We start from the raw sequence: 144,179 nt of genomic DNA, 5'->3' as shown, positions 1-144,179 counted from the left end.
CATTGGTTTCCTACAGCACAATGACACGAGTTTACAGGGGGGATGTTGTTCCCGGCATCAGCTGCCATCTGGACCCTCTGTTAATGCCGCACAACTCACTATGAATTATGTTTCTTCTAAGACACACACGCATTAAGGATTCGTATGCTTACAACAGAAAAATTCAGACCAGTATGTGCTGTAATTAAAAAGATGTGGCGTAACAATTTTATCACTTCATAGACATGGTGAAAAGAGAAAGAAAGGGTATGTCACAAGCTGGATTCAAATCCATATCCCACAAATGAGCACCAAAGTCATCCTTATTCAGTTCATAATATTTTTCTTCACATCAAAAAAGTGATGTGTCAGTGGTGGCGGGCGGAGAGATGCAAGCTTCAGGAAAGGCATAATTATCACAACAAAAATTTCAGTCTGTTTCTCGCATAAATCATATCACAAAAAATACCTCATACTACTATTTCCATAATAAATAAGTTGCACAAATTCAAAACTGCTTGTTTTATATTAAACTTACTGTAGGGGGCAGGGATTAGACTAGTCCTAGACTAAAATAAATTTAAGAGCTGTCCAAACTGAAAACAACTTGGACTGACAAATCTTAAAATACATCAGTACCCTTTGTTTTGCTTCAAAATGTGAATTCTGTCTTGACCTCCCCACACCCAAGCACTCATCCGTATCTTTCTGGCATTCTAGATTATATAATTAACACAAAACACGCTCACAAACACACAATGTAGAAGAGTGATGTGGCAGTGCTAGCATGTTACTATCAGCTCCAGCACAGATGTGTGAATCCACTGCCAGCTTTGGCATTCAAAGCCCAAGCCACTTGTGAACACCAGACCCTCTTCTCTTGTCCAAATATGGAAATGCAGAATCGTGTGTTTTGTCAAGGACAAAGGGCAGCTGACAGAAACACAACAATAAACACAACTCAACAGCATGCACATAGCCACAAACAGAAAATTTATTTTATGAACCAACATGATCTCATGGCAATTCGCAAAAAATTACGAGGTGGCTAATTTGTATGAATTCTTACAGTGCGTACAGTACAGAAAAGTAAACCTGGGCATCAATTCAATTCATTTCAAGTAAATGCTTAAAGGGCGTGTTGCAGGGTAAATTTTTCAAAGAATTTGTGTAATTTGCTTGTTGATAATAAACATTTAAATGGTTATTCATTGTATTTAATGTTGTTGGATATCACAAAACGGAATATAATACGAAAAAGTACAGCTGTTTGCAATGATTCTCCTTTCCCCCACAACGCACTGTATTACGTCACGTTGGGGAGAGAATTTACCAAACCCACCTTGAGACCATTGAGACTAGAGAAACGAGTAAAGTACAGTATTCAGATAGCGCAGATTACTAGATAAATACATAGATATAAATAGACTTGATAGATAGATAGACAGATAGATAGATCCCTCCCCAAATGGCATAGCCTGTCGTCCTTTGATGAAAAAAACACCTGTTTATTACAGTATGTATACGGTCGGATCCTTCTGCGTATAAAATGATCGTGTGATTCGTTATGATTGCCTAAACAATATATCAAAGCATCCTTTTATTTCACAAAACAATATTTTTTAGATATTATTTGATAGACTAGTAAGTGTGGATTAAGGATGTTTAAAAATCTCTAGCCTGGTGGTCAGGACATGAAAGGATCAAATCAGCAGATTTGCTTTTATTTATCTCCAGATATATCATACATAATAATTAGCAATGGTAACTTTGCAGTATAACACATTATATATTTCCTACTATGTATATATTATTTCCAGCGGAGGGTCTTGTATCACACTGAAGGGGCTTATTTTGCGATAACTACTACAGGCTGCCTCTACATTATCCCGCTTATTACACGGCTACTTGCTACAAGTACTGGACATGAATATGCAACGTGATCTCATGAGAATACGTGTATATTTTTATGTTTCAGTGTCGTTGTACAATACGTACATTTACTTACGTTTAAAACACACTGAAACGTACAATATCGACGTTTTGACAGGACTAATACGTAAATTATTTACGTATTTACAGCTTCACAAACGTACAAATTTGTACGTAAGTTATTCCTATTCATAAATATTAAAATCACGGGCATTGCCGTTTCTTACTGATAACAATGACATGTTTTCAGTCATATTTTCTGACTTATTTATTTAAGACAGTTTACCCATTTACCTAATGAAATGATTATGATATTCAGAGAATTTCACAATATTTAACATTTTAAAACTTTAAAATGAATAGCATTTATATTTATATTTAGTTTGTTTGCCATGACACACAAAAACGCGATTTCTCCTGCAGTCTTACTACTTAGCAATAATTACAACAAAATACAACATAAATTCACAAAAGATTTTACTTTTATTCATTTGCTGTAATCGACATCTTTAAATTTCATACGATTGCGAGGAACAGATCCAAATTCAGCCCTTTATCCAGCGATCTTTATCCGTGTTCTCATCAGCAACCGTAACGTCAGATCGCGCGTTTGTTAATGTGAATTCAAATATCCCGCCTCAAGAAGCTTTACGATACATTGCTTTATGGCAGTGATATCAAAAGCTCATTGGCTCTTTGAGTGCCACGTGACATATTTGCGTCATTTCCATTTCCGTTGGTGTACGTTTGAAATTAAAAAGCGCGCCGTGACAGAGGGAAGCCGGATCAACGCTCGCTGATCAAACTCTTGGATTAATAACTTTAATACTTCTCTTTACTTTACTTCATATACTCCAGAGAGGACCTTGGCTGTAGCACATCGTCATTTTAACTACTTTTGGTACTGATTTTAATATTCGCAATAAATAAGTTGTTGTGATTACACTTAATTGTCTGTCTCTTTTGATTTTTTAAACAGTAACGTTAAATGATTTTAATAAACTGTTTTGCGTATGACTGTAACACGTTAAAATATCTTCTGAATGCTATATTGTTACTAATATGTTCCTAAACATATCTGTCCGTTACGTTGCATAATATAAAAACAATACATTACGTATTTAAACATTTTGTATAAAAAGAGTTTGGGTTTAGGGTAAGGTTTGGGTTTGGGGTAGGGTTAAGGTGGTAACATATCGTTAAAATTGTTAAAAGGAAATTATAAAGCAATCTTTATGGAATGAAAGATACGTACAAGTTTTACGTTTTTTAGCTGTCAAAACGTAATAATGCTACGTTTAAATGTTGTAAATACGTCTACATTGTACGTTTTAGCATCTGTTTAAACATGCAAAAAATACGTTTTTGTTTTTTAAAGTTACGTGTAAATACTACGTATTAACAGTGAGACCAGGCTGGAATATGAATTTGAAACATTTTATTGGCATATTTGTTTTAAATTAACATTTTTATCCTTCCGCGAAACTTTGCACAGATGCATAAAATGATCGTAATACCTTATTCCTCTGCTTCATACTTCTCTGTCTCCATTTTTTTCTCTTTTAGCCAGTCTTTGAGAAGTTTTAATGTCCATTCTGTATTTTTTTTGTGTGTTGGCTTCGTAGCTGTGCTCTATTTTGTCAAGTTCAGTCTCAGTAAGCTCTCTGTGTCTTGTAGTTTTTCGTTCTTCTATCCACTGTTTAAATGTTTTGTTTTTTCTGTACATGTTAAAATTAATGTCAAAATTTTCCATTCTTAATTGCGGTTGTCCAGTGTTTGTCACATGGCGCCAAACAGTAATCTTTGTTGGCGCGGAGGGATTTTAAACAGTACCGGCTATGCGTTATTACTTTGGAGCGGTTATTATTTGAAAAGAACGAACCTGCAAATGTCTCAACTGACCAATCAGAATCAAGCATTCCAGAGAGCCGTGTAATAAACGTAAGTATAAAACGGCAATAAATGTCTCATCTATCTCTATGGCTCTGGCTGAGGCTTTCATCCACTTCTCCCCAACGTGACGTCAATCGCCGAATTGCGAAAAAAAGCGTAAATAACAAAAAGTTTAAAAAAATTGTCTTTAAGACCATTTTTGAGACATTTTAAAAATTATATACATATCTTGAGTGATTTATGTACCCATTAATCGACAGTGGTGGTTAACCTGCAACACACCCTTTAAAGACCACAAAGGAGAGTTAGGTTTCCATTTCTCAAATGTTGTAACACTCTTTTTCATTGGCTGGTCATCATATAAAGTCAGATTTGAGACACTCAAGTTTTGTAAACTGGATCAGTCAAGTCATTAAAGGGACCTGTAACGGTATATTCACACGTGGTGAAAGCTTAACGGAAGGCTTGTTTAAAGCGTGGCCAACAGCCAATCACAGTGCCCGCAACACATGGCTGACGCACGAGTTGGAGCTTGAAAAAATAAGAGACGGTTCACATTTCGCAACTAAAACCGCACGCGAAAACGCGATTGTTGGTTGGTTCTTGTCACATGAACTGCACTTCACTGCGGCATTCTGAAAAGTTGAGATGTTTTTAACTCGATGCGTTGCTTCCATTATGAGGGTGCAGACCACGTGCCTACATTTGAAATAAAAAGACGCAAAATGTGAATCGCCCCTAAAAAATGTTCAACTTCTGCCGCGAGCAATGGCAGTGACGCGACGTTGATGGATCCACAATTCTGTTCGGATACGCATGACGTCACCCATTAAAAGTAAATGAGAAGCGTTAACGCTTTCGCCCTTTGTGAATGTACCGTTAGACTTTGTTCACAGATCAGATATCATTTTTCTCAAAAAATTATATTATACAGCAAGGACGTTTTCAAGATTTTCAGGAAATAATAAATTAAGTATCAGTCTATTTCTTACACAAATTCCTAAGTACAAAGCCAATGACTCATACAGTATTGACTACTTTTATTTCATTTGCATCTGTTTTTAAACTTGAAATCCTCCGTTTCCATTTATCATACAGTAACAGTGAGTGCTTTATTTCCCTTAAAAAAAGAAAAGGTTTGGGTTGAGAAAAACATTAGTGTAAATAATGACAGAATGTTTACAGTGTATGAAACTTTATATTTAAATATGCTTTTTACTGGAAGCAAGCCAAACATAGATACATTTAACACACAGATAGAGGTTGTATTGCACAGCTACTTTGGCATGCCTGGCACATTGTGGGTGTAAATGGCATGCTTTAGGGATGAGACGATGGAGAGGATTTGGGATTCATTCCAGCTGGGTCTCTCGTGCATTTGAAAGGCCATATTTTCTTTCCCTTCGTTTTGTCTCGAGCGCACACATGCTCACAGTGCCAAAAAGAAATATGTAGTCCAAAATATTTAAGCCTAAGTGATATTATTTCAAATTCACATTTAGTTAAAACATTTTTTTTATCTCAAGTTTTAATGTGTAACGGATTAAAATGGAAAAAAGCTAAATATTTAAAATGATCTAATGGTGCTAAAGGGTTCTTCACAGGGATGCTGTAAAATAACCATTTTTGGTTTCCCAAGATTTAAAAGAACAATTTCTTCAATTTTTTGAAAAGTTGCCCGCCAGCATTTTTTTGTGATTTTAACAAAATGCCTTCCAGGAAATTTTTCTTCAAAAAATATATAAACACATAAATATATCAAATAAAGAACAGACCCTCTGCTTTCAAATAAACAAACCAACAAACAAAACGGGAAAAAAACTTTTCATCCTATATTTTTTCTCTGCTTATAAACTCTTAAATATAGGTATTTTTCTTAAAAATAAAATAAAAAAATAGCAAAAATCTAAAAATAATTGCATTTTTTAAAAGGATTTTTTTTAGAGATCAGATTCTGAATGACTATCAAAACATAGACCGGAGTTTAAAATTAATAAATAATGTTTTGGCTTCCCTTTTTTTATAAATTGGGTAAGTGCCTATCTAGTGGATAATCGCAGTATTACAGATTAACAATTTTCTTGTAATTGACGAGATAACACAACTGTCATTTACAACTTGAGAAAACTCAGCACAGGTTAAATTACAACCCAACGGGTTTGGTTCGTCCTTTTTGACCCAACGCTGGGTTGAAAGTATTCTTTAATTCATTTTTTTTAGAATGTAGCAACTGAAAAAAGCAAGTTACCTGCTTGCCTTAAATTTTTTTGTTAATTCAGCTTTAAATATTAAATATTAAAATATTAGTTGACACAAAAAGTTTTACAAACATTTTTTAAATTAACTAATATTTTAAAGTTGAATTAACTCAACATTTTAAAGCAACAATGTAACTTACTTTTTAAAGTTAAACCAACACATTTTTATTTACAGTGTTACTGGAGTGGTATCTTTTCAAAAGTACACCTTTATACCTATTGAGTTCATATTAGTACCTCAGAGGTACATGTGTGTATACCTAAATTGTACATATTATTCCCTTTTTACTGCCCCAGTGACAGCTAGGAAACATTTTTTACTTTTCTTATATATAAAAAACTCATCTGAAACATATAAAGAGATTTAATTTGTGAAGTGCAATGTGTATTAATCAAAGTGAAAGTGCTCAATTTCCATTTCATGTTGCTTTAATCATTCAGTTATGTTTTTAATTAATATAAGCTCACATTTATTCAAACATCTGTCAATTCAAACATCCATCAGTGCACATTGCAAAACAGACATCAGGTAATCAAATTTCAATTACACGCCCCTTTTATTGTGCCAATAAATTATGCATAGTACTCTGAATGTGATCGGCCACCGATCCTGCATCTGTTTGAGTTTATAGACAGCGCTTATTCACCTTGCCTGTTCAGAGCATCTTGCCCATGCTCTAATGGATTATTTGCCCGTTGCTGGAAAGCTCTGGCATTCAGTCATGTCGGAGAGAAGATCTGGGGGTTGCCAGATCCTTGTGTTTACTCTTCCAGTGTATGACAGCGCTCAGACAGCTGGGACTGTGCAGGCCAAACAGATGGACATCATACATGGCAACCAGTGTGAAGCTTAGTAATTGTGCACCACTGGCCTGGTGTCACTGGTCTATGACTAGAGATAAGAAAATAATGGGAGGAAAAACCAAAATGGTCAACAAACCTTTGGAAACGTTGCTGGGTTTAGCTACAATAAGGTTATTTGTTAATGCATTAGCTAACATGAAGTAAGAATGAAAAACTTGCGTGTAATTATTTTAGTTCATGTTAATTTCAGCGTTTACAATTTTTTTTTAATGAAAGTTATAACTGTTAACATTAGTTAATGCACAATGAACTAACATGAACCATTTACTAATGTTAACAATTGAAAAGCTCAGATGCAAAAAAGTGCATGACATGTTTTCTTGTAAATGAGCATTTTTTATAATAGATTTTGCCAACAAACCGTTTTTTAACGGCCGGAGGTCAGAATTAAGCGGATTTGAAGTAAAAGTATTTGATGAACGTATAATACGTGCCAAGAGGATTCGGTTAATATCATTACCTCATTTTGGACGGGGGTGGACTGCATACACAGATAAAATGTACAGATTCAATACACTGTATGACCTTTATACCATCATCCCACCTTGTTAAATTCTTTAAGAATTAATTTCTGTCCTTCCGTTCTGATTTTTATTTACATGGATGTGTCTTCTAAATTGTAGACCACTGTCTTCCTTCCACATATGCACACATATCAGACCTGGATGACAGTGGCAGGTCTGCCTGTGGCATGAAGGTGAGATATTTGGCATTTGGAATCCTGAGCTGTCATGAATCAGTTTGTCTCGCATGCCACAAAAAACAAAACAAAAAAAGCACCCATCACCTTGCCTGCCACCACACAGACCTTTATAACTAATAGAGGGTGCAGAAATTCCCCAGAAAATTATTTTGTATTATATAACCTATCCTCCAACCCATACCATTGTTTTGGTCATTTGTCCATTACCCCAAATTCGACCAACATATGCGTTTACTAAATGAGCGCCTATACCAGCAGCAGGGGAAACGTAATATATTACAGGATGAAATTATATATTGGGTTATATTATTTTGCTATGATGACATTTTTAATGTTAACTGCCAGGATTAATAGTATTTATATTATTTTTCAGGCATTTATGGCAAAAAACGTACCCATTTATTTTTTTTTAAATATGTGACGATATGTCATCTTGTGTAATAGCATTGGCTCTCGTGTGTCTCGTGATCAATTGCGTCATTACGTTAGCTAATGTGAAGCGCTATTGGCTGTCGTGACTGATTGCGTCATACTCTAATGACGTAAATGTTTATGTCTGAATGAGGTGGTGATGGCACAGTGGATAAGACACACGCCTTTGGTGTGAGAGACCTGGGTTCGAATTCACTGTGACACACCACTGTGTCCCTGAGCAAGACACTTAACGCCTAGTTGCTCCAGTGGTGTGTAACCTCTGACATATATAGCAATTGTAAGTTGCTTTGGATAAAAGCGTCAGCTAAATGAAGAAATGTAAATGAATGAGGTTTGACTGTGCATTGCATTCATGGATTTCTTCATATAAAGTGATCGTATGGCTTCAGTTTGCAAGATATCCAACTCGAATTGCTTGTAATACTTTTATAATGTTGTTTTTGGTGATATTATGCAATAAATACCTTTGACTACTTTTACTTGCGTTGCGACGGAAAGTCGTTTTATAGTCACGAAAAACCATATTAATTAATTTTTGTCCATGGCACGAAATTCAGCTTTTTCGTGCCTTGAGCATGAATGCCTTTGTCGTGTCACTCGCACAAATTTCTATAAATAGTTTTTCATGCCCACCTCGTAATATGGTGCTTGCACAAACAAACTATTAGGCCGTTAATTTTGGAGGCCAGTCTATAAACCAGCAGCACTCGCAAATGGTTGTACAAAAACAGAAAATACAGTACGTAGAGATTTTAAGTACAGTAATGAGTGCCCTTACTTGCAAAAGTTGCGTGTAAAAGGTGCCAAACGGTTAGCAAACAATCTTTCTTGCCTTCAGCCCATTGACTGCAATCTTTTCATTGTTTGTTATTCCGATGTGAAACTATTTCATACTTGCAATTGAAAATAGGTCAAATAATTTCTTAGTTTCTGCCCACATTCATCCGAGAGCTTTGTGTATAATAATGAATCCCGGGTCACTGAGAATATGAGACACTTTAACATTTAAACAAGGCAGTCGCAGTCCACACAGACCAGAATGTGCGAGACAAAAATGAATAGTGGGAATACGAAGAATAGAGAGTGTGCATGCATGTCCTAGAAAATAAGGAGCCGGTAGAATTGGAAGGGAACGGGTGTAAATTGGTCATCTGAGAAAGGAGAAAAAGAAGGAGACGACGAGAGAAGGAGAGAGAAATTGATTATCTGGTCTCTGTGTGTGACAACACTCGCAGCAGCCAGACTAAATCAAATGCCATCATTTTAGCGAGAGGACCAAACCGCTTGGCGTTGTACAGTGAGAGGGACACTCGATCTGTCATCCAGCATTCGCTTTCACATTCATCAACCTTCTCCATTCTCTGCTTTTCATTTAGAGCAAACAGATGTAGAGAGATCAATACGGCGCACCTCACAGTATCGCTTCGGGCGGAGGAGAGGCGAGAGAGGGGAGGTGTGGAAGAGCCACTCGAAATTCAGTCATGAATATGGCAGGCTGAGCAACACAGATGACAAGTACAGACATCTAGATTCAAGGGAATGGGGTTTGATATTACAAGACAATGAGGTCCAAATGTGACAGCTTATTTGATAAATTCAGATTTTATCATTCACTCTTCATTTGCACTATGGAACACTTTGAAGAGTTTAAAGTTAAAGGGTTAATCAATGAAAGCACCACAAATAACCAATATTAACATGGATCATAATTATACATGCTATGCATTTTGCAGGCACTTTTATCCAAAGCAATTTAAAATGCACTGTCACTGTGTCCATGTTTCATATTTCCTAAAACATAAAAGGTATTGAAACACTTGTACTCCGACTCTCCTTGAAGCTTTGGGATCGAAAACCAAACATTTCAAGCCACGTCTTTGAAAATGGCACAACAGCTGGATCTGTTCAGTATTCCTCGGTGCTTTACTTGTAATTGAAAGTAGATGAAGCGTCGTTTTAAATGGATAGTTCAGGGGCTCTCTGGGTAATTTCCCTCATTAATGAATCTGAAGATTATTTTCAGGGCAAATGAACCGAGAACGGCACAAATGTATTTATACACGGTTCACTAATTAATCTGTTTAAGTTATAAGTTCGACAGAAGAAAACCAGTATGTGGTTGCACCTCCTGCCTCCGCTATACAAACCAACACTGTTTATAAAAGGACTTAACTGCACAAATACAGGTGGGCATTACACTCACTTGCTTTTCTCACCTGAGTTTTCCTATAGATGCATTTTCTCTGAAACCTTCACAAACCACCCCACAAGTACACTGTAAAACCTAACAGTTAACTTAACTCAAACCATTTAAGTAAACCGGTTGCATTAGACTATTAAAGTTTTAAAACACATAAATTTAAGTACTGTGAACTTGAGTCATGTCCAGTTATGCACTTATATTTAAGTAGTGTGAACTTAAATATAAGTGCATAACTGCATATGACTCAATTTGTTTAAGTTCACAGTACTCAAATGTATGTGTTTTAAAACTAATGCAACTTTTAGGTTTTACAGTGTAAGACGAATACATTTTATCATTTGAATTTTTCAACAGAAAACAAGGAAACTTGTTAACTGGTTAACCGTACACTGTAAAAAATTGCTGTAATTATGCAGCTGTTTTAAAGTAATTTACTGTAGAAGATAAAGACTGAAAATGTTTCATGTTCATTTAACTTTGAACAAGCTGTTGCCAGTAAATAACATAAATATAAAATCTACAGTAGGTTACTGGCAGCTAGTAACTAGTAACTGTAACTAATTACTAATTTTCAGTAACTTGCCCAACACTGAACAGGACACGCCCAAAATAGTACATTTTTGCTCACACCTACAAAGTGGCAATTTTAACAGGCTATAATAAATTATCAATATCGTCGCTGTCCGATGAAAACCACGTATGTCCATTTTTCCGATTTTGAGATTTTTCGACGAAATGAATGTCCAGGTTCATTTCCGTATACAGTATGCTTCACATATCTAAATGGCCAATGAAAAGTTGTGAAATCGTGTTATCTGATTTTCACGTATATCCATTTGGTGTCAAAGCTGTCAATCACGCCGCGTATCTCCCGCCCAGTTGAAGCATCTGGCCGGTCTCGTGAAGTTTCATCGAAGCTCAGCACTGGATAGCCGAATAAACATAGCCTGGTGAGACAATGACTTTCCTTCATCAAGGTAAACGTTTCCCCCCTGACGCCCGACGTACGTCTAGGAGTGATAAAATTATGGTAGGACTGTGCAAACAAAGTATCTGTCTAGCATTACCATGTCAGTGTATTGATTCATTGTCCCTTCATAGTTTGCAAGAGACATTTAATACAGTTATTATTAACATTAAATAAACTAAACGTATTTAATAAACTAAGACGTAGGCTATTTAATAAACTGAGCGTATTCATCTGTCAATATGAAACACGACTTGACCATTCTAATTAATGATCGGAAGAACGCGTATCGACCACCGTTACTGTAAAATATGCATGTATGTCCATTTAAACTCAATTTTGGTCAAATGTGGATTATATCATAACATTGGCAAGAATATGGTTACATGTAAAGATGCCGTACCAAGTATGACAACGCTACATTCAACTGCTTTTGATGTACAGTGTTTTTTCACTTCCTGAAAAGTAACCATTTTAGACATACGTGAGTTTCATCTGGCAGCGACAATATGATATTTTGAGCTAGAACTTCACATACGTACTCTTGGGGCACCAACGTTTTATTTGACATCTTAAAAAAGTCTTGTGAAATGTCCCCTTTAATTTATTCACAGATGAACTTCAAAGGGATAGTTTACCCAAAAATGAAAATTCTGTCATAATTTCCCCTCATGTTGTTACAAAACTGTATAGACCAATCAGGAGCCCCCTTGACTTCCATATTATTCTTGATTACAAACATTCCTCAAAAAAATCTTCCTTTGTTATCAGAAAACATAAATGTATTCAGGTTTGCAACAACATGAGAATGAGCAAACGATGACAGAACCTTCATTTTTGGGTGAACTATCCCTTTAATGGATAAAATGTCCTTAGGATATATCAAACAAGACTGGCAGGAAGTCAGTCAAACATTTTAGAAGAATGACCCGGACATGAAGCCGTTGGGGGAAAATGGGGACTGCTTGAAAAACGAGATACAAACTCAGCTCTCTGATTGATTTGGTTTTAGCGGCCCATCCCTCCTCCCTGGTAAGTGTTGCATGTAACCTTCATTCATCTGGGACAGAGCTGCTTTGTGCTGAAGTTCCTCCAGTATCCCCCCTGATGCTAATATTTTTCATGATGTTTTTTTTATCTCTCTCAGACATATGTCCCTCATCACTCTCTGTTCTTATCAGCCTTCTCTCAGAGTGAAGCCTTGACCACCCTCAGGGAGGAGACGATCTTTTTACTAAATTTACTCTATAGCCTCTTGTGATCGGGAGAGCTGTCACTCATCCTGACCCAGGTGACTTCTTGAAGGTAAAAGGTTGGGATGGGGCGTATTGTGAGTCTGTTTATGTCACTGGCTGAAAAGCTGTCGTCGTACGCTGCGTGTTGGTGTCTTCAGGGGCGTCATGCACCAATTTTTTTTAAGGGGGCACAGTGTCAACAGCTCACAGAAATTTGTGCATACACAGACATCAAACGAAATATTATAGAGCTTTCAGTCTTTTCCATGGCACTTACATTTCTAACAATCTGAAAACCCCTGCTTTCATGCAAAAACCTCCAAAATAAAAGTGATGACTAACTTTAATATCAAATACTATTCAATCGGAATAATGACACATTTGCATCATATTTACATCTGAAACGGCATGTTTTATTTATTTAAGTCTTAATGGCTTGTTTAATTGTGTCATTAATGCATTTTGCACAACAACTGCATTATCATATAAAATTAGTGTAATTTTAAATCCATAGTATATAAACAAAGAAAATGACATAAGCTATGGCCACGTGATTGATTTTTAATGTTCAATAATGATTTTAAAAAATATGTTTAGATAAAATTATTAGAGGAACGGATTTTTGCATTAAATTTTACCTCATATGTGAGCATGTGAGAATCCGCGCCCGCGTGAACTCTGTCGAACTTTGGCGTTGTGCCAAGAAGATGAATCTCTACTAATATAACGTTGAGACGGTCACATTTAAAACCATACATTTTCTACACAGAGGAGGTTAACTGCACATTACCATACTGGGGTTTGGAAATGTTGTGAGAGTTTCTAACACGTTTTAATTCCTCAGATAGCCAAATGCAGCAGCAAGCCAGCAACAGGAGAGAGCTCGTGAGCGCGCACAGACGCTGATGACGTCTGCGACTGCGGTGACTGCAGCACCAGCTGCCGCCAGAATAAAAGTAATGTAACATGATCAAAACACTATCAAAACGGCGAAAATCTCCGAAAAGTGACAAGGATGCAGCACAGAATGTATAATAGTGTGCATATTAAATAGATTAAAAGTCAAATAACAGATTAATGGACGCTTATTTGATTTTGAGGTTGGATGCAAAATCCATTGGCTCAAAAAAACCAAGGGGGCAGGTGCCCCCTTAGTTTGAATGGGCATGACGCCTCTGGGTGTCTTGCTGTGACACCTGTCTGTCAGAGATACTTGCCGTGCATTTTTTTGACCTTGTACATGCCTCCTGTCATAAAAATATCTGTCATAGAAAATCTTTTATATTCATCTTATATCTGTCAACTTAACTAAATCTGAAAATAAGAAAATAAGGCTGTCTTTGAACTAAAGGAGATCATACAGAGCTTTGTGGGTGAAATAAATAATTTTCCTCACGGTAAAAAAATTCTGTAGAAATTACAATGGTATTGCAGCTGGGTCGCCGGTAACTTACCGTAGATTTAAATTTATGTTATTTACTGGCAAGAGTTTGTTCAAAGTTAAATAAATTTTAAATATTAACAAGTCTTTATCTTTCAGAATAAAATTATACAATAACAGCCTCATGCAAAGCATTCTGGGAACCAGAAATCATCATCAACCTTTTCTGTTTTTTGCTTCAGCTTTTGTTTCCACAAATGTTTTGCTTGATGCTGTTTTTTTTAGTTTTACTCTGTAAAGACAAAGACTTGTAAATGTTTAATGTTTATTTAACAAAATGTTGCCAGTAAATAACATACACTGTAAAAAAAATTCTGTAGAAATTACAGTATTACTGGGTATTGGCAACTAGCTGCCAGTAACTTACTGTAGATTTTATATTTATGTTATTTACTGGCAACAGTTTGTTCAAAGTTAAATGAACATGAAACATTTTCAGTATTTATCTTCTACAGTAAGTTACTGGCAACCAGCTGCATAATTACAGCAATTTTTTACAGTGTAAATTTAAATCTACGGTAAATTACCGGCAACCCAGCTGCAATAACACTGAATTTCTACGAATTTTTTTTTACAGTGCATGCATGGTGAGATATAGTTGGTGTATAGTTTAAATATAATTTGATATAGACTGAACTGTTGCTATGGGTGAAAAGTCTAGCTGCAGGGTTTTGTATATACTGTATAAAAAAAAGCCGGAGCAAAAGATCTCTGGAGACCAATGAAGAGAGCATTACTGCGGTTGAGACGGGAACAGATAATGCCATGGACCAGAGTTTAGACATCTTTGCTTGAAGCGAGCATGAGGCTGGGTTGTGCTATAGATCCATCTCTGTCTCTATCTCCCTTATCCGAGGCAGGGTCACGGAGGGACTGCTGAAGTCTAATCCTAGCATATCTTTGGGCATAGACAAGGAAACACTTTGGACATGTGGTGTGCTATAAACTTAGGAATTAAAATAGCTTTATAGACATGGTATGAAAATAATTTGCATTGCCAAAATATAGTAATATTAAATATACATATCTGCACACTTGCATAGAAACACAGACGATTAAAGAAATAAAATACAGTAAAATAAACTGTGAAGGTCTTGACAATACTTGTATAGAGATGGTGCACAGTGTCACAAACACAAATACAAAACACTATAAGGTAACACACGTAACACAAAATAATGTTATAAATAAACAACATATTACCTACACTGTAAATTAGCTGTAATTATGCAGCTGGTTGCCAGTAACTTACTGTAGAAGATAAAGACTGAAAATGTTTCATTTTCATTTAACTTTGAACAAACTGTTGTCAGTAAATAACATAAATGTAAAATCTACAGTAAGTTACTGGTAGATACACTGTAAAAAAAATTCCGTAGAAATTACAATGTTATTGCAGCTGGGTTGCCGGTGATTTGCCGTGGATTTGAATGTATGTTATTTGCGGGCATGAGTTTGTTCAAAGTTAAATAAATTGTTAATATTAACAAGTCTTTATCTTTACAGAATAAAACTATACAATAACAGCCTCATGCAAAGCATTCTGGGAACCAGAAATCATCATTAACCTTTTTTTGTTTTTTGCTTCAGATTTTGTTTCCCAGAACGTTTTGCTTGGTGCTGTTTTTATTTTTATTCTGTAAAGACAAAGACTTGTAAATATTAAATGTTCATTTAACTTTGAACAAAATGTTGCCAGTAAAAAACATAAATTGAAATCTACGGTAAGTTACCGGCAACCCAGCTGCAATTTCTACTGAATTTTTTTACAGTGTAGTTGCCAGTAATACCCAGTAATGCTCTAATTTCTACAGAATTTTTTTACATTGTAATTAGTTACTAGGAAAAGTAACTTTTAAGTTACTTTTATGTCTGCTCCTTAAATGTAAATATAAACCTATAAAAAATATACTCCAACAGTCAAACAATAAAATTATAGGCTGTGGGCCACAGTGGGCGTCACTCTTTGGTTAGTTTGGTTATGTACTGCATTATTATTATTATTATTATAAGTTTCTTATATGGATAGACTATTTTACACGCAAGACTCTAATATATCACATACTGTAGGAGCCTATTTTGCTTTAGATTGAGCCTTTGAATATTTTTGTTAGAAATTATCTTAATACAGTATGTAAGCTTACCTTATGTATGTATATCAGGGGTCTTCAACGTTTTTTGGGTTGGGGACCCCTTAGTTGAGAGAGGCATGGAGCAGGGACCCCCTGATACTAAATGTGTAAAACAGATATTTAAGTAATCAGTAAGGTACGAGAGGCTGCCTTTTCGTATTAGGCCCAACGCAGCCCAAACAGAATCAAGGCTTGGAACTGTTTTATAAGTAGAAACAAACCATATTGTCACACAGCCATACTATATTAAGACAGTATTGACACTATTATTCTCTTGGTGTACATGCATAATTTTTTTGTTAAAGTAGATTTAGTTTTTATATTAATATAATAATATGAATATGAATATAATAATAATAATAATAATATATTATTATTTTAAGGTATTTGCAGTGTAATAGATTTTCATTTTACTGTGAATTTACCTGAACCTGGGCTTTCAGTTTATAAAGATGACTGACCATGGTGAAGACTGTCTATTCTGGTGGGGATAGAGGTTGTGCTACTTTATAATTCAGAGGTTTGTTGCCCTTCTCGTGTATCATCATTATCACGAGTTTGAGTAACGCAGGTTTATTTTCTGCATAGCTTCATATCAGACTCAGGAGAAAAACATGCATTGAGTCCGGGCGCATCTCTTTGGGGGAACTTTTTGAGAGGCGGATTTCAACCTTGCACAAAGCACCATCACGGTGCGCGTTTCATACATTTTTAAATGCGAGTGATAGTTTTGTCAAAGTTTATAATGCAGACGCGGTGTGGTGTCATTTGCCTGTTAAATTAGCGCTTTAAATCTGAACCGTGTGAAACAGCCGTCCAAGTTCAGAAATATAACTTAGATGAGACAATGTCGCACTGATTCTAAAATAACTTTCTGAAAGAAAGACACACATATGATGCCTTTTCTTTCGCTATATGCCGCTTCCTGAGTGTACATTTATAATCTCCAGATATTTTATTTTGGTCCGCTGGCTAAACTGAATGTGCGCCTTCGCAGCCACGCACGTGCACAACTTAAAGGGGACATGTAACGTTTTTTTGTACAGAGCCTATATTTTACGTTTTTAGCAAAAAATAGCTTGTAGTCAAACATCATTTGGCGGACCCCCTGCAGTTCCATCGCCGACCCCCGGTTGAAGACCCATGATATATCATTTGACCATTTAGACAAATATTCTGTTTGTTTACATTGAAAATATATAATGTGATAAAATTGTGTACTGTCTCACACGCCCGTCCAATTACAGTGGAAGAGGGGCGGGACAAGTATCACAACAACCAACCGGCTCACAGCTCAAGTATCACAGCTACCAAAGCGTTTGGCTGAAGAAAGCTGGCGCTCAGCTGAAAAAACAGCTGGCATTCGGCGTCCTCCAGGCGTTTTCAGGCACACAAAAAAGCTTTGGTGTGTCCTGCCCCTAAATGGCGGTGCCGTGGTTGGACAGTGCAGATTAAGGGGCGGTATTAACCCTTCTGACATCACAAGTGGAGCCAAATTTCAATTACCTATTTTTTCAGAATGGTTTACCAAAGTTACTGGGTTGATCTTTTTCACATTTTCTAGGTTGATAAAAGCACTGGGACCCAATTATAGCACTTAAACATGGAAAAAAGGCAGATTTTCATGATATGCCCCCTTCAAAATTCATAAAAGTTATGTTTATCTGTAAATATTATCTTGTTGGACAAAACATGTAAGTGTCATAAGCGTTTGTTAAACACAGAGCTTATTTTATGCAATAATCCAAAAGGGAAAAAATAATGGGCTTTTTGGCGAGGGAACCAGTGTCCTGCTAACAACACTTTATTTCCGTGTGAATACGGTGATACCTTTTACACAAACTGATTTACTAATATTGCATTATCCAGTTAGATGTAATATAGATATTCACAATAAATTTTAAAGAAAGTACACTTTGTACTTTCAATAAAGTCTTTTTGAAGTGGTCTCTTGATTTTTACCCACTAATGGCCTCACAACTGTATCATTTTTCTTCCAAATGTCTTACTTCAAGACAATCCTGTTTGATATATCTTCTTGTTATTTAACCAATATGATCTCACTGTGAATTTATTATTAATGAAAGAATGAACAAATGAATTACAGGTTTACATTTTTTTTAAGTCTGACATTCTGAATTGAATCACTTTTAGAACGAACCGTAAAGGATTTTAATAATTAAAAAAATCCAGAGAACGAAGTGTAGAGTTTGTCATTTAATCATACTGATTTTCTAAAAACAACAAACATGAAATACAGTATATACCCACCAAGGGGTGTTTGTGGGGTTGTGCGGTGGTAATTCATACTTTCCAAAGCAACCATCCAGTAAGCAATCTGTCACAGATTTCCCATCAACACATCATCACAAACATTTGCTGTAAAGTGGATTCATTGTTTCCCTCACCTCTCCTCAATGCAGACACAGATTCGTTTGATCGCCACCGAGTAATCAGAACTTATAAAGCATGACCAACCAATGCAATGGAAAGCCAGTGGAGTGGTCTCTGATGTTATGACTGCAACAATAATGATATATATGAATCAGCAAGCCAGAAACACATTTCTGTCATAGCACCAGCACAACCACTGATAAACTCAAATACCAAAACCATTAACAAGACTGAGCGCTGCTGTCTGCTAGAAAGGAAATATGATGGAGGGGAAAATATAAATCGCTTTGTTTGTTCATGCTGGGCTGATACAAAAAGTGGCTTTGCCTATAAAGGGGAATAGCAGAGAGAGCAAGGTTACTGGTGTGTGTATATGATGATGGGCCACTTTTCTTTCAGTCATAAATGTGAATAAACGAAACAATTTACAGCGAGCGACTCATTGCTGTACTCTTATAAGAAATACGTTTTTAGGGAAGCTTGTAAACCAAATGTATCCGGAGGCCAAACCTATCTTGACACGATTCGACTTTTACTCAATTCTGAACTGTTTAGTAATTGTGTATGTATCTATATTATATATCTAAAGTGATTCTTCATTCTTTCAGAAGGAAGAATGGAAAGAAAATGTGTCATCAGCACAGATTACAGATATTCACAGCAATAAAGCTCGCAAATATGATGGATGATCGTACAACGAAAAAGGCATTATCACTTTACACATATTTTACTATAAATTATAATCCATTTGTAAGAATGATGTTAGAGTGAATGCGAATGCCTATATATTATTTAAACTGTATTCATGTAAAGATTGATCTGCTTTATATAGCCAAAGGCCTAAAACTTACCCGACAATAAGACAAAAGGATCGTTCTTAATGTTGCTGTTTGTATTGTTTCCCTTATTGTCATCTGAACTGGTTTTAATTAAGTCTATTTGTTATCTAATTTATTATGTATTTAGCAGAAAGCTACTAGATATTAGGAGCTGGCTAAACACCTGCCTTAGAAACCATAAAACAATACAAATTGAAAAACATTCATTTTGTTAGGCACAGCTCCCTGCTGAAAAAAACAGCATACCAGCAAGACCAGCATATGTTGTGTTTTTGTGCTGGTTTGCTAGTAAACACAAGCTAAACCAGCATCAAACCAGCATCAGCACCAGCTAAACCAGCACCAAACCAGCACAAGCACCAGCTAAACCAGCATTAGCACCAGCATCCCATGCTGGTCATACCAGCATATGTTGTGTTCTGGTGCTGGTATGCTGTGACCACCAGCTAAACCAGCATAGACCAGCATTATTCCCATGCTGGTCCATGCTGGTTTGATGCTGTTTTTTTCAGCAGGGCTGGCACATATTTTAGAATTAACCAAGCCCTGACATTAAAATTAAGACCATATTGATATTTCAAGTTGAAGAATAATTGACGGTATGGTGCATTTTATCATTTTGCTGGGTAGCAGCAGGTCTGAATAAGTTGTTGTTGTTGTAGGATTATACAGGGAGGGAATATAATTTCATACTGTGATATTGATTGATTTTCATCTTTGCTAGGTCTGTGGTCAGGGTCCTTCAACAACATGACCTCTGAAGAAAAGAGCAGTCTGTTGTGCCTTATTATTTTCTGGACACAATGAAACATCACTCATTATAAATAGTCCTAAAAATCTAATTATAGATATTATACAGATATAAAGCAAAATTTCTAATGTTCTAAATTGTGATTTTTATGAATAGTATTGTCACAGAGTGACTTATATGGCTGAACCTAAAAATGGCGGAAATAGTTCCACCCGGACCATTGTCCGTGAAACACGCAGCCAGTTCCGGTAACTCCGGGCGACCAAAATCTGGGATTATTACAAACAGGTGTGTAAAACGAACGTGGCGATTGAAGAGTGGACATTACTGAGAGGAGAAGGAGTATAAATAGGGCATCAAGAAACCGGAAGATGAGAGTTGTTTTCGGGGGGTCCTGTCCCGTAGCTCGCGCTGGGCGGCCGCTGGTATGCGGTTAAAGGGGGACGAGTGAACGAAAGCCCGAAGCCGCAGCCGTGAGTGAAGCCAATGGCAGAGGAAATGTAACCTCCAAAGGAGTCAGAAAGCCACGGTGATCCGGTGTTCGCAAAGAAGCGAAACGGAGAAGCTGTCGTACTATCGACCTTGTATACACCAGACCTCTGGAAGAGAGAGGGAAGTATTGAGTGTCAGCGAAACTGTGAGTACGTTGAATTGTCGTCTTGCCAGTGACACCCTTGCTAATATTGTATCCCAGTGTGTTCCCTGTGTGTTCGATCAGTAAGCGACCCCACCCGTGAAAAGGATTGGTGGGTGAGCTGGAACCAGCTGAGAAGAGGAAGGAGTGTGTTTAAAGGTCGTGGTCTTGACATTTCTATCTGGTCATCCTCCGCACCAACCCTTTCGACTATTCAGGACTATTTCCCGAACCAACGTGGTGATCTGACCCTAATTCACCATGAGTGTGTGGAGTGCAGTGGGTGAGTCTTTTTGACGTGTGTACACCTGAAGAATTGTAGTGTTGTGCTGTGCCGATGTTGTCAGCGATCACCCCCTAGGCTGAAGAGAAAGCCCTGCATTAGAAGAAGCGAACTGGTGATGTTGGACGGCTGTTTTTCTACATATATACACCCGACTGCGACTCATCAACACTTTCCCCCGCTTGGTGGTGGCGTGGCAACTTTATGAAGTAAGAAATTGCTGTGAATATTGTGTGGAGTATCGAAGGAGGGAAAGTTTGAATTGGCTGATCTCCGTGTATGATTATACGTCTGTTGAGTGCTTTTAGATGCCCGACCCAAGAGCCCAGTGTACCTCCCTGTATACTCACCTGTACGCCCAAGGCTAAGAGCCCAGTGTATCTCCCTGTCTGCTCACCTGTACGCCCAAAGCCAAGAGCCCAGTGTATCTCCCTGTATGCTCTCCTGTGCGCCCAAAGACAAGAGCCCAGTGTACCTCCCTGTATACTCACCTGTACGCCCAAAGCCAAGAGCCCAGTGTACCTCCCTGTATGCTCTCCTGTGCGCCCAAAGACAAGAGCCCAGTGTACCTCCCTGTATACTCACCTGTACGCCCAAAGCCAGGAGCCCAGTGTACCTCCCTGTATACTCACCTGTAGGCCCAAAGCCATGAGCCATGAGACATTGGGGTGTTTTTGAACCTTTTTGGGGTGGAAACGGAAGGAGGAGCGTGACCCGCGACAGGGGCGGTCCGCTTCCCACCTGTGACAGTATTATATAAACAAATGCAAATAAATAAACACTTTATTGTATGTTTTTATTGTATGTAAAACGTTTAAATGCTGTAATATAGTTTAACCCAGGCAATCTATTGTGAATTAGGCTATATTTAAATTACCTAAAATATAAAGCTTTACAGCTCCATGATAGTTTGCTAAATGAAACAAACAAACAAAAAACATGAATATAAGTAAATAAGAAATAAATGTTTTCCACTTGGTTTATATAACTTACTTTATAATAACTTACAAAATAATAAAAATAAGTGTGTAAAATGAATCACGCCACTCAGAATCACGTGATCATCACACATGGCAAAATGACTGCTTGATCTGGCAGTTTTCCTGAAGGCATCAGTTACTCACTTTAGTTTGGGAAAGACACGTCTTCAAGAAACAGTAGACTTACGCTTTGCCTTTAAATGGGGTTTAAAGATCTACTTTGGTCAATCGCTTGGTTTCGTTTGTATCTCGTCGTTGTCCCTCCTGCTAGTCTCACGTGCTGTAGCCCCGCCCCCACCAAAAAACTAGACTGCTCATTAAACACGTACAAAGAGGACATTTCGGAGTACAGTACTTAGGTTTTGAAACCCCTAAATAAATGCTGTCTGGAGAAGGATCACGAAAGTCATGGCAACACAAGGTATGTGTTTTAGTTTAACATTTATCTTCTTGTGTAATGCGTTTTGAGCAGGCAAACTGGTTCCCAGATAGCAACATTTTTTGGGGCCAGAAATGGCTGAGTTTAGGCTGTTCTTTTGGCACATACCGCCATGTCTTACAGCCCTTGATTGGTCCCAAAGCTGCTTGCCTTAAGTACTCCAGATTCTAGCCGAAAGCAGACCATAACTCAGCCGCAACCCATTCACACCTCCAGAAATCAGCCATAGCTCTCCCAGAATCTCCAGATATCAAACAGAAAACAGCCAAAATTACCACATTTATACCAAAACTCACAACTTTTCCAGAAACCCCAAATGTAACCCAGAAAGAACCAAAATTACCATATTTACCACAGAACCCACCCACAACTTATCCAGATGCCCCAGAAAATAGCCGTAAAGTGACCAAAATATATTTATATACTGTAAAATCTATAATTGTAAAACACAGAAATAAAGCAAATATAGAGTTTTATTAATGCCAACAAGAATAATTTCAGATAACAGCGAAATAAATGAAATGTTAAAAACAAACTGCCAAATAAACAAATAACAGTAATAAGATCAAATAAAAGCAAAGAAATAGACAACATTAGCAGAAAGCAATATACAACAACTTGTTATATATAAAAAAACATGAAATATAAAATTTATGTTTACAAATGTACAAATGTGTAATAAATTATGTGACGTAATTCACACCAGGATGCTGATATGCGCAAGTTGATCGGCATATGACGTCATTGTACCACGAGTGCAATATAGCACACATAAAATCTTAAAAAGCACCCATGGTCCAATTCACGATTTCAATTTTTATTTAGTATGTAAGTGTGTGTTTGTAGGCCTGCATGTTAACGATGTGCAAACGGTACAAACCCCAAAATAAATGAAGACGCGAATCAATCTCTTGGATTGTAGGCAACAGTTTACTTACTGGGCCGGTTGACGTGGAAAAGACTGCCATTGTCATAATTCCACCTGCAAATCTTCTGAGATTGTTGCCGGAAAGAGGACCTAGTAAGATACACGGAAAACCCTCTGTGTGAACAAGAAGCCGAAACAATGGCGTAATGGCCGTGTCGTAGTGAAGACGCGCGCATTATCACAACAAAAATTATGGTTCAGCTCCTTAAAATGAGAGATAACATGCACATTCACCACGAGAAATGTCGCAAACTAGATTGAAGCAGTTATCAGGAAATGATAAATGAGATGCATAAACAATGACGCCTGCCGTAGTGAGGACGTGCATGTCATGGCAACATGAAGTTGGTTCAACTCTTTAAAATGAGGGATTTACAACATTCACAATGAGAAATGTCAGCAAACTGGACTGACGCAGATATCAGGTAAGTTAACTTGTCATTACTGCGCTGAAACGGAGATCATTCAGCAGTATAAAAAGAATATCGTGTCACGTGCTCATTTGAGCTTAACATAAACAAAAATGCCTGCGCGTCATCCCAACAAGATATATCGTTCAGCTCCTCAAAACGGGGTTTTAAATGCATATAAACAATCATGATGAGAAATGTCTGAAAACTGAATTAAAGCAGAGATCAGATAAGCTCGTCAAATATCCATTCTAAACCGGAGATCATTCACCAGCATAGAATGGCACGTCAACGCGCTCTTTTATAGGCTTATCATAAACAAAAATGGTGGTTTTAGGAGAGAGAACTAATAAATAATATGCAAACTTCAGATGCTGCGTAGAAGAAATTGCAGGACTTTAAACAGGTAACGTGCCTTTCCGGGACCTTGCAGATGCCGGCAAATCATGGCAGTGTGAATGAACAAAAAATCAAACGATCCCAGAAAATTCCAGGATGCATTTAACGTGTTTTTTTCCGGAATGTCTGTGTGAAAAGGGCTTAAGTTAACTCCTGTTAACATTGCATTGTGAGTGAATCTTACAAACAAAAAATGGTAAGGAGCGTCACATTTCCGGCTGAGTCAGAGGTATTCAGGCCAATCACAACGTACAGATTAACTGGCCAATCAGGGACACAGAGCTTTTCAGATCGATGAGCTTTGTACAAAATCAGTGCGTTTCATGATGACAGGGATATCTGGAGCTACAAATATCTACGGTATGTGTTTTTTGAACCATAAACCATGCAAACACATTGTATTATACCAAATACACAAAATAATGTTGTTTTTTAGCAATGAAATAGGTGCCCTTTAATAATGAAATGTAAGTTGTTTTCTCAGTGTAATCATAATATTGTGGTTTGGTTTAGTTTAGTGCTGAGGAGGCTGTGCTGCTATTTATCATATGTATAAGATGTCATATTTGTTTAATTAGTGGAGCAGTTGTCATTGTTACAGATATGAATGGTACCACTGCACTTTGACAACGTTTGTACCTTTTTTTCTGGGAGTGCTGTTTATTCGAAGAAGAAATCATTTTGTTAAACAAGTGGGATCTACTGTAGGATCACTTAAAAATTGTCTTTATGAAACATAAATATTAACAGTTTTCACGTTTAGGCTACAGTCTGGTTTTTATTTCTGTTGAGTGCTTCATAACCCTAGCACATAACACAACTGTTGAATCGGCAAAATGCAGTTTCTAGGAAGAGGGAGCGAGAGAAAAATCCATACTTACATTTATGGAATTCAGAATATGATCATCTTCAAGCAGAAAACGTACAGAAAGAAAACTAATTAAGTTGCTGCACAGATAGTGCCAAGCCCTTTTCACTTCACGTAACCTCCCAACCAGTTTCCAAAGTGCAAAGATGCTCTCACCGACAGAAGAGTTAATTAAGATGCACAGATAAATGTGTGGCCCTAACTGTGGAATTTCAGCAAAGTGAGTTTAGTTTGTAATTTGTTATCCACAGATCTTTGCACAGATTATTATTACTGCTTTGGAGGCCAGCTGAAAAATGCTTTAGTAATGGAAGTCTATTTTGTATGAACCGCTTTACTGACCTTTGACCTGAAGTCATTGGAAAAACAGTTATTTATGTTATTTATGCTTTAACTTTTCACATATCTGTCAACCCGTGCGATGGATAAATTCAATGTGTTAATTGTATCGGCAAAACATCTCAACTCATTTGTAATTGGTTCGAAGGTGCTTTTCATTCCCAACCGCAAAAAACAAAGACTTTTGTGTTGATTCGGATTTTAGATTACACTTTTCTCCTGTTAGCAGTGAAGAAAATAAAAAGTAATTTGCCTCTCTCTTTGAAATAATGAAGACACACAACGAGCCCTTTGTTTCTCTTTGCTTTTCAATAGAGGAAAATTGGTGCAATGAAAAAAGAGATTGTTCTTTTTATTTCTGTCGCTTTGAGTCACGTTTCTTCAAAGACAAACAGAAATGCAGTTTCCTTTGTCTAACAAGCAATACCAGATGAGGTTTATCCTCTTGAGACGGCCAAAGTATTGTACATGTCATTGAGGACTGATCGAAAAAATAGTGAGAGAAAGTTGGAAAGCAGGTAGAGGGAATAGGTAGAAATGAGAGAGAGACAGAACATTCGGGTCAATATTTATTGAGCGAACTGTGCTTTCACCCTAGGAGCCCTGTGTCAGATCTACTGCTTTAATTAGGCATGGATGGTCACTTACCTGGGTAAGACACGTCTTTTCTATTAGATCACCATTCACTTTAATATAATCAGCCCAAGACTCTGTCAGGATCGTGTTGCCTTTGTGTTGGGAAAAATAACAAGTCTCCCGTCCCAACTGCTGACTTCACTTCAGCTTTAATTCAAAGAAATGGGTATGAATCTACAAGTGTGGTCTGAAAACAGACTAGGGAGAATTTTCTGTTTGTTTGTGAACATTTTTGTTGAGCAGGGGGGCCTCAATTTGATGTTATAAGCCTCCAGCTCATATTGTCTGGTTAAAGGTGCAGTGTGTAATTTTTAGAAGGATCTCTTGACAGAAATGCAAAAAAAATATACAAAAATATATTATCAGGGGTGTGACCTTTCATAACCGTTATGTGTTTATTACCTTAGATTGAGACCTTCTTATCTACATAGACCGAGGGTCCCCTTACATGGAAGTCGCCATTTTGTGCTGCCATTTTTCTACAGAAGCCCTTAAAGGACCATTTATTTTACTAAGCTGTCTCCGACGATGACATGCCTGTCCAGTGGCGGCCACCGCAGCCTCTCCACGCGTCCCAAAAGCGAGGAGTGAGCAGTGGACTAAGCCATTGTGTGCAACTCGCAACCTCACCACCAGATGCCGCCAAAATTCACACACTGCACCTTTAAAGGTAGACCACAAAATAAATTCACTGATTGGTGGTTAATGAGCAAATCATTATAACAACATGTTAAAAACAAAAAAAGTTTGATATTGCATACTAATAAAATGTATACTTTGTAATGCACGGTAAATCCCTTTGGACAGACATTTCTGTCAAATGTGTAAATTAAAATTATACTGTATCCATGCGATGTCATAAGTTTAAGAGCACATTTTTAGAAATACAGGTACAAAGGCTGTCACTAGGACGTTACGCTTTTAACAAGTACACCTTTGTACCTAAAGGGTCCATATTATTAGTACCTCAAAGGTACATATCTGTCCCAGCTTTTGTACCTTTATTTCTGACAGTGCACTAAAACACACCTTTGTTAAAGGAATAGTCTACTCATTTTCAATATTAAAATATGTTATTACCTTAACTAAGAATTGTTGATACATCCCTCTATCATCTGTGTGCGTGCACGTAAGCGCTGGAGCGCGCTGCGACGCTTCGATAGCATTTAGCTTAGCCCCATTCATTCAATGGTACCAATCAGAGATAAAGTTAGAAGTGACCAAACACATCAATGTTTTTCCTATTTAAGACGAGTAGTTATACGAGCAAGTTTGGTGGTACAAAATAAAACGTAGTGCTTTTCTAAGCGGATTTAAAAGAGGAACTATATTGTATGGCGTAATAGCACTTTTGGGAGTACTTCGACTCAGCGCAGTAACACCCTCCCTCTCCCATTATGAGAGTGAGAAGGGGAACGGACTTTTCAGGCGAGTCAAAGTACTCCCAAAAGTGCTATTACGCCATAAAATATAGTTCCTCTTTTAAATCCTCTTAGAAAAGCGCTACGTTTTATTTTGTACCACCTAACTTGCTCGTATAACTACTCGTCTTAAATAGGAAAAACGTTGATGTGTTTGGTCACTTCTAACTTTATCTCTAAATGGTACCATTGAATGAATGGGGCTAAGCTAAATGCTATCGAAGTGTCGCAGCGCGCTCCAGCGCTTACGTGCACGCACACAGATGATAGAGGGATGTATCAACAATTCTTAGTTAAGGTAATAACATATTTTAATATTGAAAATGACTATTCCTTTAAATGCCTGCCTTTGTTAAAGGCTCTTTGTAAGGCATCAAAGACTAAAATAAATATTTCTATAAAGTGGTAGACTAAGGGCGCACTCACACTATCCAAACCAAACCGCGCTCGGGCGCGTTTGACCCCCAAAGCCTGGTTCGTTTGACTAGTGTGAGTGCTCTGTTCCGCGCCCGGGCGCGGATTGGTTAATCGCGCCACGGCCGGGTTGCAGAGGTGGGCAGGAGCGCGGTTCACTTGGGCTCAGGCGCGGAAGGCTGTGGTGTGAGCGCATTCGCGCCTGAGCGCGATTCAAAAGGTGAAGACGTCAGCTGCGCGACCACTCACCTTCATCTGCCGCCGTAAAATCCTTTTGATGCGCGCAGCGGGGTTACGTGAATGTCCGAGCTGCGCACGTGACAGATCAACTAAGCAATATGATGACATGTGAGAAGGCTGTCTGTAATCCCGCACCAAACGACTCCGAATAAAAAACACAGACTTATCATTACGGTGGGTTCCAGTGTTAAGAGAGAGCTTTACTTCCTGCTTTTTTCAAAACAATCGCATTTTAATGACGAAAGCGCGCCCGGACTCGGATCGATAAAAAGTACAGTGTGAGTGCGTGCACCTGGGGGAGTAGGGAGGGGTGACAATTGCGCTGGGGCATGGTTTGGTTTGGTTTGGATAATGTGAGTGCGCCCTAATACAACGTATATATGAAGAGTTTGGTTCCAAAACGCAATAAATCTATTTTGACTAATTTTGGTAAAAATGTGTTTTCTATACCTAAGAAAGTGACAAGATGAAAACCACTATTTTCTGATACCTAACTTTCATATAGCATCTTTGGTTATAATAAAATCAAAATTCAAATCCATATTTGATTTTCAAAGATTTATTATTAAAAAAATGATTATTTTTTTCCGCAAAATGCAATAAATCCATGATACGTTTTTTTTTTCAAAATTAAATCAATATAAATGTGCATTCATCTTTGCCATGTTATATTCATTTAGTTGACTAGTGATATACCCCCCCCCAAAAAAAATGAATGGCATTAATCAAAACACTTTGTCATATTAAGAACACTGTCATTGCTGCTGTCATCCATGGGATGTCGTCGCTAATCTTTTTTGACAGCGATCAGCTGTAAAATGTTTTGGTCCTGCGCGATTTTTGTTGACTTTGAGTAAAATAATGTAAAGTTTTTCATAAGATCATCTGGGGTCAATGTGTTAGCATGACAGAAGCTTGATGCTGTCGTGTGAAAACAAGCAACAGTGGACATTTTTCCTTCGCCCGAGTGCCTCTCACGTAAATTATTCGTTTTTGATACGTTTCTTCTCCACCACAGAAAACCACCACAGGTTTATTAATGCCATCAAAATTACTATTTTGTTTTTGTTTGTTTGTTAGTCATGAAGTACAAAGTAGATGAGGAAAACTAGGATTAAATGTGTATTTAACCCACTGCCATTGTTGTTTACAATGTGTGGAATGGTGCACTGTGATTGATTAAGCGGATTAATTGCATTCAGCAGAGAAGGAGGACTGCTGTTTATCACGTTTTGGAAAGAAGGGAGACAAGATGACAGAATAACATGGCGGATATTGGATTTTGCGTAAAATTAAGAATTTACTTTTTTATACTGACCTGATACAATACTGATTTTGGCTGTAATTAATTTTTGGCGTTTTGGAACCAAACTCTTCATATTTTCATTAGTCATTTTTATTATTCTTTTATAGCATGTGGATACCCTTGATTTTGCCCTTTGATTTTTTTGTGTACTTGAACAAAATCAAATCTATTATATGTACTTTTGTGTTATTTTCAGTGTATATAGATAGATCAAGATGAAAAAATTAACAATTATCAGTCTGCTGGCATAGTGTTCAAGAAGCAATTAAAATGAACAGCATGAAGCAATCATATAATAATTTGTGCAGTCACTATGCTATTAACCCCACAGCAACCAATGAGATCACAACGCATAAGAATAACTAGTTCTACACTCTCAGAAAAAAAGGTACAAAAGTTGTCACTGGGGCAGTACCCTTTCAAAAAGGTACAAATTTGTACCCAAAGAGGGCATATTAGTACTTTGAACTGCCAATATGTACCTTTAAAGGTACATATTTGTACCTAAATGGTACATATTAGGACCTTTTTTAAAGGGTACTGCCCCAGTGACAGCTTTGTACCTTTATTTTTGACAGTGTACTATTGGCTAGACCGTGGGCAGAAAGGTGAACCTAGCGGCTCAAAGCAGAGAGTGGAAAATAAATATGGCAGAAGTAGAGACGAGCAAGGGAAACTACAGCGACGAACTTGTGCCTAAAAAGAAATGTACGTCTGAAATATTTTTTTTAGCCTGAATTAAATTTAATTACATCAGAAGAATATACCTGTTTATTTTAGTATGATAATTACATATCTTAATGATAAAAAACCAATACAAATAGCATTTCTCTAGGGAAATTATATACCGCAAGAAACAAAGGTCAACAGTAGAATTGCATATTTTCTCAATATCGTGCAGCCCTATCAGAAACGTCACTAATGTGTCCTGCTGACAGGCACGGTGGGCGAGAACGTCAAGTGACATAATTATCGATCCTCCTCCTAGGCTAAACCATCACATTTCAATTTGCTTCGTGGACTTCGGTGGATGCGTGTTTGTAGACCTAGTCCTAAATACCTAAAATTCAAAAAACAAAATAAATACATTTGGAGACAGTATGATGTAAACTGATACTTTTATGTGACAGCTATAGTATTACTACATCAAGAAACTGAAATTAAGATAGAATTTAAAGGCATGTGTGTAGAAAAACAGGCTATAGCCTACTTGTAAATAGGGCCGTCACGATTATGAAATTTGGCTGGCGGTTAATTGTCTAATAAATTGTGACAATTATGACGAATAATTGCCTGTTTTAGGATTTGACGAATATAACGATTGTCAGTTTTTTGCTTTGACATTTAATTCTCATAATTTTTTTTTTGTTTGTTTGTTTATTAAATAATTTCACACATTGATGCGATTACTTAAATGAAATCGTTTGCAAGGTATACCTGGCAGTAAATATGAATACACATAACACATATTTAAAAGTCAGGCCCGGATTAACACAATGAAGTGCCCCAGGGTGACCAAATTTCAAGTGCCCCCCCAAAAATTTTTTACATTATATTATATAAATATTTTATTGAACTCTAGTCATTCAGGGCTCCAGACTAACGTTTTTGTTATTATGAGCACTGTAGCCCCTGACTGAAAATTTTAGGAGTGCTCGCAGAAATTTAGGGCACACCTTATATCAGCCTGCAATGCAATTATTCATTTTTTTCCCCCAAAATAACTGCATTGCTGAAAAATACTAAATAGACTTACTTAACTCTAACTCATGTCATATGCACAATTGATGAAACTTTTAGAAAAGGCAGTTATGAAACAAAGAATCATACAACCCCCTTAACTAATTCTGGGCATAAGATATATACATATACAATAAGTTATATCCAGATAGCATACTGTAATGAGGTGAGTGGCAGGGCAATCTGCATACTTGTATCATTTACACGTTTCTCATCTTTTATCCGGTTTTTCTCAGCAAGGGCTGATAATGTTGCTGGTGTTAATGTAGGCTAAAAGTTCTCCCACTCTCTTTGTCTCTCATCTCTGCAATGTTTCATTTTAAATCCGCGCCAGCGCGTCTCCTCGCGGTTCTGAGTGAGATGTGTTGACTTTACCCGGGCTGCGTAGACCCATCGCATCATGCAAATGAGCGTTTAAAACCCGATCGCACATTCCGTAGTTTTGTCAGACGTGCCGCACATACGCGAGTACCTGTAAAAAAACATTTTGCCCGCAGTCTGGAGCCCTTGGTGCCCCCCATTGCCTGTTGCCCCAGGGCACTCGCCCAATCCCGTCTATGGATAATCCGGCCCTGTTAAAAGTAATAATTTAATGAATATATCTTTATAATTCTTCATTAGAAATAAACACAATAAAGTGTCTGAAAAATAGCTGAAAATAAAAATGCAATAAAAATAAACTGACTATACCAAAACAGGTCATATTAGTAATTGACCACATGTCTGTAGTGGCTGCAAAAAAATATATTTTTTTACAGATGCTTAAGAATAGCATCCTTCACTTCCCTAAATTTGGAATTGCTGTTTTGGAAATGTATGTTTTACCTGGCAGTTCATACTACTTATCAAAGTTTTGCAGCATTTCTTTAAATGCTATTTTCCACTGTATTAAATGGTTTGGCAATGTATCGCGTTACACTGTCAGTTAATGAGCGTCATCTGATACTGTCTCATTTATACATGCGCTGCAGCTCCCCTTGTGTTTTTTAAGAGATGTGCAATCATTGCGGTGATCTGAAATCACTGCGATGAGGTCAAACGAGGTCAAACAAAAACCATTATTTAATCATTGTGACAGCCCTACCTGTGAAATGTGGTCATGGACATTCGACATACAAAAGATACAAGACTAAACTGACTAAACAAAAAGGCCCCCATCTTACACATGGCGCGTCATACGTAAGGTCGCTATGGCGCATCACACGACTATTACAAGTACATATTTTTTATGACAAAAATGATGATCGTTTTTCTAGATAAGACCCTTATACCTCGCTTGGGATCGTTTAGAGCCCTTTAAAGCTGCAATTTTAAATTGCATTGAAACTGTTAAACGTTGAGGTCCCCTAAAGTCTACTATATAGAGAAAAATCCTGAATGTTTTCTTCAAAAAACTTACTTTCTTCTCAACTGAACAAAGAAAGACATAAACATCTTGGATGACATGTGGGGGGGGGGGGGGGGTAATGAAAGTGGAGTAATCATTTAATACTAAAGCTTATGTTCTCTGTGCCAGAACTAAATAATGCAGATAACTGCTGCATCTTCACTTATAGCAGACGTTACAATTGTTATACATTTGTTCGGCATCTAGTAGAGCATCTGTGCAAAACAGCTTAGCTACTGCAGTAATTCTGGTATCTATGCATAATACATAAATGCGTTCTGCAACATAACTGTAGATAGACAAACCGATAAGAGAAAGAAAGATTCACTCTTATCCAATAATGTCTTGTCTTAATCAGCACTTTGTCCAATACCAAACCAGTTAATGAATAATTAAACACAAAGCAGTTATGCTGCAAGATTTCATCTTGGGTTGCTTTCAATACAAGAATTCTGACAACACCCAAAGAACCAGAATGGTGGTGAGGCGGACATAGTGGCGATTATGAGCACTCTTGCCAACAAGGGAGTGACGAAAGGACAGAACAACAGCTGAAAATAGGCACCCTAACCCAGCCACAGAGGAGATGCTGTCTCTTTAGTTACCATTTACTGCTACCATTAACCTAACTTGGAGTGGCGACTATCATTATGGATAAACATTATGCCCGTCCTCGGGCTGTGTCTCATCAGCACTGTTTCAAAAGGTTTCTTATTTCTAGCCTAAAGTGAAGGAAGAATGACGGCGAGTTAATGCGAGGGGATAGATGCGTCCCCTTTCCCATGTCTGACTGCTCTTTTAGATGCTTTTATAGAGTTGTAATGGGTAGAGGAGCACTTCATCTAGACATTTTTACAGCTGCGTATACAACAATGCATGACCGACAATGACAATAAAGAAGAATGGCAATTTAGTTTTTAAACAGAAATAACTTGCATCATAAGGGGTTTGTTTTACCTGTGACATCAAATATGGATTAGCTGGGTGGTTAAAGATTTTTTTTTGTACACTAAAGGTTGTGTGGTCTTGTCATAGATGAGCTTATTTGCAGAGCCGGACAGTAACCGAGTACATTTACTTGAGTACAGTACTTAAGTACAATTTTGAGGGATCTGTACTTTACTCGAGTATTATTTTTGGGGAGTACTCATGACTTTACTCAAGTACATTTGAGAGGCAAATATTTTACTCTTTACTCCACTACATTTCTATCCATAACCGTGAGTACCCGTTACTTCTTCTAAAAAAAAAAGGAAAAATCTCAGAAACCCTCGATTTGTTGTTTCCCTTTTCTCAAATGTGATTGGATTGTGCAGGCGCCACTGATTGGGACAGCCTATCAGCTGTCAGATTTAGATAAGAGACGAAACAATGGTTGAAGACACAGCAGGTCCATCCTGGGAATGTGACAACCCGTGGCTCCACCTTGCCAGGTTATTTTAATTTTCTAAACAAGTTAATGATAGTTTTCGCTTTAAGTGTTTGCTGTATTTACCAAAACAGAGCTTCATCACCGCTTACAAAAATCCAACCCCTTGAGAGCGGCAGGGATCACTGGATCCTCTTCCTGATTCGTGTCAGATTTGACCTCAGAGCTCTATTATTTGCTGTACAGCTGTCAATCATCTCACGTGGTTCAATGTGCACTGTGGCAGTAGTAATGCAAAATAAAAAAATGTACTCTTGTACTCTTGATACTCAAGTACTTTTAAAAACAAGTACTTTTTTGTTTTACTTGAGTAGACATCTGACTGCAGTACTTTTACTTGTACTTGAGTAAAATTTAGTAAGGGGTAACTGTACTCTTACTCAAGTAATGAAGCTGTGTACTCTGTCCGCCTCTGCTTATTTGTTTGATAAAACTCTTTTATTCTTGAACAATGCACTTGACTTCAGTTTATCCCATTACATTAGTAAAGGATGTTTTGAATAAGAAAACCTCAATGAAACCTCAATGTAATTTGAGGACTCGCATCTGCGCTTATTGAAATGTTAAAGTCATCAACAAAAATGACTTTGCATTAAAATGCATTTTTTCTAACCAAAAACTCAATGATCCTTTTCAGAACATGTTTCGCCTCCCCAAAACCGCGTAGTTATCAACAGCAGTTTGCTTGACACACACAATCCATTAGAAACACCACTCTGCAACTTTGCATTCAGCACTTAGCTAATTGAATCTTTAAATTTTCCACAGACATGTGCTACACGAATACCAACTGCTTGTAATTGGATAAATGCAGACACACTGTTCCTAACAGCAAATCTTAGATGTCTGCAAATATGGCCAGAAGCTGACGCTGCCTGCTTGTGCTGAAACGTATTGGGTAAGCTTTGCATCGTTGCCTCCACTTATGATCTGATAACATCATTTTTTCTACTTTAATGCTGGCTTTGCACAGAATGAGAGAATTGTGGCCCTCTATAGCTGGTCATTTACAGTAGATAAAAGAACTACTGCGTTCAGCATTTATGTTTTGCTACAATTGAACAAGTAAAGCCTAATTCCTGAATGTACCAAATCTACTGAGAATATACCAACTAAGAATTTGATATTTTCTTAAATCTTAAGTTTAGATGAGCTGTGTTGAATAATTAATTTCAAAGACATTTCGCAATAACAACAACTGCACTTGTCAATTATACAGCGGGGGAAATAAGTATTTGACACATCAGCATGTTTATCAGTAAGAGGATTTCTAAGTGGGCTATTGACACACAATTTTCACCAGATGTAGCCATCAAGTCAAATATTGAATTCATGCAAAGAAATCCGAACATTTAAATATACAAGTTGAGTCATAATAAGTAAAGTGAAATGACACAGGGAATAATTATTGAAAACATGAAGAGAACAAGGTGCAAAATGGCATAGAAAGCAAGAAGATTACCTGAAATCTGTCAGTATTGAGAGAGAAACCCTGCCCCCTATCAGTACTAATTGATATCAGCTGCTTTAGTCCTAAGTGATGGCCCATAAAGGCTTCTCATTTCCCAGAAGGCACACAGGAAAGATTTAATATTGGGTAACAAAGATCTTTCTCAAGATGTTTGTAATCTTGAATATTTTCAACTTGAGTGAAGACACGTTTAAGGTGAACAGGGCATGTTTTCGTGACAATCGCGCCACCCAATTCGCATTATTGAAATCGCCTCGCGCAAGTCTATTCGCATCTATTTGCCTCTTTGCATTGACGTGTGTTATCAATTCATGCAAATCATTGTCACTTTTGCTTACAAATATGTATATGTTTTTAAATATTAACTTTTTAAATGTAACAATTTAACTAGGAATAAAAATGTGATGTTTCATGTCAGATTTAGACCCATTGTGCATATTTCCAAAATAGTTCAGTGAGTTTCAGCATAAAGTCATCCAGGGGCATTCAGACAGACAAAAGACAACGAACGAGCTTCAAGACTACTGGTTCATTAACCGATTGCCTTTAGCTGCAATTTAATTTGTTCACTTTGATAGAGATCACTGGTAGTTGGGGGAGAAGGGCTATTGATTCCAGATGATTTGTCCTTATACCGCGAGCGGAGGGTAGGATGTACATATGTGTGGCTGTGATTCTAAGTGATATGTTGTAATTGAAGTGCAAATTAAGGGCATTGCAACTGGATTGTAGTTTTTGAGCAAACTGATTGAATCATATGATTAGTACCATTCAATTTAATGTGCAGTAGATTAATTATACTTCATTTTTAATAGGTAATTTAGTGGTTTTGTCTGTGTTAAATGGGAGAGTTTTTTGCTTGTAAACTTTCTATGCCTTCCTATGAGTATCTGTTTAATTACTATATTCTCTGGTCCCAAATTGTTATATTGATAACGTTGGCATTTCTATTACCTTTAAGTATAGCATAAGAAAGTAATATATAATGTAACTTTATGGTTCATGCAATTATTAAAGGATAAGAAAAGTGGTTCAAGGATGACATTGATGTCAGAACATTAACTGAGTCATGGAAATAAAGTTATCAAAACAGATTTGCATTTGTACAATATTTCATGCTGGAATGCACTCAAAGGAAATTAAATATGAATCAACATCTTGTCCTGGCAGTCTGTATCCAGAGTGATGTTTCATGGTTCTTTATTTCTGTCAGTGATTTATGTAGCCCTTTTTTCTTCTCCTGACGCAGCGTATGGAGCCTTCCATCTTTTGATATGTTGACTGCTGGAATTAAACAAAAGCTGACGGGATTGAGCAGTTACCCACAATTCCGTTACATGTGGTGACAGCAACAGATCCAGAATTCTTTATACATGATAGCAAGACAAAAATATAGATGCTATAGAAAGCTAAAATGTAAAAAAATATACAGTAAATGTGTTAAAAGGTGTTGTGATTAAAGTAATTTTATGCAAAGAGCACTTTCCTCAAGATACGTATTTCAGAATGGACAATGACTGAATTTCATTTGTATTTATTATGTTTTGGACGGACTGTTTTTCTAATATTTTACAATGTGCTACAAATATAAATGGGTGATTCTCACAAAATCCAGACTTAGAAGGTGTCCAGCATTAGATTTTTATTTTAAAAGCCCTTGAAGCCTTATTTTTTTACATTTCTTTTATATATTTTATTTTATATATTTATTTATTTTATTAAGGATTTAAAAATATTTCCTATAGAATTATTTACATTTTTAGATTATCATTATCATAAAATATCATTACTGCAACTGAAATATATGCATTTACAAACTCATGTTTCGGTAATGAGAACTAAAAAGTTGTCTAGGTACTATGACAAACAAAATTTAAATTTTTATCTGGAGAGAAAAAATAAGAACTGCTTACCATCTTGAGTGTTACAGTAAATTATGTCCCTTCCAAAAATGTTTTTTTAAATGTTAGCTCCTTGAGGACTTAAACAATGATTGAAAATTGTTGCGGAGGATGAGAAAATGTTTCTTGGACACATTTATATTCCTTATTATTGTCTTTCCATTTAGCAATGATCACCAAATACCATATTTTACTTTACTGTAAATGTTTATAGTATAACATGCACTGAAGCTTTTTATTTTTTTTAATTTTTTAATTATAAATATTTCTATGTCAAAGAACCCAAATCCAGACACGTTGCGGTAATGATAATTTTCCCCTTAAATGTGGAAAAAACAACAAAATTGGTTTGTATGATGTCATTTGAAATCATGTGCAAAATAGTACATGAAGAGATGTTTGTAACTGTATGCTTCTTATTTTAATACTCTTACTTTGCATTTACTTTTTTATCTAAATGTTTCATGACACCTCATAAGTCTAATTTCGTTAGAATCACCCAAATATACAAAATTTTCTTCCATAATAAAAAGCTGTCACTGGGGCAAAAACCTTTAAAAAGGTTGTAATATGTACCATTTAGATACAAATATGTGCTTTTGAGGTACCAATTTGTTCCTTTGAGGTACAAAGGTGAACTTTTTGAAAGAGTACTGCATGGTACCTTTTTTCTGAGAGTGTCGCACGCATGCTTAAACATTTTATATACATTAACTGCTCATACTGTATGTTAGGTTTGGTTGGTGATTAATAACAAATGTAATTGCAAAGTGTCACTTATTTTTATTTGTTTATGATTTCTTTACTTACCATGCCTGCCTGCCTACAGACTTAGTACACTAAAGTCAACATGTTGGATCAATTTTTTTAAATGTTTGTTATTTTTGGTCTTATAAAAGTAGGTACATTTTAGAATAATTATACATAATCAAATTGTGCATAAGCAGAAAAACAGTGAAAAACTTCTAGGCTGCTTCAAAAGCATCCCAGCATGAGGTTAGTTAGAGAAAATGCTATTTAAAGCAAGGCTTATTTGTGACAATAAGATTCCCATACATTTCAAATCATCGACCGTTTTAATGGTTTTTATGTAGTATTTTAATAATAAAAAATGCATAGCATATTAATAATAAAAACAATTAAATGCTTTATCCAAACCAACTTACAGTGCATTCACATACATTTTTATTAGTATGTGTACCCTGGGGATCTTCCTGAGCTACAGGAACACTGAACACAAAAGAAAGAATGACGTAGGCTACAGTACATAAGAGAAGTTTACATATGTCTGGATTGTTGGCCCAAAGCTTTATGAGGTGGGTTGCTGCTTTTGTTTGTGCTATTATCACGGTTGCACTCTGCAGGTGCAGGTGGGTATTTAGTGACAGGTGGTTGTTGAGTGAAAGGGAGGGGGCCTTGAGGGCTGATGGGGGAAATGCTTTGCCTCTGGTGTATTGTGCCTGACACATGCTCCGTCTGCTGCCTCTGCACCGACCCCTGCCTCTTTTGTTATGCTAATTAAGGCAACAGGCACATCTTTTGTCCAAGCTGAACAAGAGAGAGAGAAAGAGAGTAGACGAAGAAGAGAGTGGTGGTCTCAGTGCCTGTGTGACCTATAGCCCCCAAATCTCTTCCCTTTAACGTCACGAGGTGCGTGCAACAAAACGAGGCACTATCAACTGAGCTCCTTACATTAACCCAGCTCGCGCACGAGCCGCCGTCAGCTGTGCGCCTCGCACGCGTCCAACTCTGCAGTTTTATACATATAAAACTACAGGGCTCTCCTTGGCTTGCGAATATGTTTTCTTTCATTCAACAGTTTTATTGATAGCGCGACTTTATTGAATAAAAGGAAAACAAATCAAAATTTTAATTAATTTGAAGGCGGGAGGCGCGAGTGCTAAGCGCGTGAGGGAAAGCCGAGACAATAAATAGAAGCTGCCCGCTGTAACGGTCATCGTAACGTCCGTCGCCGTCGTAAAACTGAGGGGAAATCGTAAACTGACGCTCAAAACGAAGACTCAAACCAACTTTAAACCTTTCAAACGGACTCTCACGCAGAAACCCAAAGAAAACACGACGAAAAGAAGCTTCATCTGCTAAAACAAACGACTGGTTTCAGAACTTGGACAGCTCCCTGGTGCAGCCGCCTACACACGGTAGCACATCGAGCAACTGTTTGAGGATTCGGTGAAACTACATCGCAGAATCGTCTTTCTGAGATTTCGGTTTAGTCCCGGGTTTTCTCCCGTTATATTGTGGAGCCATGACAAGTGTACTTTTGGGAGAGAAGCAGCTTTTTGAGAAGTTCTGGAAGGGAACGTTCAAAGCCGTGGCTATGCCGCGACCCGAGAGCATCATCGTGGCCAGCATCACCGCACGGAGAGCCGCGACAAAGTGAGTTTTTCTTGTATCTTTTTGTCAGGCAGTTATCTGTATATATTTATATACTGTATTTCAGCAATGACACATATTTTCATAAGCATCATGTTATGTTTTGGGTCTTAGAGACCCTTGGGCTATTGGGTGACAGGTTGTCTTTTCCTCATCTTTTGAAAGCAACAAATGTTTCGATCAGGTAACTTAGTCTGTCATCTATTAGAAATACCTCAAGACACATGAATAAATGCTGTAAATTCATAAGTGATCACGTGCAACATGATTGGTTAACATTTTGTAGCAGTACACACCTTCCCATTTTTTCACGGTGTGTTGTTTTAATCTTTACACAAAGCAAACATTAGGCTACTTACTATACTGGATAACATTAACTTTCTAAAGTATATTTCTGCTTTGACATACAACAGATAAAACAGAAGTTTTGAATAATATATGTCTATTAGGTTTTGATGGTTTTCATGAAATGATATGAGCAAAGCTAATCTTATACCAGTACATGATGATTAAAGTTTCTTAAGTTTCCCCAATTTGCCTTTATTTACTTGCAACTTATCTTTAGGCCACTTTCCATTTTGATGCCACTTCATAACAGTAAGCGTGCTGCCTTTTCTCTGCGTTTATCATTGGCTGTCCTTCACTGGAGGCCAGTCAGTTTCACTTGTGCACACACAAGTGCACAGCAGAGCGAGAGGCTACGCAGAGTCCTAATGAATCAACTCAGAGTAGAGCCCTTCATCATACCCTTAGGTTAGGACATAAAGAGGATCTCAGCGCCTTCTCTATCACTCATGAATTAGGAGGCACGGCAGTGGGTCGAAGTGAGAAGATGCGAAAGAATAGAAACGCGGAGATAGAGTGTGCTGGGTGTTTCGTAGCGTTCCAGAGCGTGCTTTCCTTTTCTTCTTTTCCTGTTTAACAGGATCAAGCCTTACACCGCACTCATTATGCCGGTTAACAGTGCATAACTGATTAGGATTTGTGATTCACTTTTCTGTCTGTGTGCATGTATCATTTCCATCCTGCTGTCTTTTATCTCAGGAAACTGAGATGAAACATTATTTTCACAGCTTTTCTATTATCAAGACATTAACCTGATGCTATATTTGGATTTTGAGTTTGATTGTTGTTGCTACAATAGTTTTTCAAGACAAAGATTAAAATGCTGTCAGTGCATGACTTTTTGATCCATATTTAAAGTCAGCAAACTTGCTGCTGTTTGTTTCTGCGCACCCTAAAAAAATTCACATTTTCGACAGTGATTTATAGTGAATTATAGTTATAGTCTAAATATTCGACCAATTACAATTTTTCAAAGAATGGTAAAGAGTAGTGATGGGAACGAGACCTCCAATGCCGAGTCCGAGTCAAGACTGAGTCTTTGAAAGGTCGAGACCGAGTCGAGACCGAGTCTGTTGGTTTTGAAATACAATCGAGTCTGAGTCAAGACCGAGTCTTTGAGGAAGCAAGTCTGAGTCGAGACCGAGTCCTTTAGGAGTCGAGATCAAGATCATAAAAACATGTCAGTTTTCATATTCATGATTTAATATCACCCCAGTTAATAATCAATAGTTAGGCCTACAGACTAAGCTAGATTGGGAATTGTTTAGAGGAGCAGTCTCTTAACGTCTTAATATGGACTATGCTTTTACTATCATTAAAAAAATCCCTACCACATGCATCATTTTTTGTTTATTTTTCTAGAGATAAATAAATGGCTCTGATGGCAGTATTTTTGCTTTGCACCATGGGATGTCATTTTTAAATAATGCCCGTCAACATTGCAATTTATTATTATTGTTATGTTTGGTTTGGTTTTTTATATGAACATTAAAAAAAATGCGTTGGTCTCGAGGACTCAGTCTGAAATTCCGCGTCCTTTTTTCTCCCACTGTGGTCTGAGACCGAGTCAAGACCGAGTCTTTGAAGGAACAAGTCCGAGACGAATCAGAGAAAGCAGAAACATATCTAGTAAAGAGACAAGATTAAGGTTGTGAATTTACAATTCGTAATAATTTTAAAATTGCTGTCTCTTCTTCTCTCAAACTGACAAGCTCAATGAAAAAATCGACATATTTATAAAGCTACCCAGACTTCAGCATTCATCTGACATTGACGGGTACATTGTGGTTAATGATAGGAAAATGCACAACCGAACTAATGTCGCCGTTTTATAGGGCCGTCTGGATGTTTCAGTACAGGGCAAAATGAGATTATTTAAAAATTTTCAAAAGTCTTGTTTTGTGCATTCCAATTAATATCAATCAAACTGCAGTTGGTTTGTTTTGATTTAAGCCTTCATAACTAAAAAAAAATCAGCTAAGTAGCACAATAAAACACAATAAAAACATAACATATTATCTCATTATATCGTTTTGGAACCAAACTCTTCAAATATCTGAGAAGTAAAATTTATTGCATTAGATTTGCATTAACAAATCTCAAAACAGATGTAGTGCCTAAGGGGCTAATCACACCAAAAGCGCTTTAAACGCCTGGAAACGCAAGGCGCGACGCACTGCCTTTTTAAAAAAAGAGCAGTGTGACGCGGCTTTTTATATTGCTAAGCAACCACCGAGTCAGCTGTCTTGTCAATCAAATATTGAAGCGTGAGCGCTCTTTTGCTGTTAACTGTCATATTAGCAGAAACTTTAAAAAGAGGGCGCTTGCTCTGACCTTGTTTGAGGGTGAGAGGTGCACAAACATGCAGGAGAGAGTAAGGCCCACAACGTAAGGCCCGCCTCTCCCCTCATTCGATTGGACAATGGAAAGACGCGAATGACGTCGGGCGCTTCTCCGCTCTCAGCACTCCTTCAAAAGCGCTTGCTGCGGCTGGCGGCAAAAACCGCAAGGCACTCGGCGCGCATAAACAGCGCGCAAACGCTCCCTGCCCATTGAATATCATTCAAAAAAGGCAACTGCCATAAACGCTTTTGGTGTGATCGACCCCTAATGCAGCCCATTAGATTAAGGTGTCAGTTCTTTGTTATTATAAAACTGTTGTTGGTTATGTCAGTTAAAAATGCTAGCCACCTATAGCCCGCTTTGCATTTACTTTTAACCCCATACGTAATGAACCATGTTTGGTTTTATTATTCACTCTTTTTATGGTGTCACTGAGCCTACATTACAGTGCAGTTAGGAAGGGATGTTCTGATCCTCCTGTGTACCTCTGGTGTTTTCTGGCGAGGCTAGAGGGATCAGTTCACACTCCCATGACGCCGGAAGGTCCTGCCCCAGGCCACTGCAGCTCAACAAGCTGTTCTTCTCAGTGGCAAACCTCATTAAAAATGCAGAGGATTTTGGTTGGGTTGAGTGTAAGCGTGTTTGTCTTGGGGTTAGGAAGCAGATGGCCCATGGGATAAAGAGTATGGGGCAGAACCTCATACCCCAGCAGATGCTAGTTTAACAAGGGGAAAAATAAAGAGATTACGGGAACCTAGGAATAGAGACAGAAAAATGACTGTGCACACGTTGCTTCTTTAACCATGATTAAATGTTATCCTAGGGGTAAACTGAAAATAAACTTTAAAGTGTTTTTTAAATTGACCTCTATTAAAATGAGCCCTTAAAAAGACATAAACAGCAACTCCTTTGAAAATACAAAAGTGTACAGAATTCATGCTAGAAGGCACTTCTCTGAGAAAAAAATGAAATAATTTTTCTATTTAACAATACATTTGAACATTAAATTGATTGTTGCTCTGGTATTGATTCAACTTTGTGAACATTAAAGGAATAGTCTATCCTTTTTCCATATTAAACTATATTATTACCTTAACTAAGAAGAGTTGATACATACCTCCATCATCCCAGCGCGTGCACGTAAGCGCCGTGGCGCGCAGCGACACTTTGATAAGCATTTAGCTTAGCCCCATTCATTCAATGGTACTAGGGATGCTCATATCAGTTAATTTTCCCGACCGACAACCGTAGCTTCTAAACCGAGCATTAACCGTTAACTTATACGATTTTAATATGAAATTGTGATAGAGTAAAAATACAGTTGACGATTGTCTGTGAACTAGTAAAAACAAAATATTTAATTTGAACGTGCAAACAGCAGCGACAGATCAACAACAGAACCAGTATTTATACATTATCAGATATTCACGCAACATTACCTTATTAAAAAGTACGCAATCAGTCCAGAGGATTAATATCCAAAAAGGGCAGATTGTCTCCGTTTCATCTACCACAGTGTTCATTTCTAAAGCAGGATGCTTTTCAGAAAGTTTTGCTTTTGCGTCGTCTTTCTCCGTTTGTGCAAAAAGAGAGATGTTTATGGACAGGGTCAGAGGCCATCAGCGAACGTCTGTCCGGATGTGATGACACACACCATGTATTAACAAATATTTTTTTTATTTTAACTGATAATGTTAATCGGTCATAAATTCTTACCTTCGGTTAACGGTTAAACGGTCAATGTGAGCATCCCTGAATGGTACCAAACAGAGATAAAGTTAGAAGTGACCAAACACATCAACGTTTTTCTTACGAGTAGTTATACGAGCAAGTTTGGTGGTACAAAATAAAACGTAGCGCTTTTCTAAGCGGATTTAAAAGAGGAACTATATTTTATGGCGGAATAGCACTTTTGGGAGTACTTCACAGCGCTTACGTGCACGCACTAAGATGATAGAGGTATGTATCAACTCTTCTTAGTTAATAACATAGTTTAATATGGAAAAAGGATAGACTGTTCCTTATAGGTTATGTTTGCCTCTTTAATCTTACTACAACTAATGTTTTATAGCTGTTTGAAACAGCACAAGGTTACAGAGAATGTGGCTTTTCAGAATACTGTAAACTGCACTGCAGGTAGTGAATGATTATAAAACTAAATTTAAGAATACAAGATTTCTTTGTTTAAGAAGTTATTATTTTCCCTTTAATTCCGTCTAATTAAGCAGTCACCCTGTAACCAGAACACTGCTAATAATGAAATGAACAAGACAATAATGTCAGTGATGTTGGTCTGTTGGGTCTACAAAACTCTTTCTTTTGGTTTGCTCTGAAAGCATAAGGAAACTGCATTGTTCAATGTTTTTATGCATCAGGGCCTGATGAATAAGCCAATCAGATCTCTCAGTTCCATTTACATCCAATTCAGTTGATTTAAATCAGTTGACGCTATGGTCTCAGACAGAGTTGTTACACCTCAAAGAATCTAATTTCTACACTTTTTGTTTTTAGAAGATCAATTGACTCCCGTTCTCTTTCTTTCATTCTTTGTCAATCTTTCTGAATGGGTGGGGACTCGAAAGGGACTGTAACCCCTGCATGGAGCTGAGCTCTGGCTCAGAGACAGCTGCAGACCTGTAGAAACGCTGATATGGTTGCCAGGCCTCCAGGGTTCAGCTATAATTTCTACTTAAATCTAGCCATTGAAACATTCCAGCACATCATCTAAGAGGTAGTGGGCTTGTCCAAAGAGAGGACACATTCACTTTAGCCTGAAGTGAATCCAACATTCAATCTGCAACAAGATGAAAGGCACAGCTGTGAAACACCAGTGAGGTGTTGAAATGCAATACTTGGTCTTGATACGGAGGTCTTTTAAGTATGAAGTGGTCATCTGATGGAAATTTGAGGAAGTTTTTGATTGAATTCTTGCAGACATTTTCATGGCATGACAGCGCTGTCAAGACAAGAAGGAAAGTCCACCAGTATTGATGATCACATAATGTATTTAATAGGGGTTGGAATGTATGGCTGAAGATGTTTATATGAGTACATCCTGCCATGTCCACCTCAGTTAATTTATGATATCTCAACTTGATAAAGTATGGCCCTTCCTCTTCTTTGCATTATCTTGATTTTTATTTTCATTGTATTGTTTCTGCCGTACTCCCCCAGTGTGACACACAAACCTTACTGTGTGGAAGCTCTTTGAAACCTTAGTGAATCACTGAAAAGCTGGAGAGATTAAGGAAAATGAGAACGAGGCACAACCTGGGGTTATGTTAGAGTAATTTTACAAGGATGAATAATCCATAAAGTGTTGGCACAGCACTGCATACATTTAGAGAAGCAATACCGAATTCATTAAATATTAATCGCCATATTTAACGAGAATAAATCCACTTATGCACTTTTGTCATACCTTAATAATTAATTGAATAGAACCTTTATACATTTCGGAGAACAAAGTTTTAACAGTCAGTCTTTTTTTAAGAGTATTTAAGGTTTAAATGACTTCTCATGAGAATCAATGAGGCAGAGCTGTTTCACTTTTTGTGACTTGAAGGCATATAAAGTTTCTCTGATTTGATTTGTATTTTGGCTATGGACTATTTGTCTATAAACATTATTCAACAGTTAATTTTACTTTTCGAAAAATTAAAAAGAGGCATTCCAGATCGGACCAGTTTACATTTTGCATTACTGTTAAATGTACTGTATAAATACTGAAATGATACCTTACCAAAATTCTTTTTGGCTTTTTTTCAGTTCATGTAAAATGTTTTAATATATACTATTTATTGACTTTGAATTCATTGACATCAGCTTTATTCTGTTGTGCACACATTCACAGGATTCTATAAAAGCATGTTACGTTTTCTTTTATAATTACAAAACCCATAATGCAAATGGAATCGCAACATGCTGAAACGACAGCGAGAGAGAGCAGGCAAATGAATGTTTTCAAGCATCTTGTCAACATGAATGTTTACTCAAGGACATAACCAGTTTTTCGACTGGCAGCTCGTGTAGGCAGCAGTAAGCAGATTATTTGCGATTTCCAGGCCTTTTGTCCGTGAACAAAGCCAGGCTAGCTTCAACATCAACTTATTAAGGTAATTAAAAACAACTCTGCAAAAGCCAGATAGCTGTCGATCAGTTTCAGAATGACAAACTTTTTCAACAAAATGTCTTCAATTCGACTTTGAATAAATTAGTAGCATCTTATAGAAATACACGTTTCTAGTAGCCTATGTTAATCGTTAACGATTTGCATGGCAGGGATTTGAGCAGTGTCCAGAGTCACAAGCGACAGCCACCGTCAGGTGCCGCTGGTCTGTGCACATTTATAGAAGTGAATGTGTTCGATTTTTTGATACATGGCGCGACACAGCGCTTCTTGCCTGGTGTGCGATCTCCTTTAGCGAAAATATCCAACCCTGTATCACGAAATTATGTATACCTATAGTCACGTAAATTTGTGAGTCTTTTCTGTGACACTGTCATGCTTTTCCGTTTTTTGTGTTGACGTTAGATTTGGTGTTTGCATTAGGAAGTCACTTTAAGTATTGGTTTATATCTTTTTTTATTATTTTTTTTATATTTTATGATTTTTAAACCATTGTCGCCTGGCATTATGGTTAGAGTTGGGTTTAGGTAAGGAAGTCTTTTTATGTAAATCTAACCCTAAACCGAAGCGACAATGGTAAGAAAATAGGACAAAACGGGCGGAAAAGCGTGTCAGTGTCATGAAAAGACTCACAAATTTACCTGATTATAGGTACGTAATTTTGTGATACTGTGTTGATATATAACTTTTTAGTAATTTGAAACAAAGGATTTACCATTTCAAATAAAAAATAATAATTTAATTCAAACACTGATGTCAATCACAAACAAAAGAATATTCAAAATTTTCGCATTTTCATAAAAATGTACATGCGAAACCTTTCATGTGCCAAAAAACGTATTGTAAATTTTACTTGCTCAACACATAGAATTTGAGAGATTAAATTTGCTGTGTCAAATAGCACATTCGACAAGTAGGCATGCACATTTTACTACAACCTATGACTCAACTTTTGCACAGGTAACTCTCTATCAGCTTGTCGAGTCCCGATACTCACGTGCGTTAGTGCTATTTTCCTCCCCAATGGACCCCTGGAGTGATCAAGGGCCATTATTAAAATGCAAACTTATCAAAGTCAAACCTTCATCACTTAAATTAAATCATTTCAAGCTTGGCTGGATCTCCTCTTCTCTGCCTCCCCTTCATTTTTCATTTCCGTCTCTTGCCCATCCTCATTTCAGGAAGATGATCTGCCACTCATGCAAAATTGCCTCCATTTGCATAACTGATGCTTCATTTGGGCTGGGACTGTTTCCGTGGAGATGTCACTGCACAATGGCGAGGCAGTGACAGCAATAATGAGTGAATGGAGCTCTCCCACCTCTCAATTTAGGGATCAATCTCGCAGTCAAGGACAAGTGTTCCTCAAGTTGACATTTCCTTTCCTTCACTTTCTGACTGAGCAGATGTTCAGGCTTCAACCATCTACAGTACTGTGATAGTGCTGAGGTCATAAAAGCGTGTTTTGAAAGTTCCTCATTCGAATGAAAGTTTCAAGAAAGTGAAACAAGCCTCAATATTTAACACAATCTCACGGCAAGTCATGTTACAAAATATTTGATCAATTTATTTGTGTTCATGGACTCGATTTTCCGTTTTTTTTTTTGTGTGCAGTTGAGCACAAATGGGGGATTCTCACGAAATCCAGATTTAGAAGGTGTCCAGCATCAAATTTTTTAAAAGCCCTTGAAGCCAATTTTTTTTACACATATAAGATTAAGGTCTGAACTTACTATAACCATTATTTTTAGAGGATTTAAAAAATATTTCCTATTGAATTTACATTTTTTAGATTATCATTATAAAAAATTATCATTACCGCAACATGATATTACATTAAATATATCCATTTACAAACTTATGTTTCGGTAACGAGAACTAAAAAGTTGTCTAGGTACTATGACAAACAAAATTTCAACTTTTATCTGCAGAGAAAAAATAAGAACTGCTTACGTGGTATCCATATTGAGTGTCACAGTCAATTATGTCCCTTCCAACAATTTTTGTTTGAAAATGTTAGTTCCTTGAGGGCTTAAAAACAATGATTGAAAATTGTTGCGGAGGATGAGAAATTTTTTCTTGGACACATTTATATTCCTTATTATTGTCTCTACATTTACCAATGATCACCAAATACCACGTGTTTCTTTACTGTAAATGTTTATAGTATAACATGTAGGGGTAGCACGGTTCATGAAAAAAATCCGAACCGTTCGGTTCGCTTGTCTCGGTTCGGAGCGTGTGTGTGTCGCACGGTTCAACGGTTCATGGCATGCGCAATGTAGCCTCATGCCCTGTATGTGACCTCAGATAGCGTGCTTCCCTTTCGCGCGAAAGAAGAGGTGACTGGTTTGGAGTATAAGTAATGCAGGTTATATTAGGTTCTTTTGTAATCAGCTTTTGAATATGGGTAGGTTTCTGCAAAAACTCCACATTTTGAGCAAAAAGCAGAGATAATTCCATTTTTGTGACGGACTTTTCATAGAGATCCCATTCAGAGCGATCTTTAAAACAGACACGGACATGCAGCAGCTTGCCATAGGGCAATTCTTCCGGTTTTAAAAAGTTGCAGAAGGGCGCCACAGTGGATAATAGCGGTATTGCGGAAAGACGGAAATACTCGTCATTGGCGGGGAAGCGTTTTCTCTTGATTGACGAGATATCTCGTCAATGGCGGGGAAAGAGTTAAGCAGCCTCTCAGTGATAAATCTAAGAGCTACACTGAAGTTGGCATTTTGATAAATGCAAGTTATCTTTGTGTGCTAAAAATGCACACAAAGTTCATGTAGATGGCAATACACATTCTCTTTTTTGCCAAATAAATGAAAAGCATGTTGAAATCATCAATGTCTTCCCTCTTGCTGTATCAAAATCTCATCTGTCTTTCCTCAGGGATGGTCCCAATAATGTGCTTAAAGTCAAATTCAGTTTGTGCATGATTACATGATATAATTTTTTTTAATACTGTATCATAAATTATGGATAATTAATACATTAATAAGATAATACATTTCTGGAGTGTTAAAAATTAAAAGAAAAAATAACAACAAGAACCGTACTGAACCGAGAACCGTGACCATAGAACCGGGATACGAACCGAACCGAGGGTTTTGTGAACCGTGCCACCCCTAATAACATGCACTGAAGCTTTTCCTTTTTTAGATTTTTTAATTATAAATTCCATGTCAAAGAACCTAAATCCAGTCACGTTGCGGTAATGACATTTTTTTCCTTAAGTGTGGAAAAAACAACAAAATTGGTTTACGATGTCATTTGAAATCATGTGCAAAATAGTACGTGAAGAGGTGTTTGAAACTGTATGCTTCTTATTTTGATAATCTTACTTTGCATTTACTTTTTTTATCAAAATGTTTTATGACACCTCATAAGTCTAATTTCGAGAGAATCACTCGAATGTCTTTTTCGTCTCAGTCAACACGAATTTCTATAAATAGTTTTTAATGGTCGTGGCAAGACTTTTCTTTTTCGTGTCATTTTATGTATTGTTTTCCTCATTGTTTTTCCTATTTTTAAATCATTGTCGCTTTGGGTTGGGGTTAGATTTGGGGTTTGGGATAGGATGTAATTGTATGTATTGGTTTCTACATGTTTTTCTTCAGATTTTAAAACTATTTTCGCTTGGGGTTGGGGTTAGGGTTGGGGTTTGGGTAAGGATGTCTGAAATATAACAAAAAGTCATTCTAACCCCAACCCCAAGCGACAATGGTAAAAAATAGGAAAAAACTATGAGAAAATACATAAAATGACATGAAAAAGAAAGTCGTGCCACAAACACGAAAACTATTTATAGAAATTTGTGTTGACTGAGACAAAAAGGACATTGTCAAAAGACAAAAAAAGGGGAAAATCGTGTCCTTGAACACAAATAAATGAATCAAATTTTTCGTGACTAAAACATGACTTGCCGTGAGATTGGGTTGCAATATTGTGTTTGTTTTCTTATGCTGTATATGTTTACTTGTGTTTACTTGAGGACAGTAAAGTTTAACAGAGCAGTATTATGAGGATACTTCAATTTTGAAGTTTTGTAAGATGCCTTTGATAGGCACAATATTACTGTATATTTTTGAGACTCGTTGAATGCAAGTACACAACTCCATTTAGAGCTAAAATACAGTAGATGCTTAACACTTAAGTAAAGAAAATAGTATCTCTATGTTGTGTTTGATCACAAACAGTCTACCATGTTTGTTCATCTGTAAACAATAGCTAATGAGGTCAGATTTATAGAATTTGTGCCATTGGAACCCAAGTGAGTTGTAGCACTTTGTGTCAGGCAGTTGCAAAGAGATTGCAGTCTGTGGTGCTGCCCTATAAATTGTGATGGTCTCTTAGAATGAGCAATATTGCCAGTGACATTTCAGTAGCCGACAGATTCGGCTGAGCAGTTATTACAAAAACCAAAGCTGACGGCTTTGCTGTCGTTCTCTGGCTGCTCTGGTGCATTGTGAAATGCATTAGAGAGATTTTCTCCCACAGCGTGGATTTTTGTAAGTGTTTCTCTCTTGTGCTAACTCATTAACCACTCTCGCCTAACCCCAGTTTCCACTGAACAAACCTCTTCAAAAAAAGAAAAAAGCCAGTGAAAAATTATTTAAAAGAAAATCTTTTGCCTTAACAGATATTTTCATGCCTACAAAGTGAAGCTTATGGTTTTAAAAGATGGTATCTACACAGGCTTTGAAAAGATTTTTTCAAGGTAATTTCAAACTTTTTAAGCTGTTTGCCCCTTTGATGAGGGGAAGAGCAAGAAATACTTTCTCATATCTGTTTTAAATTTTTCCTTTTATGTTCAAAACATAATTGCACTTTAGACAGTTAAGCAATTTCATATTTTAAATAAAATGGGAATGAAAAGTGCTACCACAGGAGTGTATGACATTATGCAAAGGGTTGGGTATTTGATCAAAGCAATGCCATTTGCTTATATCATTTAAATGTAATACAATGAGACTTATTAGTGAATTATTTTAACCTGAATATGCTTCACTGTCTTACCTGTTTCAATCTATATAATCTTTCTTTCGCATATTATTCGCATATAATTATAACTAATATGGTAATTATTTCCTCTGTGATGTGCATATGAACTCATATGAGACCAGTTCTCTTGATCTACAGTATGCTAAAAAATATTTTGCTTTGATATCAAATGTTCCCTTTGTCTAAAAATCTGCTTGGAAACTGTGTGACTAATCACAGTCATTATTCTTAGATTCCCTTTTTACTTCAAAGTAGCAGTGGTCACAAGAGAAAAGGTATAAGAGCTGACATGAGTGTATAACAGAAATTTGACTGACACCTCTGAATGACTTCCATAAAGTCGCTCAAGAACAGGGTGAAATAATGTCATAAACTTATTGAATACACGTGGAGTCTTTTGGGACCAACATTAATTTCTTTGTTCTTAGCTTAACCAGAATCCCCCTCCCTGTTTTACTCATAATAGGTGTTTAAAAAGCTTGAACAAACACGTTTCTGGAAAAAAATCTATCATTATGTTTGTCTAAAGTATAAGTATGAAATATTAATCAGCTGTGATTATTTTAGGATTCCATTAATAAATGCTTCCATAGGGATGAATACCTTGTTTAATCACTTGCACAAAAGAATGTAAAATATGTGAATTTAGAATGATTACTCATTAGCTTGTTATAAATTGTAATTAAATCGTAATATTAATGTCATCGGTTTTCTCATTAGCTTCCACTTTATGTAATTAAAGCATACAGAACCATGTTGGAATATTTGGTCATTTCCTTGAGCTGCCTCTTAATTGAAAGGACAGAGTTTAATTAAGCTTGTGCGAGTTTATGATATTTACTTCATTTGATTGCCTTGGCAGGGTTTTAAGCCTACAAACCAGATAATAACACCAACAAAAAGAACTTAATTAGTCATTAAACGATCAACAGTTTTATTCCACCCTTCATCATTTATTAATAATAAACGTCTTTTATGGGTGAATTTTTCAAAGCATTAAATAATGTCTATAATGAAAAATTTTGTTTTGGAATATTTTTTAAAATATATCTGATTTGACTGTTGATACTGTGGTTAAAAAATTAACTTTATGTTCCCTGTAACAAATTCTAGTTCATATGAGCCATAAAACATACAAACACTGTGTTTAGTAAATCTTAGGTCCTTAAGGGCCTCCTCTATGAAATATTATGGACAATAAAATTGCCCTTGAAAGGGAGTGTTCTGACTTCAGGAGATTTGAATGAACCTCCCTCACATAAAATGGAAATGGCTTCTTTTGTGATGGGGTACTAAATAATATGGAAGGTTATAAGAAAACTGTGATGCTATTTTTATTGGTCATCCACTTAATGACCTTCCTGCCCCTAATGACCTTGTTAAAATTGAGTTCATTAATGAACACTCACAGATTAAGAAAATGTCCAGAGGTCAATTTTCACCAAGTGAATGTGATGATTATGAAGTTTACAAGAAGTATGCTTATGGTGCATTCACACCAGCCGTGGTAGAGGCGGCAAAAACGTGCTACTCACGCGTAGTTGGACGCTTGAACATTTGAGTTTACTCGCTTCATTCGCACGTAAAATTTTAGTAATTCGAGACATTCATGCGAAAATTCGCGTCATTGGAGGGGCTTCTGCGACTTCGCTCAGACTCCGCTCGCTTCCTGTAATCACGTCACTACTACAGCAAGGTCCTGATTGTTTAACGTGGCTTGGAAATCCGCCGAAGTTCAGATTTTTCACCTCGCACGTTTCCCGCTCAATTCGTGTTCCGCGCCATTCGCGCCGCAGGATGCCAAATTGCATCTTTGCATTGACTTAACATGTAAATTACTTGCGCTTCGCGCCTCTACCGCGTCTGGTGTGAAACCTTGCATTATGATGATCTTTCTAAGAGAGCATTATTTTAATGGGGAAATGTTAGAAAAACAAAAAAGCATTTCTTACAAATTTGGATTAGCAGATATAAAACTAAAGGACTTTGATGGGTCTCCATGTGTATGTTTTCTGTGCATGTCCCAGAAGCCTTCCATCCTTTCAAGTGGAACAGTGTCAGCAGGTAGCCATTACACGGACCACTGTCACTAGCATCCAAATCCAAAATAGCTTCTCTTATAGTGTTGATGCGCAGTTGGCTGCACTAATTCACAAAGTAGACAGATGAGTCCTGCTCAGAGAGGGTCTCCATCTGCCCAATAACCGAGCACAGGTGGGGAGGACATATCAGGTACATTGTGTCTTAAATTAATGAGCACAAGAGGGTGTGTGTGTGTGTGTGTGACCAATTGTCCCCACAAAGATAGGAATACCAGTGTTTTTGTGACCTTGTGGGGACATTTTGATGTCCCCATGAGGAAACAAGCTTATAAATCAAACAGAATGTTGTTTTTTTTAAAATGTGAAGTAGTAGAAGGGTTTCTGTGATGGTTGGGGTTAGGGAATGGGGTAGGTTAGGGGAATAGAATATATAGTTTGTACGGTATAAAATGCATTACGCCTATGGAATGTCCCCACAAAACATGGAAACCAGAGTGTGTGTGTGTGTGTGTGTGTGTCTGGAAGTTGTTGTTTAGTAATGCTGAAGAAAGTGAGTATGAGGTTGTACGATGAGCACCTATGGTGTGCCATTTCCTTTGGTGTGTATTAGTACATGTTAACTCTATGCAAACCCAAAGTAAATGATGATGCAATTATTGTTTCCAACATAAATCTGTTTTCTTGGACAAGAAGAAATATACGGATTGTATGCAACAGTTTACTTCCTGGGCCTGTTGACGTGGACAAGACTGACATTATCATAATTCCGCCAACTTCGGACTCAGCCTTTAAGTTAACTCCGGTTAACATTGCCTTGTGAGCGAATCTTTCAAACATGGTAGAGAGCATCACATTTCCGTCTGATGTCAAAGGTATTCAGGCCAATTACAACGTATAGATTAGCTGGCCAATCAGAGACAGAGCTTTCTACAAAATCAGTGCGTTTTAGGAAGACAGGGATGTCTGGAGCTACGGTATGTGGAAAATACTGTTTTTTTTTCAAACGTAAACCACTTGAACACATTGTATTATACCAAATACACATAATAACTTTGTTTTTAGCATTTAAAAATAGGTGCCCTTTAAATGCATCAGTAATAAGAATACTATGCGTAAAAGAAAAGCTTACCTAATTAAATGTAATATTTACAGAGACCCTGACTTACTGTCAATATTATAATCATATTGGTGATTTAAATTGAATTAGAAAGAAGACATACTATGAAGTGAAACAGTTTCATCATATTTCGTTCAGTTTCATTATTTTGAAAAGAGTGCTGTGATGAAATGTGTTGGTTGCTCGTAAAAAGCGCTTTCTAAATTATTCAAAGAGCTGTTTTGCATAGCAAAGGCCGAAAGAGAGGAGGGGGCTTGTGGAGTGTGGTGGATTTCAAGTCAAGAAATGATGCTGTTGCTTCTTCCTCTCAGCTATCACGGTAATTACCGTATCTGGTTCTCGTCAGGACCGCACTACTCAACTCTTAGCCGCATGCAGATGTCTTGCCAGTGGAAAGAAATGGATGTTTGTCTTTGTTTTTCAGGGAGCATTTCATGTTTAAATTAACAGGGTGATATTAAATAACATTTAAGAAAATATGAATGCATTGCAAAATATTTTCATCATCATAATATTCGGTCGTACAGTAAATGCAAGCGCAATCTGCAAACGTTTCTCAGCAGCTTGACACTTTGCCACCACTTTGATTTTACTTTAAAATTTGAGCTGGCAATTAAAGTTTTCAGTTTAAGTAATGTAGATTGAATTATTTTTACAATGTTGGCTCAAGTTTTAGAAAATAACTTGATGTATTAAGAGAGCATGTATGATTAAAATTAGTAAAATCTTTTCTCCTGAGATTCAACCTATATTTAAATCACTTTTATGTAAATTTCACACCTGTGGCTGTGCGTGATGAATTGGTCTCGGAGATAATGTAAAGTCATTTAATACATCTCAAGATGGACACATCTGTCTGTTTTCCACTTAATTATTCATGCTCTAATTTAATAACATAATCAGAGAGTCGCTTACACATACAGATTGGTTGCTTTAGTGTTTTCCGGTATTTCTTTCTGCAAGTATACTCCCTGGGCTGTAATAAAATGAACCTCCCGCTCACAAATGGTGTATTGTTGATAGGCTGGAATAATTAAGACTGCTCTGATGGGGCTTGGTTTTAACGACTTGGGCTCCATCCTTCACAAATGGCATTCTCCTCAGAGAGAGGGACTCAGTCAGGACTGAAATAATCAATGATTTGTGGTTTCCATTTCGAGTCTCAGTGTGAAGCTGCTTAGTCCTGCTTCACTGCACAGTACATTGGCCATGCGTTCGGTTCAGCGCTGTTACAATCATCCTTCCTCTCTGACTATGAGATGTCAGTACACACTCATTACTGAGGAAAAGACGTGGATTATCGCTCCATAAGGAAAGTAGACTAACTTCCAACAATAAAAATTGATACGGATTCTAATGAATAGATAAACATGTAAGGTGAAAATAATCATAGCAAAATTTTTTATAACCAGAACAGTGTTTTCCACAGACTTGCAATTTATTTGTGGGAGCACCAGGAGGATAGGTGAATAATGGGTAACTACACTGTAAAAAAAATTCTGTAGAAATTACAGTTACTTGCAGCTGGTTGCCGGTAACTTACCATATATTTAAATTTATGTTATTTACTGGTAACATTTTGTTATATGAACATTAAACATTTACCAACACATCCTCACCCCATGTCGTCAATATTTGACGACACTTGACCATTCGTCAATATGTGACGGGGAGGGTATACCTTTCGCGTCATTTTTTGACAAACTGGGGACTTCAATACTATTACGTCCGTTGCATTCTCTTTCCTATTTTCTTACCATTTTCGCGTCGGTTTAGGGTTAGATTACGCAAAATTAAACAGTGTACGCGAAATTAAACAGTTGTCACCTGGCGTTGGGGTTAGAGTTAGGTACGACAGTTGTCACCTGGCGTTGGGGTTAGAGTTAGGTTTGGGTAGGGATGTCATTATGTAAATCTGGCCCTGAACCGACGCGAAAATGGTAAGAAAATAGGAAAGAGAATGCAACGGACGTAATAGTATTGAAGTCCCCAGTTAGTCAAAAAATGACGCGAAAGGTATACCCTCCCCGTCACATATTGACGAATGGTCAAGTGTCGTCAAATATTGACGACATGGGGTGAGGATGGGTTGACATTTACAGGTATTTGTCTTTACAGACTAAAACTAAAATAACAGCCTCATGCAAAGCATTCTGGGAACCAAAAATCATAATAAACCTTTTTCTGTTTTTGCTTCACATTTTGTTTCCCAAAATGCTTGATGCTGTTATTTTATTTTTACACTGTAAAGACAAAGACTTGTAAATGTTTAAGGTTCATTTAACTTTGAACAAAATGTTGCCAGTTGATAACATAAATTTAAATCTACGGTAAATTACCGGCAACCAGCTGCAAGTAACACTGTAATTTCTACAGATTTTTTTTTACAGTGTAATATGCTTTGAGTTCGGTCATTTTCGGATGCCGAGCCGTGGGCACTAGACGCTTCCGCACAAAAAAATGTTGCACACGCTGTCACATGAAGTCTTGCGCTTATTCGCCGCTTGTACCAACCGTAGACAAGTCCAGTATGAACCAGGCTTCAGAGTAACAGCCGAGCACAGCCACAAGTAAATGAATTCATGGGAAACACAGCAGAAGTAAAACCTAGATTGTAATTACAATTTACCGATATTTATATTTTGTTAAAGGTTTAAACAGAAATTTACTGTATATAGGACATTTTTTGCCACAATGCAGCTACAGCAAATTGATAAGTAGATTTTTTTTTTTTTGCTGAGATGTTCTATAAAGTACTTTGACATTCCCGACAGCTCTAAATGTTAAACATGTTTTTGTTAAAATTATTGAAAAAGTTAACAAATATTTTAAAGTTGGCCTCATTGAAGAATAACTACCAAGTAATTCTATTTTGCCGAAGTCTTTTTATGTATTTGTGATCTGTGTATGAAATTTCTGCCGGTGTCACATTTGGAGGGAGCTTGCAGGTTCCATTGCTTGTGATTCTATTTTTAGTCATGTGCAATTGAAAGATAATAAGCTATATTTGCATTTGCCAGTTTTATCTGAGAGTACAGACATTTACTGTTTCCCTCCTCATTCACCTCAGATATGCTAACTAATGCTGCATGCACACTGCCAGTGACTTTGTCGCTGTGTGTTACCAATCTCTTTCAAGAGGTCGTTAGGAGCCATTCCTAATTCTAATTGTCCTATAGTAACAATTATAAACAAATAAGTAAGTAAACAAACATTCTCTCATTTCACTGCTTTACTCCCTTTGGTAGTCGCTCCAAAAAATTGCAGAATTTGAGTCTGAAACCGTGATTATAGGGCGTGTTTAAACCAAACAAGGACAAAAAATGCCTCTGCACTCAGCTGGACAGACCTATAACCAATCAGAGCAACCGAGTGTGCGACGTATGTTGAAATGGCGTCTTTTGCAGCCTGACCGAACTGCTAGTTATTTCACTACAATGACACTAACATTATGATTGTACTACGTCTGAGTTAGGGAACATACATCGACACCTACTATGTTTACAACATTTCATTCATATCACAACATTGTGAGTTATTTACTGAATCATACAGTCAGACTATCTCTTACCATTTGTAAGTAAGATGAACTTCATCCACGAGCTTCCGAAAAGGAGCTGGCAACGACATTAGTAATATATCCACGTTGTTGTGCACGCCGAGTTGCCCATTTTCATTGTGTTCCATCTTCTTAGCGACCATCAGAGTCAGCTGATAAAATAAACTTTTGCCGAAACCCGGAGGAGGGACAGCAAAACATATTTCGGATCAACAAATGTATTGATCGCGTTTCTCTGTTCCTCTTTTAAAATCAATACGCTGTCGATATCTTCTAGGACTCGATGACAGAATATTCATATCTCAATTCTTCAGTGGCAGCCATCTTTGTTGTAAACGGATTCAACACAAGCGCTCTTTGGTGGCGTGGTTGATTACGTTACTGTTGATCATCTGTCCATCATCGTATAAAGCCCTCCCTGACAATTTGATTGGTCCGGCAGTTTTTGTTCTAGCATAGTAGCACCACAACGAAGTGACTCCATACCGAATTTCCCCAAGCCTACAATGTTGTGGGCAGGGCTAAATTCGGCTAGCACCCTGGCTAAAAATTCCTACTCATTTTCATAAAGTTAAATTTTTCTTAACTTTTTTGTGCAAATGGACATGACCACTTCCTGTCTACAAAAATCACTGTCGCTCATGTTGCCGGAAGTCACCAAGCTTCCATTGAAATTAACAAAATTAGGGCAATTCAATGCAAGTCAACATTTTTATGAAAAGTAAAGTTCCAATTTTTAACCATACTAATATCTCAGACGCCAAAATGTGGTGGTTTAAATACATTGGCAACCTTTTGGTTAAAGTTCTTAAAGCATTTTTTCCATAGTTAAGTGCAAATTTTAGAATTGTCACGTCCTTAACAGAAAAATGTCACATCCATAACACAGGAATTGCTCATTACTCTCTACTTCAAAGCTTAAATATACCACTCTTATTTTTACCTATAATGTAGTAGAGTTTGGTTGAAGTAAGCAATTAACGTGAAATGTTTTTGTGTTTGGTTTTTGCTCATCTCCTTAGCCATCTAAAACCAGCATGCCTGAAATTAATTGGCCTCCTTCTTACAGACTTCCTGCTAAGTTCCTGTCCCTCTACTTAATGGAGAAAGAAATCTTCCCAAATAAATCAAAAGGAGGAAAGAAATACAAATCAGAAGTTTCTCATCTCAAGCCGAGCCATCTGTCTTCTTTTGTGTATAAAATGAAGCCCACGGGTTTGGACCAGCCCTCTCATCTTTTCAATCAAATTCCCTGGGCCGCTACTTCTGAGTGGCAACTGGCCCACATCTAAGCCAGGCGCTCGATTGAGTTTCTGTGTGCTAAGAAGCTAAATCTGTTGCAGTGAACCATGCATGATGTGTTAATGGTGGACCCTTTGCACCCTCAGAAATGCCACACTCCAATCAGCAACCCCAGCTGACATCCTCCACGCTTCTCTTTCACTGTAATTAGCTACAGTGTGCCTACTGATTGGCTCCTTTATTCCTTATTGTCTGTTAGCTGTGTATTGAGAGGCAGTTTTTTTGACTTACCCCAGAGGAAAAGAAGAACTGTCATAGAGATTGGGCTTATCATGAAACACTACAGGAGCCTCTATCATTGCATAAGAAACCTCATCTTCTCAAACTTGATTTTGAAGAATAATTAACAGACTAGCTGATGGGCTTTGTGAGTCATTGGGATACAGGGTATGTTCAACAAAGAGTACAAACCAGAATATGTTAATGAAGGTGATATTAGCATTGTTAATTATGACCTACAAGAAGAATTACAGTCCCCCAGTGAAGGCACTTACTCTCATAGGGTTTACCGAACAATTGTAGTTGTTCGTGTAATTCAACCATTGGGGCACTGCGTTAGCAACACAAATGTCATGATGGAAAAAAAATGCAGCATCAGGTTAAAACTACACTGAAAAAATTGACATAATGGGTCTTTGAATTTACACAAAATATTCATGTATATGCAACACAAAATATTTATATTCCTTGTGTGAACATCATTTAATCGAGTACACTCAAAAAAATTATTCAAGGTCTTCTTAGAAATGACACATTAAAATTGTGTTCAATTGATTTAAAATACCTCATTAAGAGCAATAAGTATATATATTTAATTAGTCTAACACAAAATGAATATGTACTATAATTTATTGATTTCTTTTTAATTGTGTTAACACAATTAGTTTGAGTCTGGGTTCTGGAAAAAGAATTTCCCAGCATGCTTTGCATGCAACTGCTTTTGGAGAGTATTTTTAATTAAGTGTTATTTTATGCATTTAAGGTAAAGAGAAAGACTTAATAGTGTTTAATGTCCGTTTATCTTATTGATTTAGAAGCGTTTGTGTTATATTTTTTCAAATTGTTTCGTGCAGAAGAGTGCTGCTTGTGGTTAGGTTGTGGATGTGACATATTTCTCTCAATGAGCACTAACGGTGTTAATGCCTGTTTGGAGATCAATCTCTTCTCACATGCTCATCCAAAGTATCATATGTTATTATTATTAGCATGCTAACATGTGCTTATGCTAATTAGTATGATATAAAAATGTTTTATATAAAATAACAGAATTAAGTTATTTAAACTACTCTAAATCGAGTTATTCAGACTACACTAAATTGAGTTGAGCCAATTAATTGAGTATTGCCATTTCCTTTAAATTGAGTTGGACTAACTTAATATATTTTTATTGTGTAAAGCAGTTTTTTATGAGTTAGGGGTACACATTTTTATTGGATGGAAATCCTGCCTACAATTTTATTGAGTTAATCCAATGAATAATTTTTTTGAGTGTACTTGGTTTACTATACAGTACCAAGAAAGTGACAAGATGAAAACCACCATTTTCTGTTATAAACTTTCACATAGCATCTTTAGGGTATAATAACATTACAAATTCAAATCCATAATTTGATTTTCAAAGATTTATTATAAAAACTGATTATTTTTTTCACAAAATGCAATAAATTCAAGTTTTTTTTCAAGATGCTATAAATCTATTGAATAAATATATAAATGTGCATTCATCTTTGCCATGTTATATTCATTTAGTTAATTAGTGGTATACACTGATAAAAATAAACATTAATGGCATTAATCAAAACACTTTGTCATAAGAATGCTGTCGTTGCTGCTGTCATACTTGGGACGTCGTCGCTGAACTTTTTTGACAGCGATCAGCTGTAAAATGTTTTGGTCCTGCTCGATTTTCGTTGGCTTCGCTTAAATAATGAAAAGTTTTACATAAAATCCGCTGGGGTCAATGTGTTTGCATGACAGAAGCTTGATGCTCTTGTGTGAGAACAAGCAACAGCCGGCATTTTTCCTTCGCCCGAGTGCCTTGCTTAAATAATTACATTTTAATGGCTTACGTTTCTTCCCCGTCACAGTAAACCACCACAGGTTTAACAACGCGTGGAATAGTGCGCTGTGATTTGTTGAGCGGATTTATTGCATGCATTCTGCAGAGAATGAAGACTGGTGTTTGTCGCAGTTTGGAAAAAATGGAGAAAAGATGACAGAATAACACGGCGGATATCAGATTTTGCATAAAGTTAAGAATTTACTTTTTAATACTGACCTGGGTGGTAACTATTAAAAAAATGCAGTTTATCGCTTTGGGAATCAAACTCTTCATGTGTTGATTTGACAAAAATGCTGCATTTTTACAGTGCAAGGAGCCCACATACATGGAAACAGAATCAGAAACTATTATGATATATATACTTTATCACGCTGTACAAATCTATAAAGTGTAGAAGATCAGAAAATTAGCTGTGGTTTCTTAGTGCAAAATATAATTTACTTTATTATGGGGTGAAATATGACCCAGACATTTCTTAACAATTTCCATGACATTCACACTTATCTCAAATACATCTAGAGCATAGTGCATCACTTTAGGCAATGAGGAACGAACACCTTTGATTAACTCCTTTATTTTCCTTCTGGAGATGGAACTCTTTGTCCCGTGCTGCATTCTCCCCTTTCTGTCTTCCTGCAATCATGAAGGCTTTTTGATAGAAGTTAATGAAATGAAATAAATTGGCTTGTAATGCATGGGAGGCTGTGAAGCTAATGGAATTTGAAGAGTGTCTGCAGGAATGGGCAAATAGGGTGATTGGTTGGGGTCTGTGTCCCAAGACCTGTGAAACATGGCAGAGGCCGCACAGAGAAGAGCCAAAGGTACCTAGACTGTAAGACACCTATTTAATCTTCCTTAGATATTCCTTCAGATCTTTAATTGCAATTTAAATTTGGTAGCATCTTTAGTAAAACAGATAAGGGAGAATTTTACATATGCTTTGTGCTGCATTATGTAGTATATGTATTTTGCTGTACAAGGAAATATTGTTTGAATGAATACTGATTGAAAAGTACTCATTTAAATAATAGCTTATTCAGTCAGCTACTTCAAGTGTGCATGATTTACATATGCTGAAATGCTTTGAACTAAAACCTTTAATTAGGGTTACACATACACTTAGACATTTATGTTTGTTTACATATAAATGCAAATTGAGTGTTTTCTGTAGCATATTGACCCCTTCAGGTTTTATTTTCTTGATTCCATAATTCTGTCTTTGACAAGTACAGACCATGTGCATTTTGGTTTACTTAGGATGAGATGGAGCTCTTCCAGCAGACTCTCAATGCATTTAGAAATCTCATGAGGCATAACATTTTAATGTTTAACACACAGAGAGAAAGAGAATCTGTTTTTACTTAGAGATGATCATAGTTCTGTTAATCGACACCTCCTGGGAAGTTCTTATAAAAAATCGTAATCATGTTGTGATCAGTTTAGGCAACTTTTTTACTTCCTGACAAATAGCTTTTTTACCACAAGCACAGAAAATAATGCATACATACAGACAGATCATGCTCCATATGCACTAGGGCTGCTTGACCATTACTTGACCAGGATGAGCTTGTTTGAATAAATTTCAATTAGTTGATTAGTCACAGGAAAAAAATTGACAGAGGTGGAGTAAGGTGGAGTGATAACTTCTAGAGGGTAATTTTTTATCAAAAAGTTGAAGTGCATACTATGCAGGCAAACGTTCATGTATTATTCTTTCAGCCTCAAATATATATAGCTTATAAGTTTTTTATACACTCACATAAAGGATTATTAGGAACACCTGTTCAATTTCTCATTAATGCAATGGTGTAATGGGGGATGTTTTCTTGGCACACTTTAGGCCCCTTAGTGCCAATTGGGCATTGTTTAAATGCCACAGCCTACCTGAGCATTGTTTCTGACCATGTCCATCTCTTTATGACCACCATGTACTTATCCTATGATGGCTACTTCCAGCAAGATGATGCACCATGTCACAAAGACAATGAGTTCACTGTACTAAAATGACCCCCACAGTCACCAGATCTTAACCCAATAGAGCATCTTTGGGATGTGGAACAGGAGCTTCGTGCCCTGGATGTTCATCCCACAAATCTCCATCAACTGCAAGATGCTATCCTATCAATATGGGCCAACATTTCTAAAGAATGCTTTCAGCCCAGAATTAAGGCACTTTTGAAGGCGAAAGGGGGTCAAACACAGTATTAGTATGGTGTTCCTAATAATCCTTTAGGTGAGTGTATAAGCAGTGTGATACAACGTTACCCATGCCCGCTAGCGTTAACTAATGTTATCCATGCCCACTAGCGTTAACTAACGTGCCCCATTATCAGGCACATATTCAAGTGTTCGTTCGTGTGGACATGGTATCCAAAAATTGAGGAATGCTATAAACTTGCTAGATCTGCCAATCACCTGCATCTCCATCTCGTCAAGGCCATCAGCGCAGACGATGCGAGCAGGACACAGAGCTAAGCTTTTCCTGACAACAAATTCAGTTTCCTTTTTATAGTAGGCTGTTATAAGACTAATATCAGAGGAGAAAGTGACGAAGGGCAAATCAATGTTTTTATTTTATAGTGTTTTTGTTTCCTGCTATATATTTTATTCATGCTATTTTTGCGTTCTAACATCAGTTTTCATTTGATGGTAATGCTCTCAGTTTTTTTTGAAGTGTTTAAATTTGTATAAATTTGCTACATATTTATTTTTTCATTCGTTTGACTCTAATTTATATATCCTAAATTGAACAAAGATATTCATAATATAATTTTTAATAAACATCCTGCTGTTTATGTTATTTTACAAACTATGTCACGGCTGACAGCTCCACCTCAGAGATCTCTTTTAATAAGGGTTCTGTACATTTTGAAAATTAGTCAGAAAACATGGATGAGGAAATATTGATTAGACATCAGTGGCGGCCAGTGACTTCTTTTTTACAGACAACATGTATGTAGCCCGTCATGTGTGTGGTTCCTTTTTTCAAAATATGTGTTCTGTGCTTTGAGAGATCGTGTGTGCATCACGCGTCATGCCAAAATAAGTGCCTGCTGCAGACGCGTCTAAAGGGTTTATGATAAAAGAGACGCTCGCGTTTGCCAGATACTCGCATAATCTCATGCGTAATCAAAGTTTACTAGGGAGTGTCTTGCGTGTATTTTCTGAACGTGAGTGTCTCTTTCATCATAAATGGTTTTGACGCGTGTGCAGCAGGCACTTATTTTGACAAAATACGTGATGCACACAGGATCTCTTGACACGCAGAACACATATTTTGGAAAAGGGAACCACACACATGACACTCCGAACACTTATTTTGAATAAGCGCCCCTCAGATGAGCAGTCACGAGCCGCCACTGTTAGACATTTAAAAGATGAAAAATAAAACAAATCCCTCAAGTTGCACAAGGAAATCCATAAAAAGTGAAGGGATGTGTCTCTGTACAGTATGTATGCTCCTCAGCTGCTGACCAGGCAGCGCACAAACAGAAAAAAATTAAAAGATACATAAAAAGCAGCACAGGAAACAAAGAGCTTGAAAAATTATATGCGACGATGCATTACAGAGTTGTCAATTTGCACAGTTCTTACATGATCACAGGACTTTGGTGTTGAGAAAAATATGGTAGATCATTTGCAGGGGAAATTTTTAGTATTCGCATGGGATTAAGATCACAGGCAACAAATGAGACGCCACCAGGTAACACTCATTTCGTTCGATTAGGGCAAAAGCTGTACATTGTAACTTATGTAATACTTTGCATTTATAAATTATTTAAATCGTTGAGCTGCCTTAGTGCATAATTTATATTTTATAGGCTTATTATTATGGTTCAATATGTCTCTGTAACGTAAAACAAACAATGTTAGCAATGTTACACATATTCTTTCTCATCCCTGAAACTCATATATATATATGATGGACGGAGCATCTGATAATATATATATAATAAGTTAATATCATAAATGTGCGACTAGCTGAATAATAGGGAAAATGAATGACTACTAGTCGACTAGGAAAATCTTTGGTTGAGGGCAGCCTTAATATTATGCACCTATTAAGTCATTAGCATATGTTTCGCCCACTATTGCATTGGGCAAAGCTGGATTGGCAAGCTGTTGATTGCTTATTGTGAACAGTGCCCTTTTCCCACAATGCCTCTCCAGACAATAATTGTCAGGCTGTTGCAAAGAGTCTTTGGCATGAGTGTGTGTTTGTGTATACATGTGTGTGTGAACATCTGGAGTTCGCCTGGCATTATTTCCATGGCCTGGAGCAAAAGTTGTCCAGAGTGGGTGGGAGAGAGAGAATGAGGTGTAATTTGTTTTGTTTGAGCAGAGGGGAACGTAAAGAGTGAAGAGTACTTAAATTGATTGATGGGTGATTCGTAGAGTAGTGGACTGGGCTATAATTACTCTTTGTGCCTAGTGTGATAAGGAAATTAATCAAACCATTATGTTGCTCCATTTTATCATTAGGGTGCAATAATTGAATAAACTAACTTCACTTGTTTTCAGAATGACTTTCCTCTCTATGTGTGGTGGATTTCTTTTTCCCCAGAAGGTCGTAAATTATTTTGTAGAAAAGGATTTTCCAGGTTTTTTTGTGAATTAAGAAATTATTTATTTTGACCATCTGTCTGTCCGTCTGTTCATTATCACACCTGTCTGAATGTCTGCATCAGTCCCATTGCAGCCCTAGTTTCACACGCTAATGCAAACAATGTAAAATCTCACACGGTTTGTCTCTGAATGATTCACATGCGCAGTGAGGTTGTAACTTTATGTTGGTGTGTCGTTCTTGCTTACCTCCAGCTGAGCTGAACAAATGGAAGGGCTGGAATAAGCTTCTAAATCAGCCTGATTGTTTTTAAATCCTTCATGTCCACTTGTATTGCTCAAAGAAGGCTTCATGCAGAGTTAGAAATAGGACAGGCAATTCTCAGTTCAGCTTAGCTGTTTACAGATTTTGGTTTTGTCGCCTATATCCTACCTGCTTGACTCACTTTCCTTTTCCCTTCACTCGAAAAGTGTCTCTATACAAATCAATTACCATCCCCTGCTCACTTGGGATGTAGTGAGAACATTGTCTGTGGGAGATAATGAGGTCTGATCCTGTGATTTTCTTTTTCCCATGATGCCATGCAGGTTATTTTCTTTGCAGGGGCAGCAAGCTTTATATTGTTGCATATGGCTGCAATAGGCTGATAAGCTGGTGTTGTTTAGTGGGTGACTGATACTTTTTTTTTAGGTCTGATGCCAATATCAAGAGAGTTAAGTGGGCCAGTATGGCAATATAATGCCGATATATGTAATATGACTAGGGGACTAGGGGTGTAATGATACATTAAAGGGACACTTATCTTTTTTTTTAATATGCTCATTTTCCAGCTCCCCTAGAGTTGATTTTTACTGTTTTGTAATCCATTCAGCTGATCTCCGGGTCTGGCGGAACCACTTTTAGCATAGTTTAGCATAATCCATTGAATCTGATTAGACCATTAGCATCGCGCAAAATTTTTTTTAAAAAGGGTTTTGATATTTTTCCTATTTAAAACTTGACTCCTCTGTAGTTACATCGTGTACTATGATCGACAGAAAATTGAAAATTGAAAGATGCAGTGTTGTAGACAGACATCATGATATCAACATGTATTAAGAAGCATGAGAAAAAGTTGAATGAACACATTTAGTTCGTAGATACTGCACACTTTGCTATTGCAATAGTGTTTTAGTTGTTTAAGGTCATCCAAAGGCAGAGTGCAGTGTCTGCATTTTGGGAGTCAAGGGTCACAACGGTGGTCATGGTTTTTATCTATAAAAATTTTCTTCCTAACAAGGCATTACATGAATGCATTACCACTAATCTACCCACAACATGTTTGGCTGGCTAGTGTAAAAACTTTAAAGCCATTTTTCTCAGTTTTAGGGTGTTTTCACATATACACTGTTTAGGTCGGCCCAAATGACGTGTCGCTCCGAGTACGGTGCGTTTGGGTCAGTGTGAACACAACAGCCGTACTCGGGTGTGCACTAAACGGCCGCTCCGATACCGCTCTAAACAGGTGGTCTCGGAGCGGCTGTTGCCGAACTCTGGGGCGACCCACCTGTGGTGTGAACACTGCTGGACCTCGGGCCGAACCAAATACAGGAAGTTCTCCACATGTTTGAGCCACTGGGCTTCCGTTGTGAAGTGAGCCGGGTGTTACATTGTGGGTTAACAACAAACAAGCTAATCCTGGTCCGTTGCAGAGATTCGCTGTCTCCTTTACGTTTGAGCTGATGATTTTATAAATGCATAGCTGTCCTCCACACACAAATAGTGACATTACGGGCTTTTTAGCAAACGGCTCCATGAGAAAGGCTTTAATAGAACAGCTACGCAATTTCGCGTTAAAGCAAAGAAACTTCGCAAAGACGTGCATCGTTTATCTCCACATCTTGATAGCTGCGCTCTCCCTGTCAGGCTGGTTGTCGTGGAAACGTGGGGGTGGTCATGAGACGGAGCTGTCAGAGACCAATGACAGCGCTGACCGTTGTCACATGGTGTACGGTGCGGCATTTCGAGTAAAGTAAAAAATACATATATGTGAACACGGACCGCACTAACTGAAAAATGATACAATGTATTTTGGTGCGCTCCGAGGCCGCACCACGGTGCGCACCAACATATGTGAAAACAACCTTAGTGTTTGCATAGATACTGCACCTAGCCTTATGAGGGCTGTATAGTATGGAGCTATAAAACTGATGTTAATAATTTAATCCTAGACAAATCTGATACTTAATTATATGACGTTTGATCACAGTCTTTGGAATCTCGCCAAATTTGAGCACAATTTCGAACCTTGTTGAAAGCTATTCTGACATTTGGACAAACTGAGACCAACTTAGATATATGGAAGCATTTACATCATATCTTGTCTGCTAAAGTGAGTCACCTTTGCCTGTTTTTTGGCCAATTCACCATGTTGAATTATCGTCTGAGAGTCAGATCATTCTGACTGGTAAAATAGGTGTGGTAGGGAGCACAACTTCATATTCTTTCATAGGGCCCAAAATAGCTAGTGGTGCCCCTGCTGCAATCACAAGGGCCATTTCTCAATATGTGTTCTTATGCAATCATCATCAATTGCCAAAGTCCGGTTCAAGAACATAAGAAGAGAGAAAGCGTGGAAGTACACAAATGTGTGCTTAATATCAAGGATGCATCACATGCAGATTTGAGCATTTCTAACCCACTTAAGGTCCCATAAGACACTGTGGCAAAACGATGGGTGAGGAAGGAAGTGCTACTCATAACTGCATTTTTAAAGGTGCCATAGAATAAAAACTGTATTTACCTATTCATTAGGGCTGATACGATTAGTCGACAATAAAAAATTGTCTGCAAATATCTTTGTTGTCAAGTAGTCGTTTGATCTCGCTTAACCTAATGTAGGTTCTGCAATGTCATGATTTGACCGCTACGACGCTGTAGCGCTAAAGTGTAATGCAGCCCTTACAAATGCTGTTGCAATTTGCAATAGAAGAAAACAGCTAATTATGGCGAAGTGCAAACGAATCTGAACAAAACTTTTACAAACTTCAAACCAAGAATGCTGTCGTGTGCAATACATGCAAGACAAAACTTGCCTTTCACAGAAGCACAATGTGCATGTTGGAGCACTTAGAGGAGCTCTTTATTAGAGAAATGAGAATGCAGTACTAGTAATAATAGTATTAATATTAACAGTAATAGTATAATGGTTATACTTCATAATAAGGGTACATGAACTAATGCTGAGTTAATTCATGTACTAATCATAAACTGAAGAAGAGCTATCATTAAGTACTACATGACATGTTTTTTTAGTTGTTAGTTAATGTATTCATTAATAGTGAATTCATGTGTTGAGTCATGAGTCATGTTGTAGTTAATGATGACTCTTCATTAGCAGTGATGCCGGTAACGCGTTACTTAGTAACGCGTTACTCTAATTTTACCACTTTTTTTAGTAACGAGTAATCTAACGCGTTAATATTTCCAAACCAGTAATCAGATTAAAGTTACTTATCCAAGTCACTGTGCGTTACTATTTTTGAAATTTTCCTAAGTAAAATATATATTTTCTTGTATATTTCTTCTTGCGTCTCGGGAAGTGAAGTCAGGTGTGGGACAAGTCACGTTTTCAGCACGAGGACAATTCAGGTCATGTACGCGACACAAATGTAAACAACGTACAATGGAGAGAGAAGAGAGATGCAGCTACAAAAACACTACGTCAAATAAAAAAAAACATTTGGAGTCGCGGCACGGCACAGACAGTCAAACTAAGAGCAAGTCCCACCCGGTGATGCGAAGCAGTGAGCAGGAGTTCATCCACTAACGTTACCCAAACAACAAAAGCTGGACTTCAGTGCAAAACCAGTAAGTGTGGGAGAGTTGAAGAACGAAAGTAACAAAGCGATTTTCTCCGAGCCTTGATATAACATCTAAATCTTACTATGACAGCATATTAGCACATAACCTCTGAAAGAGTTGACAAATATCGCGTTATTTACTCACCGATTTCCACGTGTAGATCCAGAACTGTGTTTTCAACCATGATAAGTACATTCCAAAAGCGGTCTTTTTTTCTTACAACGCGTTGTGTTTCTCGTTTCATGATAAATCTACAAGGTATTTACTATATAACATCCTGAAGACTTCTCAGTTTTTCAAAATAAAAGTAAGTCGAGTTTATAGAGTAAGTAGATCCTGTCGGGTCAAAAGTAACACTTGTTAGTTTTGTCCAGCTGCTAATACTGTGTATAATATGGTAAAAAATTGATATTATTCTAATTTGATTTAATTTTATTTTCATAGTGTTCAAACTATTGAATTTTTTTTTAGTCTCAGCTATTTAAGTTTGTACTGTTGGTTGCTTTTGAAACATTTGATAAAACTGAAATTTAAAATAAAAATGTAATTTAATTATTTTTTACAAAGATAAATGACAAAATAAGTTTGCAGTTACATATTAAAGAGGTCATAGTCATATATATTTAATAAAAACAACTGTAACACAAAAATCTATCATGTTTGTTGTGTTACTTTTGACCCACCTGTGTGTTACTTTTTTGAAGTGAAATTATACAGAAGTCGTTTTACATTTGTTCAAAATTCCAGCTGGTTTTGATAGACCACACTTGTGAGTTATTGACCACAACAAATATATATCTCTGTCTAAAACATTAACTTTTAAAATTAAGTTTTTCTGAAAATGGCCCCTGCTCACCCCTATTTATGTTAAGTGAAGTCAAGAAAGACTCATATATATATATATATTAGTTTTTTAAAACACAACAGTTCAACTTAAAATGTCAGGAGATACATTGTTAACGTTACTGTTAAAAATGCACTTCCAATAAAGTGAGTGTTGGCAAAACCGGTTGTCATTTTTAATGTTGAGGCAGTGGGGGTGTTGGCAGCTACTGGAATGTAACTAACAAAGTAACTTGTAATCTAACTTAGTTACTTTTAAAATCAAGTAATCTGTAAAGTAACTTAGTTACTTTTTAAAGGAGTAATCAGTAATCAGTAATCAGATTACTTTTTCAAAGTAACTGTGGCATCACTGTTCATTAGTTTATGATTATTACATGAATTAACTCAGCATTAGTTCATATTTAAGTAAGAATTAATTTAGGTAACTTATTACTTCATTATGATTCATGGAACCTTATTATAAAGTATTACCAATATAATTACAGTCATGTGATAAAATATTCTTCTTAGAATAACACTTAATCGAGCTTAGGAGGCAGGATAGTGATAATAAATAGTGTTATTACAGTAACACCTTTAGGTAATATAGTCTGTTTTAGAACAAAACTCTTAATACTGTTAGAGATGTTTATGTTAAATATATATATATTTTGTCTGTATTGTTGCTTAGTTTTTGTTTATTATTTTTTTCTATTGAAAGACAACAGAATATTTAAACAATGCTTAGAAAGCATTTGTGTGTAATTTGAGTTACGAAAACTTAAGAGAATGACATGCTCAAAGTTCATTAAAACAACTATTTTAAAAGCTCAAGAGATTACAAATTAGTCATCGAAACAATCGACGATTAGTCAGTTAATTGGTATAATAATCGTTAGATTAATCGATTATCAAAATGTTCGTTTGTTGCAGCCCTATTAGGCATAGATGAATAATAAAAGCTCTATACATGGTAACGACATATTGTGAGCCTCAAATGCATTTGTTTCTTAATTCTTTTGTAAACCTCGTGCATGCAAAAGACTGCTGGAAAACAGACCAATCTCAACATAACACAGACTGTGACCTAACAGTCGAAATGTCCGCCCCAACATGTTTACTATTGTGAGCTACTGGCATGAGCCTCAAAGCAGAGCAAAGCAGAGCAATCGTAAAAGAGCTCAACATTATTATTCAATTCTCACAAAGTTGCGTTCTCTGTCCTCGCATCCTTCCAAGTTCGTTCTTCCAAGGTTGCCTGGCAAGACCGGTCTCCACAAGAACACAAGTCCGTTCTTTGCGTTCTTGGAATTGAGAAACGATTCTCGTTCGAGTAATGAACACCAACTACTGCTACCTGCAACCCAGTCTCACCCCATGGCGTCAATATTTGACGACACTTGACCATGCGTCAATATGTTGACGCGGAGAGTATACCTTTCGCCTCACTTTTTGACGAACTGGGGACTTCAATACTATTAGGTACGCGAAATTCTCTTTCCTATTTTCTTACCATTTTCTACCATTTTTGCGTCGGTTTAGGGTTAGATTTACATAATGACATCCCTACCCAAACCTATCCCTAACCCCAATGTCAGGTGACAACTGTTTAATTTCGCGTACCTAATAGTATTGAAGTCCCCAGTTCGTCAAAAAGTGACGCGAAAGGTATACCCTCCGCGTCAACATATTGACGCATGGTCAAGTGTCGTCAAATATTGACGCCATGGGTGTGAGACTGTGTTACTACCTGCTGGTACGGAAATGATCTCATCTCACACAAGCAAAGAACAGACGTGCCGTGTGTCAGGGTAACTTTGGACCCAGGCGGAGCAAACAATCAGGACCTTAAAATCTCCTTGAATTTTTTTGTTGTCATCGGTTTGGTGTGTCCCTACCTTTAAACAATAAGTAAATACACACAAAGATCTGCTCTAGCCTACAATGAAACCTCAGAAACATCTTAACATTAGATTTATGAGCTTTCCAAATAGTAGTGACCCTTTAACCTTGCTATTTATATATAAAATAAACTATAGTTGTGTAGATATTTTAACCCTGGTCTTTACAAACATTTCCAAACATGCACAGAGATACACAAACTATGCAAGCAGCAGTGTGTGTGTCTTATCTCAGTTTTGTCTATGAATGAATTTTTCTACATCCATAATTTCCAGTGGAGGGCTGATAACAAACTGCTTATTGTTTTTCTTTACATTATAAATACTGAGGTCACCCTTAGCTCATTCTGATTCAAGTGTATTTGAAGATGCTGCTAGTTACCATGGCAGCCAAATATAAAGTATGAGCATGTTTCACGCAAGCTAACTCATGACCCATAATTATATGCTTTAACACTCAGACTAATTAGTGCCATTATCATTTAACAAGAATTGCTATGGACTAGAACAAATGCATTACTTTATTAGGTAGACTAGATGTTTAATTTTAAGAGCTCTGCTCTGTTAATTTGGCCATAAAATATCCTTTGATCTTTGTATGCCTTTCACCCTACAGTAAAAACATGAAGGGTTTCATTCTAAAATGACAGCTAGACTTTACCTCTATTACTAAAAGCCTTACAGACAGTCATATCTACTCCCTTGGGCTCCGGGTCTGTGAGAGGACACAGGCATTAAACCAGACACTATTCTCCCACTGCAGACACCTCTGATATACGAGACCTCAGTCCTTTGGTTCATTGGGGCCATTCAGTCCTGTTAGTTCTGTCGTATCCATAGCCAAACAACTGATAATCGCTTTCATAAAACTGGAGGACGGCAGAGATCATTTAGGTAGAGAGAGAGAAAGAGAGAGATGATTGAGCATGTTAATTAAGCATGGATAGCGATTAAATGACTCTAGAGCTCCATCTATCAAAATGGAAAGTGATGATATTGTTTGTCTAACATTCGGTGTAAAAGACAGGCTCTTTCCATCGTAATATTGATACTAATGATGGGTATGCTGAGGCAAGACAAGGCAATTTAATAAGGTTTAGTCATCAAGACCATTCGCTTTACATGCATATTCAGAAAAGGGCATAAAGGCAAGATGCATTCCTTTCAAAAGGGCAAGATGCTTACCGGTCACAAAACATCAAGAATTAAATGATCCCTTGCATGACCCATTATCCGATTCATGACCTGAGCAATGAAAGCCAAGAAGATATCATGGGAATTCTGTGAGACAGAAGGTTCAAGAGGTGTGCTCCAGTCATCTGAAGTTTAAACGATTAAACAGAGCATCACACTGCTGTAAGGCCAGAAACGATGCAAATGAAAGAAAGTAGTGACAATTATAGAGGTTTTACTATTTCTGGGTGAAGCAAACAGACACCCATAACAGCAGCAGATGTGCAGAACAATCCCATGGGCACAATACATAAGGAAGCATTGGAAATGGGCAGCATTTCCTGCCTCCTTGTGGAAGTAATTCCAAACTTAAGTTTCCCTGAGGGACGAATCTTGGATCCTGGATGCAACTTTCAGAACAGGCATGCCAAATTAAAACAAATCAGCTTTCAGGAAGTTTAAAACAAACATGGTGAATGTTAAACAGGTAACTATGTAGATTTAAGACGCATCATGTATTATGTTTACTCAAGCATGTAGACTGCACTTAAAATAAATGTTCAATTCTGACTGGGTGATTCTCACGAAAACTTGGTTTTAAAAATGTCAAGCATGAAAATGTAAAAATTGCTTAAATTTACTTTTTTTGCCACCAGACATTGAAAAACAAAGTCTGGAGTAAATGGGAACATTAATTTAAAAACTTTTACTTATCATTTAACACTTTTTGTAACATAATTTAAAAAATTAGTCCTAAAAAATCTCATTACCGCAACAGTCAAAAAACATCAACACTGACATATTTTCAAAATGACATGACAAACCTGAAAGAACATAATTTGGAGATTCTGCACATGCATTTAAAATCAAAGTATTATGCTTCTATTAATTAAATTAACATTTATTAAGCATCTGTTGCGGTAATGATAATCAAAATGTCGTGTAAGCATCCTGACAAGACAATATTTCAAATTAACTGTAAAAAAATGATCTTACCTGGTAGCCATCTTGAAGTAACTGGTCCATGCGCTTGGTCACTCAAAATCAAACTTTATTAAAATTCTGTATGTGTGCTTAAACTGTTCTCAAAAAGTGTTGCGGAGGATGAGAACATCAGGCATGGACACATCATTTTCCTAATTTTTCTTCATTATTATTATACATGAATATTCAGTAAATATTTTTTCTGTCACCAAAAGTAGTCTAGCAAAACATCGATTTATTTTTTTTCTTAATATTTTTGTGTTAATTTGATTAAATTACAACATAACGCATGTTCAAACACAGCCGGACACATTGCGGTAATAAGAATTTCAGCAGAAAATGAGATAAAATTTACAATTATAAATTCTTATGTTGAAATCCCACATTGTGCAAGGTAGAACACAGTATTGTGTTAATTCTGATGCTTTTTAATGTTACTATATTACACATTTTAAAGCTAAAATCATTAGTGCCGTGGTGTTTCAATGGTTTCGTGAGAATCACCCGACTACTTAACACAGTAATTTATTATATTTTAGTTTACCCAGGCTCACTGTACTAATGTTTTGTTTAAAGTCAATAATGTATTCTAGTCAGAATTTGAGTCTGATACCGCTCCATTGAGCTATAATTATGAGGCGTGTCTCAACCAAAAAATGCCTCTGCACTCAATTGGATAGACCTACGACCAATCAGAGCAACAGAGTGTGTGACGTATGTTGAAATGTCGTCTTTTGCAGCCTGACCGAACTGCTAGTTATTTCGCTACAATGACACTAACATTGTGATTATACTAAGTCTGAGTTAGCGAACGTACATCAACACCTACTATGTTTACAACATTTCGTTTATATCACAACATTAAGTATTTACTAAGTCATACAGTAAGACTATCTCTTACCATGTGTACGTTAGGTGAACTTCATCCACAACGATTAAGTTGGCTTGAAAATATCGGAGCCTAGCATGTCCCTCCACTTTTTCAGCAACCACGATTCCGGGCTTCCGAAAAGAAGCTGGCAACGACCGCTAATTATATCCATCTCGTCGTGCACGCCGAGTTGCATCGCCATGATACCCATTTCAGTTGCGACCAACTTTTGCCGAATCCCGTAGGAAGGACGGTAAAAACATTAACAAATGCCTTGCTTGCGTTTCTCTGTTCCTCTTTTAAAATCAATGCTGTCGATATCTTGTAGAACAGACTCAATGTCAGAATCCACACATCTGAATTCTACAGCGGCAGCCATTTCGTTGTAAACAGATTCAACACACGCGCTCTTTGGTGACGTGGTTCATTACGTTACTGTTGATCATCTGTCCATCATCATATAAAGCCTGCCCTGACAATTTGATTGTTCGACCAGCTTTGGGTCTAGCATAGTAGCTCCTCAACGGCGAAACCCCAGACCGATCTTCCCGTTCTCAAAATTTTGTGGGCGGGGCTAAGATCGGCTGGCACCCAGGCTATAACTTTACCAGACTCTTATCAAAAAAGGAGTAACCCATGTCAATACAATTGGATTAGCTGCCTAAAAAGTGGAGAGATGTTCGAATCAACAAACACCAATGCGACTGAATCGGATTATATCATTATTGTCAGAGGATATTACCTTCAGTGCACAGGTAGGTCAAAACTTGCTAGCAGCTGGCCAGTAAATGTTAACTAATTATAAAGCTGTAATTTGCCTTAGTATGAGTTATCATTTAGCTATCTTCCTTACCCGTATTTGTTTATTTGCGTTTTAACGCGAGTTCAACCATCATTTGGCTGCGGGATTGTGTCATAGTTGGTTTGTTGTTGTGTGTTACGATCGGGGAAAACCGCAGTATCTGCGGTGTCAAAGCCGGGGAAACAAATCCAGAACGCAGTAAAATCACTTACTGCAGTTTGCCTTGGTATTAGCATGGATTTTGTAGTTACTGCAATTTTGACACCCTCGTTTCTCTGAAACAGGACAAAACTGAACCAGGAGACTTTGTCACAAGACAGGACAGATGTCATAAAGCTAATTTCAAGCCTTAACTCAATTTCGACCAAGTGTGTATTACTGTGCTTTGGCTTTGGACGGCAGCATATGTTACCAACTGTCTCATTTGTTAAGTAATTTTAAGAAGAAACATCCGAGGCAAGCTGATACTTAATTTGAGGTCCACATAAAGTGTCCTGTGGTATAAAAGAACAACATCTAAGGCAATAAGTTTTTCCTCTGTGTTCTTTTTCAATTATTTTGCAGTTTCCAAAAATTAAAAAGATGTTGTTTAGTTTGACCTTGGCGGCTCACTTTGAAGTCTGTAGAAGCTTTTGTAGTAGCTGTAGAAGAGATGATTGAGATATTGATTAGGATCTCCTCATCTATTGTGTGTGTGTGTGTTTGTGCGCCCGCAAATGTGTGTGCGTGTGTGTGTTTTAAGGATTTGGCTGTCTGTATGTGTATGTGTTTGCGCACCTGTCCACGTTCTTTGTGTATATATCTATAAACTTCTAAAATAGCCCTCTGTGTTTCTGTGTATTTGACATTTTTCCAATCCACCCCAATGTTTTTCTGTGCATGTTTGTGTGCATCCTGAACCATCTGTTTTTTCGTACTCCATCTTCCCAATCTTACATTACTTTCGCCTGCCTTTCTAACCCATCATACTGGGTATCAATGTCGTACAGCAGAAGCAGAGAAAAGACCCAGGAAAAGAACTAGGAGTCGTGACTCACCCACGACAACAGAAACACATCAACACAAAACCTGGAGAGCTGCCATTAAACCTCCAACCAAACCTGACATCACAACACATAATGGACAGGACATGGCTTAAAATTTCCAATGTATAATTTTTAGTCTAATCCCCGTTTTACCCATTACAATTGTCTCAGGCTTGGCTAACTGTGTTTGGATATAAATCTGTAATTGTCATAACTTTTTAAATTTGATAAAGTGGTTTGATCCAAATATTTAATTGTGTTACTTTCTAGGGCAAGTATCACTATTACTATTGCTCATGAATGGGGTCAAGGATTTGAACAAACCCAAATATACTCTTGCTGCGTAACTCGTCTCTTGTGCTATTGACATGAACTCATATGGTGCGTCCTGTAGATGAAGGTTGTTCTTTGATTTCTCTAAGTGATCAGGCTTAAATACCAAGTCCTCTAATTGTCTTCAGACACCTTTTTTTATATATTTTTGATGAACACCGGAAGGCTTGTGTCTAGTTTGTTTTACAATTATTTTCCGCAGAAAAGAATAAAAGTCATGTTCCATCAGTAGTTCAATAATAATATTATGAAGCGCCAATAACACTTTTGTGCACAAAGAAAGCAAAACGATTGATTTTATTTAACAATTTGCTGCTGACGTCACTTGCTGATGGTTACCATTGTTTTTTATTCAAGCCATTATGCAAACATTGTAAACAATACTTAAATAGCCGTATACATTCACAAATTACTTGCAAGCGTTTTCTCTGTCTGTACGCTGGCAGTTACGTCAGCAGGTGACGCCAGCAGCACGCACCGTAGTCTGCTTGTGAAAGCGCACTGAACAACCAAGCAGGAAAACAAATTGTTGAATAAAATTGTTTGTTTTGTTTTCTTTGTGCACAAAAGTGTCTTCGTCGCTTCATAATATTATTATTGAATTTCTGATGAAAATCCTTTTTGACGATGTCTCATTCTTTTTTGGGGAACGAATCTGAAGAAACTGAAGTCTGTTAGACAGACAAAATCCTCACAGTTTTCATTAAAAATATCTAAAAATGTGTTCTGAAGACAATCTAAGGATTAAATTGATGAAATGACAAAATAGTCATTTCGAGGTGAACTAACCCTTTAAATGAGACCAGAATATTATAGACATTTGGGGGTGATTTCTCTTCACTTTGGGCAGAGAACCAATCACCCTTAACAACACCCTATCAACCGCATAGCAACAAGCTAAAGTCTAGTAATTTCCTTTTGATTGGCCAATTGTGATTTTGTGGGCATGTTTGTAATTTTCCTAAACTCATTACAGTACTCATTTAAATGCAGTTTATTCCAGTTAAATGTTCATGTCAAATTCTCCATTCCATCACCGCTAAAATAAAGGCCTCACGAGTCTCTAACAGCTCCGCCGTATATATAGCTAAAATCATACAACCTCTTCATGCTATTATTTTCTAGAAAGCTTTTTCCCGCTGTGATCTTTGAATAGTCCCATTAAGACCCTTCAAACGGTCAGAACCAGAACAGATTACTTGAACATTGCACACAAGACAGCTTTGAAAGTTTGCAAGCTCAAACCAATGCAATTGCGTGTGTGTTCAAGCACGTTTGAGACAGATATACACAGCATGCCATAAATATGACTTCCTGTGAAATGTTCTCCCATAAAATCTGAAGACGATCAGAGAAAAATCAATGCATGATAGGGAAATCGATTTCATTTAAAGCTCACATCAGTGGGTCATTCTTGTTGACAGTCAACAAAAAACTGTGCAAAATGGAGCCCTTGGAAATTTAAGAGAAAGCTTCTATTAGGGCAGAAGGCTGTAATATCTCAACATTTACAGCTTGGGTTGGATATTGTGCTTTATTTATGGACTTGTTGCTGTATCCCAGCATTCTAACTTTTATTGTGTTTACTCACCAGTGGTCATGGTGCTTCAACGGTACTGTGTAGTTTATCACCTTTGATTTATTTAGCGCCATAGCTTTCAAGAACAGATAAGTGTTTAGTCTATGGTTATAACCTTTTTATTTTTTCACTTAATAGTCAGGTGTAAGGTTTAGGGTTAGCCCTGACCTAACCTGGAGTCACAGCATTATCATCAATCCCTTTCATTTTGTTTTAGGGGTTGTTAAATGAATTTGGACTTCTTTGACAGGGATGTTTTTCCAGAACCAGCAAAAGATGATCCTAGAAAACATCATGCCCTACAAAATTACTGTCAACCTTAAACCCCAGTGAATGTGATCGTAAAAGGCTGGACATCCTTGTTGTTTCTGGAACAACATTTGGGGATTAGGTATAGGCTCTAGCCCTATACCATTTCTGTCTCTCCGATTTTATGGTTGGATGGAAAACAATGCTTGTTTAACAAAAATGTCAGAGGTGTGTTGCTTAAAGAATAGACATTCATCCGGAAACATCTCTTCCTTGGTAACAAGGTCACAGTGACCTTGAACCACAATCCAGCCATTTTTATTCATTCAATGGCACAGATTTGTCACCATCCATCAATAACACACATGACCTAACTCTGTAACTCGGACGTGAATGTGAAGATGTTTGGGTCATTTATTTGCCCTCACGCAAACATGTTTGCACCGTTTCATCGTCTGTAATCCTCTCCCTATCATACCAGCAGGGCGGTGTATTTTCCAATCACGTATCGGCACATTAGAGGGCCGTGTAGGGCTGCAGTGCCGGAAGGTTGACATTAATAATGTGATTGTGCTTTGCCCTCTCTTATCCAGAGGTAGCAGAGGGCAGGCCTCCTCCTGCTGCTGTGAGAGAGAGGCAATCAGCATTTAATCTGCAAGACTGATTAACTTCTCATTACAATCAGACACACACACACACACACCACGCTGGCACTCAGACACACAAATGTGGGTGCACCCGGACGTACGCGTGCAAACATGCATGCACTCCAGAGGAGGATCTGTAATTATGGCATGGAGATCGAGTCGGGCCTACCCACCCAGCTTTAGCAATCAGTTTTATTTATGCATTTATTTTCAAGTTCTTTGTGAAAGATCTGACAGGAAAAGTAAGGCTTAAGTGCTGTATCACAATCTTGTTTTGATCTCTAGGTCTCCCTACACTCAAGTACAGTATTCATCAGACTGATTTTTCTGCATAAAGCGATATTAAAGGGGACATTTCACAAGACTTTTTTCAGATGTCAAATAAATCTTTGGTGTCCCCAGAGTACGTATGTGAAGTTCTAGTAATATAATATCATATAGATAATTTATTATAGCATGTTAAAATTGCCACTTTGTAGGTGTGAGCAAAAATATGTTGTTTTTGGGTATGTCCTTTAAAATGCAAATGAGTTGATCTCTGCACTAAATGGCAGTGCCGTGGTTGGATAGGGCAGATTAAGGGGTGGTATTATCCCCTTCTGACATCACAAGGGGAGCCAAATGTCAATGAGCTATTTTTAAACTAAGTTACTGGGTTGATCTTTCTCAAATTTTCTAGGTTGATAGAAGCACTTGGGACCCAATTACAGCACTAAAACATGGAAAAATTTGTAATGATATGTCCCCTTTAAATATGTGTTCTGAGTTTGAAAAATGTGAAAACAACCCAGCCAAATTTAAATAATAAAAATGCCAAGTAAGTAAAATAAGTTATCAAAAAAATAAATTAAAAAATAAGTAGGATTCTTTTCTCCAAAATGATGGGGGGCGTGTCCATTGTCTGCTCTAAAACCACGCCCACTTGCTGGAAAGCTGCATTCTCTTTCAATATTCAAATACCACTACACTGCAAAGAAATGACTTTTTTACCGTATTTTTTGTTTTGTTTTTAGTATAAATATCTAAAAATTGTTAAATCAAGATGCATTTTCTTGATGAGCAAAGCTACCAAAAAAATATGTCTAGTTTTTTTTAAATAGCTTGTTTTATGCACAAATTCACTAAGTTGTCTAAAAACTGGACATATTTTCTTCTGTCATTTTGCTCATAAAGAAAATGCATCTTGATTTAAGAATTTTTAGATATTTGTACTTAAAACAAGAAAAAAATACTAAGTCATTTTTTTGCAGTGTACAACCTGCTCGCAATTTATGCTCGCGATTGTGTAAGGTTTCGGGGCCATGCTCAGTTGCTCCAGTGTGTCATCGAGTTACCGTTTTAGCCCCGTCCAAATACTCCATAACTCAGAAATGGCGAAAAACTGTTAAACAATCTGTTTCAGCAATACATTTCTCACATTTATAATGTGTTTCAAAACAATTCTCTGGAATGACTTTACATGGACTTTAATGTAAAAAAAATGGATTTTTTAGGCTGGTTTTATTACATTGATAACATTAATTAAATATATTTAAATTGTTTCAAACTTGACATTATGATTAGTCATGTGTTCTAAATAATATTTTGCACAGAGACATTTTTGCAAAGCGACTTACAAAATAAAAAAGTGGCTTTTATCATAATAAAATTTTAGCAAGAAATGAGTCAAATGAGTCTCATATGGATTTTGTTTATAAATAAATTTGCCTTCTCTGTCAATTCCTGTATTTGTAGTTAATTTAGAGTTCAGCTACTATATGCAATTGTGTCAAATGTTTAATGTTTAAATCAATTCTCTTTGGTGATATCTTCAAGGCAATTTCAGAGTTTTTCTATAGCTTTATATATTTAAATTATCTGAAACTAAATAATTTGACATGTTATTGTGCGATACAGTGTATATCCAAACAAAAAACATATCTGCATACTTTTTACTTAAAAACACATGTAAGAAAGAAACCCTGTTTGTTTACCCTTAAGCAAGTACTGTTATATAGCTTGGACAAACTGAATTGCTCAAGTTCATGTCATTGAATTATTACATTTTTCAGGCTGACAGAATGCAATTAGTGAAACATCATACAGCATACATTTTTTGATTTATTAGTTCACGAAATATACACATACCACTCTTTTTGCTCTTCTTCACTGATAGCTGACGGGCATATGGAGTTTTCAAACCATTACAACCTAAAATTATTTCAGAAATGTCATGTTCAACTGAGGCATGTAAATAAAGGCTTCTCATTTGAATACTGAGCAGATGACCTCTGCATTTACGATGGTCTGAGAAAAAGAAACATAAAATATTTCAAGGTTTTGCAGCAGTAAGCTAAATCTTAACCCAAACATCAGTGTACTTTAAAACAAAGTCATGGACATTTTTTCATGTTTTTCAAACTGTGGCTTTCTAATTTCATTACAGATCTGAACTGTATTTTGTTACAACAGTTATCTGGATTTCAATGCAATGATTTGCCCAAAATTGCTTTTCATAGACAACCAGTTGCACATGGAAAATCTTTGCAAACTGTTTAAATATTTTATACTAAATACATCATGTTTTTCTTCTATTCCAGATCGGAGACAGCTGTTACCTTATCACCTAAAGACAATGAGGAAAAAAAAGAAATTAAAGACACAGTTTCAAAAACACGAAAGAAAAATGGACACACAAAACACAGAGGACGTAAACATCACAGCCACCGCCGAGCCCGGAGGTTTGTATCTTCTGAACGTCTTATTTCAGTGTTTGGGTACAAACATGTCAGCTGCTCTAGAACAGATACTATTTGTTACTTTGAATGTAAAATAGCTGTTTTCCACCACCTTTGAACTATACAGTAAGCGTTGAAGACGTTGTATAATTAAACCACAGAACCTTTGCACCGATAAATCTATTCAAACATGAATCTTATTTTGACCCTTCGAAGATCAAACGCGTGAAAATGTGAAGCACCAAATCCACTTCTAAGCTGTAGCCTCACTCAACAAGCATGAATTAGGAACCCCAAACTTTAAGTGGCGCAGACATAAACACTCTTATCTCCTCGCCACAGTGTAAACATTCAGGTGTTGCTGAAAATTTAACACAGGCGTCTTTGATGGGGCCCTTATACTGCCCATCCACCAAATTCAAACTCCGTGGTAAAAGAAATTGATTCAGTACTGAATTCTTAACGCTTTATTTCCTTTGATACCTTCAAAGTGCTTGTGATAACACAGTGGAACAGCAACACATCTGTATGTTAAACAGGGAATACACTTACTTGTTATCTCAAGCAAGCTAAACTTTACGTAAGTTAATGCTCAGTTTTTCAGCCAGTTTCATCTTGTGTTGTGTTGACAGTGGCAATGTTATAATCAAACACACTGTAGCTAAACAATGCCAGATCAAAGAAAGATTAAGTCAGATCAAGCTAAATCTCAAAGATCCACAAACTGCTTTTCTTCATCCGTGACAATACAATGCCGCAAGGATGACATTTGTTGGCAAAACCCGGAAGCAAGTTAGCTTTTTAGCACTTTCGGTTCTACAGTCCCAAAGTCAGGTATTTGATCTTGGGTTAAAGCTCACAAAACACACGCTGTTTCTGCATTTCTGATGTTAATCTGGAGTACCTATAGAGTAGTATTACATCCTTTATATCTCCGAAGAGTCTTTAGTTTAATCAGATTTATAAAAGAAAGATTAGCTTTACCGAATCTTTCCGATAACGTACAACAAAATGAAGAGGGAGGAGTTACTACCGCGGGAGGAGCGAGTACGAGTTATGCAACACTACTGTATACAACACTGTTTAACTTATGATTTACTACATGTTCGTGTCATTTATATAATATGCACGCGCCTATTTCCAACATAAGATAGAAGTCTTACTTACCGCATGCAACTCATGACCCGGTTGGGAAAATCCAGCGCATCAAACACACACGCAAAACTCCACTGCTACCCCGGATAATAAACTATATCCATTGTTTTCATAAGGCTGACTTTCTTCTCCTTACCTCCAAAAACACACTTCTTCTTTCGTGGCATTGTTGAGTTTTGAAATTAAACAAAGCTGTCGCGTGATGTTTGTAAGTTCTAGCGTCTCCCGCTGATTGATTGGTTGGTGGGGTTTTCTGGGGGAAGTGCCCATAAAAAGAAGTGATACGTATAGAAACCCCTGAAACGTCAGCTGAACATGTAATTGAAAAAAACTTTCCGAAACTTGTACGAACCCCGGCGAATTGCATTTGGCACAGAAATACTGTCACGCCCAACTGCTTTTTTGACACTTTGCCTACGTTTAGCATGAGGAAACAACTCTATAACTGTGTTCATAACTCAGAATGCATGAAATAACATTGATCCACCCCTTTAACATAAAGTCAGGATATTTTCATGTTTTATTCTACGGCATAAAAGACACGAATAATACCCCCACCCGTGATTTTTTTAAGTTTTAAAGTGTTTTTAAAAAGGCGGTTGCTAGCAAGTTGCTACGTGGGACTACAGACCTTGTAGGGGACTTTAAACATCATCATGCATGTAGATCTCAAAAAACAATGCAACATGGACACAACTCCCAACAAAGATTCATCCACAGAGTATTTCCTTGTCAGTTTTTAAATGTGTTTACTAAAGTTTAAAAGAGCTGTCGGACGCTTGGTGGTGATTTTTCATATTTCATGTTAGTTTTGTCATGTTTTTATGAAGCCGTGGAGGTGATAGTCTTTAATCTTTTTATTTTAGCAAATGTCACCTCTACGAGTCTGTATATTTTCTAATAAAAAGAAAACGGGAAAACTTGTAAGATTAGGGGTAGGATTGTCTCGATTCTCCAAATCCTCGATTCGGTTACTGTTTCGGTTCTAAGGTCACGTTCATATTCGATTCTCGATTTTTGCTTTATAACAGAACAGGTTGCTTTGCCATTTTTAAACTAGACTTTTATGAAATATAATATCTGACCTTGAACCCAGACCGGTCCTGGCACAGACGCCATTCTGCTGTGCACGCAAGCATGCTCTGATTGAGTTCAGCTAAAGGCGGGAGGCGCTTGCTGTTTTTTTTTTCCCATGTAAAGAGCAGCTCACGTGGTGTTTCCTGCATCTGCCATGCTATCTTTTAACTCTTTCACCGCCAGCGTTTTTAAAAAAAGTTGCCAGCCAGCGCCAGCGTTTTTCATGATTTTCACCAAAGTTTAATGCCTTCCAGAAAATGTTCTTCTTTAAATATATAAACATACAATATATCAAATGAAAGAACAGACCCTCTGCTTTCAAACAAAAAAAACGTTTCTTCCTACCTTCAGTGGTTCTTTTGTAATCAGCTTTTGAATATGGGTAGGTTTCTGCAAAAACACCACATTTTGAGCAAAAAGCAGAGATAATTCCATTTTTGTGACGGACTTTTCATAGAGATCCCATTCAGAGCGATCTTTAAAACAGACACGGACATGCAACTGCTTGCCATAGTGCAATACTTCCGGGTTTAAAAAGTTACGGAAGTGCGCCACCTGGTGGATAATAGCGGTATTGCGGAAAAACGGAAAATCTCGTCATTGGCGGGGAAGCGTTTTCTCTTAATTGACGAGATATCTCGTCAATGGCGGGGAAAGAGTTAACTGGCTGTAGCACAGTTGAGGAAGGTTGACTTGCAGCACTCAACACGTGTGTTTTTTTTTCGCTTGGCAAGCAGACTGGACGTGACATGGGGGCGTGGCAGCATCGACGATTCCATTTTTAATTCGAAGTTTGAGGTTGTGACTTAATTTCGATTGATTTTGATTTAAAATCAAAATCGTGACACCCTTAAAGGATTAGTCCATTTTCTTAAAAGAAAAATCCAGATGGTTTGCTCGCCAGCATGTCATCCAGAATGTTGATGTCTTTCTTTGTTCAGTCGAGAAGAAGTTATGTTTTTTGAGGAAAACATTGCAGGATTTTTCTCATTTTGGTGGACTTTAATAGAGCCCAGCATTTAATACTTAACTCAACACTTAACAGTTTTTTCAACGGAGTTTCAAAGGTCTATAAACGATCCCAAACGAGGCATAAGGGTCTTATCTAGCGAAATGATTGTCATTTTTGACAAGAAAAATAAAAAATATGCTCTTTTAAACCACAACTTTTCGTCTAGATCCGGTCCAGCGTGACCCAACGTAAATGCGTAGTGACGTAAGGAGGTCACATGTTACATATATAAAACGCAAATTTGCAGACCATTGTAAAAAATAAACTGACACAAAGACATTAATTAGTATCAGTTGACATACAACAACGTCGAAACGGTCCTCTTTCAACACACTTGTAAACACTGGGGCGGAGTTTCGCGTTCGTCCTCTGTGGCCTCTTGATGTCGTGACGTATTGCGTGGGGTCACGCGGGCGTATCACGACCCGAGCTAGACGAGAAGTTGTGCTTTGAAAGTGTATATTTGTTATATTTCTTGTCAAAAATGATAATCGTTTCGCAAGACCCTATGCCTCGTTTGGGATTTAGTCCTTTCGTTTATAGTCCTTTGAAACTCCGTTGAAAAAAAATTGTTAAGTGTTGAGTTAAGTATTAAATGCTGGGCTCTTTTGAAGTCCATTAAAATGAGAAAAATCCTGCAATGTTTTCCTCAAAAAAACATAATTTCTTCTCGACTGAACAAAGAAAGACATTAACATTTTGGATGACATGGTGATGAGTAAATTATCTGGATTTTTCTTTTAAGAAAATTGAATATTCCTTTAATTAGGGGTACCTGTCAGTAACTTGACATTTTAGAGTGTTTTCACATATAGTTTATTTTAAAAGAACCAAACCCAGTACACTTAAAGTGAACCAAAAAGGAACTAGCTGAATGTGACCTCAGTCCTTTTGGTGTTCACAATATAGTGGACTCAAAAGAGGACCCAGTCCTTTTTTGGTCCTCTTCAGAACTGAAGTGATCTCAGACCCTTTCTTGTTCACATCACAACTTCATAAGAACTCAGACCCCAGCTGTCTGTGCAGCAGTTTATTTTGTTGCACTGTCCAAACGACACGCGAAGCGGACCGGGACCTCATTGATTTTACATCTCAAAAAGAAAAGGAACCCAAAAGCGAACCGTACTCGGACCACCTCCGGACGTGGTCTGAGTTCGGTTTACTTTTGGGTCCTTTTAGGGGGGTCTGAGATCACTTGGTTTGTTCACACATACACACTGAACTGCTCCGAGAGCATTTGGAGGGCTGAAACAAACTAGGTGTGAAAACACCCTTAAATAGTGAGCTCCTTGTTTAGGAGGAAGGCACTTCTGTTAAATCATTCTGTTAAAAGTATTGTTTCATGACAGTTTAACAAGTTTAACATCCTTTGGAGTGTGTCAGTGCTCAGTCAAAAGCCCCCTTTATGATCTTTACTCACAGGACTCAAAATGCATGTTATCTATTGCGACGAGAATGTATACATTGTATAGACACTTTTAAGCTTCTGTGTTTTGATTAGATTTTTTTAAGGGAAAGTATCATGTTACATTTAGTCAAAAATGAAATGGCATGCACAGTATAGAAGTGCTTCCAATGTAAACCACGCTGAAGCTCACAGTGAGATGTCCATTATCAATTTTGACAGTCTTTTAACTCTCTATCCTTGAATATTCTCCTGAGTGTGTCAGCGCTCTAACTCACAGGACGACCCTCATTTCGCTGGTTCTTTTGACAGCTAAAGTGATGGTGGCCATTAGGGGCGTGTTCGTCACCTGCGTGCCTTCAAGGTTAACCGAAATTGATGGAAAGCCTTTAAAAGCCATTGAGGAAAAACACAAGCTGAATAAGATTGCCGACATTAGGCTGTGTGAATGAAAGGTGTCGGATATGTTGTTGTGATCGTGTATTTTAATGCCCTGCGGATTGAGAAAACAGAAGAGAATACTGTCGTCCTAGTGATAGTAGTGAGTTATGAATGCCAGTTATGAATGAGTTTCAATTCCACTTAACCTGTTATTAGCATATTACAGTAACATGGCAATGGCAGAAGCTTTTGATACTAATTACTAGGGATGTAACGGTATCAAAAATTCACGGTACGGTAATATTTCGGCATGATGCCCACGGTACGGTAATTATTGAAACATTTACATGAAGGAAAACACAAACAAAGACTTGGAAAAATTGCATAAGTGTTTATTAAACAAGACTGAACATTACAATGTACAAAGTGTAGTGTAGTGTAGTGTAGTGTTTACAATTTTCATAAAAAGGACAAAAATAATTAGACCATGTTATAAAATAAAAATAAAGTTTCAGTTTAGTTTGTCAACTTTAAACAACTCAGGTTTTAAGAATTGAGTCACTCCCTCAATTGACCTAGTTTTCCCGCGTTCCTCCACTTGGCTGAAAAAAAATACACGTGTTTCCCGGAAGACCTAACGTTTACCGAATCATGTGACCACGGCGGTACCGGGAAAATCTCATACCGCAATACCACGAAATGTATAATACCGTTACATCCCTATTACCTTGGTGTAGTTAACACATGAGCTTAGATAAATCCTTAAAGATTTCACAGCATTTCCCACCATCCAGTCACTTGAAAAATGGCCCAAAATAAACATTCTGTTATTATTTACTTACCCTTAAGTTATTGTCAAACAGACCTGGGGCACCACTGACTTCAATCATATAATTATTTTCTTAATACGGAAGTCAATGGTGCCCCAGATCTGTTTTGTTACATTCATTCTTCAAAATATTTTGATTTGTTTTTAGCAGAATAAAGGCATTTATACAAGTTTGGAACAACTTAAAGTTAGTTAATAATGATAATTTTGGGGTGAAATATTCCTAACTAAGAATTTTTAATATTTAGTAGCCATGTTTCCATCACCATGATTTTATGCGCATTTTGAAATATTGCATAAGAAACAAGTGATGGCAACGGCAAATTTCGCTGTAGGCTTTGAAAGGGGAACTCTGTTAAAGAAAATATATCGCCTGGCAGTGAACTTTGAGCTTTATCATTTTATAGATATTATTTATGATCTAACAGCACCCTTACACACCAACTAAAGTTTGAAAAATGGGATTAGGAAAAACGGGACCTTTAATAACTTGCCCTATCGTGAAAACATGCAGTCCTGTCTCCATTTTCCAAGCATGCCTAGTTTTGTTTACTGTTGGTCACCAATACCACCGTCATTGGCTCTGACAACTTGATGGAAACGCACCCAATTCGCATTTGTTTGTTTTCCGGTTTTTGCGACTTTTTAAAATATTCGCTTCACGTTTGGATGGAAGCTCAGCTACTAAGAATTTAAAGCAATATTTAAAGTACTATGAAGAGCTCAAGATGCAAAACCCTCTAAGTGTGGCTTCTTGTAAATTAACTTTTTATCAGTTTTAACAAATTCTGCCAACAAACCTATATTTCTGTATTTTTGCAAATTACCATTTTTTTATCGGTAAGTGCTGTGTGTGAACGGAAAATAAAGATTACCAGCATTTAGAACGGAAAACGTCAGACCGTGCTGACAGCTTCTGGCCAATCATAATGTTTTGATACAGATGACACGTTTATTCCTGCACTGTTAACGGACGTTTCCACACACGCTTCTTAAAAGTCGAGCACATTTCTTCACTAAAGTTGTTTAAATAGCTTACCATCTATTTGCAGAATTGCCAACGTCCTAATGCGTTTACACCAGCCGCGTTTGAGGCGTCAAAATTGCCTAGTTTGCCGCTTGAACAGTTTGAATGCATTTACGCGTCTAGAGCAAGCATTTGCAAGCATTTGACGCGCCTCAGAGGCGAAATCCGCTTCTTGTGGGAGGGGCAAGTGCTATGCTGTTGTCTGTTTGCAAGATGGCTGATGTTGATTGTGCATTTATCGAGAGAGTTACCGGTTTGTATTCTGTCACCTTAGTATAGGGGGAAAAAAGTTTAAAAAACGTCGGGAATGCCGCAGGTCGATAAACGTCACATGACTCAAAAGTGAAATGTGTATTTATAACTTACCAGGTTGCCCAATGTCCTCACTGACACTCTTCCAAGCCTGTGCCTTTTTATTCCTGTCTTTATAGAAATAGGAACTTGTGTCGTAGCTCCGGGTGACTGCTCACGGACAATATCAAGCGTTCCTTAATGTTGAATGAGTGACTCCGGGCGGGGCTGCCGCCACAGCAGCAAGCAGGCTCCTGATTGGTTAACACGGCACGAAAATCTGCCAAAGTTCACATTTTTCTACTCGGGCGTCAGCCACAAATTTGCATCAAATGCATAATGCACAAAAAACACCATTCGCTCAATTCGCGCCATTCGCGTGAACTAGACGCGCGAATAAGGCAGAATCGCGTCTACCGCACCGCGCTAAAGACGTGAGTCAACGTGTCTTCACATTGACTTAACATTGAAATCAATCGCGCTTGACGCCTCTACCCTGGCTGGTGTAAACGCAGCATTACCACACCCTCTGTAAGCCTAATGTGCAAAGCTTCAGCTCTCGCACAGTGTTTACCGGTATTTTAATACTGATGTTTGAATGATATCTAATGGTAAAAACAAAAGTAAAAAGACGGAACGTCTCTGTGTGTAAACAGGACATTTTTGTATTTATTGGTAAATTAATTCTGGTAAATTCATGATAATTTACCGAAATTACTGTGTGACAGAGGCTATTATCTCATTTTTGAGGTGGCGTTAAGCGGCTTTTGCATCTGAGCTCCTTATATATATATATATATATATATATATATATATATATATATATATATATATATATATATATATATATATATATATATATATATATTCTTAGTTGCTTTGAAAATAATGTCACAATGCAACAAATCTAGGGCTTCCTTTTCATTGTAAGCATTTTCTTTCTACACAAACACAATATGTTGTCTCTCTTTTGACTTTGGGATGTAATATGACATGTTTTTTAGATTCACCCATCCATGTGGTACATTGTCAAACAGTTTATGATCACTTGTCAGGATGAACATCTCTCTGTATTTGGTTTAAAATGGCACTAAGCAAATTTTGTCTGCTCTGATAATAAAGGGCCTTTCAGTAAGACCAAGATTAATTACAGAACAATCTTCGACTTTTGTAATGGCAATGTGTGTGCGTGACTTTGCTCTGAGAATGTAATGTGAGACAATTAAGCACAAATTGCTCTTACTTTGCTTCTAATCAGCTTTTAATGTTTTTTAGACTTGCTAATGCAGAGAGGGCTGGATAATCTGCCTTCCTATATCAAATCAAACCGCCTTTGTCACCCTCGGAGTCCTCCGTCTCCCTTTAAGCGCATCCGTGCAGCCTGCCTGGCGCAACGTCTGTGTTTTGATCCACCTAAATGGTCTCCTCTCAGTGTTCCTACTGAATCAATGACTGTCTGGGCAAAGCCAAAGAGACGACACTCTGTAATTCGTCGACTGTCACGGACAGCACTCCCCTGTGTCTATGAAATATTATTATCCTGCCGTAGCGTTATACCACAAGAAGGAAATCTCATTGCTGCTGCCACCGTGACTTTGACCTGCGTCAGTCATGTGTATTTGTCATGTTTCTCCCGCATACCTTTTTTGCTTTTTATATTTTATTACTTGCTGCCAGGTGGATGTCACTTGATGCAGTGGCGTTTACTTACTATTTTATGTGGCTTACTTCACGTTTTAAATCATCATTGTCTCAAAATTGTGTTTTGGGGACTGTCTAGGTGATTTGACAGGCTGTGATGCCTCGATATGCTGGCTATATGGTGTAAAGTGATATTTACAGACAGATGCACTTTTGAGAGAAAAGTCCATTCGTGCTTCATTATTAGTACTTTATTTCTCCTGCCTCCATTGTGCCTGTTCCTATGAGACAAGCTCTTACGGTCACAGAGCACTTTAAGCTTAATATAGCTGCTAAAATGAGTCTCTTTGATAGGAATACGGTCAGTATCAGAAAATCTGCCTTTGAAAATATCATAGAGGTCAGTTCTTCAATTCCATGGGTCTTATCTGTGTTTGAATGGTACAGATTGGGGGATTTTAAATCATCTAATGGATTTTTATGGGTTCAAAGGATTAAAAGTGATGGAAAGACATTACTTGATGTGGCTAAATAAGATAGGGATAGAGGGAATAATTTTTTCTCATTGCCGTTTTTTGGTCTTCGTGATAAATCCTTTTCGTTCAGGGGGCAGGAGATTTAACCTTTAAAAATTAGTTCAAAAAATGACTTGTTCGGCGTGCCTCGTCTCTTCTGTTTGAATCAAGAATATTAGTTGTTTGGGTGTAATGTTTCACTCCCTCTTTTGATTAGATCATTTTGATGACTATGAATCACTCCCGATGAAATAAGTGGTGAGTCAGTGATGCAATCAAAATTACAAACATTGCACTCTGTGCTGTAATTAACGGTGATGATAAATGTGATATATGTGTTGTCTGTGTCTGTTATATCTAATTCCCTATTGATGATTGCAGTTTTATGTACAATTTTCTCTCTAACCGAAGGCAAACATAATATGCAAAGTTACAAAGTGCGCTGCATATTTTAAATGATGGGGCAAAAATGCCCCTGTAGTACTCACCTAAAGGATTATTAGGGACACCATACTAATACTGCGTTTGACCCTCTTTCGCCTTCAGAACAGCCTTAATTCTATGTGGCATTGATTCAACAAGGTTCTGAAAGCATTCTTTAGAAATGTTGGCCCATATTGATAGGATAGCATCTTGCAGTTGATGGAGATTTGTGGGATGCACATCCAGGTCATGAAGCTCCTGTTCCACCACATCCCAAAGATGCTCTATTGGGTTGAGATCTGGTGACTGTGGGGGCCATTTTAGTTCAGTGAACTCATTGTCATGTTCAAGAAACCAATCTGAAATGATTCAAGCTTTGTGACATGGTGCATTATCTTGCTGGACATGGTCAGAAACAATGCTCAGGTAGGCTGTGGCATTTAAGGGATGCCCAATTGGCACTAAGGGGCCTAAAGTGTGACAATAAAACATCCCCCACACCATTAAACCATTGCATTAATGAGAAATTGAACAGGTGTTCCTAATAATCCTTTAGGTGAGTGTATATTCTTCAGTATTAATATTGAATAATATATAATAAAAATATATATTGTCAGTTAATACTGTATAACTTTGAATTCTGTGCTTCTGTATGTAGCGTTGTTGACGGTTTCAGATGTGAGTGTTGTTGAAAGTGTAGTTTATGTTTTTTATAAAAACAGACTGTGTGCATTTTTATATGGATAAAAATGCCATTTTAAAGATTCACACTTGAGACTCTCAGTTGTAGATGCAGTTTGGCATCACTCTGTTAAGCCTCAAATCCTATAGTTGTACTTCCTTCAATGGCATTGCTTAAAAAAGACGCCTTTGAGTTGACACATCGGTGCATTTAAAACGGCACACGGATGTCCATTTTACTGATGTTACTAACAGTAAATTGATTAAAAAAACCTACCTGTCATTTATCTCTGTTATTCTCTCTCTCTCTCTCTCTCTCTCTTGCTCTCTCTCTATCTCTCTCCCTCTCTCTCTTTTTCGCTCTCTTTCCTCTTAAACCCTTATTTTTCTGTTCTTGACTTCATGAATTTAGATGTATTGGGCTGAAGGATTGCTGATAGAATGATGACTATTGCTTGATGCATTCACGCTGATTCCTTTTAAACAATTTACGCAGTAAAGTTAATGCTTTTGAGCATTCAATAAAAACTTTTTTGATTTAAATTTCAATTAAGTTTAAATCTGCTTTTTGGCATGCATTTGTTTTGCATTTACATACAAATATGCATATAAAGCAATTTTTTTATTCAATTGGCAATTAAAGATAAAAAGGATTTTATCAAGGAATGACAAGGTTGTGACAGGCAGGGTTAAATGAAGGCTTTTAAAAATGTGTTTAGTTTGTGCATACTATTAAAAAAACAGGGCAGCTCTGTCTCAATTTTATTGTGATTATGGAGTGGACACTACCTTGTGAGATAGGCAGAGAAGAGAATAAGAGAAGGCTTTGCAAGCCCTGACAGTCCTCCACTGCATCTTTGTATAGTAGGACTGTGTCCTCTAAATGTGTCCTTCACACTGTACCTAATCAAGGCAATTTGTGTACAGATATTATAGCCTGCCAAGGTGTACTTTTTTTGGGCCAAAAAGTATAGATTTTTTTGTTATTGCATTATTTGACTTTCCTAGTAGGTCATAAAGCTGTATTTTTAATGTTGTTGTAATTTGATTAAATCAGATTTTTCAGAATCTGTTTAATTTTTTAACAGTATCAGTATCCAAAGGATTAGCATGTTAAAGGTAAATCCCCAGTGTATGGTATACCAGATTATGACGGAAAATGTAAAGTTTTTAAAGATTTTCTAGGCAGATATGGCTAGGAACTATAAACTCATTCTGGCGTAATAATCAAGGACTTTGCTGCCATTACATGGCTGCAGGAGGCGTAATGATATTACGCACTGCCCGAAAATAGTCCCCTGCCATTAAAAGTTACTAAGGGGACTATTTTCGGCTGCTGCATAATATCATGCGCCTCCTGCAGCCATACAGCAGCAAAGTTCTTGTAAATTATGCCAGAATAAGAGTATAGTTCCTAGCCATATCTGCCTAGAAAATTGCAACTTTTAATTTTCTGTCGGTCTTAGTACATGATGTAACTACCGAAGAGTGAAGTTTTAAATAGGAAAAATATCGAAACTCTTTGGTTATTATTTTATTTTTTTGGCGCAATGCTAATGGACTAATCAGATTCAATGGTTTATGCTAAGCTATGTTAAAAGTTCTAGTGCCAGACCCGGAGATCAGTTGAATGGATTCCAAAACGGTAAAAATCAAATGATTAACTCTAGGGGGCTGGAAAATGAGCATATTTTCAAAAAAGGCAGAGTTTTCTTTTAAGTATTCTGCACAGATCAGGTTTTATTTGGATTTCTGAGAGTAGAATGACTCTGGATTGAACAAGTCTTTCTCACCAAACTGACATTTATATTCTTATTCCAAAAAGAGCAATCTTTAATTGCCATTAAAATGTATTCTCATTCAGATGTTTTTACTTTGACCTGCGATAAATGTTCCATCATCTGTCCTCCATTACATGTCTATTATTTCCCTCTTTCTTTACACATATCTACCAGGGGAACTTTGAGTTAAGCCTTAAGTCGATGCTCAGACAGCTATCAATCTTTTTCACATCCCTTTCTAAAGAAAAATGTATATTCTGTCAGTTTCTGCTGTCAAACATCATGCCACGTTTGTCCGTCTCAAACTTGACCTTTACGCACAACGAACGAATCCTTTACAAACTACTCGTTCATCAAACTTCTAATATTGAATAATTGTCACCGTATGACCTATGCAGTGAGAATAACAGGAAGAGATTTTGAAAAATTTGTTCTCTTTCTCTTTTGTCTTTTTTAGCGTTTCATTTGATGCTGATCTTTCCCCTCGGCCGATGCCTAAAGCGAAGAAAAAGAAAAAGAAGTCTGAGAGGAAGAGGAGAAGACACAGGTCAGTCCAGAAAACAAATGATCTCCATGTGATGACTATGCAAGGTCAAAACTAAAAAAAGACAAATTTCACACACAAGCACCCAATTCTGCATTGTAAGTGCATTTTTGATCGATAGTCCCCGATGCATTTTATTAAAGCTGTACATTCTTGCGGTTTTAAATAGTGTGTCTACAATGTATATCCAGAAATAGCTTTTAACTTTCACATTAGTGAACAATCCAAGTACATGATGAATGTAATGACAAGAGCCATTGAACAGAAGCACTGTCCTCAGCTCTTGTTACGCTTAAAGGGAAACGCATTTGCATTTCTGTAATTTTCGAGATTCCGTTTTTTTGCTGGCATCTGGGTTTCCCATAGCTATGGATTCTAGGAGATGCAGTTTTTTGAAGCCTCCTAAGTACTATTCACAGCAGTCTATAGCTCATTATAATGCATTATTTTTACTGTTACTGTTAAGTAATTGCCTGATTTAATAAACAAAAAAGTAACATTTGAAAGTTTTTATTATTATTATTATTATTATTATTATTAAGTAAACCATACAAAGTTAGGTGCATTTGCCATGGACAAAGTTCACTCAATCGTGTTCTTTGAAAGATTTTACAACACGTATACTTGAGCTTTAATATCCAAGCAAAAAGCTGCACGTGTTTTAACCACACATGGCTTTTTTCGATCGCACAGGTCTCCCTCCTGCAGTCCGTCGCCTGTGAGGAAGAAAAAGAAGAAGAAGAGCTCAAAGAAAAGGAAGCGACACAGGTAGTGATTGATTTTCACTTCAGGTCATGTTTAGAGGTTTATTTCGGAAACACTTTGCTGCTGGTGTGTTTGTTTTTTCACCGCTGTCTCTAAAGTCACTCTTTCTTTGCTCTAGGTCTGCTTCAAGGAAAGGGAGACACAGGTGAATGTTATTTTCATTTAATACTTTCCTTGTCTTGAATAGAGGCTTTCTAATGTTTTACCGGTCACATACAAAGCCATACACAGTACAGCATGCAGTGCCATGTTTTATGTGAATTTTCTTCACAATCTACAAAGCAATTTTACAGATTAAAAAAAAGTAGAGTATATATATATATATATATATATATATATATATATATATATATATATATATATATATATATATATATATATATATATATATATATATATATATATATATATATATATATATATATATATACTCTACTTGTTTTTTAATCTGTAATATATATATATATACGGTAGAATATGTGCACAAAGCATGCGTATACATTTAAATATGAAATAGTGCAAACAGCAGTATTAACTGTTGCAAATAGAAGATATGCATAGTGACAGATGTGCAAATGTGCATAACTGGAGTGATAAGAGCAACGGTAAATGTGACCCTGGACCACAAAACCAGTCATAAGGGTAATTAAAAAAATAGAGATTTATACATCAACTGAAAGCTAAATAAATACGTTTTTTGAATTGATGTATGGTTTGTTAGGATAGGACAATATTTGGCAGAGAAACAGATCTGGAATCTGAGGGTGCCAAAAAATCTAAATATTGACTACACTGTAAAACCTAACAGTTAACTTAACTCAAACCAGTTAAGTAAACCGGTTGCATTAGACCATTTAAGTTTTAAAACACAAAAAATGTAAGTAGTGCGAACTTGAGTCATGTGCAATTATGCACTTATATTTAAGTAATGTGAACTTAAACATAAGTGCATAACTGCATATGACTCAATTTGTTTACAGTACTTAAATGTATGTGTTTTATAACTAATGCAACTGGTTTACTTAAATGGTTTGAGTTGAGTTAACTTTTAGGTTTTACAGTGTATTACTTAATATTCTAAGAATTTTTTAACAATTTTGACCCATACAATGTATTGTTGGCTATTGCTACAAATATATCCATGCTACTTATGACTGGTTTTGTGGTCCAGGGTCACAACTGGGTGATTTTTACAAAATCCAGACTTAGAAGGTGTCCAGCATCAGATTGTTTTAAAAAGGCCTTGAAGCCAACTTTTTTTGCACATATAAGATTAAGGTCTGAACTTACTATAACCATTATTTTTAGAGGATTTAAAAATATTTATTATAGAATTATTTACATTTTTTAGATTATCATTATCAAGAATTATCATTACTGCAACATGACATTACATTAAATATATGCTTTTACAAACTTATGTTTCGGTAATGAGAACTAAAAAGTTGTCTAGGTACTATGACAAACAAAATTTTAACTTTTATCTGGAGAGAAAAATAAGAACTGCTTACCTGGTAGACATCTTAAGTGTCACAGTCAATTATGTCCCTTCCAACTATTTTTTTTAAATGTTAGTTCCTTGAGGGCTTAAACAATGATTGAAAATTGTTGCGGAGGATGAGAAAATTTTTCTTGGACACATTTATATTCCTTATTATTGTCTCTACATTTACCAACGATCACCAAATACCACATGTTTATTTACTGTAAATCTTTATAGTATAACATGGACTGAAGCTTTTTATTTTCTAGATTTTTTAATAATAAATATTTCCATGTCAAAGAACCCAAATCCAGACATGGACACGTTGCAGTAATAAAAAATTCCCCCTTAAATGTGAAAAAAAATTGGTTTGTATGATATCATTTGAAATCGTGCAAAATAGTTCATGAAGTGCATTTAATGCATTTACGTTTTTATCAAAATTTTTCATGACACCTCATGAGTCTAATTTCGTGAGAATCACCCAACTATGTAAATAGCAGGAGTAAAGTCCAATATGAACTAACAAGAAAGGTTGACTTGCAACAGGCTGATGTTAAGGAAGTGATATAGATGTACAGTATAATAATAATAATAATAATAATAATAATAATAATAACCAAATGTATTAATTAATATTATTATTATTATTGTTATTGTGGTGGACTCCTTTTCACTTAGTATAGATGATATCTGCTGATAATTGCTAAAGATTTAATAGTAAGTTTCAGAAGTATGCTTAAATTTTCTGCCTTTTATCCACAGTGGTTCGAGTCCTAGACGTAAAAGGAAGGAGGACAAAAAACATAAAAAGAGGTTGGTCATTTGGTTGGGGATTTACATATCATTTACATATAAAAAGTCAATGCTATTTTTCTGGTGTCAATGTCCAAGTGCAAGAAGACAGTTTCTGTGATCTTTATCTGACAGCATCAGGGTACCAACTACCACGCATAATGTGCAATATTACATGAATAAAATATAAATAAAGGAGAGAAAAATTTGCTATAATAAAATAAGAAAACTTGGCCTAATGGCCTTAATTTTCAGTTGTATTTCTTGATGCTGTAGATTCAGTACTTAATTTCACACAGATTCTGGGAATATTGTAGTGCAGTTTAAATGTTAACAAAAAATGATTTGCTTCCTATAGAAAAAATAAACTTAAATAAGACCAGATTCTCTCCCAACAATGTCAAGCACTGACAGTTTATTTAGTTATATTCAAGTCCCTCTGTGGCTTGTCATTTAGTGTCAAAAACTCAAACACCTGCTCTGACCCCTCATGCACATTTTCTAGATAAGATTACGTTTTTTTTTTGACAGTCACACTGTTGCACAGCTTCGCTCACAGAGCACTGTTATTGGCTGCTTGTGCTGTACACTTTTTCAGACTAAAGGATGAACACAGCATGGCTCTGTATTATCTGAAAGCAGCTCCTCACTAAAAAGGCAAATAAGTTACCAGAACAAAGAAACATTAAACATGTTTTCTGCACCAGCCTGCTACACACAGTCAGAGAAGAAAAGTCTTGCTGGGCTTTTGATCCTCAAAATGATCAAGTTTTGTGCATGTGGATGTTTTCACTCTTAGCTGCTTTGAATTCCCATTGTAACTAAACTGTGCTTGAATGTATTATGTTTACACAAACTTTCATTCAGTTTTGGCTTTACATGATGTATATACTGAGGTATTTACTGCAACTTCTGATAAAGAACAGTGAATTACGTAGATGATATCACTAATTGTGAATTTAAATGAAAGTTTTAGGATTAGGATTAGGATTAGGATTAGGATTCTTTATTGCCATTTCAAAACATTTACATGAACTGGAAATGTTCGGTAAGATCTCACAAAAAAAAATAAAAAAAATAATTGGTTGTGGTTTATATACGTCTGTATATGTTTTAAAATGAATTAACCTGATAAAATTAGTCAGAGTAGCTTTATGGACGTTTTAGCCACATACAGCTTGTACACAGTCATACGAAAGTTCCTCTAGGAACATGGTGCTGCCACATACACTAAAAAAATGCTGGATTAACTTAAAATATAGTGCATCGTTTTTGCATCCATTTTTGTAAGTATTACATGGAATTTTAAGCAATTTCTAGGACAACCGTATGAAAAAACTGAACTTTATACAAAGACTACACTCTTAGAAAGGATGTGTTAATTTTTTACACATCTTTGTGCGTTAAACTTTTAATCCATTATGTGTAATTTTAACACATTATGTGTCATTTTGTGTTGATTTTGTGTTAAAATATAACACAAGTTGTATTAAAAGTAACACAAAATGTGTAGTTTCAATAATAGCACAGTGATGAGTGAATTCTGGGACAACACATTTAGGGCTCTAACTTACACCCGGCGCAATGCAGCGCAATGCGCAACGCAAGTGTCATTTGCTATTTTCCACCCTGCGCAATTATAATTTTCACGTTTAGCGCCGCATTGTTTAAATAGCAAATGCATTTGCGCCCCCTTTTGCGCCCATGGGCGTTTCGGTCTGAAAACGAGGTGTGTTCAGGCGCATTGTTGGCGCGTTGCTATTTTGAGGCAACTAAAATAGACTACGCCACTGACCAACAAAAACCTGGTCTAAAGTCTAAAGTCAATGGCACAATATATTTTTTTGTTATTTAAAGAGAGCGCATTAATATGCGCCTAAATGGGACGACAACGCGGGTTTGCTTAACACATACATGAATGCGCAGCAGCACAAAAACGCTTTTAAATATGAAAGATTAAAGGATTGAATGTAAAAGATTATTATTGAGTCTCTTGGACATAAATGAGGACAAATTATGAGACGTTAGAAGAGCTGCTTCACCTGTAGCCTGGTAAGTAAATAAATTCTTTGCTTTAAACAAATGCATCTATTTTTAGATGTTTTTTTAATCGCTATTTTTTATTTTATATGATGACTCTGTACCTGTGGATATGGTGAGATGAGAAACATTTTTAAGTAATGCTTAAAAAATCTCGTGACGCTGTCCAAGTGCTGAAAGGAGAGCCGTTTGTAATTTCTTTATCTCCTGTTTGTTACAAATAAAGTATTTTTAGAGTGCAAACCTTTTCTTACATACTTGTAAATTATTTTTTGATGATATTGGATAGCCATACATTTAAAGCAACTATAAGCGTGCTTTTTTACTTCCATGACTAAAAGAAAACGGGTTTTAAAGGTTTTAATCCCAAAAATAACAATTTCAATACAAGTGAAAACAACACAATTATTTAACATTAATCTTAAACTGGGGATCTTCTTCCTCCGCTTAGTTTTTCAGCTTACAAAGTCTGTCATCTAAATAGGGATTAGACATAGTGCCAGCGCAACAGGCTTTTAAAGGAGATGAGAGCTGAGGCTCTCATTGGTTTATTGCACGTTATACTCCCATTTCTCATTAAAAAATTGTACCAACCCTTTCCAACCATGCGCTCGGCGCACAAACCATTTTTCCCGTCATTAAATTAGCAAATGTGGATTCTGACACGCCCATTTAGACGTTGCGATGTGCGCTTTAGACAATGCGGTTAGATCGTTAAAATAGGGCCCTTAGTGTGTCGTCCCACAATCAACACTAATGTGTTGTTTTTAACACATTCGTTCTAAGAGTGAAGACTACAAAAATGCATGTGTGCAAACAGCTGTAACAATTGATAAGTTCAGATGCAAAACCCTATATAAAGGTAAAAGGCTCAAAAATTCGGTCAATATCTTAAAGGTCCTGTTTTTCCTGCGTTTTCCAAGCTTTGGTTGTGTATACGGTGCTGTACTGTAAGTAGAGGGACCTTTAGTAGAGGGTTATAGTCCAATCGACTGTTCTCTGTAGTACTTGAATTCTGTTATAGAAAATATATCACTTGGCATTGAACTTTGAGCTTTATAATTTTGCAAGCATTATGCTCTAACAGCAACATTACGCACCAACTAAAGTTTGAAAAATGGGTCGCGCGGGTATATTTGTAGCAAGAGCCAAAAATACATTGTATGGGGTAAAATTATAAAAACATTCATGCCAAAAATCATTAGGATATTAAAGGAATATTCAATTTTCTTAAAAGAAAAATCCAGATAATTTACTCACCACCATGTCATCCAAAATGTTGATGTCTTTCTTTGTTCAGTCCAGAAGAAATTATGTTTTTTGAGGAAAACATTGCAGGATTTTTCTCATTTTAATGGACTTTAATAGACACCAACAATTAATACTTAACTCAACACTTAACAGTTTTTTTCAACGGAGTTTGAAAGGACTATAAACAATCCCAAACGAGGCATAAGGGTCTTATCTAGCGAAACGATTGTCATTTTTGACAAGAAAAATAAAAAATATGTACTTTTAAACCACAACTTTTCATCAAGGTCCGGTCCAGCGCGACCTAACGTAAATGCGTAGTGACAGAGGGAGGTCACGTGTTACATATATAAAACGCACATTTGCGGACCATTTTAAACAATAAACTGCCACAAAGACATTAATTAGTATCAGTTGACATACAACAACGTCGGAACGGTCCTCGTTCAAGACACTTGTAAACACTGGGGCGGAGTTTCGCGTTCGTCCTCTGTGACCTCTTGACGTCATGACGTATTGCGTGGGGTCAGCTGGCGCATCACGACCGGATCTACATGACAAGACGTTGTGGTTTAAAAGTGTATATTTGTTATTTTTATTGTCAAAAATGACAGTCGTTTTGCTGGATGGGACCCTTGTGCCTCGTTTGGGATTGTTTGTAGTCTTTTGAAGCTCCGTTGAAAAAAACTGTTAAGTGTTGAGTTAAGTATTAAATGTTGGGCTCTATTAAAGTCCATTAAAATTTAAAAAATCCTGCAATGTTTTCCTCAAAAAACATAATTTCTTCTCGACTGAACAAAGAAAGACATCAACATTTTGGATGACATGGTGGTGAGTAAATTATCTGGATTTTTGTTTTAAGAAAATGGACTAATCCTTTAAGTAAAGATCATGTTCCATGAAGATATTTTGTAAATTTTCTACGGTAAATGTATCAAATATTTATTTAGCATTAGTAATATTTATTGCTGAGGACTTTATTTGGACAACTTTAAAAGTGATTTTCTCAATATTTAGAATGTGTGCCACCCTCAGATTTAAATATTCAAATATTGTCCTATCCCAAACCATACATTAATGAAAAGCTTATTTATTCAGAGGATCTAAAAAAATAAATTGACCCCTATGACTGGTTTTGTGGTCCAATATTATTATTACAGTACTGATTGTATTGACTGACAATGAGTTAATACAACATAGTCTAGCTATAAAAGTTGAAGTGCTGTTGAAAGCTTGAATTACTCACAGGCCATTAAACATCATCTGCTCATTGTAATGTAAAGGTTTTTGGGAGGTTTAATCTAGTTTTGAACTTTAATTGAAATAATACAGCAATCTGATCTCATGCGAATCTGCACTCAGCTGCTGAACGCGCAACTTAACTATCTCCATTTCAGACTCAATTAACACAGTTTTACATGTGCCACATTAAATTATAACACTTCAGAGACTCTCACAGAAAATTCTCAGAGTCTAGCCGGGGTGTTATGTCATGTTTTTTATTGTCCTATGGCATCATAATTACTGTACTCTTTCTCCCCCTTGCTCTCTTTTTTTTGTCAATGCCATTATAAGATGCACTATACTTTTCTTTGATGTTTTTCTCTACTGGTTACCTTCCAGGTCAAGGAGTCACCCTCACCGCAAACATCGACACCGGAAAACTATAAGGAGCTCCTCCTATATGGAACACAGGCACAGGTGTGACCCAATAACTGAATGATGAAACAGAGGTCATTTAATACTGTATTTTAATGTTTGATGGGGTGAATGTTTACCAGCAGGTGTTCTGAAAGAAGCCCATGCTACTCAATACTAAATAGCAACAATCAACATAAAGATTAAATGAGTTTTATTATCAGATGAACTTTCTAAACACAGCATCTTCAAATGGGAGGGCATTTTAGCTGGAATATTGGGGGTCAGTGGTATTCAGGGCTTCATTCTGGACAGTCAGGTTTTTATCTTATCTGCAGTGAGCATCCGGTGCTACCGTGGCGATGACCGATAAAGGCAGGGGTGACACGGAGGAAACTCTTTTATCTGCCTCTCACAGCTGATGCCTAACATTTGCCGTGCAGATCAATGAAAACTGGAAGGGAATGAATTGAGAGATCCGCCCCCATGGACAGTCACACCTCTTTGGAGTGGGCTGTGGGGTGACGGGTCTAAGGTGGAGAAGGAGCACTGTAGGGAAGAGTGACAGATAAAGATAAAATGATGGTTTCAGGAGTAAATCGTTGTCTTTGATAGTAGGTGTAAGCGAGGGTTACCTGTAGAGTATAAAAATGTCAATCCCGCTGATTGCCGATGCACAAACCGTACGACAAACGCTCAGAGACCGTGCTTCTTTATTAGGCAAATGAGTGTAGTTTATGAGATGTAAAATGAGGCCATTTCGTACTGGGTCAAGGGCTTATTTAAATGAAGACATCAAAGTAATCACAGACACAAGGTTTTTCATGCATTAAATTTGCCGAAGACCCTTTCGCAGGTGTCACCACACCGATCAGACCTTCACATAAAAGCCTCACTTATGCATTCATCACTGAATTCCTTCCTTTTTTCAAAACCAGATCTGAACGAGACCAGGTTTCAAATTGAAATTATCTTAAGCTAGAGATGATTGCTTTTAAATCCCTAACTGATATCTCCATTATTTGGAATTTCTTAGGGATGTTCAAAGGACGAAATCATTATAGAAAGCGAGCACCGTGAAGGTTTACATGGTTTCAGGAGCTGAAAAGGCAGCCCGGGCCTTTCAGCTGGAACAATAGCCGTCAGTGCCCATTTCCATGACTCCCTATTCACATCCCTAAGAACCATTACAGATAATCTGTGTCCCGTGCTGGTATAATTGGCATGTCCTTTCATAAGAAGCCATCCTATTCCACTTTAGGCTGTGTAGATCAGTGGAATTAGACGATCATGGAGGACAGTTATACAGAAGATACATGTTGCCAATTATTTGAGCAAATCGACCTTTAGGTGTAAGGTGCAGTTCATACAAAAGTGAACATTTTTCCATTATTTAGTTAACCTCATGTTGTTCCAAACTAATAACTTATATGGAACAGAAAAGGATTTGTTTTAAGGACTGACGACCTTAGGCACTACTCATTTTTATGGTATAATTTTTAACGTACAATGAACATGCGAAAGATTCTGCCCCAATGGATGAAAGAAAAGTCAGGTTTGGAAAAAAGTGAGAAAATAATGACAGTAAAGTAAGATTTAGGGCCAGATTTACTAAACCGGGCAAAATAGGGTGAGAGCTCAATTCCAAAAAAGCACAAATGGAGTGGTAATACAGTATTTACAGTATCAGCATTTTTATCAGTAAGGGGATTTCGAAGTGGGCTATTGACACAAACATTCCACCAGATGTAGCCATCAAGCCAAATATTGAATTCCTGGCTTTCTATGCCATTTTGCACCTTGTTCTCTTCATGTGTTCAATACTTATTCCGTGTCATTTCACTTTACTTATTATGACTCAACTTGTATACTTAAATGTTCTGATTTCTATATTATAAATTCAATATTTGGCTTGATGGCTACATCTGGTGGAAATTTTGTGTCAATAGCCCACTTCGAAATCCCCTTACTGAGTTTTTTGAGGAGACTGAAGTCCTGAAGTCATTTGATTAGAATGAGAAATTAGGATTTAATTTCATTTAGGTTTAAGAGATCCTGCAGCTGCCTGCTTTTGCTCAAGTGGAAGGGGAGCTTTCCCTAAATACTTGACAGTACTGTAGATATATATATATATATATATATATATATATCACACCATATGTAGATATATATATATATCACACCTATGTATGGACACAAACATTCACCCCAATTTTGAGCAGTATATGGCCTTATTGGTTTAACCTCAGTCTTACAATTTCAGAGTGTGATTCAGATGGTGACATTTATCATATGCTAACCTACAGTATAAAGCACTGCCCTCCTCAGCTCACTGCCAATTAAAAGATAACTTATTCGTGATTTATCTAGATTTTACCTTTGTCGTCACAATTTCCCTTTTTACGGCCGTTGTGTTTTTATTGTATGCGTATGTGTATTTAATGTGACTATAAATATATATTCGTTTTTTCTTGACCTGACTATCTAGAAACCCTTTGACTTTGATTTAATATGCTTTGTTCATATAGATCTGAAGACAGTGATAATTCTAGTTTCCCAGAAGACGGTCATTCGTCAGCTGATCACAGAGGCGACACACGCAGGTCGGCAATCAAGCTGACCAATAAAATCTCGCCTAAGTGCTGCTGCCGATTTGCTGCGAGCACCGTAACTGTAAGTGTTTCTGATGGATACCTGGTGCACTTACAGTGCCCAACTCCTGTTTTGTTTTTAAGGCCTTTTTGAAACCATTGATTTATTTTTTCACCGATGGGCGCTTAGACGAACAGCAAAGTTATTTTACACTTATCTGTCAGACTAATGCATTTGTAGGCATGTGTCTTACCCCCTATGGAGAACCATTTATTGTGAATCATTTTGTTTGTTGCTCAGTTTTTTTTACAATAACTGTGGGTAGGATTTGGGTTTAAGCTAGCCGCAGTTAACCGCAAAGTCTTTTATTTTGTGGTATAAGTAAGGCTAATATTGAACAGCATTTTAACACATTTGCATTTTGCACACATGCTTAAACCACAATTTAAACTTACGTTAATTAACTTTTGAATGAGAGTGGTTTTCAAGTGTTTTCCACTCTCAGTAATTATACTGGTTAAAAATGACACACAACCTTCCACACTCTAAATACATCCACTTAGGTACACATCAGACATCACTCAGTACACTTTAATCTTAATAAAGAACATGTTCCCAGAGAACTGCTGAATGTAGTATATTTCTCGTAATATACTATACAGCCATATTATACCTATAACCTGGACCACAAAACTAGTCTTAAGTCGCATGGGTATATTTGAAGAGTTTGGTACTAAAACGCAATAAATCCATTTAGAATAATTTGGGTAAAAAAAATCTATACCAAGAAAGTGACAAGATGAAAACCAAAATTTTCTGTTACAAACTTTCACATAGCAGCTTTAGGTTATAATAACATTAAAAAATCAAATCCATGATTTGATTTTTAAAGATTTATTTTAAAAACTGATTATTTTTTTCCACAAAATGCAATTAGTCCATGACAATTTTTTATTCTCAAAATGCTATAAATCTATTGAATCAATATATAAATGTGCATTAATCTTTGCCATGTTATATTGATTTAGTTGACTAGTGGTATTCACTGATTAAAAAAATAAACATTAATGGCATTAATCAAAACACTTACTTTGTCGTATTAAGAACACTCTCATTGCTGCTGTCATCCTTGGGACATCGTTGCTGAACTTTTTTGACAGCGATCAGCTGTAAAATGTTTTGGTACTGCTCGATTTTTGTTGACTTTGAGTAAAATAATGGAAAGTATTTCAAAAGATCCTCTGGGGTCAGTGTGTTAGCATGACAGAAGCTTGATGCTGTCGTGTGAGAACAAGCAACAGCCGCCATTTTTCCTTCACCCGAGTGCCTCTCACTTAAATTATTAGATTTTGATGGCTTACGTTTTTTTTTCCTGCGACAGAAAACCACCACAGGTTTATCAATGCCATCAAAATTTCTATTTTGTTTTTGTTTGTTTGTTGATCACGAAGTACAAAGTAGATGAGGAAAACTAGGATTCCGTGTGAATTCAAATCGCCGCCATTATTGTTTACAATGCGTGGAATGGTGCGCTGTGATTGGTTTAGAGGATTTATTGCATTCTGCAGAGAAGGAGGACTGCCGTTTGTCACGGTTTGGAAAAAGGGAGACAAGATAACAGAATAACACGGCGAATATCGGATTTTTCATAAAATTAAGAATTTACTTTTTAATACTGACCTGATACAAAAAAATGTATTTTGGTGGTAACTAATTTTTATTTAAAAATGGCGTTTATCGCGTTTTGGAACCAAACTCTTAATTTGTAGTAATACCCAAAAATACATCATGTCAAAAATATCTAATTTTCTTTTATGCCAAAAATCATTAGGATTTTATGTAAAGATCATGTTTCATAGATATTTTATACTTTTTATATTGTAAATATATCAAAACTTTTTTTGTGAGATATTTGAGATTTTCAAATATCTGTATCTCTGCACATCCCATACACCAATATCATACAATACCAGAACAATACCATACACCAATGGAAAGCTTATTTATTCAGCTTTCAGATTATGTATAAAAAAATTGACCTTATGACTGGTTTTGTGGTCCAAGGTCAGATATTATACCATATTATACCTCCATCCGCTCTGACATGTTGAATTTACTGGCATTATCTTGTTTATAGTAAGAAAGTTGAATATAGACTCAATGTGACCTTCATTTAAAGGTCACGTTCTTCCTGATCCCATTTTTTAAACCCTAGTTAGTGTGTAATGTTGCCATAATAGCATAAATAATACCTGTAAAATGATAAAGCTCAAAGTTCACTGCCAGGCGATATATTTTCTTTAATAGAATTCCTCTTTCAAAGCCTACAGCAAACGGCCGGTTTGGACTACAGCCCTCTATTTCCTGCTTTAATGACGTCAGTAAAACAGTTCGTTGGTTAAACTCCGCCCACATGAATACGTCAGTCACCAACTTTGGCTCAAACGGCTAAGCTAAGCTGCTATCGAATCACAACACACTAAACAAACTCCACAATCAGAGCTTGTTACGTATTTCTGAATGAGGGACTTCACAGAACAAGGAAGACATCAAACCGTTTTGAGGCCATTGAAAACAGCGCTACACAAATAAGTCAATTGTGTGGAAAAATACCGCATTTTTTTACATGTGAAACATGTACACACGTTACATTGCCTACTATAAACACAATCAAAGCTTCAAAAACACAGAAAGAACGGGAGCTTTAAAATACAAAATTACGTCTTTAGGGATTGCTTGTATCCTACAGTGTAAAATGGAGCACTGAAGATTAACCACTTGTTTGTGTGCACTTCACTGGTTGACTAAAATGTTAAACGCCTTTAATTTCTCTCAAGTAACCTTAACATTACACCAATGGCATTTTCCAGGGTTTAATCATTGCTGATATCTGACATTTAAATACACAAAACTATGCATCTTTTCTTATTGAATTTATAGCATATGCATTAAAACCTGGTTTGAACGGTTTGTCATTATTTCTGCACTGTAAGAAAAAATGGCCCAAAAAAGTGATCACTGGGGTGTTACCCTTTCAAAAAGTACACCTTTGCACCTAAAGAGTTCTTGTTAGTATCTCAAAGGTACAAAAGTATACTAATACTGAATGGTACTGTAGATGGTTGATTCTCACGAAATCTTGGTTTTAAAAATGTCAAGCATGAATATGTAAAAATTGCTTACATTTACTTTTTTCCCACCAGACATTGAAAAACAAAGTCTGGAGTAAATGGGAACATTAATTTAAAAACTTTTACTTATCATTTAACACTTTTTGTAACATTATTAAAAAAATTAGTCCTAAAAAATCTCATTACCGCAACAGTCAGAAAACATCAACACATATTTTCAAAATGACATGACAAACCTGAAAGAACATAATTTGGAGATTCTGCACAAGCATTTAAAATCAAAGTATTATGGTTCTATTAATTAAATTAACATTTAATAAGCATCTGTTGCGGTAATGATAATCAAAATGTCGTGTAAGCATTCTGACAAGACAATATTTCAAATTAACTGTAAAAAAATGATCTTACCTGGTAGCCATCTTGAAGTAACTGGTCCATGTGCTTGGTCACTCAAAATCAAACTTTATTAAAATTCTGTATGTGTGCTTAAACTGTTCTCAAAAAGAACATCAGGCATGGACACATCATTTTCCTAATTTTTCTTCATTATTACTATACATGTATATTCAGTAAATATTTTTTCTGTCATCTAAAGTAGTCTAGCAAAACATCCATTTATTTTTTTTCTTAATATTTTTGTGTTAATTTGATTAAATTACAACATAACGCATGTTCAAACATAGCCGGACACATTGCGGTAATGAGAATTTCAGCAGAAAATGAGATAAAATGTACAATTATAAATTCTTATGTTGAAATCACACATTGTGCAAGGTAGAACACAGTATTGTGTTAATTCTGATGCTTTTTAATGTTACTATATTACACATTTTAAAGCTAAAATCATTAGTGCCGTGGTGTTTCAATGGTTTCGTGAGAATCACCCAGATATTAGGACTTTTTTAAAGGGTACTGCCCCAGTGACAGCTTGGGACCATTCTTTGACCATATTTTTCATATATGGGGTATTATTTAAGATGCTTCCACTGACTTTTAAATGTTTTTAAAGTTCATTTTTGTTGAACTATGATAATCTCATGATCTTTTTATATAAAACGCTCCATATGAGAAAATGCATATTTTGATGTTCATTTTATTGCTTTGTTGCCCCTGACATGGGTCTCTGGTTCGTTCACAGTGGCCTCTCTTTGTTTAAGCAAAGCACTCTTTGCACTGCCAGTGTTTGATTCATAAACTGATGCTAAACATATCAATCCTGCACACAAAGCCAGAAAGCTAAATCATTACAAATAACCACTGGGCTGTACAGTTTATCAGATCTCACCATAACATAATCTCGAATTTTATTGCTTTTTGTGCCATTGAAACGTACAAAAATTTTATTGAAACTTCATATTTTATAGCACAAGGGTGTAGATCTTGTAAGCCAAATTTCAGTTTTTAGTCAGGCCCGCAACAGCAAATAAGTAATGATGATATACAGTAGACCTACAGATGCAGAAGAAAGGTAAAGAAAAAGGCACATGCTGGAATTTGGATTTAAGGAAGAGGAGGGTTATTGTCTTTTTCTTGCACTTTACCACTCTAATGATGCACTTATGTCACCCGCTCTTCCCTTTTTCTTACACCTTACCTACTTAAGGAGGAAGTCTTGATTGGTAAGTCGATGCTATCCGCAGATTTAGGGACTTTCTGTAGGCCGCTGGTGGACTGTAAAATCTCTTCCGACAGGGGACTAAAGCAGAAACATGTTGTTTTAGTTTTTCTCAAGGATTTTACCTAGTTAGAGTGATGGAGATATTTCTTTTGTCTGCAACCCTTTCATATACTCTATCCTATTAGTTTTTACTTATGCTCATTTTGTGATGTATGTTCAATGTTATATAAAGAGAAAAATACTTTGAAATTGGGGATTTTATTTTGTTTCTGTTTTCCTTCCTCTCTCTCTTTCTTCTCACATAAAAGTAGCTGGAAAGTTATTCATGTAGTTTATTTTTCCTCTTCTTTTTAATGTTTCTTTAATTTCATTCGCATTGGTTCATTATTACCTTTTCTCTTCAGTCTCTATTTCATTAGTTTCTTTTGTAAGAGTTCTTGCTTTGTTCTTCTTATTTCGTTTAGAATTTCTCGCATGTGACAGACTTGCATGGTGTTTCAATCTTTCTTTCGTCCCAATTTTTTTAAATTAATTTCCATTCTGTGCTCTGTAGGGACATATGTGTTTTTGAAACGGGTTATTCACACTGCATCATGCAGGTAGCAGATTAATAACATTGCGACTGTCGTTTAGAAAGAAAACAACTTTGTTTCATCTGCTTACAGGTCTCTCCATCGCATTGTGGGGTTGAAGCGGTGATTGTCCAGGACTCACTGTCCATTAAGGGCAAAGGACATGCAGATTACGATTCGGGACATGACACGTCCTCTCCACCATCGAGTAAAAATGGCATCACAAGGTCAAAAGTTGGGGACAATGCCTCAGATTCAGGCAATTCACTGACCAGTTATGTCTCTCTGGGTAAACCAGTGATCAGAGAAAATACCCCACACACTTCTGTCTTCAACAAGCTCAAAGGGTGAGGCTACTGTATGTAATGTGTGAATGCGTTAAAATGTAAAAAAATATTTTTCAGATTGCAAAAAATTTTCATTTGAATTCACACAACCACAACTTGATACAGTTACTAAAGTGAGATAGCAAGTAAAAAAGTAATATAAATAATATCCACATTTTACACTAAATGTACTACTCGCAATATGGATGGTAATTGTAACACTGTTTTTCTTTATATTGTCCTTTTAGTATACAAAATGCTATTCTTGTTGCATTTACTCTGTAGTCTGTTGCTAAATGAGACTATTTGTGACCATGGACAACAAAACCAGTCATAATGGTAAATTTGTTTAAGTTGATATTGAAAGCTGAATAAATAAGCTTCCCATTAATGTATGGTTGCATTGTTATGATAGGACAATATTTGGTTGAGCTACAACAATTTGAAAATCTATAATCTAACCGTGGGTTCACACCAGCCGCGTTTGAGGCGTCAAAACGCGTCTACCGCGCCTAGTTTGCCACTTGAACAGTTTGAGTTTACTCACTTCATTCGCGCTTAAAAGCTACGCGTAAAATTCTAGTCATTGAGACATTCAGGTGGAAATTCGCGTCATGGGAGGGGCTTCTGCGACTCCGCTTGCTTTCTGTAATCACATCACTACTAGAGCAAGCTCCTGATTGGTTAACGCGGCGTGTTTTTCTGCCAAAGTTCCAAATTTTTAATTAGCGCCCATCGTGCAAAATGGACACATGAATGAGGCGGAATCGCGTCTACCGCGCCGCACTAAACGCCTCATTCCCGCCGCGAGACCTCCAGTCTTCATTTTGACTTAACATTGAAATCACTCGCGCTTGACGCCTCTACCGCAGCTGGTGTAAACGCAGCATAAGGGTGCAAAACAATCAAAATGCTGAGAAAATCACATTTAAAGTTATCCTTAGCATCACATTTTACTAATGATAAATACATTTTCGATATATTTACAGTAGGGAATTTACAAAATATCTTCATGGAACATGATTTTTCCTTAATATCCTATAATTAATGATTTTGGCATAAAAATAAGTGTTTTGCAAAGATTAATCACGATTAATCATATACAAAATAAAAGTGTTTTTTTTCCATAATATATGAGTGTGTGCTGTGTGTAAATATTATGTATATATAAATACACACAGATTCATGTATATATTTAAGAAACATTTACATGTTTATATATATATTTTTTATTTTTATATATTCTATATGATATATAAATGTAAATATATATATATATATATATATATATATATATATATATATATATATATATATATATATATATATATATATATATAGAAAAAATTCTGAAATTAGTATATATGTGTGTGTGTATGTTTAAATATACATAATAATTACACGCAGTACACACTCATATATAATGCAAAAAATCACTTTTTTGTATGCGATTAATCCCAATTAATATTTGCCCAGGATTAATAAAAGTGTATAATTTTGACCCAAACGATGTATTGTTGGCTACTGCTACAAATATATCCGTGTTTTCTGGCCCAAGGTCACATTTCAGATTTCAGCATGTTTTTTATAAATGAAACAATTTTCTCTGATTTTCTCTCTTACATGGGCACCTTTCTGCCCATGTTCACATGTCTGGCACTTACATAAGAAAATGATCAAGAATTTATATAATTTTCCTCTTATTGCAGTGAAGAAATGGGCAGGTGCTCGGATTCAGAAAGGACAAAGCCTACACATCTCACCACTAATAGGAATCGGAGTCCGTCGTATGATAGATATCGGAATCGAACAAGACCCCGCAGCAGAAGCATATCATCCCAAAGCAGATACTCAGGACGCTATTCCAGGAGTCGATCCCTGTCCTCGGGGAGGAGGTGCGTTGGAAAGCTGCAATTCGTTATAGAAACCAGAACTCTGTGACTGAAATGAAAATGTTATGTCCCTCGACTCATTTACAGATCATATTCCCGTTCATCCAGTTATTCGCTGGATTCACGGAGAGGTAGCCTGTCTAGCGCAAGCAGTTGCCACAGTCTCAGTTCCTCACCAGACAGGTACGCTTCTCCTGAAATAAAATGTGTTATATCAAGAATAGTTAGTTGTGTTTGACAATGACTGCCATTGATAAAAACTCTAACTGAGCACCTGCATGCTCACATCTCTCTCGCACGCGCATGAAAAGGTTTCGAGAGCGGAAGAGACACTGCAGTTCTTGCGAGAGAAAAAAGCACAGCAGGAGAAGACCTTGTTCTCCAATAAGGAAGAGAAGAAGAGATTCCCCCAGCCACCTGGAAGCCCGTAGAATTACAAGGTTTGTTTTTATACAGCTAACTATATTGCACAGATCACACATGCACGCACAACCTTTACAAATGGTATCACAAAAAGTTTTCTATACTTAAAAACAAAGCATTGTTTTTATTTTTGACTACTCAAGCAACTTTAAATTGAGATGTGTGTTTGCTATAAGTCATTTCGTTAAAGTATTATGGGTGTAGGGAAGGCAGTAGAAGCTATTCGGGTGTCCTGTAAAGCTATCAGTCAGTCCTGCTGGTGCCCCCTGTTGGGGGAGATAGGTGGATCTTGAGCAAGTATCGGCCTTTTGCAGACATCCCACCTTTTTCGTTCTGGGAGTCTTGTGATTCCCTGATGGCTTACGTTTCTTCCCCGCCACAGAAAACCAACACATGTTTAGGAATACCATCAAAGTATTATTTTGTTTGTTTGTTTGTTTGTTGATCACGACGTACAAAGTAGATGAGGAAAACTAGGATTCTGTGTGTATTCAAAGCGGCGACATTATTGTTTACAATGCGTGGAATGGTGCGCTGTGATTGGTTAAGTGGATTTATTGCATTCTGCAGAGAAGGAGGACTGTCATTTATCACGTTTTGGAAAAAAAGATGACAGAATAACACAGCAGATATCGGATTTTGCGTAAAATTAAGAATTTACTTTTTAATACTGACCTGATACAATACTGATTTTGGTGGTAAAAAATTTTTTAAATGGCATTTATCGCGTTTTGGAACAAACTCTTCAAATATACAATAATAATGTACAAATTATATTAAAGTTGAAATACATTTTTGGGGGAGGGGGTTGCAGGGTGGTATGTCTGAGTGATTCTGCAAAACACTAGAGAGGCTCTTACGAAAATTAACAAACAGTAGTAACCCTGTTTTTTGGTGTATTGGTTACCAGTGTTGGGGAAAGTTACTTTTAAAATTAATGCATTACAATATTAAGTTACTCCCAAAAAAAGTAACTAATTGCGTTACTTAGTTACTTTTCATGGAAAGTAATGCTTACGTTATTTTTAGTTACTTTTGCGTTACTTTTTTTGGCAGAGGCTTGATCTCTTTCAGGCCTTGCAGGTGTTTTTATGACTGAAAAGTTCTGCATTCAGAAATTGCATATTTCATCACAAAAATGTCAAGCTCTGGTCTGCCATCTCAGTTTCTGACTCAAACTGTTCCCACACAGACGTGTATGAATAGAGTGCATAATGTGACTACATTTAATTTAATTCAGTACATATTTTTTTATCAAATTAATTAAACTAAAAAAGTAACTTAAAAAATTACTTTTTTGAAAAAGTAACTCAAATATTAATGGTTACATTTATAAAGTAATGCATTACTTTACTCATTACTTCAGAAAAGTAATATTATAACGTTATGCACGTTACTTGTAATGCGTTACGCCCAACACTGTTGGTTACTATTAGAAAAACCATTGTTTTACTACAGTAACCATGTTTTTTTTACTCTAGTAAATCCATGGTTAATTTTCATAAGGGGGAGATGCTAATCAGTTAATTTTAATAAAAAAACGCACTTAAGTCAGAATACCTTTCATTGTTTTCATTTTCTTATTTTCTGTCCTTTACAGTGCCAGAAAAAGGCCCATCCCGTACTACCGCCCCAGTCCTTCCGTCAGCAGCCGTTCCTCCAGCCTCCTCTCCTGGCGCCTGTTTCCTCTCAGTCGCAGTCGTTCACGCAGCCGGAGTCGCACTTATTCATCATATAGGAGCTACAGCCGCAGCTCGTCGTGGAACTCTATATATAGCAGACGCAGCCGAAGCAGAAGCTATGACTCAATGGCGAGCTACAGCCGAGCCCGTCGCTAATTTACGAACGAGCCGGCTGCCGAGATGCTGAGCCACGGCGCGAGCGAGGACCCGATCCGATTTCAACTGGAAGCGAAATGGAGCAGCACTAAGAACATGCTGCGCTTGGGTATGGAACGCCAGGCAGTGACAGGATCATCTGTTCATTGTCAGATAAGACTGAAGCTTTCCATATTGTTGTGTACTAAAGTGTGTGCTTTCACCAAACGTAAAGAAAAACTTGTCTGTCAGTCACAAACCCTGCTTTTATAGAAGGTCCAGACCGTACATGCTGCACATGGAAGTTTACACAAGATGTGAGGATGTTGCCGGTCATTCATTACAAAAGCAGTTACAGGTTAAGCGAAGTGTATGCGTGCAGGCCTTGACTGTATGAATCTATTGTATTTTTGTAGCGTTTTCTTCTTTAAATCATACGTCAAAAGCGCTCAAGAAAAAGATTTATTGCATCCACAACAGCTTTTACCGAGAGCAGCCGCTTTTGTGTTGCACACACCTTCACTTTGAAAAATGTGCCATCCAAATTGGCCCCACCGGCAAACATACACCCCATCAGCCCAAATGCCAGCTTTATTTATCTTCTGTTGAACTGGAAAACAATTTAAATGCCATTGGCTGTGATGAAGATGATGGCAGAATCAAGTGGATGTGCTCCAGTGGCAGGAACCCTCTTACAGGCCAGCTGCCAATCAAATATGTTAAACTTGCGTATTAATCTTGAGACGACAGGACGTGACTTTTATCCGTAGGAATAAAAGAAAAGGTGTACATTTTTGGACTTTGTCCAATGTATTAAAGCACTAGTGTGCCTGCATATTATTATTATTATTATTATTTTTATTAATAATAATTGTTATTAGCATGACCCTTGAGTCTTAATTTTATTTAATTTTATTTAATAATTTATTGATTTTAGCGCTTAGTCGTTTAGTCTGTGATCATTTCTGTAAAGCCTAAAATAGTGTTCACATCAGTACATTTCTTTATTTATTATTCAGATCCTTTGAATTATTTATGAGAAACGTGATATTTTCAGATAATTTCATAAAGGAGACATTGAGTAAAAAAAAATCTCTAAATCTGCACTAATTCAGTCTGACTGTGTAAATCTTCACATAATGATAGTGTTTATAAATGTGAATGTTTAAAAATACATCGCTGCTCTTGGTGACGCATCATTGCAGATAAACCAAGAAACTAGATAAACGGAGACAGCTGTCATAAGACATCAGTCATAATGTCTAGATCAAGGCTTTCCTAAAGGATCAAAGATATTCGCTGTGTGATCCAGATTGACAAGGGAGCGTCTAAAAATCATTACACCTTCATCGCACGATGACAGTTTTTTTGTTTATATGTCCTTCTGGAGTGCTTGTTAAGCGAAGGCATGGTGATCTCTATGCACTGTAGATTTTTAGCCGTCTGACTGTTGTGAATTCTGACACTTGTACAGATAATTAGTTGTACTGTAGATGGGAGCGCGAAACACTTGAAGCGGATCAAATGTTTTATCTTCTTAAATTCATCTTGTTGTTTCGTCTCAAACCGTTAGCGAGTTTAGTAAATGATTATGTAAATCTGTCGTGTAAATATGCAAACGTTTAGCGCTGCAATATTAGGCATGGACTTTATTTATTCTGATGGAGTAGTGGGACCACTTTCTGATTTGCATAAATTGCATCGCTGTTTATTTTTATTCCCTCTAAATGCTGAAGGTTTGCCATGAATCCTGTTTTACACAAATTCACGAGAAGACAAGCAGCAGTCCAAACATGCTAGTAAAGTTTAGATTGCATTTGCCAAACACCTGCAGATTGTTGCCATATCATGCCAGTTTTATCCTGAAATAATACATTTAATTTTGCACATGTAACTACAATTTTAAAGCACATGCTTGAGGATGTAAACCCCCCCCCCACACACACACACACATTTCCTTATTCTACAGTGTATATATATATTTGTATGTGAATATCAATGTCTCCCTTGATCTTCAAGTTATTGACTCTTGGTGTGGTCTAAATCTGTGATGAATATTCAAAGAGTTTGAAATAAATAATTCATTGAATTCATTTACACATAATTTTGTTGTATCTTTATTGAGACTGAATCTGTGTTTATTTTACTGCATTTGTGTCTTGTTTAGTAAACAAGAGAGAAGTGGGTAAATGGATCCATTTCTAGTTTCTGAAGAACGGTGCACAACTTGGTTAATAGGTGACACATGGGGAAACTTTGTAATATTTGAACCCAAATTCAGATACTTTAGTTCACAAAATTAGACAACAAAAAATACACCCAGTGACATCTCTATTAAAGAGCACCTATTTTATTGATAAAAAACAATGTTATTTTGTGTATTTGGTATAATGCAGTGTGTTCACATGGTTTATAGTTAAAAAAAACATTAGTTTCCACATTCCGTACATTTTTGTAGCTTCAGATTTCACTCTCTCCTGAAACGCATGGATTTGACAAGCTATCTGTACCTGATTGGCCAGCTAATCTGTACGTTGTGATTGGCCTGAATACCTCCGATGTCAGCAGGAAATGTGACGCTCCTTACCATGTTTGAAAGATTTGGTAACAATGCAATGTTAACAGGAGTTAACTTACAGGCTGTGAGTCCAAAGCGGGAGCAATTATGATAATGTCGATCTTGTCTACATCACAGATCCCAGGAAGTAAACTGTTGCCTAAAATCTGTGTGTTTGTTTTAGTCCAAGAAAAGAGATTTAGGTTGGAGACGATAACTCGCGTCATTGTTTACTTCGGGGTTTGTTTTGCATATCGTTTGCATAAGCTGGCATAACACACAACGTTTTTGCCAATCTAATGTTAATCTTGCTTCCCTATAGAGTAGTCTTTCGTGTTGTCAGATTTATAAAAGAAAGAACAGCGTTTACGATTTTTGGCGGAAAAGGACAAACACTTGAAGGCGTGCGGTGGGAGGAGCTGAAGAGTTACGAGTACGCCCAGCTTTGGATACTACTTTTGGATTCACAGCTGACATAGATGGAAATCCACCGAGCCCTTAAGGTGTCTTTGGAGTAAAAAAAATCTAAAGTTAAGTTTCATGTGCTCACGTGAAACTTTCATGTGCTCACGTGAAACTTTCATGTGCTCACGAGCTCACGTGAAACTAAACTTTTTAAAAAATTCTGAAACTATTGTGTGCTCATGTGAAACTTTCACGTGCGCACGCAAAAGTAAACGCAGTAGTTTCACGTGCGCATGCGAAAGTTTCACGTGAGCATGCGAAAGTTTCACGTGAGCATGCGAAAGTTTCACGTGAGCATGCGAAAGTTTCACGTGAGCATGCGAAAGTTTCACGTGAGCATGCGAAAGTTTTACGCGAGCATGCGAAAGTTTCACGTGAGCATGCGAAAGTTTCACGTGAGCATGCGAAAGTTTAACGTGAGCATGCGAAAGTTTCACGTGAGCACACTCCTTGTCCCCTTAGGGGCTCCGTAGAAATCAAACTTAAAAAAAACGTTTTTTTTTTTAAAAATAACCAGCCTTACATTATATACATATGATCCAGAATCGGATACTGAGTCAGTAATGGACGAACAGGAGCAACGATTACAACAGGACGTCTCTATCTGGTAATTAATCCCTTGTTTGTTTATCTGCTGTTTTAATAAAAAAGCAACGTAATTCTTGATGTGTTTTTTACTGCATTTGCCCATTTTAAAAGGTGTAAATGTAGTACAATGCTAACTGAGACGAAAATGTTTGCTGTTGTTGGTGTTGTTTACATTATATGTACCTATGCGCGATTGCAAACAGAACACGTGAGATTTTGATTTACTTACACCTGTGGTTGTGACTCCTAAACGGGGTCTTTTAAAGTTTTGACCGCTCCATCAGTGGTAAACAAGTGGAAAATCCGGCATCAAATTGAGCCTTTTTTGTAAAGCAGTCCAAACAAACTCATTCGCAATTACGTTGCTGTCCGGGAAAAACGAACTACATCCACTGTTGTCCTAAGACAGGAAAAGCTAAATAAGGTTTTCTTCTCCTTACATCCAAAAACACACTTCTTTTGTCAAACTATCTTGCTAAAACAAAGTTGTCGCGTGCTGTGCAGTGATACCAGTGACTTCTACTCGATGAAGCAATGCTAATGCACGTTCTCGCTCTCACTTGACGTGCAGGGCCAGCGTGCTTTTCTGGGGGTAAAGGCCCAGAAAAGGAATATGGGGTCAATCAGTCGTAACGGATACCCCTCTTTGATAAAAACTTTCAGAAACTTGTAGGAAAAAGGAGGCGTGAGTTTGGCTCAGAAATACTCTGTTACAAGCTCAACTGCTTTTTTGACACTTTGCTTATGTTTAGCATGAGGACTACAACTCTTAAACTGTGTTAAGTCAGAATACATGAAATAGCATTAAACCTCCCCTTTAACATGTTCTTATAAACACTTACATACCAACGGAAATTTAAAAACGTGAATTGGACAATAGGTGCTCTTTAATATAAATATAATATCTCAAAACTAACTTTTCTGAGCCATTTATGTGTGTGAAATTATGTCTGATATATATTGAAAGTGTGTCTTAATTTAAAATATAACAATCATAAATTTCTGATGAATGAGACATTTGAAATGAACTCAAATATATTTTTGGGGAGCATGACAGCAACATTTATAGTTGGGACATTAGTAGATGCATTAGTTTACTGTACCTCCCATTTTCTCAGTTCAGTATCGTGACAGATAAGTGAACCCATCTTAAGTAGGAAAAGGAGATAGCACATAGCAATGTTGTGTTTCGTCACATTTCGTGTTGGGAACATCATTGCGTGTCTTCATGTCAATAGTTTGGCCTTGAGGATTGAGTAGTTTTCTATTAAAAAGTGAATGAGTCATATGGGGGAGGGTAAGATTGAACTCATGGCTGTCCGGCAGAGCCAGTCACAGCCCGGGGTCTAAACTTGGATGGGGAGGGTCTTCAGTCAGCTGTTGCGTGCTGTGTCGACATTGTTGACCGGTAGACACACGGTGAATCACATATAAAACAGGAGAAAGATCACGAAGGTCTCACTCACGAAGTAAACTTCTCGAACAAAATTTGGACATAAAACCTGGTGCGCAATTACGCGCCCGGAGACTCTGGTCACGCTTTGTGTTCTTTAACTGTAAAAAATATAGTATTGCTTTAACTGATCGTGGACATCTGACAGCAATCTTTTTGGGACACAAATTCTCCAACTTTCCAAGTTTCACCATGGCAGAGGGGGATTTCTATCCTACGGGCAACCGACAGAGAGTCGCGCGGGATCCGTTCAGGGAACAGTCGCTCGCGTCGCGGTTCATGGGCGATGACTTTGGACTGTCGCCATTTCCCGACGACTTATCTATGGACTGGCCTGGCTGGGCGCGACCTCGATTGAGCGCGCGCCTCGACGCGCCCTGGAGCGGCTCGTTGCGCACGGGCTTCCCGATGACAAGCATGGGCGCCCCGCAGGGTTTCAGTTCTAGGTACAGCGAGAGCCCTCGCAGAACCAGCTCGCCCCTGAGCAACCCGGACGAGCCGTGGAAAGTGTGTGTGAACGTGCACAGCTTCAATCCAGAGGAACTTAATGTCAAAACTAAAGACGGTTTTGTAGAGGTGTCAGGTGAGGAAAACGCATTGTAGTCTTTTAGCAAACTGTTTCAGGATCAGTCACACCTACTGGGCAACAGCGTGTCCAAAGTCTGACATTATGTCCTTCACTAAAAATTAACGATGGGTTGACTACAGTAACTATAACTATACTGTCAGGAATAAAAGGCCAAAAATGCTCCCTAGCTGTCACTGGGCCAATACCATTCAAAAAGGTCCTATTTAGGTACAAATATTTGCACATTTGGTACCAAAATGTACCCATGAGATTCTAATATGAATCTTTTAGGTGCAAATGTGTAGCTTTTGAATGGGTACGCCTGCATGTGAAAACCCAGATAACCCAGCTTTTGTAATTTACTATTTTCTACATAAAACCATCTTACATAATGTAAAGAACATTTTGTGAAAATATAACCTTGATATCTTTAATATTGACTGAGGTTATGTCTACGATTAAAATTAAAGTGGCAAGGACACATTTTACGAGTGGCCCACAAGCAGAATCTGTAATATTTCTTTTTTGCTATAGAAATATCAGAAAAATACGAAAGTGGTCTCAGATTTGGTCCTCACAGTTTTTATGTCATACATATATCTGCTCCACAGTGACAATATGAGTGTGTAAGGCCTTTCGTATGACTTGCACAATGCTACGTCTCATAAGCAACCACCTGTTGAGATAATTTAAGGATCTTTTACGCTATAATAAACAACACAGAGAATTAGATCTCATGAGAAGCCCCATGCTTCACTTCTTCACTTTTTCTGTTCAGCTAAATGAGTCAAGGTCACTGATTTCAGTGTTATTATATTCAAACATTAACCTTCTTAGTGTGTAAAATGAAAAGCCGTGGGGACGGTGGATGCCTGCCCTAGAAATACTTTTTATTTGCTGACCGTAACAGGAGGACAGAAGTTCAGGGTTCAGCTTCTCATGCGCTGGGATTTTTATAATCGCTCTGCTGGTATGCCAGCTGGGTCACTCAGTCACAGCGGGAGGAGGGTGGAAACAGATTTTGGTAATGTCACACAACCTCATTCTAGAAGTGCCCACACAGAGATATCAAAGAGAGGCTTTTATGATCTCAAAGCTCTGTTCTTTTTAAACTCCACTGAGTTTAGTTTTGGGACACTTTGAAATTCAGCAAAATGTGAAGGGAGGGACAAAAACGTGAATTGTCAAGCAAATACCAGTAACTACCGCAGACTTTGAGTGTCTTAGTTAAATATGAAAAGGGCCTACACTGTAAAATGTTAAAGGAACACTCCACTTTTTTTGAAAATAAGCTAATTTTCCAGCTCCCCTAGAGTTAAACAATTGATTTTTACCGTTTGTGAATCCATTCAGCCGATCTCCGGGTCTGGCGGTACCGCATAGCTTAGCATAATTCACTGAATCTGATAAGACCGTTAGCATCGCGCTCATAAATGACCAAAGAGTTCCGATATTTTTTTTATGATGTCCGAAATAGTCCGCTGCTATTAAAAGTTACCAAGGGGACTATTTTCGGGTGCTGCATAAGATCATTGCGCCTGTTGCAGCCATGGTACAGCAGCAAAGTCCTTGATTTTTACGTCAGAATGAGAGTATAGTTCCTAGCCATATCGGCCTAGAAAATCACAACTTTTAATTTTCTGTCGGTCTTAGTACACAATGTAACTACAGAAGAGTCAAGTTTTAAATAGGAAAAGTTTCGAAACTCGGAATTCCTTGGTTATTTATGAGCACGATGCTAATGGTCTAATCAGTTTCAATGGATTATGCTAAGCTATGCTAAAAGTGGTACCGCCAGATCCAGAGATCAGCTGAATGGATTTAAAAACGGTAAAAATCAAATATTTTACTCTAGGGGAGCTGGAAAATGAGCATATTTAAAAAAAATGGAGTGTCCCTTTAAGTTGTATTAACTTAGAAAATTACTTCAAATGGTAACGCCTAAAATCTAAAGTTTTTTTCAACTTAAATTTTCTCAGTTTAAGTTAAAATTTATGGTGAAAAAAATATACTTCAACTGCTTACACCTAAAATGTTTAAACATTTTACTTAAAGTGAAAAAATTTGGGTTGAAAAAAGTTGATCCAACTTTTACTTTTTACAGTGTACAGTAGGTTGTGGCTGTGCAATTAACCGTTTTTTTTACTTTTAATTTCAATTTTTGATTTCATACAATTACAAAAACAAGATAATCGAGGTAAAACAATTATTGTGCACTTTGAAGGTATCACTGCTTTGACATGTAGCCTATTGCAACATTTACTTAATAAAAGTTTAAATATATGCATGTTTTCAAAGTCACTGAGTAATCGTTTTAAGTAAGTGTGATCGTACTTTTTTTTTTAAACGAAATAATCGTAATTATGATTTTGCTCATAATTTAGCAGCCCTACAGTAGGTAAATGTCCAGCCTGATCTCATGAGAATTCGTACGTATTTTACGACATGGCTAATTTGTATGCATTCATACGAAGTGAATCAGGGCTGGCCCGAGGGATAAGCGAACCAAGCGGCTGCTTAGGGCCCCGTGGCCACCAAAGGGGCCCCCAATCGGTTTTTTTTATAATTAAATAACTTATACAAGTAATATAAATGAATTAATTTATGTGTCATACTGTAGTCCATGAATATACATTTGAGGAATAGAGGACTAAAAAACAACGTAACGTTTTTATGCTGTGCCGTTTGTAAATCGTTCTCCGTCTGTGTGCGCACGCGCTTAAGTGCACTCAGTAGTGCACACATGTGGAGACGCGTTTCAGCAAAGCAAAAAAAAGCAAGCGAGCATAAAATCTTTCTGTTCTTGACAGGGCACATACAAACAAAATGATCTCTACAGTACTCTTTTTCCAAAAAAACTTTTATTTATGTCTTAGGTTTATGTATAGATTAGGCAGAAACCAGGTCTGTGCTTCTCTTAAAGAGACAGTAACCCAAATAACCTACTTAAGTTTTTAACATTAATGTTAATGAAACAATCCCAGACAACAAGAAAATCACTTTTGTAGCTCTAAAAAATAATAATTGTATTTAATTCATACAATAAAGACAGTGTTATGATTCATTTGATTTCTGAACCTAATGCTAATTTTAGACCTTACTTAATGTGCAACTTTGTTATTTTTATAAATGTTTGTAATTTCTTTATTTTTTTTTTAAATGTGGTGGGAGGGGGGCCCCCAAACAAATTCTGCTTAGGGCCCCTAAGAGGCTCGGGCCAGCACTGAAGTGAATCATAAAAGAACTCGAAAAAAAACCCTTCAAAAATCGTACGATAATCCTAAAATTTTTTAAATCCAATGTCGCAGGAGAAAGGCAAATCATACAAAACTTACAAATGTGGTCGTATGAATTAAAGGGGACATTTCACAAGACTTATGTAAAATAAATCTTTGGTGTCCCCAGAGTACAACTGTGAAGTTTTAGCTCAAAATATAATATAGATAATTTATTATAGCATGTTAAAATTGACACTTTGTAGGTGTGAGCAAAAATGTGTCCTTTTGGGTGTGTCCTTTAAAATGCAAATGAGCTGATCTCTGCACTAAATGGCAGTGCCGTGGTTGAATAGTGCAGATTAAGGGGTGGTATTATCCCCTTCTGACATCACAGGGAAGCCAAATTTCAATGACCTGTTTTTCACATGCTTGCAGAGTTTACCAAAACTAAGTTACTGGGTTGATCTTTTTCACATGTTTGATACAAGCAGGACCCAGTTATAGCACTTAAACATGGAAAAAGTCAGATTTTCATAATACGTCCCCTTTAATACGAATTAAACACCTCGTAAAATGCGTACGAATTGCCATGAGATTGCGTTGAAATGTCTTGTCATTTGAAATGTCTATTTATGTGCTAATGTATTTCTGTTGCTCAGAATGTGCTGGAAACTTGGAGGCTTCCAAAGTTGTTTCAAGCTGTTGACATTTTTATTGGCTGTTGTAAACACAGATCATGAGTATATTGATAGGAGAATAATTAGTTAACTGTGTACATTTGTGGTGTGCTCAAGAGAGACGGTTGTTATAGATATGTGGGACATCCAGAGACACAGTTTGGTATGAAAGGCATTCAGTAACCAGCAGCTGTGGAGAATAGAAAGTTCTAGATGCTTCTGAACAGGCCTGGATTAGCACTTTACAAATACAGTACATTATACAAACTCCTGTTGACTGTAGTATAGACGCTTAAATGTAGAGAGATGTGTTTATAATCTAAATATGATTAAAGATACATTTAACTGATTGATTTCTGATCTTTGACATGTCCTTACTGACCCTGTCTGTGATATCCAAAAGTCCCATAATCTCATTATGAGTTTAGGAGCATCAAAGTTAGATTTTACATTGATTTTAAGTTTTGACATGGTCAGTATTAAAGATATCAAGGTTATATTTTTACATTATGCAAGATCATTTTATGTAGAAAACACAGCATTGACACATTATATTTGTTCAGGTCCTATTGAGTGTAACCCATCAGTGTATTAAAGTATTAAAGTTGAGCACCATATAATGGAAGTACAATTGTATCAATCACCTCAATCGAAACATCGATCTCTGTTTTAACAACTTTCATCATCTATTCACCAGGAAAACACGAGGAGAAGCAAGATGAGGGCGGAATTGTTACCAAAAACTTCACAAAGAAAATTCAGTAAGTATGCCATTTGTATCCCTTCAGGAACCTTCTAGAAAGATGAAGTAACTTCCAGAGGAATGTCTCTCTGAGTTATTACAAGCGATACAAAGCATTTCTACCCCCACCCCCCCACACACCTCTCCACTTTCTTACTCTTTAGAGAATCAAATTGGATGGCAGCTGGCAATGAAAGAGAATCAATGTTACAGATAAAATAACAGCAAACTCTTAAGAGTGAGACGAACCATCGAAACATCACGTCTCCGATGTCTGCAGTAATTAAGTGACAAAGTGATGCAATTTTTGTTGCTCTGTTGCGCGTAGAGAAAGAGAGAGTTTAAAAAAGATAAACTGAACACTGAACAACAAGAAGACAATAATAGCATTAAATAAATAAATGTTTCCATTCAATTATCAATTTCCATATTGACATAAATTTGGGCTTTGTCTAAATACAGATAAAAAATGACAATAGGGATCCTATTCAGATCCTATTTAACCCCTTAAGAGAAAGTAGCTGTTAATTTTTGTCCTATCAGTGTTGTCATTGTTAAAGGGCACCTATTTTGGCTTTTTTACAAGATGTAATATGAGTCTCAGGTGTGCCCAGAATGTGTCTGTAAAGTTTCAGCTCGAAATACCCCACAGTTCATTTATTATAGCATGTACAAAATGCCCCTATTTGGGTGGAAGCAAATATGCGCTGTTTTAATGTCTGTACTTGGGATGTTAACAATTAATCGATCTTCAATTAATTGTCAATAAGAATTAAATCAATAAAACTTAATGATTGGCGAATAAGCAAGATCATGCACGTGTGTGCGGCGCATGCACAAAACACATTCAGCCGGAGAAACAATAATGAAGCGAGCGCGCAGAAGTTAAAACATGCTGTTTTAATGTCTGTACTAGGGATGTTAACAATTAATCGATCTTCAATTAATTGTCGATAAGAATTAAATCGATAAAACTTTTGTCGATTGTTGAATAAGCAAGATCGTGCACGTGTGTGCGGCGCATGCACAAAACACATTCAGCCGGAGAAACAATAATGAAGCGAGCGCGCAGGAGTTAAAACGCGCTGTTTTAATGTCTGTACTAGGGATGTTAACAATTAATCGATCGATCTTCAATTAATTGTCAATAAGAATTCAATCAATAAAACTTTTGTCGATTGTCGAATAAGCAAGATCATGCACGTGTGTGCGGCACATGCGCAAAACACATACAGCCGGAGAAAAAATAATGAAGCGAGCGCGCAGGAGTTAAAACGCGCTGTTTTAATGTCTGTACTAGGGATGTTAACAATTAATCGATCGATCTTCAATTAATTGTCAATAAGAATTCAATCAATAAAACTTTTGCCGATTGTCGAATAAGCAAGATCATTCACGTGTGTGCGGCACATGCACAAAACACATACAGCCGGAGAAAAAATAATGAAGCGAGCGTGCAGGAGTTAAAACGCGCTGTTTTAATGTCTGTACTAGGGATGTTAACAATTAATCGATCTTCGATTAATTGTCGATAAGAATTAAATCGATAAAACTTTTGCAGATTGTCGAATAAGCAAGATCATGCACGTGTGTGCGGCACATGCGCAAAACACATACAGCCGGAGAAAAAATTATGAAACGAGCTCGCAGAAGTTAAAACGCGCTGTTTTAATGTTTGTACTAGGGATGTTAACAATTAATTGATCTTCGATTAATTGTCGATGAGAATTAAATCGATAAAACTTTTGTCGATTGTCAAATAAGCAAGATCATGCACGTGTGTGCAGCGCATGCGCAAAACACATTCAGCCGGAGAAAAAATAATGAAGCGAGCGCGCAAAAGTAAAACGCGCTGTTTTAATGTCTGTACTAGGGATGTTAACAATTAATTGATCTTCAATTAATTGTCAATAATAATTCAATCGATAAAACTTTTGATGATTGTCGAATAAGCAAGATCATGCATGTGTGTGCGGCACATGTGCAAAACACTTACAGCCAGAGAAAAAATAATGAAACGAGCGCGCAGAAGTTAAAACGCGCTGTTTTAATGTCTGTACTAGGAATGTTAACAATTTATTGATTTCGATTAATTGTCCTTAAGAATTAAATCGGTAAAACTTTTGTCGATTGTCGAATAAGCAAGAGCGTGCACGTGTGTGCGGCGCATGCTCAAAACACATACAGCCGGACAAAAAAAATGAAGAGAGTGCGCAGAAGTTAAACTAGCCATAATCACAAAAATGCTCGATGCCAAACACACACCTGGGCTTTTTAACGTCATGCGAAACGAGGCTGGCTGCCAACGCAACGAAATGACATCCGCAGTGGATCTGATAGGGTCCGATACAGAAAATACTAATACAGTTAGGATACTGAAAGCAAAGACCCTCTTCAGGGAAGCCTGCAAGATTAGCATAGCAACGCTGCTATACACAGGGAAGGAGACCAGAAGCCGTTTTTAATGAACAGAATAAAATGTAATTTTAAATTCTGGCAAGAAACTGTAAACTGTAACTGACTGTCGTTACACTTTGAACGCAGGCAACAGATATCACTAATGATTATTGATTGGCTCATGTGCTACACGTTAGCCAAGTTGACTGTTGCGGGTTTTCTAATGGATGGTTGCCATCTCTATAATATAAGCATCTTTGCTGAAAGAACGCCGCAGGTCTAAGCTGACGGTGACGATGAGGAAAGTGATTACAACAAACTGTGTATCAAAGACTCGGAAAGGTGAACTTTAACTAGTTGTAAATAACACTTAATGATAATGAAACTTTTATTTTGACATGTCCTGGACGCATGGACTTTCATGCGACTGTTGCCGAGTGCCCATGTGAGGCGGAGTTATATTGTGTCTATTAGTCATTATATCTCATGACGAGATCAAAACATCAACTACATTGACTCATTTTACAATCCAACTAGCATGTTATTTAGACAAAATAAAATTTTAATTTGCGTGAGGAAGCTGTCACACATTTGATGTCATTGGCTACATGCCACTGCAGTAAATGCTTAATGCACCATTACAGTTAAGGATTATTCGACTGATTGATTGTTAATTTAAACAATCATTGAATACAGAAAGTTGCATAAATTGACATCCCTAGTCTGTACCTTAAAATGCAAATGAACTACAGCTCCAAACTTCCTAACAAACAGACAGTGAGCGCTTTTAGTTAAATAAGATCTGATTAATACAGTCTGAGACCATAGTATCTAGTGGACAGAGTACAACTCGCTGAGGGTTGGAAACAACGGTAATGCAGGACTGTAAGTGGGTGGGGCTTTATCAATGTGACCTCACATTGATAAGAGAATCGAAACGGCATGTCTAATAAGACTGCCGATGCTTTGGTTTAATGTGGATTAAAAAAACAGAGCAGGTGGATTTTTTTTAATCGTAGGGTGGTTGTTCACACACTGCCAGCACACATTGGGGTGATTCTCACGAAATCCGGATTTAGACGGTGTCCATCATCAGAATTTTTAGAAAGCCCTTGAAGCCAATGTTTTTTTTTTTTGGCACATAAGATTAAGGTCTGAACTTACTATAACCATTATTTTTAGAGGATTTAAAAACTATTTCCTATAGAATTATTTACATTTTTAAGATTATCATTATAAAAAATTATCATTACTGCAACATGATATTACATTAAATATATGCATTTACAAACTCATGTTTCGGTAATGAGAACTAAAAAGTTGTCTAGGTACTATGACAAACAAAAATTTCAACTTTTATCTGGAGAGAAAAATAAGAACTGCTTACCTGGTAGCCATCTTGAGTGTCACAGTCAATTATGTCCCTTCCAACAATTTTTTTTAAAAAGTTAGTTCATTGAGGGTTTAAACAATGATTAAAAATTGTTGCGGAGGATGAGAAAATTGCTCTTGGACACATTTATATTTCTTCTTATTGTTTCTACATTTACCAATCAGTTTCTTTAATGTACATGTTTATAGTATAACATGCACTGAAGCTTTTTATTTTTTAGATTTTTTAATTTTAAATATTTCCATGTCAAAGAACCCAAATCCAGTCATGGACATGTAGCGGTAATGAAAATGTTCCCCTTAAATGTGGAAAAAAAATTGGTTTGTATGCAGTGGCGGATGCAGAACGTGACATATGGGTGGGCATGGATTAAGTCCGGGTGGGCCTGAATCTATGGGTGTCACTTTTGAATAAGAAACTATAACAAGTCTATAAAATTCGTCAAAACTTCAGAACACTAATTTAAACAGCATACACACACACCCGAACTGCACGTCACATTTTTGACATTATTGATACTTTAAATTGTAATGCAACGTGACATTTATTAAGCCTTTTTGGTAAAAAAAATATTGGGCTCTCATAGCCTACAAAAAAGAACCTGCACACAGTGACAGGAAATATAAATGAACCAAAAAAAAACCTTATACTTTTTTAAATAACCTATTAAAGTGTTTAAATAAATACGGCTACTAAATGCTTAAAATGAAGCTTCTAACATCATATTCTCTTCATGCAAATCACTAAAAATATATTTTCGTTCTCACATATTTAAGTTAACTTACTAAATAAAGAAAGAAAAAGGGAATTGCTATAATAATGTTAGACTCTGGGGTTAAACGAAATGACAAATAAATAAACATTTAATATACTTTTTGATGAGCACAAGAGCAAGCCTAAGAGCGGAGCCGAGGAGCGCGCATATCAGACGTGAACGAAAGGAATAATGGATTTAATGCTTTCACTTCAATTCCTGACAGTTTCACTTGTTAGTGAGGATAGTAATGGCTAACAAGATGACGCCGAATTACATACAACATAATTACCTAACTAAATCTGAGAGAATGCAAACACATTACAATATTTTTTCCTCCGCCCGACGGCCAAGGCGCATCATTTTTTTTAGCCCGACAGGAATTCGCCATAGCCCGTAATGGACGTCGGGCAAACGATTTTGCGAGGTTTGTTTTGTAGAAAGACTTTCTTAAAAAGTGAATTTCGTTTTGTATAAATTGTATCTTAATATTAATCAATGTTTGATCAAACAATTGCCTCGATTTAATAAATAAGAAGCAAACCAAGAGCGTCTGTGGTGTGGATTGAAGTGAACCCACTATATTTCCGCAGCCTACGTCTTTCTGCTTTAATGCATTTCTTAAATTAATGTCTCAATTACACAGTAGGCTTATAGGTTGTTATGATAGGCTATTTGTTGCTTAAACGCAATAGGCTATATTGTATTAAGTGTAGCAATAAACGTGGCGTGACTTATAGTGCTGCTATATCGCTATATCAAACAACATCACTATGATCAGATGTTTTCTTTCTATTTTTTTACCCCGCTGTCATATTTGTTGTGTGTTTATGTTATTGAGAGGAAAGCGCGCAGCACATATTTATAACGTGTTGTTATTGTTATTCAAAATACGTTTTCTACTTGCTTGCAAAAAAAGTTCTCAAAGTGATCATGGCTGAAAGCTGCTCGGGAATATTTCATTATAACGCAACATTCAACTGCTTTAATCGTTTTTAAATAGTTATCAGGCTTACTTATAATTTTACTGTTTTTAACATAACATGCAATAGATAAATAACACCACATAAAGTATTATACTTGTATAACTATACATAGTATTATTTTTTAATTTTCTTTTTGGGCGGGCCAGCTGTCAATGGGGGCGGGCCCAGGCCCGCCCAGGCCCGCCCATAGCTCCGCGCCTGTTTGTATGATTTTTGAAATCATGTGCACAATAGTACATCAAGAGATGTTTGTAACTGTATGCTTCTTTTTTTAATACTCTTACTTTGCATTTACTTTTTTTATCAAAATGTTTCATGACACCTCATAAGTCTAATTTCGCGAGAATCACCCATTTTGCCCAAATATATGCCCATTGCATAATATGTGCCCTTTAAATGGCTTACACAATCTCATGCCGTATATTTTATAATTTTTTTAATTGTATAATCTAAATTATTTGTTTTGCTATTTGTTCATCAGTAACAGAGCTGCATGTCTGAGTCACATGGCTTAGCCCTTGTTTTTAAATCCTATTGGACTCCCTTGAAAACACATGGAAGTGTGGGAAATCTTTAGCATAGCCGTGCTAATTGAATAGCATCAGGTCACTAAAGTCGACTGTAAAGTTTATGTAAACTCCACAGAAGCTTGGCAACAAGTGTGGATCCTTAACTGCAGCCATATTTGGCCATGATGATGACTGACAAAGTCGAGGGTCTCGCTTTTGCTCTCTCTCTCCTATTCTCTTAATGTATTTCCCAAGGGGTGCTTTAAAAAAACAATAGCTCTGTTTAAAGCTGTGGTGAGCCTTTCTACCTAGACAGCGTTTTAGAAATGCAATCCCGTCCCCGATGCTGTTGTTTCGTACAGTAGGCATCATCCTGTATGATCCTTTGTATTGTTCAAATTAAAAGGCAGCATTGTATATCCTTCATGCAGAATACAATCCCAGAAGGCATTTCAACAAGTTAAAAAAATCCATCCAATATGGCACAGACATCAAGAGAATTATGCATCATAAATATATTTAATTATATGTATATTGACTGCGATTTATTTCTACTTTCATGCTAGCATCATGCCGAAACACGCTAGCTATGCTAATATCACACTACATGATATTATGCTAAATGCTAAAACATTAATTTTGCTAAAACATGCATAATGAATAAAGTAAAAGTGACATAGTGAGCAATGTATGATGACTCATACTTTAAATGTGACCTCTGCATTTAGTGATACCGTATCATTGCGTTAGTAACGCAAAAAGTCATGTGTTTTCGAACCCAAGAAACACACATGCTGATAAAAATGTATACCTTGCAATGCACTGTACGCCGCTTTGGATAAAAGCATCTGCTGAATGCATAAATAGAGCAGTGGGCAGCTAACACTGCAGTGCCTGGGGAGCAATGGGGAACAGGTGCATTGCTCAAGGGCACCTCAGTTGCAACCTGCTTGCTGTGAGACTCGAACCCGCGACCTTTAGGTTACAAGTCAGGCTCTATTTTTTGGTAAGATTCACCATTAATATTGAATCTTTAAAAAAACTGAGAAATGTTGATTCTCCCATGCATTTCAAATGAGAAACGACACATACAGAATTGTTCCTTACAAGGGGGGTTTCAAATTAAAGGGTTAGTTCACCCCAAAATGACAATTTTATCATAAATCACTTACCCCTGTGTCGTTCTAAACCACCAAGACCTCCAATTGTGTTCAAAACACATTTTTAGATATTTTTTGACCAAAAAGAGGCTTGTGTCTGTCACAATTATGATGATTACTGCTTTTATCTTACCGAATGTAGTATCAGCAATATGCTCGCACTGAATGATGCGTCTTATTTGATAACTTTCAGTTTTCATGTTGCCAGATATTAGTACGAAAAACAAGCAAAAATTGGCCTTATAAAACAAAGTTCGTCCAAACCTTGTATTTCAGAAATAAATCAGAGAAATCTCTAATACTAACCTACACATAACAATCACTTTATATATAATGTCAAAGTGTCACATTAATTGCTAAAACACTACGCCTAAAGAGGATTTTTAACAATGGGATCTGGCAACACTGTAAATTCTGAACCCGCGCCGTCGCAGCTTAAGCCAATCTTCGTCATTTTACACTAAACTATACAGTAAAGTGTACAAACTTAATTATATATGCAAATTCGTTTTGAAAAACAGATTAGTAATTCAGAGAACTTTAAATTTTATTTTTTTTATAAGAAAAAATTACCGAGCTCCGGACCTCTGTGACCTCACAGCTGGCTACGGCCATGCCTGCTTTTTCAAACATTAAGTAAAAAAAGTAATGCAGACAGCCATGTTTATGACTGTCACTGTTAATAACTTCTCCATTACGTTTTTTTTTTTTTTTTTTGATGCGCGGGGGGCACCTATATTCGAATATATTCGGATACATTGCATGATATTTGATATCCGTTCGAATTTGATTTTTCTCAAAAGTGAAAGCCCTACTGTCCCATAGACTTCAGTTTGATTTACAATTCTTTTCCCAGAAAAGAATGAAAGGCATCGCAAAAAAGATCCATGATCTATTAGTAGTTCAATAATAATATTATAAATAATAATATTATTATAAAATAACACTTTTGTGTTTTTAAAAAAATTTTATTCAACAATTTGTTCCCCTCCTTGGTCCCGTCACCTGCTGTCCCTTTAAGTTTTAGGTATTGCTGCATTAAAATTAAAGGATTATTTCGAAGCCGATGGTATAGTGGGCAGCACTACAACTAGTGGTGCTTTCGCACTTTCGGCAACCCGAGTTCGATTCCCGGCCGTTTCCACACCCCTCTGCCCTCCCTGTACCTTCCTGTCCTCTCATCTATCACTGTAAGGCAAAAATGGCCAAAAAATATAACTTAAAAAAAAAAAAGATTATTCCAATTTCATAAAAATAAAATCCCGATAATTTACTCACCCCCATGTCATCCAAAATGTTTATGTCTTTCTTTGTTCAGTCGAGAAGAAATACGTTTTTTTGAGGAAAACATTCCAGGACTTTATTGGACCCCAACAGTTAACAGTTTCAATGCAGTTTAAAGTTGCAGTTTCAACGCAGTTTCAAAGAGCTTTAAACGATCCCAAGAAAAATACAAAATAACCCACAACTTCTTGTCTTGCACTAGCCGTGTGAGGTGCCAGCGCAACCTTACGTAATGCGTTATCACGTCAAAAGGTCGCGTGTGACGTATGCAAAAATACCTCCCCAGTGTTTACAAGTATGGAGAAAGAGACCGTTCCGGTGTTTTTGTATGTGGAATGATACAAATGAATGTCTTTGTGTCAGTTTATTGTTTAAAATGGTCCGCAAATGTACGTTTCACATATGTAATGCGTGACCTTTCGGCATGCTTACACAATTACGTAAGGTCACGCTAGCGCATCACACGGCTAGTGCAAGACGTAAAACAGTACTTTATTTGACAAAACCAATGATCGCTTTGCTAGATAAGACCCTCGTGCCTTGTTTGGGATTGTTTTGAGCTCTTTGAATCTGCTTTTAAACTGCAATTCTAAACTTTTGGGGTCCAATAAAGTCCATTAAAATTAAAAAAATTCCTGGAATGTTTTCCTGATTTTCTTCGCGACTGAACAAAAAAAGACATAAACATTTTGTATGACATGGGGTTGAGTAAATTATCGTGATTTCTTTTTTATGAAAGTGGAGTAATCCTTTAATGCACGATAGCTCAATAAGTTTTAAAAACGGAAGGTGTTGTAAGGACCCACCCACTGGCCCAACGACGGTATCCAATGGCGTGGGAGAAGGACTCTCGTGTTTTTGTTTTCTTTAGCGCTTCTAGAAGAATAACTCCATTTATTAGATTTCAAATGTATTTCTTTGACCTCTGTGTTTAAATTATAATCTGACTCCAATTTAATATAGTAAGAATTTAGTGCATTATTCCAATTATCTGTTAATCATAATTTAGATGTTTGATTATTTATTAATTCCCATAGTCTTAGTTTTTCGTTCATTAGGGACCCAGTATCGCACAGAGTATACGTCGGCCGTTGCGTATATCTCACGGACACAAAATTGCCAGTCTGATCTTAGTCAGAGGTTGTCGGGTAAACTAATATTTTATGTCTGGCCGCCCCATGCTTGCTCCGATCATAAAATAGTTACTTTAGTCACGATCATGCAACTTGCTAAGTCAGGTGATAGACATAAATCTGAGAGTCCTGGTGAATGTGCTACCTGCTCCATTCAACATCAAAACACCAGTGTGATCATATCCTGATATACTTATTTTGCGGTAATACCAGACTCCTTCTAATCTACTGGAAATAATAATTTCTGAAAGAATTAAAATAAATCAATACAATTTTGAAGAATTTAAAATGAAACCATATTAACAATTTATTATACCAGGCAGGTTCCAGCTTAAAGAATATCATACAGAATATGATTCAATTCCAATTAAAATGATCAACAGTTGCAACAGTTACAAAGTCATACCTGGCAATAGACGCTCTGGCTACAGAGTACTTCTATCATGAATATAGTACACCCAAATGGTGTAGGAAGACTCTTGTTAAAGATTTCTTCCATGATGTTTTAATACACACACAAAGTGTGGGAGCTCCTGGTTACAGGATGCCTCCATAAGGTTTGAATACACACAGAGTGTGGGAGCTTCTGGGTACATGGCTCCCAGAACATTTTGCCAGGCCACCTTTTATACACAGCTTGAGACAAAGACATAAAAACCCAGTTTGACCTGTACCAAGTGATACTAAAGTACACCTGGTCAAAATCCAGTTTGACCTGTACCAAGTGATACTAAAGAGCACCTGGTCAAACTAGCCAGAAGTATCTGGCAAAACCCCACCTCTACAAGAAATGCATATTTTATCCTAAGTTATTATACTATGATCCACCTTGTCTTAGACTTATAGAAATGAGACCTTTTTACTCATCACACCATGACCTTTAAAATGAAACCAAACATGAATATAAAATTGCAATCTCAGAACAACATATATACATAATATCATATATATTTCAGCAGATACCCAGTGATGTGAGCCTGAAGGCTAACAGTGCAAAAGCCTTTGTGATGAAGAGATTAGGAGCACAGAGTTTCATGTCTGTAACCAGTTCAACCTGAGGGTTAAATTTGGGTTAACACCACCACCTGAGGTTTAATTGTTTTACAGTGTCTCTTCATTAATAAACATAAAGTTTATTATATACCAGCTTTACCAGCTTTACAGTGTTGAAAGGTGAACTAAAGTAAAATTGAGCTTCATGCAAATCTACGACCTCTGCAGTGATTTTAAAAAGTTACAGAGTAATAGCATTTAGTGATATATGACTGATATAAAGAATGAATTATCAAACCTGGTTTAAGTACGGTTACTGTCGCTACCTTTCTTTATCCTCTCGAAGAACTAAAGCAGTCCCTACAAACTGTTGAAACAGAAGACATTGCATTTGCAGTAAGGATTGCCTCTGTATGATATCACCATCCATTCATGTTAAAAACAAGTTCCACCCTTTCTCTGTAGAGTAGATATGAGTTTATGGTAATCCTGCCTTAAAGGCATCAAATTTAAACCGAAAGAGAGAGAGAGAGAGACAGAGAGAGAGAACTGTTCTCATTAAACTGGCAGCAGATAGTCTGCCTGCCGGATGATTAGAGAACGGTGTGTAGATGGAAATTTCTGGTGATAAACTTTGCATCAGGAGGCGATTTGTAATAATTGGCAACAGACTCTATTTCTGAGTCCAGCACCTGAAGCATGGTCTCTCTCTCTCTCTCTCTCTCTCTCTCTCTCTCTCTCTCTCTCTCTCTCTCTGCATAAAAAAGTAAAAATCACAGAAATGCTTTGAGAATTATCTTCTTGCCACAAGCTGCCACACAGAAAATGAAGGTTTTTTAAATGATATAAAAATGAGATTATGCTGAACATACAAAGGTGTAATGTGTGCAGTTCCCAAAAATTAAGTTCATATTAAACCCAGACTCTAACTCAATCAGGTCAGTTCGGACCATCGGTCTGTACTATGTGACTTTTAAAGGGTTATTTCAGCCCAAAATGAAATTATTTTCAGCTATTACGCAACCTCGGGGTGATCCAAACCTACACTGTTAAAAATCAAAGGTGATAGGTTCGCTCTCTCTAAAGGTTCAGAGCTCTGGTGCAGAGCTCCCTTCAAGGACAGCAAGCCAAGTTCGTTTACCATTACTCATTAAAGGGGACATACCATGAAAATCAGACTTTTTCCATGTTTAAGTGTTATAATTGGGTCGCCAGTGCTTTTATCAACCTAGAAAATGTGAAAAGATCAACTCAGTAACTTAATTTTGGTAATCTGTTCTCTACAAGCATGTGAAAAAATAGGTCATTGAAATTTGGCTCCCCTTGTGATGTCAGAAGGGGAATATACCGCCCCTTAATCTGCACTATTCAACCACACCACTGCCATTTAGCACAGAGATCAACTCATTTGCATGTTAAAGGATAAACCCAAAACGGCACATTTTTGCTCATACCTACAAAGTGACAATTTTAACTTGCTATAATGAATTATCTATATGATATTTTGACCTGAAGATAAGACCTGAATGCACAGGTGAACTAGTGAACCAGTTTTTACCAAAAGTTGTTAACCATACTGATTTCTCAAATGTCAATATTTGGTTGTTTACCTATGCAAGTTTTTTAAAGCATTTTGAATTATTTTCCATAGTTAAAGGAAAACACCACAATTTTTCAATATTGTACTATGTTCTTACCTCAACTTAGATGAATTAATACATACTTATCTTTTTTTCAATGTGTGCAATTAATCTTTGTAAAGCGCTTCTTAAATGTGTTAGCATTTAGCCTAGCCCCATTCATTCCTTGGGATCCAGGCAGGGATGAATTTAAAAGCCACCAAACACTTCCATGTCTTCGCTATTTAAAGACTGTTACATGAGTAGTTACAAGAGTGGCACAAAATAAAACATTTTTTTTGAGCCATAGGAATGAATGGGGCTAGGCTGAAGTAAGTGCAATTTTTTTATTGTCTCATCCATAATGGAGAAATGTCATTTTCATAACGCTGTTTCTTCCTCAGAAATGTGAATACACAAAATGACAAAAAAAAAAAATATTATATAGGGATGCACTGATCGGCCATAATCGCATTTTTTACACTGTCAGCAATCGGCCGATTAACCGACATTAACATTTAACATATTACTAATCGTTAGAATAAATAACATTCAGAAAATGTATTCTTCAGAATTTAGTTAATGGAAGCTAATATAACCACCAAGCTATCGGCATCGGTAGATATCGGTCTGAATAATGTGCTATCGGTGGAAAATGTAATATCGGTGCATCTCTAATATTAAATGTTCTTTGAAGAGCCGTTCCTTCTCCATTTGTTGAGTATTCTTGCTTTTGGGTTTGTGCATTTTAATTCGCTGAATTCCTACAAAGTATGTTGTCTCCCAAAAAACACCTTTACCAAAGAGATTTTTCTGAATTTTTTTGTGGTTCGTAGTGCTGGGCAAAGATTAAACGCGTACAAAATAAAAGTAAATTAAGTGTGTGTGCCGTGTGGAATTATTTTGTATATTTAAACACACACACATATACATTTCAGAAATGGTTTATATATATATGAATTGCGTGAATGTGTGTGTATTTATTTATTTATTTATATATACATGATAATTACACACAGCACAAACTTGTATATTATGCTAAAAATCACTTTTATTTTGTATGCGATTAATCTTTGCCCAGCACTAGACTTTTTCTTCCTTCATGCAATAATAGCAAACAATGACCAAGTGCTTTCAAGCTCCAAAAGGACAAAACATGCAATAAAATGCTATAAAACTAAGCCATGTTACAAAACACCGTAAATATTCTTACCCTTTTGTGAAAATTAGGAAAAAATATGGGCTTAGAGTAAATGATGCTAAAATGCTTGTCCTTATATAAGCTATTCCATCCATGCAGACCATCTCTGAGTCAAATTAGACCTTACGTGTTTGTCGTTCTTGGTGCAAGAGTGCAATCTCTATTTATTCATTTATTTTCTGCGAACACATTCTCACAGTCCTGAATTTATTTTCACAGGATACCAACCGATGTGGATCCTCTCACTGTGTTTGCTTCTTTATCTCCGGAGGGGGTTCTCATTATTGAAGCCAGACAGACCCCTCCGTATTACCTTTACTGCAACGAGATGCCCGCAGAACCCATTGAAGAACCTGAGGCAAGACCTCAGGAACCCAGCATGGCTTAAACTCCCACTCAGAACTGACAGGGAGATAGCAGGGTTTCTCTTGGCCGTGGTATTTGTTCCAAGCAAGTGCTAAAATGTCTAGTTTTATCATTTTTATCCATTTTCTTAATCAAAAAGTCATTAATTTGTTAACAAAGCTAGTGAAATCAGCTCTGTAGTCCATACATTGATTGTTTTTTACATGGTACGCGATTGGATCAAATACCCGTAGCCTTTAGTCACTAAATGGATGAAGATAAACAAATGCAAAAGTGCTACCAATTAGGTAGCAAGGTAAAGACGAAGCCAGCTTTCTGTACTGAAAAGTGTTGTAATCGATTGAAGAAGTTCTGCCAGACAGCCAGTCTTAAATGAGACACGCCCCTAAAGACACGCACACACTGTAAAAAAATAATTTTGGTTTAATCTAACGAAGTAAGTTACCTGGAGTTAATTAGTTGACACAATATTTTTATACAACTTTTTTGAGTCAACTAATATTTTTAAGTCAAATCAACCAGATAACTTACTTTTTAAGTTAAACCAACAAAACATTTTTTTTACAGTGTAGAGACAGTGAGTTGTAATAGGAGACCATCTTAATGTCACATGTTGGAAAATTTTGATAAATGTGACGCAGTCTGTGAACACCCAGCTAAAGTCACTTTTTATTAATAATTATATTAAGAGAGTTTTACTAACTTGCTTAGCAAGATTTTCATCAATCTGTTGCTCTGCCATTATGAAAGTTCACCTTTTAATAGAAAACTTACTACTAATTATATTTATTTTAAAGTCGTGACCCTGTCTGTAAAATCCAAAAGTCCCATAATCTCATAATGTTTATTGATGTCACAACGATTTTAATCTTTAATCTTGACCTTACTCGTCAGTATAATAAAAATGAAAATATAATTTTAAATATATTTCAAAATATATCAAAATTTGCCAAAAATATATGTTCTGAAATTTGTTCACAAAAATGTATTTTTCACCAATATATTATATTTTTAAAACATTTATATTTGCGTTGCATTGGAGAAAAAACTTTGTATGTTACAAACCTGTAAACAACAGGTTTGAAAAGGTTCAGATTAAAAATATTAACTGCAATAATATATTTATACTTTTTATATTTTATATATAGGCCTACATAAACATTTTATACAAACTTTTATATTTAGGCTAGGAAAATATATTTTTTTGCAGTATGGGCTGTAAAATTAGAAATGTATTTGTTGTCCCTGAAATATGTTAATATATGAAGTTTAAAACTAAATTAAAATTCTAAATATATATTTAATAATGTTTTACTTTCTACAAAATATATTAAGCATATATTTAAAATGTATTTATTTTTCATATGGGTTATCACAGAATGTCCTACATTACGTAGATGATTTTATGTAGAAAACAGTAAATAACAATGACTTTAGCTGGGTTTACACTGCAGGCAGGGTCACATTTATTATACATAAGTCAATTTAAGTAGCTCTGTTTCTCAGTTATTTTGGCCCCGAGTATAAATGTCTTGTGCAGATCGTGGCTATATTTGAGTCATCTGAATATGTGTCACATTGAACTTTTGTATGAGTGCTGGAGCTCTTTCTCAAGGGCTGTTATTGTCTACTTTCTCTTTTTTTGTGCATATTTTTTGTGTAGGACTGTATGCTATGCGTTTTTATATTTAATAAAATTTATAAGAATAAGCAATTTAATAATTTTCTTTGCAAATCTCTGTATGGTTAATAAATTCAATAAAATGAATTACGTATGAGCAATGTTGTTTTTCTTGCTGTTGTACCTGGTTGCGTATTTTCTTTCTGATGTTCACAAAGTTGTACCCGCCTCTTGCATATTTATTACCGTAATAAAATATTTAGGCTAATTTAATTAAATGCCCACCGTGTAGATTTTTAGCTCACCCCTTCCTTTCGAAATGCATAGAGAAGCTACGATAGCCACCTCAGGACCAAGATGAAAAATGATTTGCAGAGCAGTTTGTCAGTTTAGGGCTAGTGCATAAACATGCCGGTGTGAAATGTAAGGGGGACCCAGGGTGTATGTAGATAAAAACTGCTCATTCTGAGGTGATAAAAACAAAAAGTAAATTTTGTAAGGTCTTTGTACACCACTGATAATATAGTTGCTATATAAACAATGCTCCTTTAATCTGAGCTCTGTTCAAATATTTGGCCACGTTTAACTCCCCCAGCAAGCAATTTTGCCTTTAAAAGATTTTGCTTTTAGTAGCCAAAAACACAGAACAAATGACAAAAAAGCTAAATTTGGGCTGTCAGTGAAGCTGTAATAGACGTCTAACCCTAGCCCAAAAATAACTGAAATAAAATAAATGTGCTGGGCAAAGATTAATCGCAATTAATCGCATACAAAATAAAAGTGATTTTTGGCATAATATATGAGTGTGTGCTGTGTGTAATTATTATGTATAAATACATTCATGTATGTATTTACATGTGTATAAATATTTGTTTATATTTTTATATATTTTATATTATATATGTATATATAAAAATAAAAAATGATATATATAAAAAAATCTGAAATGAATATATTTATGTACTTACTACTGCCCATTATGCCTGTTTGGCATGTAGGGCAGCGAATATATTTATGTGTGTGTGGTTAAATATACATAATAATTACATACAGTACACACACACACACACACACACATTATGCGAAAAATCACTTTTATTTTGTATGCAATTAATCGCGATTAATCTTTGTCCAGCACTAATTTATAGATTTATATATAAAAAATTCAGAAATTAATTATATTTATGTGTGTGGTTAAATATACATAATAATTACATACAGTACACTACACACACATTTATTATGCAAAAAAATAACTTTTATTTTGTATGCGATTAATCGTGATTAATCTTTGCCCAGCACTAATTTTATAAATAAAACTGCAATAACTGTTGACTTTGCATACATGATGGTGTATCAAACCCCTCGCAAGTTTGTATCCAAATTCAAGTTGATTTTGGCCAGAAGTGGGTTACTCATAGCCGGACTATAATGAGTCTTAAAGGAGCATTTCACCCGTGGACAAATTAATCTTAATTAAAAGTGGATCATATTTGTAGTCGAAATATAACATAAATTTCGAATTTGGTGCCTATTTGACCGAGAAAATTAGTGTTTGTAGTTTCACCCCCTCTACAAAGATATAGGACTTCCTTCTTTCAGTGATGCAAAATGATGATTTTTACATCATTGAAAGACAGAAGTGCAACATTGAAATCCATATTTCTCCTGTCTTAGGGGGAAACAGAGGGAATTATGCATGACCATTCAAAAACATGACTGGGTTTCTAACTATACAAAGCTTAATGCAAATGGGTGAAGTGTCCCTTTAACTTGGATGGTGAAATGACGGCTATTGGGTCCACTCCGAAGTATCCCCCAGATTTTTTTTCCAACATCAAGATTTTGTCTGGGCCTGCTTATAAATCATGCATCACACCGCTCACCACTTTCTTTCTCTCTTTCTCATTCTCAATCTCTCATTCATCACATCTGGGTGTTTGGTTGGCAGATAGGCTGTGTTTAGGAGAGACCGTGCTGCTTATAGGAGTGATTTCAGGGGAGTTGTCTCTGCATGGTAGCAGTAATTGGGTGACAGATAACTGTGGAGATTATTCAGAGCGGTTTGGCTCGCTTTCAATCTCCTTGACTCGGATACGAAGAGAAAATATTGAAGAAAGCGTTTCACCGCTGGTGATTAACTGACCTGTTTGCCCATTGGATTTTTTTCATCAAATCGATCAAAGCTCCCCATCATCTAATTTTGTGTTTTTGAGGTTAATGGATTGTGAAGATAGCCATGCTAAAGAGGCTCTGGCATTATAATCATTAGACAAAAATTACTAGATGTTTTTGCTAGTTAAAGACATAACATACAAGCATAATCATT

The 144,179-nt window shown here is 36.7% G+C and overlaps 2 protein-coding genes across 2 annotated transcripts; both read left to right on the top strand.

Annotated features, from left to right (window-relative positions):
• Positions 1-38,814: 38,814 nt before the first annotated feature.
• Positions 38,815-116,406, top strand: srrm4 (serine/arginine repetitive matrix 4). The gene is made up of 13 exons (XM_055198555.2): positions 38,815-39,648; positions 82,924-83,064; positions 95,737-95,826; positions 96,517-96,591; positions 96,707-96,733; positions 98,837-98,887; positions 103,781-103,858; positions 106,324-106,468; positions 111,802-112,055; positions 113,744-113,929; positions 114,014-114,109; positions 114,238-114,366; positions 115,950-116,406. Exons 1-13 carry the CDS (start codon positions 39,518-39,520, stop codon positions 116,185-116,187), a joined length of 1,641 nt encoding a protein of 546 aa, XP_055054530.2. The 5' UTR covers positions 38,815-39,517; the 3' UTR covers positions 116,188-116,406.
• A 4,767-nt stretch (positions 116,407-121,173) lies between these two features.
• hspb8 (heat shock protein b8) lies at positions 121,174-142,007 on the top strand. Its single transcript, XM_055198556.2, has 3 exons — positions 121,174-121,812; positions 126,390-126,453; positions 140,083-142,007. Exons 1-3 carry the CDS (start codon positions 121,422-121,424, stop codon positions 140,249-140,251), a joined length of 624 nt encoding a protein of 207 aa, XP_055054531.1. The 5' UTR covers positions 121,174-121,421; the 3' UTR covers positions 140,252-142,007.
• The last annotated feature ends 2,172 nt before the right edge of the window (positions 142,008-144,179 follow it).

This window comes from Misgurnus anguillicaudatus, chromosome 22 (genome assembly GCF_027580225.2).
Source record: "Misgurnus anguillicaudatus chromosome 22, ASM2758022v2, whole genome shotgun sequence".
NCBI lineage: Eukaryota > Metazoa > Chordata > Actinopteri > Cypriniformes > Cobitidae > Misgurnus > Misgurnus anguillicaudatus.
This window is presented reverse-complemented; position numbering and strand designations above follow the sequence as displayed.

Excerpts from the sequence above, each read along its gene's own strand:
- srrm4 (XM_055198555.2), top strand. The coding sequence starts at position 39,518 with ATGACAAGTGTACTTTTGGGAGAGAAGCAGCTTTTTGAGAAGTTCTGG. Across the intron at positions 112,056-113,743 it reads GTCTTCAACAAGCTCAAAGG|TGAAGAAATGGGCAGGTGCT; the intron begins GTGAGGCTACTG and ends CTCTTATTGCAG. Across the intron at positions 114,110-114,237 it reads CTCAGTTCCTCACCAGACAG|GTTTCGAGAGCGGAAGAGAC; the intron begins GTACGCTTCTCC and ends GCGCATGAAAAG.
- hspb8 (XM_055198556.2), top strand. The coding sequence starts at position 121,422 with ATGGCAGAGGGGGATTTCTATCCTACGGGCAACCGACAGAGAGTCGCG. Across the intron at positions 121,813-126,389 it reads CGGTTTTGTAGAGGTGTCAG|GAAAACACGAGGAGAAGCAA; the intron begins GTGAGGAAAACG and ends TCTATTCACCAG. Across the intron at positions 126,454-140,082 it reads AACTTCACAAAGAAAATTCA|GATACCAACCGATGTGGATC; the intron begins GTAAGTATGCCA and ends TTATTTTCACAG.